The sequence below is a fragment of the Pagrus pagrus genome, assembly GCF_965226575.1.
Source record: "Pagrus pagrus genome assembly, chromosome: 2".
Lineage (NCBI taxonomy): Eukaryota > Metazoa > Chordata > Actinopteri > Spariformes > Sparidae > Pagrus > Pagrus pagrus.
Window position 1 is genome coordinate 15,347,129 of NC_140186.1, and position 112,920 is coordinate 15,460,048.

At 41.1% G+C, this 112,920-nt stretch overlaps 2 protein-coding genes across 8 annotated transcripts; one reads left to right on the top strand and one right to left on the bottom strand.

The window, feature by feature from the left end:
* Positions 1-3,248: 3,248 nt before the first annotated feature.
* slc44a1a (solute carrier family 44 member 1a) lies at positions 3,249-14,826 on the bottom strand. The gene is made up of 16 exons (XM_084341216.1): positions 14,593-14,826; positions 14,239-14,325; positions 13,319-13,461; positions 12,238-12,374; positions 11,946-12,039; positions 10,464-10,633; positions 9,766-9,855; positions 9,221-9,363; positions 8,776-8,962; positions 7,504-7,672; positions 7,237-7,393; positions 7,009-7,092; positions 6,773-6,910; positions 6,449-6,685; positions 5,251-5,325; positions 3,249-5,079 (listed from the first exon to the last, which is right to left on the bottom strand). The coding sequence occupies exons 1-16, from the start codon at positions 14,614-14,616 to the stop codon at positions 5,056-5,058; spliced, it is 1,959 nt and encodes a 652-aa protein (XP_084197342.1). The 5' UTR covers positions 14,617-14,826; the 3' UTR covers positions 3,249-5,055.
* Positions 14,827-15,411: 585 nt separating this feature from the next.
* dlc1 (DLC1 Rho GTPase activating protein) lies at positions 15,412-108,440 on the top strand. Of its 7 annotated transcripts, XM_084363746.1 has the most exons (20): positions 15,412-15,646; positions 16,099-16,295; positions 24,223-24,292; positions 25,315-27,301; positions 32,644-32,778; positions 33,264-33,371; positions 47,835-47,868; positions 89,422-89,493; positions 91,123-91,204; positions 92,340-92,403; positions 94,753-96,404; positions 97,293-97,472; positions 98,943-99,102; positions 100,415-100,622; positions 101,173-101,389; positions 101,778-101,892; positions 103,176-103,391; positions 104,389-104,606; positions 105,036-105,209; positions 105,314-108,440. In XM_084363746.1, exons 4-20 carry the CDS (start codon positions 25,379-25,381, stop codon positions 105,411-105,413), a joined length of 5,658 nt encoding a protein of 1,885 aa, XP_084219872.1. In that variant the 5' UTR covers positions 15,412-15,646; positions 16,099-16,295; positions 24,223-24,292; positions 25,315-25,378; the 3' UTR covers positions 105,414-108,440. The 7 variants fall into 7 exon arrangements, with proteins under 7 accessions (XP_084219872.1, XP_084219875.1, XP_084219876.1 ...); XM_084363749.1 differs by lacking the exon at positions 24,223-24,292; XM_084363748.1 differs by lacking the exons at positions 15,412-15,646; positions 16,099-16,295 and adding an exon at positions 23,670-24,079.
* Positions 108,441-112,920: the final 4,480 nt, after the last annotated feature.

Here is a 112,920-nt window from a genome sequence, read left to right on the forward strand (position 1 = left end):
ATAATTTCACCCAATTTTAGGTTGTACAGCTGCTGTCGAATTGATATAACACCTGCCATGAGTGGAAGTTGAAAGTACATCACTTAAAGGATAAGTGAACGCAAAAATTAGAATTCAGCTGTTATCTTGTCACCCTCATGCCGATGTAAAGTCGGGGAAGTTTCGTAGTTCACAAAACAGTGTTGCAAAGAAAAAAGCTGAAAAAAAAACAAACATAAAATGGCATAATCAAAGTCTCTGGAACACCAGAGATCCCAAATTGAACTGAAAATGTTATTTACACCCTTTTTTAAAGCCAATATCTTCAATGTAGCTGCTAAGCTAAAAGCGTTAGCATGCACCCGTCTGAAATGGCGAGTGAAGGTGTAGATAACTTTTTTTCAAAACAATTTGGGATCTCTGGGCGTCCAAAAACTTGGCTTACGCCGGACAAGCTGTATGGAGCTATTTTTTGAGTAGATAACGACTGAATTTTCATTTTTGGGTGAACTTATCCTTTAGGAAGTGACTTGGCGGTCAGGAGAAACGAACTGCTTGTTTCAAGGCGTTGAGTTGTGTGTGCAGGAACATTTCTGCATTATGTAGGAGAAGAACAGGTGAATATTTTATGAGCTGTCAACCGTCACTCCCACACCGTACCTATACGTACATTCATGCATACACACAGCTACAAGCACACGTCGAGCAAAATAGATACATTAAATGAATTAACACAGGAAAAGACACATTCACTGACCTGGAAAAGTTAGTTTTATCGCTGCGAGAACTACACTACAAGTGTAAGCAGACTGCAGGAACTCACAAAAATCATAAATCTGTGTGTGTGTGTGTGTGTGTGTGTGTGTTGGCAACAGGAGCCGTCAGCAGCTCCAGATAGGGAAGTCACTGGGTAAATATCAAATGTTCATTTCCACACACTTTTTCCTCCGCCTCTATGTGCTGAGCATAGAAATGTGGAGAGATACCATCTAATTTCCACACAGCAGAGCCCGATGTTGGAGGGCGTCCAACAATAAAAAGCGATTTTGGAGACAGTATGACTGAGCGCTGATGGGAAATGCCTCAAATCGCAGGAAGCACTTATGATGTTCTGAAGTCAGGTTTCTTGGATAAGCAGCAGTGTATGACGCAGGTTCTTTTATCACTTCCACACTCTGCTGCCTGATGAGGTGTTGTTCCTGAATGAGCTGTAAACACCAAAGTTCGTGTTATTAGACATAATACACTGCTATTAAGATATCATGATGTATTCATCAGCAGCAGAACCATCTCAGTTCAATGTGGAACAATGCTAATGCTAAGGTCCATTTAGTGGCTACTTTTGAGTTTTTGACCAAATCACATAATCTTCATCAGCAGATTCACTTAATTTCACCTGCCATTCTTAAAATGGAACAACTTCACAAGATTAAGTAGACACAAGTGCATTTTAAGTAACAAGCAGATACACATGAAACAAAATTTAAAGGACAAGTTCAACCAAAAATGAAAATTCAGTCATTACCTACTCAAGCAAACTGATTCGAAAAGCTAGTTACAACTTTGATGTGCTTACGAGTTGTGCAGCCTCTTCAGACGGGGTGTGTGCTGAAACTTAGACTTTTCGAAATGGACGTGGTGATGAGACTATTGTCTCCACTCTAAGGACAAGAATGATCCTTGACAGTCAGCAACCGTTTAATCACTTTATATGTGCATTTTAAAAACCATGAGAATGATTATTATGGTGTTTGAATGTTGTGAAAAAGGAAAAGAAAACATCACATGATACCATACAATCAAGGTACAAAGTACATGTATTGTCATTTTGTATAACGTGTATAACAAGTCCCTTTATGCTACATTCACAGAAAACAAAACACAACAGTATATTACATTTTCAAAAAATCCATATATCCACTATATTGCCTTGCCATTCTACAAAACACATTTGGTAAATGTGATGATTGCCTGTTCCTCTTCTGTGGCTCAAGAAACTGTAATAATGATAAATTGTAATTACAATCACAGCCACAACTGCACATTGTGTTTTAACAGCTGTACTCTCTGTCTGTATGTCTGCAGCAGCACTGTGGGCTCTTTTCGTTGCTGAATTCTTGTTTGTGTTCTCAATGAAAGCAGCATTGAACAGGCCTGAGCTGAGCTTCCAGGGCAAGCTGCTGAGGAGGCAGTATGGCTCACCTTTAATGGTTAAGTCACTGTTGGTCAATACTCTGACACACACACACACGCACAGCAGGCTCATGTTACCGTGTCTGAGTCAGCGCAAACAATAGACATCCATTTGGCAGTGGGACAGAGCAGGTTTAATGGTTGTAAACTATTTACCAGTTGAATCAGAGCCATAGAGCTCCTGTCAAGACACAAATGATTATTTCATACTCTGCCTGTCCCGAGAACACTATATGATGATATACAGTACCTTGTCTGCAAAGTAAATAAATAAAATGCAGAGATACTTCAAACCATGTCGAGATAGAGGTTTTAAAATATGAAAAAGGGCTCAACAAACACATGCACGTGGTTCTCATTTAAAATTTATTCACAGAAGCTACGATAAATATGCCTGAAGATACTTCACAGTAAAAAATATATTTTAAAAGCCTTCCAGAGCACTAAATGCAGTGTGATTTAAAGAAATCTCATCTCTGTAGTCCTTTTTCAAATGACTGTGAAGTATGAATATATTTAGATTTCATAGGAAGAAAAACTTCAGCCATTAAGTCACAAATGTTCAAAAACTGACTACTATACTATAATAACTGACATGATCATTAATAATAATTTTTTAAAAAAACCCATTCAGGCTCAAATCTTGCTGCTTCCTGCCAAGGCGGCCTACAGGAGAAGTTGTTTCCTGTCTTTCTATCTAACAACCAAAGGCTTCCAGGAATGGTTCTTTTTCTGCGTACTACAGAAATCACTTAGGTGTGACTCACCATCAACCATCGAGCTGTTTTCCTCTGAATTCCTGTGTTTTATGGAGGCGGACAGCAGCACGCAGAGAGAGCTTTCCCATCAATAACCGCTAACTGCTTAGTGGCTCGATTCTCGTCTGGTCAATGCGGGATTGCAGAAACTGGAGGGGATGAGGCCGTAATCTACACATCAGTAGATTGTGGATACACTCGAGGGGGATCAGATTTATGGCAGGTCAGTCTATCTGCATGATGAGCAGAAGCGTTTCTTATCTACAAGGTAAGTCCAATAATTTATTTCACATTTTGAAGGGAAAACAAACAAGACTGTCTTTTCTTATTTATTTTTAATACAAAAAAAAAAAAATACAAAAGACATTTTTTTGACATTTCTAAAGTCAGTGTTTAACATTTTCATCCACTGTCCCAGAAGTAACCAACTACTTTACTGAGGTTTCATCTTTTCTAAATTAAAATCGGAATCAGATTAGAAAAAATATGGAATGACATAAATGGCAAAATCATTTATTTCCCCTAAGGGGATTCAGACAACTCTAAACTCGTTAGTCCTGGTATGGGGCTAAAATGTAATTTTGTTCTCATTACTTTTGAAGGGCACGACACCAACAGTGGACACAATGGAGAGGTCATTCATTTGTAAGGATCTGCTGCCCTCAGGTGGTTATAGTTAGAGACTCCTCGGCTGAATACTTCAGCAAAGTCTCTCCTTGTTGTTCAGTTTGTATCAGTGAATTTTTGTTGCATTTTAGCCTCAATAGATATTTTATTTGAACATTAAGTTCAATGTTAAAATGGGTGTAACTTGTAGCCTCTAAATGAATTAAAATTAAATTGAACATAACTGATTTAGTCAATACTGCCTAATATCCCTTCAGGAACGTGTTGGGGACTATTGTATTTTTATTTATTTTTTATTTTTTTACATAAATGGGAGATCCTCACCATGATTTTTTATACAAGCACTATGTAGTTTTGGGGAAGAAATTTTATTCAGAAGATCTTCAATTTACTTTATTCAGTCATGAAAACAAAGAGTTTTTTTATTTCCTTTGTTAAGGCATAAAGAAAACTGAATAAACAAGCTGATCTTAAAGGACAACACAGTTTCATATTGTTGTACTTTGTTTATATGTGGCGGACCCTGCCACCTTTCTAGCTTCAAACGGTGTTCTGGAGACCTTATTTTCCTCTGAGAACAGATTGTTTATTCACTTATGGAAAAAATAATAATATCTCTGAGTTTGTTTTAGTACTTCATTATTATTGTAAATATAAAACTCTTAGTTTAAATGTCTTCTCCAAAGCTACATGGTGCCCCTTTAAAGCTTTTGGGCTTCTATAATTCATGTCAGTAGACACAGAGAATAATGAACAAGGACCAGAGTGTCATCTTCTCTATTAATTGAAGTAAATTGTATTTGCACTTTCTGTTACAGCCACTGTACTGTTTAGAGTTAAAACTTAGCGTTTGTACTTTTCAATTAATTTGCTGCCCCCTGCTGACTAGAAGTGGGTGATGTACAGTATAATTTAATACATCATAGCATACTGACCACATATGCTATCATATATCAGTTTAAATTATAACATTTGAGAAGAAATAAAACAACTGGGACAGCCTGACAAACCACAGTTAGCTATTCATTTCAAATTGGAAACCAAGCTGTAGCTAACAGTATTTATGCTACAAAGCAAACATGTTAAACCATGTTAAATCTTTCATTTTACCCATAAGAACCCAGACCCGTTTTAGGAGATTTAAAGTGGACATTTCGGACATTTAGTATAGGATATTTAAAGATTTTAGGACATATAAAGTGTTTGTTACAAGTATGTAACCTTGGGTTCTTATGGGTTAAAATAAACTGCATTTAAAAAAGGAACAACTTTTAAAGAAAAAAGACAAAACAAACAAACTTGTCTTATTAATAACAAAACACAAACCCAAATTAGATTTTGCCATATTACAACTATAAGTATCAAACCTTCTTTCTTAAAAATGAAACATAAAAAATCCAGTGCATCTTCAGCTGAATCTACATGTAGTTATCTGACCGATGTCCCTGGGGTGAGTTAAACTTTGGTCTGTAGTTTTGGCAGTTTTTCTGACGCTTGGTCAAGCTACAGTCCCACCACGTGCCTGTAAAGGAAAAAAATAAGTAAAATAATGCATAGTACTTGAATCACATACAACCAAGTGGTTAGCTTATTTACATGAGGTAACAGACATGACTCCAGTTTGTGTGCTTCAACAGAGTAACAGCTTACATACAGAATACTGAGGAGAAAACTACAAGCTTTTCTAACTCACCATGGACTTCAGCTCTCGTCCATCTCCATCACCTGGACCGTACCGACCCATTTTCTTACTGTTCTCAACATATTCCTGGGAAGGGAAAGACAGTTAAAGATCAGTTATTTTACTCTCTTTTATCACAACACTTTTATTCTGGGGGCAATGAAATGTTCAAGAAATCAATAATGGTAACTAGGAATCCAGTTGTTGGATTCCACCCTGCTTTTTTTATCTGAGTGCCGATGAATTTGGACAAAACGTTCCCCATGGTCACTGTAAATGATTCACTGAGCCCATGAGCAAGTACGCCTTGATTTCATAGTGAAACCATGGGGATGTAACCTGAAGCAGTATGCACTGCAAAATAGAGTAAACCATGAAACAAACCACTTGGTCAAAATAAATCAATAAATAAAAACAGACAACTAAAGAAAACAATGGGCCTCGAGCAACAACATTATCCTAAACCTCTCTTAAATTTTTCAATGAGGTCTGTTCATATAACCAGGGAGACCAGAGTCTCTGAATAAATGTCATTGTAATTCCCTTGTTTCAGTATGATGAAGCCACCTGATCATGAGGACGCGTGTCTTCGTGAGATTTGATCATTAGTATTCGTTTGTTCTGTTTAAGGGCAAACATGTCGCCAAAAGAGGAATTTCACACTTCACAGGTCTGCTTTTGGAAATCAGCAAACAAATTTAGCGCCATCAGTCGAGGACACAATTAGAAAATATCAAAAGTAAAAATGTCAACAGCATGTCATTAAGAGGGAACGTGACATGAAGGGAGTAGCTTTAAAAACATCTTTGTAAAGTAACCTCTCAGTGAATTGGCAACCTATAATGATGATAATATGGTGTTGAGAGAATATTAATTTGTTTGTTTTAGTCATACATTTTATTTTAGTGAAGTTTATTATTATTAAACTCCAAATTCACTCAGATTAAGGCATCTGACTCTTGAGTCAAATGAGTATATTTTGCCTGGTGAATAAAGGCAGTCTGTCTGTGCATGACTTGTACAACAGGTCTGCAACACTCATATTACATTAGTATCTCTGTTGTGAGTGGTTCTTGCATGAGGACCAATGAGCTCTGAAAGCACTAAATGCTTCTCACACTCCAGTCACTTGGGTAGAAAAACACCCTCTGAAGACATCCGTATTCATTACAACATCTCATACCCGTTTATACACACTATCTCTTCTCACCATTAAGGCCTTGTCCATGTAGTACTCGCGCCCGGGGGTGCCATCGTTATACTTTGTGTCCACAGCGAAGCAAAGGAAGAGAACATCGACCACATTCTCAAAGACAGAAAGGAAGCAGTGAGCCACCAGGTAGGCAAACAGACAGACGATGAGGAGAGGCAGGACCCACACGGTGTAGTCCTTCTGGTAGTTCAGAGCTAGGACGCCAGCAAAAGCTGTGCAGGAGACTATGAGCACCTAAGAGTGAAGATATAAGAGTTGGAGAACATTAAGGTGGGGGCAATCTCTTTTTAAAAAACTACAGAATACGTCTCCGTGCAGTACCTTTCCTAAGAAGAGGACAAAGTCGCCCACAGTGTTGATGGCAGCCACTCGGAGGGCGTTTTCCACCAGGATGAGGAATGCTTCACGGGCGGAGGTGCAGAAACTGGTGCTATTGATGGCTGTCGCAGTGTAAGCATTCTGAAATAATGTGATATGGACACTGTAAATATTTGGGATCTTGTTTCCACTGTGAGGTATACTAGATTTTCTTCCTTCACTGACCTGACATGACTTACTTGATTTAAGTATGCAAGACACTTCTCAAGACACCACAAACAGCAGACACAAGCTTTCAGCATGCAGCGAGCACAGGCGTTTTCCTACAAAAACAGACAAAATGTGTTCAAATATATGTATTAACATTCACAAATAATTGAGAGTTATAGGCTTAACATAAGGTTGTAATTGAGTTTTTGAGATTGTGGCATTTTAAAATAAACTTTGCATAATTTCACACAGCTCACCTTTCCTTTGAGCTGGCTGTGGATGTATGTTAAGATGAGACGAGGGATCTTAACAAGCGTGATGATGAAGGAGCCTTTGGCCAGAGTACCCAGATGGTAGCGGATGGTTCGGGCCATGGAGGAGAGGATGGGAGTAACTGGCATTTGGGATTTATTCCTTTAGACACAGAAAGACAGACATGATCGAAACTCAATTATTATTATTAAGGAATGTGACAGCATTAGACCTTTCATGTGATAAAATACAAATTATTTTCTGTTGTTTACCTTGTGAAGTAGTATGTCACCACAGCTCCAGCAATTGTCATCTGCTGGAAGGCGAGAATGAACTCACTGATCCAGATGAGACCCACGACGTGGTACCACACCAGGTACTGAAGAGGCCCTTGCATTTCATATTCAACCACACCTGTAGAGTTGTTCTTTATCGGTGCCCCTGTGAGGGAATACCAGCATGAATTTGGGTCACATATTTTACAGGTCAGTCAGTGTAACTTTACATGGGAGCTAAAACATATGAATCTTCTACACGTCCCTCTGTATTTCCTGAATTTTTACTTCTGTAAATACTGAAATTTACTTAAGGGGGTCTCTTGCAAAAACACATATCACAATTTGTATTCACTATAACTATACTAAATCATGTTATCTGTGTGCACTACAGGGGGATTCAATCACACAGGTGTTTGTTTATTAATTCATAGAATGGCTTTTATCCGTTTCTGCAAATTAAGTCTTCACTTGTAATGAATGTGTGACTGCATCAGTCAGCAACTTGTCACCACTGTTCTTCATCAACTTAAAACTCTCCTTATCATTTGGTCTTTTGTAGGGAGTTGAACACAGTTGACAACATCAACACACAGTACAGCGTATTTTATAAACTCATGACTGTGACACTTTTACTATAATTAACATTGTGCAACATCTCTTCCTAATAATACTTTTCACACATCTAAAAAGTTGAAACAAAGTGCAGAATTTCATTTAACTTATCTAACCAAAAGAAGTATCTCAGGAAATCACATGTCCTCTTGGTCTCAGTAAACAAATAAAAATGCTGTTATTTTACACTATATCACTATTTAAATTGACCAAGGTTTTTTAATGTTGCATCAGTCCGACAGTTTAACTTGCATTTTACATTTTTCTTTTACTGAGAACATATTGCACTGATGCAATGAGCATCACACGATGGAATAAGTTATTAAATGGGATGTTCTGACTTTATTTGTGCTCGCCCTTTTCCTCTGAATTAAAAGTCAACTGTAAAAAAAAAAAAAAAAAAAAAAAAAAAAAGAGAGAAGTGGGAGAAGTTGCTCTTTGACTCCTTCCTCCCACGTCACGCGACTAGCACAAGATTCCAAATGTGGGATGTTCAGTCATGCCACAAAACAGAGACAAAATGTCACCGAGTAACAAACTTAAGATTCTTGTTTGGGAGTGTTACCACGAACACATGAGATGATAAAAACTAGTCTGTGCCCTGCAGATCATGCACACACCAAAAAATCTGACAAATGAATGAACTACACGTACCTGAAGTCCCGAGGAAGAGGAGCACAGTGACCCAGTACACCCAGAAGAGCATGAGGCAGATGAAGGTCCAGAAGGGCTGGAGGGCCAGCAGGGGAAGGTGGATGAACACTTTACCAGCCACATGGAAAAGGGAGATGGTGAGAGCCACACGCTTCCTCATGAAGAACATCACTATCAGGAGAACAACCTGGAGGGTTAGACAAGGAACAGTGAGCTTAAGAAATCACTGAAATGAGCTTGGGGATTAATTTTAAAAACAGAAACCTTCTCTGTACAAAGACATAACTCTATGTATCCTATTTAACCATGTCTAAACCCCACAGGCCTTTTTATTTAGCACTAAACTGCTGTATTTTCTGTACTAAACATATTTTACTCTCTGATATAAGATAAGCTCTATCAGTAAATGCATGCAAAATGACATTTCCGGTGCACTCAGACATACCGTGAAAACAGTAGCAACGATTGAATACACAAGCAAGGCCTTAACATTGTCTGCAGCCACTTCTTTCCCAAACACTGATAAAGTGCTATCATTGAGGGCTTTCCTGTGATCCACATAGAGCCACCAGAGGACGCCTGTCCCACCTGCAAAAGACCAGAGCAGAGTTCAAAAATAACCTGAACAAAAAAAAACATCCTGTTCTCTCTGTTATCTCTTCAGCATTATCTAATTTAAGAGTGACACAATAAAACTCTGAATATTTTCAAATGTCAAAAATGAATTAGCCGGATAGGTGTAAAGTTATGCAGATCAAATCAGGCACTGCCCTCCCATTCATTTTAAGTAAGGGCAGTGTGCCTAGGCTGTGTCCGTGCAAGCCGCAGGGGATGTTAAAAAAAAAAAGCTGAACCAGATTCAAATGCAATAGCAATCACATCTATCCTTAACTTTGTTTCCTGTATGTTTTGTCTCTTTTTTGGAAAATATGTTGTGGTCTAAATGAAGCCTAACAGTGCTAGAACATGTATGTTGCTCTAGAAAGTTACCTATAGAGCCGATGATTACCAGAATGGTTAGAATCCACACCAGCACTTTGGAGATGTACCGGATGACAACCATCATGATCAGGGACAGAACTGAGAGAAAACAAAGTGCATCATGTGAGTATATTAAACACTGCTTACATGGACAAAGTTAAATCAAGCTGCAGAAAAAGTGCTGATTTTACGGTATCTGCCGGTGAAATATTGCTTAATCTTAAACATAAATAAAACACACTGAACCATTAAGCCATGGGTTTGCTTTTCATTTAGACAGTAATTGAATGAGAAAAGTCCACACGCCCCATGTGGGGAATCTCTGTTCTGCCATGAATCATGTAGCGTTGACAATCACTTTAAGCAAACAGAGAGATCAAACAGCTTAGATAAATGATGTCTAAATCAGTGCTGTCTTTTTTGCTGTACCAGTGGGAGGAGTTAGAGCAGACCTTAAATTTCATGCCTGTGGGCTAAGCTTCAGGGAACACAACGGCAGGAACCACTCAGACATTTCCTGTTATTCTAAAGGGGAAAAAAATAGCTTCCATTTCCGAATGTTGCCTTCCTACTGAATTCTCATGAGCAATTATGGCTGCGCAGTGGGAGCAGCAGAAAATAAGAAACATACCAGTAGTTTGTCATTGGATATTCACTGAAAATAACCACATGCATTATTGTAAGCCAGATGTAACCATGTGTTATACCTAAAGCCAGCACACAAAGGAGCATGATGATCTCCTTGCTGGCCATGACCCCTGCAACGACCCGGCGCAGCACGCTGTTGTCACTGACGAACGACACAAACGCCTGCGCAAATTCAGCGTAGCAGCCGATATCCACAGGAATGCAGCGGTGAAAGACTGGGAGAGACTTACTGAAAACAGGACAACAATGAAGAACATGGATTCATTAATTTTCAATGGGTAGTAATTCAAGCAGAGGACTATGGATTATGAAATCTACCTATGTTTATATATGATTTTTATATTGGTCCTCTTTTGTACTACGTGTGTAAGTAGATCAGCCAACAGTACATACCTGTGTGAGACTTTGTTCTGGAATTAACTACTGAAATAAATAAAAAATAAAGTAATAACTACCTGAATGATTGAGTGGTAGACTTCCTGTCCTCATAATCTGAGTTTTAACTCACTGGACCTGTGATGTCATCACTCTACTGATCAACCTACCCCTCTATCCTGATTCGACAAGGGTTAAATTAGTCTAAAATTAATTTAAAAGGAGACTTATTTATTTTATTTTTTTTCCCCTTTCCTTCAGTGTTTAATCTAAGTTCTGGTGCGTGTAAAAGATCTTTAAAGTTAAAAAAATCAAAGTCTACACCAACAGAAGCGCCTCTCTCCCACAGAAAACGCCTTTAATTCTGTGACTTTGTGACATCACACTATGCAATTTATGCCTAGCGGCTATTTTCCCATGTAAGAACTGATTTAGCATAGCTGCGCTGTTGTTGTTAGCGGTGCCAGCACAGGGGTGTGTAAGCTGACCTAACAGAGGAGACTGGGTATTTGGGAGGGCGGGCCATAAAGAGACAGGAGCTAAAACGATAGTGTTTCAGACAGAGGGGGAATACAGAGCTGCAGCACTGGACAGTTTGAGAAAACTGAGGAATTTTTTATGGACTAAACCATGTATGCCTATTCTAGTAGTAACTCAAAATAAAATGATAAACCTGAAAATACGCATTATATGTCTCTTAGGTACATACAGCAACACTTAAAAGATACAAGTTACCCCTATAAACACCAGAGACATAAATATCTCCCTTGCTTTTGTCACTTGCTGTCCTGGTTGAAAACATACTGTACCTACATGAGCTTCATTAAAACCTTCACCAGCACTTACTGGTTATGCCCCTCTCCAAAAAATAAAAATAATGGCATTAATAACAAGGGGAAACTGGTGCTAGTGAGAATGTAGCCTTGTCCAGTGACTAAAAACTTTCTTGTTTATGAGTTGATGCTAAATTAAAATCTAAAGGATATGACTAAGGCACAGAATCAGCACCACCCACCAACCAAATGCTGGGAAATTATGCAATGAATGGTAGATTTGCACCACCCCAAAACAGTGGTGACCAACTGAGTGGCTGGTAAAATTTGAACCTTCACTAGTCATATGACAGCTGGACAAAAAAGTTAATTTTGCACCCTTTGCTTGATTACCTTGGTGGAACAGGCAGTTTGGGACATTTAGTGAATCTTTCTGAATGGCTTGGGTATCTTGTAGGAGAAATTTCATAGGAGCAGAGCTGGGATCCTATCAACATGAAAACAAAAGAATAAATTACATGTTCAGTTTCATTAAAATGTGCGCAAGCAATTCTGATGGCATTAAATGTATATCCCACTTATGCCCAACATTTGTACATGTAAATATGAGTAAACCGAAAACTCTCAGTAAATACACTGGACAACTTTTTTCACTGAAGCGTTTTCACTTTTGCAGTTTTCTCACCATTATTCAGAGCGAACTGCTTTAAATCGCTGTATGCCTTCAGTTCAGCAGCAGGACATTTGGAGACACACAGGGCGATGGACTTGATCTTCCTGTTAATTAAATCAAGGTTGCAAGGGTCCAAAAAGAAAACGTACCTGACAGGAAGAAAAATAAAAAAATAAAAACAGAATTTCAGATTAGCTGTTCAATGAAATAAAGTGCTGCCACAACCTTCCCTCCGAAATAAGAAAAAAGGGAAAGAAGTTATCAGTATATTTGGATATTTCTATGCCGGCTGGGACTGTTCTGTTGGGGCAGAAAATGAAAGATGTTGACATTTGCTACTCTGTCGCACAGATCCTTCTTTGTAGCCGAAACGCCTTTTATTCAAAGCCTCCACGGGCAATCAGCCCATCAATAAAGCATGACCCATTGTTTCAGTAAAACTGGGCCTACAGGCTGCATGCTGATGGAAAGCTACAGCCCAAAAAGGAGGAATATCATCAAAGACTTCTAACATAAATTATGAGAAGGGGAGGTTTTGGGACAATTCTGTCTGCGTGATAAAAAAAATATCTAACTGAGACTTTCTCAGTGAGAAATTATAAAAAGGGAGATAAACTATTCATTCAGATAAATTAAAAACTTGCAGAACACAGTGCAACTGTGAGTCACTGTGGCTCTGTGTTGGTGATGTTAATCTACATTAACCTTCTGAAAAATGTTCTCCAAATATCAGACTGAGTCTCAGTATTTTTCTGAACATGTTACAACACGTAGCTCATGGTCTGGACAGCTCAACCTCATCAACTATGTAAGGCAGAACAGGAGGAAAACTGATGCGCTTACAGATGCAGCAACCGGTCCTTTGTGGCAAATTAGAATATTAGGATTACATGATGTAATCCTTGCATGGGCAGAAGTAATGCTGACTTCCTTCCTTTGACGACAGAGGGCAAAAAAAGTCTCAACATGTCTGCTTCGATGTACTGAAATAGCTAAATCAGGATAACAGAGCAAATGAAATGAGGTGAAGAGGTGAATGTAATATACATTAAGCCCTATGTCTTATGTTAGGTCATTTATAAATCAGACTTACTTGTTTTCCTTCATGTCCCGTCCACTGAGAGGCACTCCCTCGATTTTGGTGTTATTCCGACCACAGGTGTTGCCATAGCTGTCATAGCCTGAGATTAGCCTCGAGGCAGCTCCTGTGCCGATGGGATAGCCACAAATACAGGCCTGCAGATCACACATATTAGAGTGGATCACGCTAACTGTCCGAAGGATAACATGAAAGACATGCACTCATGTTCAGTAGATTATGAATAAAATAAACATGATTTTTAATTAGCCACACTGAAACATTGAGAAGTTTGCAAACAGCACAATTTTATGGCAAGCCTACAGTAACAAAAAATGTTTTTTTTTAAATAGTGAATATCATATACATCTCACAGTATAACACAATGTTTAAACAGCCCCACAAACTATAGCACAGCCTCCAAGATTACTACAAAGTTGAATCCATGCTTCTCTGAATCAGTTTCCACCGAACCGTAATCTATTGCAGAGCTGCAGAGGTTACCAGCTGTTTGCATTATAGAGCCATTTCATTGATGTCTATGCATTCATCAATTCCTCAGTATAGCATGTGATTTATAGGTATGACCAAGTAAAAGAAATGCAGTCTAATGCATCAGTCATGCAACAAATCCTGCCTCTATGAAGAATATATGTGTTGGGTGTTGTCGAGAATGTGTTATAGAGGTGTTGATTCAATGTTTTGATCAATATGGAAGCTGCAATTGCTGATGTTGAATCCAATTGCTCTAAAACTACTACCCTAACAGAGCACAAACATTGCAATACAACAACTTCACACACACCACAGTCTAAGAAATGACCCCGAAGTTGAATCAACACCTATCTACCATAAAGTTTCAGCACAGATTTTAAAACTGTAACTCTCATGAATGTGAAATGTATTGCAGAGCTTAAGCTAAACTGAAAACTTACCATCCCGACACAAAACAGCGTGAATATGATGAGCCATGGGATGTCCGTGCAGCTGTGCTCCTCCAGCGGTTTCCAGTCACGTTTGCCCTTCCAAGGCATAAATAATCGATAATTAATAAAAGAAGATAGATGACACAGATATCCTGACTTCTGTTTCGCTGCGCTGCAGTAGCCACCCTGCTGCGCCACAACCCAGCAGACAAATAAATGTGGCTGGGAAAAAAAAAAAAACACAAGCGGCTGCTACAAGTGCCGAACAAAGTGACGTTGTCGGCACACACGCTGCCTCAAACTCCTCTGCAGACTAAGTGCTGACAAGTTTTAAAGCGGCCATCGTGTTTTTAGCCAACTTACCTGTGTGCTGCTACAACATCCCATTATGACCGAGGACACGACAACTTGGCGAGGTCAACTCAACTCAAAACGAAACTAAACTTTACTTTTTCTTTGGTTAAACTTTGCCGCTTCCCGTTCTCTTCCCTTTTCTACCTGTAACCCATGCAAGTACACGAATATATCGATTTGTTTACGCCTTATTCAATGCGGTAGCTACACCCATTTGTGAAACTCCTTCGTTTGGAGGATCAGGTAAACACGGAAGAAGCCAAACTTTCTTATGATGCCTTCACGTGCTGTCAGAAATATCACAATTATCATGCAAACAGCTGCAACATTAGCTTTAATTTGCATTCTCATTTGTGTTACCTCCATGAAAACATTGGCAGTGATGCCACAGAAGAAACAGGCTCTGTTGAAAAAAGAAAAAAATCTAAATAATTGGGAATTTGGTCAACAGGAACCCACGTTAACACATCCCCGGTTGCCTTATAAATAACTGTTTATATTCATGAGTTCATGCGTAATATATTGAATATGCTGTTGTATAGGGGGAAAAAAAAAACAAAATAGCAAATCTGGACTGTGATTACGATGCGGATGAGTAGCATGTAAAATAGGTTACATATAAGTCCTAGAGAGCGTAAAGGCTTACACTGAATTGTTGTGCATGTAAATTACAACATGAATATCAAATGAAACACCACACACACACACACACACACACACACACACACACGAATCATTATTGTTTCCATCAAAAGTGAGATCCATGCATGGCTTAGAAAGTTACAAGGTGCCGTGAAAGCAGCATAACAGTCGGTAGACTGGAGGTCTGAAGATAAGTGCACGTGGAGAGTTTTCTGGATTAATGAAGTAGTTAATGAACTAACTGTTAACTAACTGTTAACATAACACAACTAATAGTGTGACTGGAGCTGTTTCTCCAAATGGCAGACAAATATATTATGAAGACGGATGAAGCTTAATTGGCTAAAATTAACTTTAACCAGGAGGGGTTCGGCTGTTTGCTAGCTTAACTGCGCCACCGTGCGGCAGCAATTTCACAAAGGTGAGTTGATGAGCCTCAGGTTCACAGGCAGATATTTTTATGACATTTGCTCACTGTAAGCTGTTCTTATTTCTTCATATACAAACATACCGGCTTTCCCTTTGTGAAAACTACACGTTTGACACGCTGAAAGTTGAACCATTCAAAGTTAGCCGTTACATTCACTTTCCCATCGACAGGGCAGAGGGAGGAGAGGCTGAACATTAAGTTTGAATGACTCTAACGTGGACACCACAGTGGACTTTACCCTCTCAGTACTCTGGATTTATTTTCTTTCAGTGTGTTAAATGAGCTGCCAATATGCTCTACACATGTAATAAAACCAGATGTACGCCTACCTACATGTGCAACCACTCCCCCGCATTATGAGGTTTTGTCGCCCCCAGCAGCCTGTGTCACGCTATTACAACCAGTTTCCTCCATCACATGCTAATATTCATTTTTCATTACAGACTCTCAGGTAGCCCTATTTCTGTGGCGCTACAGGACTTCATCTCGCCCAGAGACACTTGAGTGGGGATGCCTGCTGACAAAGTGATTGCTGCAGCCCCTCCAGCTGATGGGTTTTCTCACACACTGTGCAACCTAACTGCATGTGGTAGGAGCCTTCAAGAGGCACACATATTTACAAGTCCAAGCACAAGCAAAGGTTAGTGATTTGGGCTCTGACTTGAATCCTGTGTTGTATTTTAGAAGCCTCTTTTTATTTCTTAGAAAACACTGCCCCATCGTACGCCATTATTTCTGTCTTGGGAACATCATTTTTCACTGAAACACTCGATTTGTCATTTTTACACCATGTTTGCAAATAGTTGGACAAACTATAGGGCTACGTGACATGGTGAAAATCACATAGGGATTATTTTAATGGGTATCGTGATTGCGGTATGATTCACAGTTAGTGGGAATGATCATTTATGCATCACAATTTTCATTTGTGACATTTGTTAGAATCTGCACGAAACAAACATGCTATTTTACATCTGGACAACAAGATTTGTAGGCCAGGGCATCTCTGCAGCACTACTTTATTATGGTACTGTTTTGTCACACATTTTACCTTCATCAAAAAGGTGCAGCTTCTTGAGATTTGGATATTGCACCTAGCCATGTTACAATTTTGACTATGTTCTGCTTGATTGTGCAGCACTAATATACTATTCTAAAAGTCTTGCCATTAGTGGTTCCCCACAAGAGTCAGATGTTTGAAGTAGCATAATTTTCAAGAGGGCATCGCCCCCTGCCTGCTGTTTTTCAAGAGGTTTCTGGTTTCCCCGACCTGTACGTGTCCTGAGTGGGCTGGAATGCCAAACAGTTTTTTTTTAAGAAGAGGTGCCTTCCGTCTTATTTTCCTTCTGCTCTTATTGCACTATAAACTTTTCTGCTGTGTTGCGTAGAAGACCGGAAGGGAAGGTAAATATTTAACTGCGTAAATCAACTATTGCTAAATTCCTGCAGCCTTACACCTGATAAATAATCCTGTTTAAAACAACTGTATTTCAGAGACACATGCACATTTTCTTCATAGCTGTTATTGTGTCAGTGTGGATGAAAGGGTTAAAATAAGAATAAGTAAACAGGGATCTTGCAGGAACAGAATATATGATGAGCATAACAGTTTGGTATTTCTATATGACTGTATCTACGAGAACAAGTGCAGATGTTGGGAGGTTACATTTGGAACCAAAATGCAAAATAACATGGAGCGGAAACATAACTGCTCAGAGGTCCCTCTCATCGAATGATGAAACAGCTCCTGGCCCCTCATCTCCTTACTCTCAGTCTCAAGTATTTCCTGCTGATGCTGCTGTGGTAACGGTGTCCAAGGACAACACATTTTCCTGGATCTCTTACTGGAAGAGTCGATGCCAGCACAGCATATGTTCAACAGAATCCTGGGTGGAGGGGTTGCGCAGTACGTCACTATTCAGGCCCTTACAGGGATGGGCCCAAGCTCAAGAATCATTCCTCATAAACAACGACAAGAGGATAAATATTATGTGTCTCTGTCCTCCAATACTTTCGAGATCCAAGCTGTTAGAAAATGGCAAGCTTTGGAGGATGTGATGAATTCCACAAGGCAGATCATTTGGAGTGTCTATGTTGCATCCATTTTCTTTCCTTTTGCAAAATGGACAGAGGGGGTGGTGATAAATGACTCACTTTTTACAGCAGATCTTTGTGAATCACTTGCAGTTGTTTTCTCATTCATGTGAACTTTCTCAAGGAAAGCTTTGTTTTATGTTGGTTAAAGAAGCACAAATCTGAATTTTCAAAAAGTTTCGATATTTAAAGAGGTCAAAGACCCTGCTTTTTTTAATTGTTAAAACAATTAAAGTACACTAGATGGCTACTGTACATGTTTGTGATATCAGCCTGTGGAACATTTACCACATTTAATGCTAATGCCCATTTGAGTGTTTTGTGTATCTCTATATGGCTGTATGCATTCCTGCACACACGTTAAAGCTACAGAAGTGTGAGAATGTGCTCAGGTGCTGGTGTTTATAGGGTTATGGGGCATTTGTTTGAGTCACAGATGAAATCCAGCTGTTGTTGCCAGCTGGCCCTGCCTTGATCCATATAGATCTGTCTCTTTTTTTAAGATGCAGGTAGATTGTCTGAGCAGAACAAAGGCTGCTTCTACTTTCACAAGATATGCAGACTCACTTATACTTAAACAGCATCTTTTAGTCATTATTCAGATGCCAAGCAACTTCCATATGCTGCAGAAACTGGTAGGCCATGCAACGTCCTCTCGAATACAGCTGCAATGATTAGTCGATTGAAAGATAAGTCGATTGAAAAAACTGTTAGTTTTAATAATTTTTCTTTTTAAATGTAATGATTTGCTGCTTTTCTTAGTTTTTTTATGATAGTAAATGCAGGGTCTCTGGGTATTGTAATCTTGGGTATTGTACTGTTTTGTTGGTTGGACAGAAAAAACTATTTGAAGAAATTGTAAGTGTATTGTTGAGTATTTTTCACAATTTTGGACATTTTATAGATTAAACAATCGATTAATCCTGAAAATAATCAACAGATTAATATATTACGCGTTAGTTGCAGCCCTACTCTCGACCATGAATACTTGGAAAGAGGACATACAACATGTCACATACGAGACACAAAATTCAAGGATACCATTCATATAAAGGGAAAGACACAAGAGTTGTCTACTTAATCGACAGTGATATGTTGTGGTTTCTTTCTTGTGACAAATGTACTTACTGTAAGTCGCTTTAGATAAAAGCGTCTGCTAAATGCCCTAAATGTAAATGTAAATGTGAATGTAGGTGAGTCTCCTGGAGGATGAAGATCCAGGATGTCTGGAATAAGGCAGACAAAGGAGCAAGACAGAGAGGCAGAGAGACGAGAGCTCTTTCAAATATTGGATGACTTTCTATGTTGAAGTTATTGTTTATTTCTGCTCGTCCAGGACGAGGTCACAGTTGAAGACATAACGTTTGGCAGAAGTGGGTTTTTCTGGGACATTTAATCCTCCACACTGCAACGTTGTTGATGTCTTGTTTGAAATAGTAAATTAGTTTCCTCTTTTCTTATATGACTGTATGTGATAGCTGTATTAATTAAGAGCTTATCAGAATATTTTCAAATGGTGTATGATATTAAAGTACAAGCAGCAAAACAACACATGGCAATTCCAACCAAATGAGTATTAACAGTATATTTGTATTGTGCAATTTGATTATACAAGATATGGGAAAACTAATCAGCGCCTTCAGAGACAATTATGTGAACAGTGAATGGTGCAGGTGGTTTTGTATATACATAATTATATTTGCTTATGTGAATCATACAGTCATCCCTAATAGGTTTGACCAAACTAAGTGTAATTGTGATGCCAAATGTTTGTTTTCTCGTAAGAGCAGTAACATCAGAGTACTAAAAAACAAATCACAGATGGCAAGCAGTGAACACCAATGGGACCTTTCAGTGTGTGACGCAATATTTTCCACTGTTGTCTTAAAAATGTAAGGCCCAGCTGACACAAGTCTGAATCATTTGATTTGACACACCAAACAACATGCTACAGTATACACACATACAGTATATAACATTCAGTCATGTCTCTTGCGCACACAAACACACACACATATCCTCTCACAAGAAGATTAGATAGATTATTTTAGCCTGGAGATTGTTATGGTCTGTATCCTCAATAACTCGTACTTCCTGTTCCCACGGTTAACAGTCACACTATAACCCATGATCAGTGGCTAAGGCCCCCTCGGTTTCTCCCACGACGACTTCTTGTGTTTAGACCCACACAAGCAAAGTGAGTTAAAAGATGATTAAAGACATTTTTTTAATAAAGACAGCAATGGAGCCCTCGGCTGTCTTTCTGAATGCTCTCTCTAAAGTTGCATCATCTACATTGAGATGTTTCATTCAACAAGACTGTGATTGCTCAAGTTCCCACCCAGGCCTCAAATGCTGTTATTTAAACCGGCATGACTGTAGGCTTTTGAAAAAGGAGTTGTTAACCACAGGGCATAGCAAGTGACAGGAAAGGATTGCTAGGATCTTGGTGTGGTTTGTTGATGTTAATTTTAGATCCACAGATGAGATCCTGGCATTTTGTTTAGTTTTCTTTTTAGTGTAAATGAACCCTATATCCGTTTCTACAACTTCACATAACTGCTAGGCAAGTACAGTAGAGAATGGTTATTTAAAGAAGCCTTAAAATGGGCGCAAGAAAATCTTCTCAAAGCAGTCTTTGTGTATGCAAGGACTCAAAATGACTCAGTAATAGGAGGGACGGGATTTTTTTTTCTCCACAAGCGTCACCTACATTTTCCGACATGGGCAAACAGTGTGTGTTCTTCAATGCCCATGATTTAGACGGGCTTATTTTTCCAATAATAAACTATATCAGTGAGGAATGTGAGGCTGTTTCCTCTGGGCCCTCACTGCTCCACTTACGGAGTCGAGGGGTTGAACAGTGGGGGATTATAGGGTGAATCATGAATAGGTCTTTCTTAAGCATGTATGTGACCGCTGTAGACATGTGACCAATGATGCAGCATGCCTGTGAGAATGTTCATGCTCGTCCTCTGTGATGTGGGACTTGGACAGAGTCTGGCCTATAGCGATGACTCCTAAAGGGCAAATAAAATACTCACAAACTTATATACAGTACATAGTCATTTACACAGATTTCAAAATAGACTGTGGACACATCCACATAAATAACCACAAACGGAAACAGAGAATACGTCAGCTCATATATCAGACTGTTGTGTCAAGTCACAGTCAACAGTGTTGACATTTATACAGACTTTTCATCTAGTGCCACCAGCAGCTCAAATCTTTCACTTATCCTGTAAAATATTTCACCATCTACTCGACTTTTATGATTCCCAGCTGGTGTGTCCTCTGACTTATCCTTTTAGCACCATCATGAGGTTGGCATTTTTGATTTTGAGTGAAATGTCTCAACTAATGAAAAGGATTGCCATGCAATTTGGTTCAAACAATCATCAAAACTTTTTTATTTTGTCCAATACCAAAACCAAATACCTGCACAATAATAATGGAATATTTCATCATATATAATTTAATGTCATAATGCTACCATCAGCCTTAAAATGCAGGGATCTTGATGAAAGAAATAAGTTGTATTTGGGTGGCTGGTATCTATGAGTAAAATTTGATGTGGATCCAGATAAAACTATTCTTCATTCACAACACAAAGGAGATTATGATTCCATCTGCGTTGTTTGTTGTGGTGGCCTAGTGGTTGGCTGTACAGATCTGGTGATATCAGATTATGGTTAAGCAGTTATCGTTAGTTTTACATTTTGTGATACTGGGCTGTCAAGTTTGGTATTGGATTAGGCTCGACTGAATTAAAGGGCCTTGGCTGAGGTATGTGCTCTATGTGAGTACGATTCTAGTTTTCATTGTCAATTAATCTGCCGGTGATTTTTATGATTTTTATGATAATCGTTTAGTCTTAAAGATGTCAAATATTGTGAAAAATGCTCTTCGAAGTTTCCCAGTGCCCACAGTGATATCTTCAAACTGCTTTTTCTGTTCAACCAACAGTGCAAAACCCCGAGACTCTTATAGAGACAGATATAAGCAGCAAATCCTTACATTTAAGAAGCAGGAACCAGCAAATGTTTGACATTTTTGCTTGAAAAATGTATGCAACAATGAATCGATTGTCAATAGTTTGCAAATAATTTTCTTTTGATTGACTAATTGATGAATCAACTAATCGTTGCAGCTCTAGCGATCATAGTAGCATGTTTTATTCAAAGCACCACTGTGCCTCAGAGCTGCTAGTGTGGCTGTGGACTTTCTGAAGCTACATTTTGTTTTAATTCCACAATTTTAATGCTTCAGTGCTCTTGCAGCTGACGCACAAACAGACATTAAAAAGACTGCTCATGGCCATCCAGTCTCACACATGTTGCTGATTGAACATGTGTTTGCACAGTGTCACTGACGGATCAGATTGTGACGTAGACCAGTTGCCCTGTGGCTGTGCAGGATGGTCGGATTGGCAGGGGAGGAGGCTTAGCCTTTTAAATTATAGGCCTGTGTTGGATGTCCACAGGAGGTAATGAGTGGATAGCCTGAGTCATGCTCTGTGTCGGCCTCTGCACTTCAATCACCAGCCTCATCCACATAGAAGCTTCTGTGACCGAAAAGATCTGCATTTCGTTACAGTGCACTCAGCGTTACCACAGAGCGCCTCATGTGACACGCTGCAGAGGAGTCTTGTTGAACTTGGATCCTTCCCCTTGAGTACGAACATCTGTGTCCCCGGAGAGCCAACTTTGACGGCAGTGTACAGTTTCCCAGCGAGGCCCCTAAGAAAAGACTCATCCAGAGCCTCAGCTCACATCTGGATGACCCAGAGGTTAGAGGCCGGGGTAGCAGGCATAGTTGGAGGGGGCTTCATTCCAGTTCTGTCTTGTGCTTGAATCGTCCCTATTGCTTTGACACTTAGCTCTTTTTGTGCAACAGACCTTACTGAAAAAAGAAAAAAGTTTTGATTAATATGGATGCTGCTTGTAATATTAGGTGATTTTACAGAGCACTTTAATCGATTCGCTATTGATGGAATATAATGAATGTATTAATTTGACTCTGCAAATGTAAGTCTGTGGAATATTTTATTTGTTTTACAACCCATGTCTCAATTAAACTTTAAAGGCAAAATAAATATTAATCTTAAATTGTCTCAGTGGCATTAAGTGTAAATATTCCAAGCTTAGCCTTTTCTTTCTGCTGAGTACCTCTTGCAAATGACTATATTAGGAAATGAATTACTGGCATTTGGGAGCTTTAATGTTTTTTCTTCCATTAGGTCTACCATAAAACAAAGATATCAGGTTGACAGCACTTTTAACATTGTCCCCATCAGCTTAGAACAATTCAAAAGAGATTTACATTTTCCAGATAATCTCACAGAATAGTTTAGAAAATGCATTCACACAGCATACATCTGTAAAGATATCACGCCTTGCTTTTTTTTCATCAGTGCCAGTGTGTTTGGTTAAGAATGCTTGTAGCATTACAAGATGACAAATTTTTTTAAAAAGCATGCCTCAGAAATAACTGCCAAAACATTAGAGCAATCTCTCTTGGCCCACAGCCAGAGGTCTTGCGAGGCAGCCTGTCTGTTGCTAATCAAAACCAACTGGTGAGAGCCTTGCCCAGCTTCGTGGAATAGCGAGTGAAGGCAGAACGAAGAAAACGTCTACTGAGAAGAGGAGAGAAACAGGTTTCGCGAGAAGAAGCGGAGAGGAAGTTTCTAAAACCGTTAGGAGAGAAAGTACATTAGGGGAGGGTGGAGTGAATATAAAGTCTGCTGGGCGAGTTGGGAGACGGGGGATGGGGCTCCTAGGATGTGACTCAGACTCCCTGTCAAAACCAGCGGGGAGGGGACCTGATGAGAAAAGGGATAGAACGGATGAGAGCAGGGGTGGAGTGGGGGAAAGAAAACCCGGCCCCTATTACACCACCCCGACTCTTCGGCATTCAGCGTCAGCAAAAACCTTAATGTGATCAAGATGGAAGTTGTCTTTGGACTTTTCACTGCTCCCCGGCTTTCTGCCTGCCTTTGGGGGCTTCACTGCCTTTCCGACAGTTTTACAGCGGAGATACTGACTGGAGACCAGAAAATGGTTTGCAGAAACCAAGACTGAGGACTGCTCACAAAATAAGACGCATGTGAAGTGACTTGGAAAAAGATGGACTCATATTTCATGAGCGTGGACACATCGCTTTCAGTGGATGAATGACAGACTTGCAAAACATCTCTGGATAACTGCACTCTAAGCAAATACTGGATCTACAACCTATCTGTTGGATTGTCACCTGTTGTTTAATTACTGTCTGTAAAGATACTGGATTATAAAAAAAACTGTCATCATTGGGGACATGGAGGATTTGGTAAAAGGAAACATTGTTACTCCATCTTAAAATATCTGAATTTTACTGAGCTGTCAGTTTTGCTGTTGCTTCGAGAAGAAGTTGAAAGAGCCACTGCTTTAGGACTCCTTTTTGGTAACCTCTCGTGCTTTACTAATAACCAGGTGCAGGTTCATGTCAGAGGGTGCAGATGGCAGTCGGTACCATCCAGCTGATCTCCTGAGGAAACAAAAGGTGAACAAATAAAGATAAAAACACCTGTCTTTAATTTCAATGTTGCTTTACTGTTAAGAAAACTATTAGAAATGTTATTTAGGAAGCATTTCAGTGGCATAATGTGCAAAATATTTCTGGAAAATATAACTTTTTTATATTCTTGTGACATTTGAACAACAATAGAGAAATTGTATTGAAAGTGCCTCATTTTAAGTCACATACTGTACAATACATAAGGCACAGCCAGGATATCCTGTGAGCTATAGCTTGATATTCTTAATCCTCTATCATGATATTTTTATATATAGCAGATGTACAGCATGAACTGAGTACATCCTGCTTATTGAATCCCTGTGTTCCTTTACTTCTGTACATTCTGACCTAGAACAACAGGAAAAAAAAACTGAGCGCAGTAAAGAGCTTGATTCATGTGATAGGACCCACAGTATGTATGATGATAATGTTGCCTTGTGTTAGTGCATGTGTAAATACAGAATGACAGTTAACCAACAACCTTATCAAACCAGTTTTTCACAGTTAAAGTTAATATGTATTGACGATTTGTTGTGTAAATTTGACAACCTGGTTCAGTTAAAGTTAACTCTGTAAAGATGTTAAAGAGTAAACAAGGGACGTCAACGTTTATCGTGATGTTTATCTTGATGTTTTAGCAGCCAGGCAGCTGTGTTGGCGTTTTTCCTGGAAGCTCCTTAACACTTCAGGCAAACACAACTGTTCCAGATCAATACATATAATGTAGTTGACATGCTTTAATGTGAAATTTGGCACAGCTCTGCTTAAAAAGCCGTCAGTTTCCCATGTTGGATTAACATAACTGAGAATCCTGTCATACAACTTCCAGGAAATGGTGAATGCAATATCACTGCGCCACTCTCGAACTTCCACTCACTCATTAGCTGTTTACTTTAAAGGTGAAAAATAATTTACCACGTTGTCACCTGCACATTCAGTTATTGTAAACTCATAACTTGGAAACTCTGGCTGTTTCTTATCCCCATTTCTCTTCTCCATTGCAACAGATCTGGGTCTCCTTTTTTGCCTGGTGTCAGAAGAAGCTGTATGGGATAGCACTGGCTGTCCACCATGCCAGTAGCCATACGGAAAAGGAGTTGGGAGGAGCACGTGACTCATGCTTCAGGATTACAGTACAGCTATGACGATCTGGATCTGTTGTGCTGCCATGGGGTGGACAGCGAGGGGCCTTGGATGGGAGCAGGGTCTTCCAAACAAGGTCGACGGACGAGGTGTGCCTCTATGCCAGAGGGCTGCCACCAACTGCCCACAGAAGACCTGGCTCAGACACTTGAGGTGACAGCCTCTGTCGTGAATGATGAAACTGAATCAGAACAGATGAAGCTGATGCAAAACCATGTTGAAGTTCCTCTGGATTTGCAGGAGGAGTCAGTCCACGGCTCTCATGCGTTGGTGGATGTTGACATTCCCAAACGTGCCTCGGAGTCAGTGCATCTCCAAACCACAAACATTGGGAATTCTGGAGTGTCTCACTGTAACTTAAACAGTGAGATGTCTATTGCAAATACTTCTTGTACAGCTGACAGCAGCAGTGAGAAAACTATCAATGTTGAAGGGGAAGTTGGCACAGAGAGTAGCCAGAGTCACGACATCTGCAATGACGATAATGTCTCTAAAAGTCCACATATCTGTCGTGAAGAGCAACAATGCATCCCTATCTCTTCAAACAATGGGCCTCCACTGTCTGAATGTGCTGGTGAACAGCCTGGCAAACTTCCAAATCATCAGGAAACAAAGGAGAGCCATACAGAGGGTTACAGCAGACCTCCTGAAATCTCTGAGGCCACACAAAACCAGTCTTCTGCTGCTGAACGGGAACCTCAAACTGACCTCCCAGATGGAGAGGAAGAGAAGATTTCCACCTCTGGCCATGCTGATGTGAGCGTAACCTTACCTGTTGGTGTGCTGCGAAGTTCAGTTAATATGATGGATAGTGGTGATGTGATGTCACAGGCTAAGAAAGCTGTGGAACCAGTTCTGACTTCAGTGGTGGAGGAAGTATGTGACAAAGGAGAAAGCTGGAACGTAGATTCTGCTGTCAAGCTGGATGGATCAAATGGCCCAGAAACTCTAAATGAAAATACAGGGCTTAAAAATCACTCAAGAGACATTCAAGAAGGAGAGCAGGATCATCGTGACTTCACTGGGGTATTGGATCAGGCTCGTGGTTGTGAAATATCCTACCAGACATTGTTGGAGCAGCATAATGTTGAAATGACAGCAGCGAATGGGCCTCAGATAGAGGAAAGTGCACAAGTTGAAAGCAGCGAGAAGGCAGCAGAAGTCAGGTATGAGGCAATCACATCATCTGATATTTGTTTCAAAGGTCAGTGTTGCTCTTTGACAGTTGAAAAACTGGATACAGAAAAGCCCATACAGACGAACATTTCTCAATGTGCAGACCAGTGTCTCGAAACGACGACCTGCGTAAGTCAACCGACAGAAAACACAGATGAAATCTCTGTGTCCAAAGAGTTGGCCTGTTGTGAAGATCAAACCATAGCTCAACAGTTGGAAAATAGCTGTTCAAAACTGGATACTATCCCAGAAGTAAGCCACACTGAGCCAGATGACACCCCTGTACTAGATCCTCAAAAGAACTCCAATTTCACCCCAAATCCAGATGTTCAGCACTCCCACATGGGTGATGGACATGCAGCTACTGAAAAGCACACCCAAAACCTGCCACCATGCTCTGCAGAGGTCAACGATGAGCTGTCGCCAGAGAGACTCCATGACAACCAAGAGGCCAGTGGTTGTTACTTCAGTGAGTCACCTGTCTGTGAGGTGGCAGATGGTCAGAGGGAACACCACAGACCAGCAGCAGCCTCAGACTCTAGTATGGAGGAGACAGATGAGGCCGCACACACGGTTATTTACAGTGACACACAACTGGCCAGTCCAGTTTTAGATGGAACAAATGAAGCTGGAGATCAGAAAGAGGACAACGTGGTCAAAGTGCGCATGAGAAAGGTAAGACTGTATTTAATAGAGACATGGAAGGGATGCAGTAGATCATCATTAGTATTCATTTTGTCTTCAGCACCTTGAAATTAAGTTATTTTTCAAAGTGAACTGACACTTACTGGGCAAATACGGCCTACAAATAATTTTTGTCCCACACTCTGGCAAGCCTCTTGGAAAACAATGACTTCACTCTCACATGCTTACAGATCTGTGAGTGGGGGGATCTGTGAAATGTTTTACTCTTTCTCAACTGCTCATTGCAAAACAAGGTCCTATAAGGGCATGGAGACTATGAACACACAGGGGGTTGGAGGCTCAAGTAATCTCTGGGGTGAAAGGCTTAAACTGCTTTCTTCAGCCAATACTGTACGTTATACTATTTACACTCTGCTAGCCAGCATGCTTGTTAAGTACAATAAAATGCCAAAAACATGTTAGAACAAAACAATGGCCTGAGAACTGACTCACTATTTATTCACTATTAGTAGTTGCAGTGTTGGACTTTTTGGACTGACAACAAGAAATCTATTATTTACAACACAGGGCGCATTAAGCAGGCATGTTGTTTGGACAAGTACCATATTGTGGAAAGTCAAATTCTTGTGATTTGTGCTTGTTGAAGACGATCACCCGCTTATAAACAGCGACTCTTTCAGAGTTTAATATGAAATCTTATCCTCAGAGTTGTATCCTGGTACAGGTTTAGTGTACTAGTTATAAAAATTTGGTGCATTTAAAAGCCTTAAAAAATTCATCATATATAAGCAGTTATAAGCTAAGTTATAAATTATACTGTAAGTCATGATGCAAAAACAATATTCCTCTCTAGTCTTGAATCACATCGCAATCATAATGATTGTGAAAATAAATGCAACATGTTTTTTTTTTCTACCATATCCTGCTGCCCTGATACAGTATCTGCCAAAAATTGTAATTCCTCCATAAAGACATAGATTTTTACAACTCTGTTTTCATGATTATAGCTATTGACATTCATTAAAAAACAAATACTGATACATAGCGGTACATAATAGTGTGTGAGAAACATTTTATTAGATGTTTTTATAGTGCCTATAAAATCATATACTGGTTTAAGTAAATTTGTTTGCGGGTGTGTGCTGTGCTTTTACAGTGTGGTGCAGAGGGCAGAAATAACACTGAAAGCTGTATTCCTATATAAATAACAATGACCTTTAAAAAATGACTGGCTGTAAATATCTTATTTTAGTTATTTTATCATTAATAACTGTCTTTTTTTCCTCCATTGTATATCAGCTTAAAATAAACAAGATAATCATTTATGTTACAAGGCTTATGAATTCCTTGTGATCTAATATCAATCAGCTGAAGCGTCCAACATAACAGTAGCTTGATGTTCAGTCTGAGGATGTGGGATGTTATGGTCCTCTTGTTTTATACAATGTGATATTATGTTACACTGGTGATAACTTGTGGTATTGTTTTGTCATGTTGTAGAGTTTTTAACATTCTTGAACATACTCTTGGTTTGGGAGTTTATTAGGTACAGCTAGTTATAGCTAACTTAATGGTCATTTTACAGGCTTCAGTTTGTGGTACTGTTGAATTGAGTTGCATTGTACTGACAGGAGTTTTATTATTTTGTCCACCCCATTTATATCAGTGTAGGCTAAATAATACCACACATCTCTATATAATGCAGTCCAAAAACTGAACTTTATAACCATCATGGGGGTGGGCTTTATTGCAGGACTGTTTTAGTTTTAGCTGGGTGTATCTAATAAGCTGGCAACTGTTGCTAATACAGACCACCACAATGTGCTTTGACAAGAAAAAAAACGAAAAAAAAACAGTAACACAGATTTTTTTAGCCTTGAACCATCTCTGATGCCAAGTGAGTAATGTGTCTGTATGCTTTATGTATCATACGCTGACACTCTGGATCATGTGTTCCTAAAAAGCCTCTGAGTTGTGTAATCCCGCAGATTTTCATGTATCATCGCTGCATTATTTCAACAAAAATTCTGTGTTTGCCTAGAAACTTTCGAGGCCCTCTTAGTCATGACCAATATTAACGTCAGCCCATCAGCTGCCAAAAACGAGAAATCATAGCCCAGTGTAGGGACGTGGAAAACCAGTGCTGCCTTTATTACCACTGGCTCTAGTTTCAATTTTAGGATGACTTTAAACCTTTGGATTAAATATCCAAAAAAACTGGCCCCTGGAACTCGAAGAGAGGAGTTGAGCCATTAAAGTGGAAGGCGCCAAAGGCAATCCATCCACCATATGGTGATGGCTGGCCTTCTCTTTGACTGCACCACAGGGCTTTCACCATGGGGTGTATGTACATGCTGTATAAAGTCAGTTTACTCGGAAATTGTGCTTAAGGGAAGGAAATTAGGCAACAAAAATCAACATTATCATACACAAGGGAGGTAACGTACTGTATTAGCATAAAGAAAAGAGAGAAGAGGCTTTGAATACAATTACTGAACTGATGTTATTATCTGAATGGACAACAGCAGCTGGAATTATCTCTGACAAGATATTGTATTAACTCATGATTATGTCCCCAGTGAAACATGTTGTTGTTGGAGATTCAGTTTGAAAAATGAACCCATCTGGTTTGCATAATGGCTTCAGATTAACCTGATATTGAGCTTTGTTACTGTGTTTATTTGTTTTAGCAACAAGGCTTTACTCTGACCTCAGGGCCAAACTGGCTCAACTGTCGTTTATCTGACAGCAGACTACTTGGCAACATCATTGTCTCAGTGCTCTTTCTGTTTCTTTTTCTGCCTTTCTGCCCTTTTTTTCAGGAAATTCTTTTCTTTTGGTATCTGTATGAATGAGATCCCTAAAGTAAACAGAGTGCGTGTGCAATATTTTGATGCATAATTGTCTGCACACTTTGTTTAGCTCAGCAGAGAAAGAGACAGTTTAATGGACAGGTCTGAGAAATGGGCTGCAGACCACCGGGTGAAAGAGGAGGTTTGAAAGAGAGAGCAAGGAAAGGAGAAAGGAGGGGTCTAAGAGTTCAAACAGTGTGGGAACTGTCTCCCATCTCAAAAAACAGGAAGTCGAGAGGAATGTAACAGAAACCTCAAAAGATGGGAATGAGAGAAAAGAAACCTTCTGAGAACACCCAAACCACCAGAATGCCCCCTAAAAAACTTTGCCTCTCTGAGGCGCCTGACATTGCACTGCACTTGTTTTTTACTCTGCCGTTTTGTGGTTGTTATTGCCATCTCGAGCCAGATGCTTTTGTTCATTCAGCGCGGGCTCGTAAAGATGTCATTGTTTTACCACGACACAATGTTTCATTGTGATACTTTGCCAAGGAGAGGGAACGTTGCGATGTGCGAGCACGAGCTAGGAATGCCAATGAATGCATCAATTTGAGACATTTTCATGAGACACATGGTCCTCGATGTCTATTTGCTCCCTCAGCAAACCCAACAGGAACTGCTTATGACAGGCTAATGGGGCACTAACTGGAAAATAAATCTAAGCACAAGTCATAAGACATTATTAGGGATGGGAGCCAGGCACAGTGTTGCAGCTGTAGCTTGTTTATCTTGATGCAGATTCTATCGAGGACCCATATACGCCTGTCGACCTCACACATATTAGCATTAGTCACAACTCAACATCTCTTAAGAATCTTGTCATCAAAACACACCCATTGTAAACCTAACTAAAACAAGATTGGGCCACATTAACCACTTCAAAGGGTATGTTTTTGATTAGTATAAAGCACTTCCTTAATCCTACATAATCCAACAAGATTCTCTCTGATGCATCACACCTAAGAACAGACACATGACATAAAAAATAGGCTCACATTTAACATCTTAAAATGCCTCTATACCTTTGCACAAACATACAATCACAGTGACTGTGTGTCCCATGAGCTCACCCTCATAAAGTGTTTAACGGGGCCTGTTAGCGGAGATTGTAACAAGGTTTGTTTGGGACTAATGAGCCCGCCGTGTGATGTAATTTCTTGGGGTACTTCTCGGCAGAGGAGCTCAGACGGAGAGCCACACCCGGAGCCAGGATAAATCACAGAGGCAGAGAGAAATGAAAACATAAACAGTGTTAAGAACTCCAGAAAGGGATTTTACAAGTTTTTGAAGTTCAGACAAATGGCATATATACTGATCAAACAAACAGGATTGAGGGATAGCAACCGAGGACAGAGTGGTAGGTGGAGTATGAGTGAGGATTTAGCCTGTCTTACTGGAGACACGCCACCTGAGGTCAGTGTGAGACTTGTTATCACAGCATTAGACTGGCTAATTGAACTCTGCAGATTAAAGGCCTAAAGGGAAAATAAGTCTTGAAGTCATGTTATTAAAAAAGGACAAGAGATGATACATTATTTATAAACAACACACAGGGTGTGTGGAAAAAGCAGAGGAAACATCCAGGAGTATTTTAAGTGCAGAAAGGAGAAGGATGTTGAAGATCAGAGGGTGAAAGTGACAGGATAAGAGTTATCAGCAGCAGTTGAAAAGGAAGAGGAAAAAGAATTGAGGATGAAAAGAAAGATGTGCATAGTTTGCAGAAAAAGCTCCTCAGTTCTTTTGGCGTAAAGAGCCAAGAGCCAAACTCAACTGGACGTGAAACATAAACTCAGTTTGACATTATTTGTTTGGAGAAGTCACAGATAAGTTTTAATTGTGGGTTTGATGTCATTTATGGTTGTAAAAAATATTTCATTGGTGTTTTTAATCGGATGATGATATGTTATGAATCATCATAAGATCACTTGGGTGGCTGTGATGTAGATAAAGCCAAGAACTATAGTATATGGTTGAAGTTGAGATGAACTTATTCTAGTGCCTTCTAAGTCAACTTTTGAGTTACAAGAAATGTAATACTGTTTTGCCATACTGATCAGCAAGCAGGCCACAAGCTGATGAATCTATAAAATGTATGACTTTCCAATTCTCATCTTTATTGTTGATTATGTGATAGAGATAACAGGAAGAATAGGTATTCAACTTTTATAAGATGCATACGTGAGAAAGATAGTCGAGTAAAGCGGCTATCTCTGATGTTTTCCAACAAAATGAAGTCTGAACTGGAATGAATGCAAATATGTACAGTATAATCTGAATTACTGATTAATTTGCTTTATAAGTGAATGATAACTGCACTATTCAAAAGAAAACTAAAGACATCAGTGAATAAAGTATAAATGTTCTTTGTTCAGATTGAGTACCTGAAGTATGTTCAGCATGTGAGGCACAGTTTCCAATGAGTGGTCATTAATAGCATGCTATAACAGTTTGTCTGACTGAGCAGATTTTTGAGCTCATTACAAGGAAACATTTTTTTCTCTGATATGTCTCTTTATTCAGCGTGAGCATGCTCGTCTGGACTCAATGGTGTTGCTGCTGATGAAGCTGGACCAGCTGGACCAGGAGATTGAGAATGCCCTCAGTGCCACCTCCTCGATGGACAGCACCCCGACCCTCCACCGACGACAACTCCTGGTACTCACCTGCATGTTACCTGAACTGTTTATTTAAAGCTGCTGTTAATGAATGACCTTAATTCATTCATTCTTTAATGTCTCCCTCACTTGCTTCAATAGTATCTGACCCCTAGTGGCCAATATGAGATATGGCATAAGTGTTGTCTTTTCCTGGTTTTAAAAGCTGCATTAAAAACTAAAGTGATATACGTTTCTGAACTTAACAGACTGTTCTACTAATACTTGCCTTTAACCACTTAGTCATTATATCCACATTGGTAATGGTTATTTTTCAATTTGTTATTATTTATTAGTTATTATATTGTGAAAGTACCACTGGTCATCGCCCTATATTTTGTCATCGGGTCCTAGAAGGAGATTTCAATATTGTGGGATATACAGTCTATCGTGTTTTGCAATACAGCTTAAAAAGTTTGTGATATTATTTTAAAGCTATATTTCCCAGCACGCTTACATTGCCACCTCTGTCTTTTACCTCTGCAGGAGTTGGATTTAGGATCTGTGCCAGCTGCATCACAAAACCCTCCACATCCACACACTGCCTCCACATCAGGACCTACGCCAGCCCTTGGAGCAAAACCTAAGAGTGGGGTAAGTCAGAAGCTCTATATCTTACCAATATACACCAAAACCATAATCAGCAGGTCATGAGGTGACAAATCTGGAAAGAAACCATGTTTCATACCAAAATATCAACAGCATATTTGCTTGGAGACCAATTAGATCAACCCCCGCATGCGCATTATTGTCGACTATCGTGCCTCACCATCATTCTTTACTTCCTTTTTTGGCTCCCTTTCCTTTGCTGGAAACTGAAATTGGCAGGTTTGGGTGTCTCTTTTTTGAAAGTATGAATGTTATTCTTACATCTTACAATATTTACAGTTTTTTAATCCAGCCCAGAAAGATCCAGAGGAATTATAGGAATTATAAACTATAAAGATGTTTTCAAGACCTTAAACGACAATTGTACATAGCTGTGGCTGTTTTATAGGTTTCTGGTTTCTCTTGTGTGTCCATGACTAAACATTTCAAATGATTTGCATCGTTTTTTTAGTCGAACATAGAGCTACTGTTAAATAGATTTTATGTCTCCAATTAAACAAACTTCTATTGGGAGTTCTGCTATAGGTTAGATAAAAAACAGCAAAGGGCACACACACACACACACACACTCTTTCTTATAGTGAATCTCCCAATTGTAGGAATGTCCTCCAGCACTTAGGGCTTAGCCAAGCAGACGTTAAAACTCTATAATTAGCTGGTTCCAAAGATCTAGACCGCTTCTCCCCAACAAAGGGGTCAGAAAGGGGGGGGCGGGGGTGAAAAGCCAGGGCAGGGGGGAGCGAAGGGGGGAGACACGCTTCAAGTGAGACATGCGTCTTCAAACCCCTTGCTTGCTCACTTAATGACTTTGTCAGCCTTGCTGTGCTATTGCCTTCAGAACGAGGTCAAAGTGAACAAGGCCCGTTGCCAACGGACTGAGCACTCAAGCAAGCTTTGAGCGAATAAACAAAACCTGATTTTTTTTTTTTTTAGCTGCTTTGAGACACTTTATCTCATGATGTAGAGATGCATAATGGAATAACCCTAAATGCAGAACAGGATGTTTCTTTTGCAAAACAGTCCTCTTATCTATCCAGAACAAAACAATGCAACCTGTGGAAACGTCAGAAATGCCTCGTCTCACATTCCTAAATTATCTCTCGCAAACCCCTCGTTGATATTGCTTTGTCTTGCTGCACGTCACAACTCTCTTGGCTTTATTTCACGCACGTGTAACAGTTGATTTAAGTGACACATAGCAACATACTCTATGATGTTTGATTTATTATGTCTGTGGCCAACTGTTTCCACAACCTCCATTCCTGCAGTAACCCAAGGTAACTCACTAAGCTTGGGTAAACAGTGCTTTCACTGCGCCTAATAGGAGGCTTTTTACAGTGGAGGCCCCGTGGGGTGATTGATTGAGGCCAAAGAGATGATGACTTCATGAAGGGGATTCTCAGTGGTTAATAGTAGTCGGGGACTATTGAGTCTTTTCAGACTCAAAGTGTTGTGACGCCCCCTTAATCTTTTTAGGCAGACAATACAAATCCTTTAAATGATGTAAACACAAGGCAGATGTGAGGAAGAAGCAGGGTTGAGGTTAAAGCTTTAATTCAAGCATACGTCAGAGTCGTGTTTAACTGGATGACTACATACTTACTGTAACATAATCACACAAGACAAGAAGCACAGAATAATTACTATCATTTGTTATCGTATAATAATTCTACCCGGTTCATAATAACAGGGAAGGCAGTATGTAGTCATTGTTTACTGTAAAAGTTTAGACAAGCTTAAATGTCTAACCTTTATTTCCCTTTTATCTGAATGTAAGTAAATAATATACATTGGAATTACCAGAGCTGTGTGCAAATACAGTATCAAATAACACCAAGTGCCTCAAAAATATTAATCGAGTTTAATTAGTACCTCTCTCACACAATGTTGACAAAGACTGAATATGTGCACCACATACACAGTGAGTAGACACATCCAAACAATCAAATCACACACTGAAAACAAACCTCATACTTTGTGTGCAACAAAGCCAGAATTCAGGATGATATATACACAACAAACACTATTAAAATAATAAAAATGCCAGATAATAAATCACCGTCTCCATGCTGCGCATCATTTTTCAATAGCATTTGCATACGCTGCCTTAAACATGTCTTGACGTCAATCCTAACACAAAAGGTATTTGCAAGTTTACACAGGACAGCAAACAACATATATCTTTTTAGCAAGCCAATAGTGAGTGTGACCTCCTTTTTAAAGGTTACATCAACACAGAGATTGCTACTGTACACACATCTGTGATTTATGAAAAGAGGACCAAGCAGTCAAGATACAAGTATTAGTATGTGGCCCTATTACAACACAACCTTGATACTGATAGATTAAGTACCAAGATAAATATCTCCATGCAGAAGGTATATCAGGCTCAAATCTGAAACTCTGGCAGACCAACCAGTCAGTGCAGTTTAGTTGTGTGTCTTGGTCATATTTTACCTGAAAAGTAACTTAAGATTAAACCCCCTTTTTGAGGAAGTAGACTATAGTGTACAATCAATTTATTAAACTAAACTCTTAAAAATCAGTTTATATACATTGTTATTTTGTCTTTTCGGTACCACTTTGTCCCCCAGAACAGAGTTACAAGAGGTAGTGGTTGAAATCTCCCCATATGAAATGGGACAACCCTTCAACACCTTCACATGTCAATGAAAAACATCAAAAAGTGGGACTGTAATGCACAAATCAGCAATAACAATGTAACATGAGCTAGCTAGCAAGTAAGCTACCAAGTTACAATTGCAATTGTTCAATGCTTGTTATAACAAAAGAACTCAATAACATTCAAACGACAGAAAGTTGTCATAATGCTCAGTTTGAAGTGTGTCTCTGAAAAACCTCTGTTGCCCAAACACTTCACCCTACCACTCTATCCCAACAAGAATCTCGACACCCTACCCCTAGTCTTGAACACGCAAAACAGAGGGGTACGGCTAAGTGGTTGGGGTAGCAGGTGTGTTGGTATTGGACCTTACCTTTTCCCGGTAATTTTCATTTTGTTTTTGATGCCAAGCCAAACCAACTGTTCAAACTGCTTTGAATGAATGTGACAACTTGGGGGGACTGAAATAACTGTCATGACCTTCAGTGTCAGGTAAGAAAATAAATGATGCTCTGGGTTTTACAAGTGAAACTTGATATAGCCATATTCTGTGAACTGTGAACTTAAAATGAGTATAATTTTAACTCAGAAATGTGTCACTGTAGCGAGTCAGGGGGAAAAAATTGTGACCGTCTCATCTCGTATCACGTGAATGATTGCAGAGGAGTGGCTGCTAGTTCTGATAGTGATATTTGTAAAGGTGTTGTGAACTATGAGGCGTTTATCATTGTACTTTTGCATTCTTTCCATCTTGTGTTGGATTATGCAAGAGATTACTAGTGTTTGTGTTTTTGCTGTCCTCTTGACACCTCCTGGGACTCAGTGTAACACTTTGGTGTGATTGTACCAAGAACATACTTGTGCCGTTCTGTCTTTTATGTAACAGTGATAAATGTGAAGTTGTGGTATGTGGCTGTGAATGGTAGTGATGAGTGGACATTCACATGGCATGTACTGTACAGTATCGTTCACTCACTATTGTGCATAAGACATCGGGTTCAAGTGAATAGATTCCTGGCTCCTTGCTAGCTTAACTGGTGGCTATTGTTAGCCCCCAGCAGGTGGCTGTTATTCTTGCATCGAATGTGGGGCTAATATCTAACGGATGTTGGGCCACAGCAGGTGTTTTTTTCTCGTGGTGGAACTGCTATTCTTTGCCCACAGTGTTTTTGTTGGCAGGTTCTATTACTTGCTTAGTGTAGCAGGTGTCTTGCAGTGTTGTTTGGCTTGCATTGTTGTGTTGCAACAGGTGTCTTTTATTTGGTTTTGATTTGGATGTATATTATATTTAGGTCTGCAACTAATGATTGTTTTAAGTATTGTTACATCTTCTCAATATGTTCTTAATCAATTGTGAGAAAAATGTTTGTTATAAAGAGAAAACTAATCACACTTGAGAATCTGAAACCAATGTATAATTTTTGCAAGAAAAATGATTAATTGTCAAAATAGTCAACTAATCAGTTAATTAATTGTTTCAGCTCTAATTATATATCCTAACTGAAAGATTTCCCTCTCTGGTATAATTATTTCCAATCTTGAGCGACAGCTGTTTTGATTTTCTTATTATTTTTTAAAGAATTTGTATAATTACTTGTCATAGCAGTATTGACTGTCATTAATTTGTCTTTGTATGTGCAATCTGTAGTGACAAACTTAAGTTATGCGTGGTGTGGGAGCCATTTGTTATGTGACTCTATATTTAGAGTTCTGTGGCTGCAGAGGATGTGCCAAGCCACAGAGGCGGGTGAAGGCTGCTGACCCCTGACCACCTTCCTCTGAATGTTACAGTCGGAAACAACATATCAGTCACCCTCAGCGAGAAGCATTCCCACCACTGAGTCGTACTCAGAATCCCCTAAAGACCTCAGCTTCTGATCAAGACACAGACCGTAGCTGTCTGTTAAATTTAGCACAGGGGTGTTTTACATGTCATGCATATGGTGACAGGTAAGGCACTGCCCTGTACCAACGCTCATCCTCTCCGTCTTTGGTAAACATTCGTGAACAGAGCAACCTTTGACCCTTTGTTTGGATCTGTATTCTGTCCCATGGCAACAGCGCTCCAAACACGACTTCTGTCATCTCCTTTGGTGGTTTTTCCACTATTTGAAAGCAGTAGGGGTAGTAGTAGTAGTGTTTTCATGTCTGGATTCAAGGGATTTTTAGAGGGTAATGATTGATTGAGAGATATTTTTATTCAGAATGACGGAAAGACTTTATTGCCTGTCAGTAGGTTATGTATGTACATGGCTCTTTATCTGTCTGTGGTCTGGTGGACAATAGAAGTGCTGTGGTTTGCGTGCTAAGGTCACTAGCAGATCTCTGCTCTGTCCTTCCTCCGTGTTCCGGTTTGGCAGCCTCACCGTCCCCAAACATCCTTTATCCAAACCACACCTTCTGAATCTCCCACTCGGATAAAAGACTCAATATTTAGGTACTTTCACTACATTTGCTCCCACTCACTCTTGTTCCCTTCCTTGATCAATAGTCACCATTAAGTGTTGGCAGCAGTCATAATTATGTTTGCCTACATTCCACCCACATATTTGGCTTAAAGACTGTCGTAGGTCATTATGAGTCAGCGAGCTATCAAACCAACTACGATTCAGTCTGACAAGGGGTGCCAGTAGTGGCTCTGGTCATGGCCAAGCTAGCCGCTTTGTGTTGTGTCATTGTCCCCAAGGTCAGTCCTCTGCTGAGCACAGCTGTAACAAGGAGACAAACACAGACCTGCTGTGGTTTTAAAAAAAGAGGGAAAGGAAAAAGAAAAGGCCTGTGTTTGGAACAGGATGTGGAAAATGAACTTCTCCTCAACCCCCACAAGGAAATCTTGTTTTTCCTGTCAATTCAAGGCTATAGCTGTTGCATAAAGCACTCCAAGAACAGGGGGAGAAGGATATACTAAATAGGTATAGTCCTCATTTTTTTATAGTTGGCAGACTAATGTCAGAAAACTCAATCCAAAACAAAGCAGAGCACCATGCCAAAACATGCCGTCATTAAATTTGTTGAAAATCTCCTCATGTACTAGCCTGACTCTCTGCATACTGAACATTTTATCATAATTGATTTGAGCTCTGATATACTTAATTGTTTCACAATGAATGAATGAGTTTTCTGTTTTAGCATCTTTGTGGAAGTCAAACAAAACATAAATCTACGTGTTTACACTCTGTACTCAATGGCAGCTCTCTCCCTCTTATGACAACATACTGTGGCATAATGCCTAAATCTCATCAACTTAATCACCAATGTGATTTAATAGCTCCTAACGGTTTCTGGCACTTTCTTTTAAAACCTAAATGAATCATAGTTTTTCATCCAACCCGAAACCAAACCCATCGCTACGGTGTGTTTGTTGCTTACAAGTACTAGTTGGTAGTGTTGAAGGCACGCACTGAGTCAATGAAGCGAAACACACATTCTATTACGCAAAGGAGACAGTAAAAGAGCAGGGAATAGTTTCAGGATGATGGTACTTGTTGACAGTAAATCTTAAGGATGACTGGAAAATGCAGGCATCTGGAAACACCCCTGCAGCCCACTGATAATGAACTGCCATAAATCACTGAAGGAACAAACAAACTGAATGCACTCTCAGATGCACACACACACATTCATAGATGCCGAAACATGTATACAGGAATTCATTGTAAAACCAGGTGCAATTTTGGCAACACTTAATCAGGATTGTGGTTAAGGACTCTAATTGGGACACATTTTTGTTTTAAATGTGTGTTTTTGTTCTGTTTGCCTTGAAGTTACATTACCTCAGCTAATATTTCCCTGAGTGCCTCACTCAGTTCATCATCTCTGCTCTCAGTTTTAAAGCTTAAGGACGGTGCAGGACCTACTCATTAAAGAGGTTTGTTTTTTTATTTAGAGCCAAAGCCCTCTCTCCATACACGTGCTGGCTTGGCCTGCCTTCAGCCCAGCATGGCAGGGATTTACATTACAACAGGGCTTCCCACTTGAAGGTTTGTCTGATGACGCTCTTGTCTTGTGGAGACGATGTTTAAAAAGCACCAAGTAAATGTTGACCCAAAAAAACTATGACCCAGCAATGTCTCTCCCATCGGTCCTTCTGGTAAGTCAGTAAGCTGTGTGTCTGCCACAGGACTGCTATAGGGCCACCACAGTCTTCTACAGAGGACAGTCTAATCCCTCTGTGTTGTTAACCGACTCTCCGCTCTCTCCTAAAAATGTCAGTAACTAATCCACAGGCTAGCATTGTTGGTGCAGTTGGGATCATAAGGCTTATCCCTATTAAATCTGGTCCATAAGCCACAAATTCAACCTGGTGGTGAACGGGAACAGGTGACACATTTTGTCTCTCAGTAAGTGTAATAAGACAGCAGTGGAATAATGTGAGTAAAACAGTCCCATGTGTTTTTGTAATCCATTTCCAAATTTATATGCTGCATTTTGAGCTGCTCGGTAACATAATTTAAAAAAGTCTGGTAAGTTCTTGGTAAGTTTGTTCTTATCATTGTGGAATAAAATGTCCCGTGTAGAGAGAACCAAAACAGAAGGGAAAAGGGTGGTATCGGTGTTGTATGTTCTCTGCCTTGTATATATACTGTAGTCGTTTCTTTTTTATCTTTAAGCTGCCTTGGAGATATATGGGACAATTTTTTATTTTTAATTGATCTAACTCATTTTAAAGTTAGATCAAAAAATCCATGCGGTATGGTCGTAACTATATTTCCTAGTTTGCCACAGTAAAAAAAGTTAAATGAGGATAAATTATGTTGCTTATGTTGTCTGTAATACTATTAAAAAAGTGAACTATCATTGATTTATTTCCCATCAATTAGTGAAATAGTTTATGTAGCAGGACCGACTGATACTGGGCTTTTGGGTCAGATACTGATGTTCCAATGGTGATATATCGACCGGTAATCTTTATAATCGCAATTTTTTTAAAATGGTCCCTCAAATATGGTTATCAAACATGTATGATGATGGAGGCAGGATATTTTACTGTTTACAATACACTTGAAGCAGGAAATCTTTATCTTTTACATCTTTATCTGCCAATATGAGCCAGGTTGGTCTGGCTCTATTATGTAGTGGGCATATTTTACCATACAACATTGCATCTGTTGTTGTTTGACTGCATAAGATTTTGATTTAATTTTACATGTGAAGGTTTTTTTTCTAATGGAAATACTAAGTAGTTTCTTTTATATACTAAAGATGAAGCATTTTGCATGATTCAATCCCAAAATTGTATTTAGTACATAGTAAGAACCATGGCGTCTTATTGAGGACTTTTATTGAGAAAGCTTGAGAAAAGATTTATGGTCTGCAAGTTGTGCCTGCAGTTGAATATTGTACAGAAGAACAGTTTACATTTATGAACACCTGTATGAATGACCTCAGCAGTGAAGTTTGGTGATGACCAGTTTGCCCTTTGGGAGGAAGTTAAGAGTAATTGTCTCGTCCGGTGACGGATTCCAAGTTCACATTTCACAGTTTATGCTCCAGGGGCCCAGCACTAAATCCCACCAGACACTGCCTGAAACCAGAAGCCTGTTGCTTTGGCTTACTCTTGTAAACAAAGGCAAATGTGTGTATGTCTGTCTGTGTGTGTGCATATCCACTTTTCTCACTCTCTTTGAGTCAACATCACCCCAAACGGAACATATCTCATGACTCAAGGTTAAGTGAGAGAACAAGGCCTCAGTTGGCAGTCAGTGTGTGTATGTGTGTGTGAGTGCACAGCGGGTATGGTAAAATCATTAACCTCCTTAAACAACTAAAGACTGAAAGTGCACCCATTCATGCTATATATTTCACCTGGGCTTTTACCATCATACAGGATGTCAATGCATGTTACTGAGACATTTTGAAGTGTCACCGAATCTCGTTTAAGAGTTATTTTCTTTTCAAATAGCTGCAAATCCGACATCTGGACACTAATATACATCTTCTGCAGGAAATGTTCCAACGCATCATTACACCAAGTCATCGCATCACTTCCTGTTGACACACTTCAAGTGTGACATATGGAAACTATTGAAATGTGGAAAGGGGGGTGTGAGGGAGAAAGTATGAGGGTTTGGGGTGGGGGGGGGGGGACTTTTCCTCAAGGAGAAGGATAAAATGAAATTGTTTCCCACGTTTCCCTGCACACGTGCACTCAGGGGTCGACCGAGCATGGAGAATAAATTCTTGTATAAGTGCAGGGCAGAAAGAGCACTTTCATGCCAGTCAAAAAACAGAAATGAGCTCCAGATAACATCTCCAAAGGCGCTGGACAGACGTGCACACACACACACATTTCTCTTCCCTCTGTCACACAGTTACCTTATACGTCTAGTGCTGGAGCCGCCAGCTTACCTGACCATAAGCCATCTGCACTAATTTAGCCATTTGCGTTAAGTGGTGGAGAAAAAGGTTTGGGTTAGCCTGAGCCCCCTAATCCTTGGCCAGCACAGACCATGGGTGGTCACACACACACTCACACACATACTGCAGCTGCAGTGCAGGAGGGGGGCTGGGGATGAGAAGGTGGCTGTGGGGTTGAGAGATGCATGGTGGACTGTGGATTTGTTGTGCAAGAGCCACATGCCGGTGGCTTGCTTAATATCTTTGACTTACTCACACAGAAAGCATGTGCGTACAGCTTGACATTATGTCGGCTCCATTGCTAAAAAACAAAATATTATTTGTTAAATTGGCTCAGGATTAAACCTCATTGCTTTTTTTGGTACCAACTGAAATGTGTCAGCAGCACTGAGTGTTATTTGGTCAACTTCATTCTCTTATTTCAGATAATTCCTGATTTTAAAACTCTGCTGCAAGTCACAGCGTCAGAACAAACTCATGCGGTGCAGCCAAACTTAAAACCCTCAAGATGTAGTTTTCAAAGCTAGTCCAATGATGCCAAATATGTTGTACGTCTCTAAAATGATGAGCAAGACATATATAACATTTCATTTGATGTAAATGGTAAAGCCATAGACAACATGGAGCCTCCGGTTTTGATCATTTCACTCAGTTTTAACATCCTATTGCTTCAGTCAAGACCTGGAACTACATGATACAGAATATGTTTGATATTATTATTAACATCCTGAAAAGAAAACAATAAGAAAACTGGATATATTATAGAAAAAACATTTCTACAGCTTTTTCAGGTCATGCGTGTGAGGATACTCACATTTATCTCAATTCACAGGTAGATACAAATTCTAATACTGAGCCCTTGATACTTGTTGGTTTCAACAAATCAAACCCTCAAAACTTTATATTTTTACCCGGACAAAGTCTTCTTTTTTATAACGTTTTAGTTATAAAACCTACTGAGCTGCTTGCTTCAATAATGACAATCATGACCCTACAGTGGTTAATCAGGCAGGCACACATGCTTTCGAGCCACACATACACACATGTCTAAAGCAAACACATACCATACCCCCTGTGCCCCCACACATCCCACTTCCAGTAAATTAGTGGCAGTAAATGAGGCAGCTGACGCTTGTGTGCTGCGCAGCCTGCAGTTCCCCAGTGGACACCTGACATGGCCCGGACAACCCCACACTGGGATAACCTGCACTGTGGCATGCCAGGGGGCGCGCAGGCAAACACCGAGGAAATATGTGACTGTGGTGCTATGAAAACACTGGTACTTACTGGTACCCATTCATTCACATTCTTGTTAGACTCTGTGGTCTCACACTTACATTTATTCAACTGCAATTGCTATTAGGGAAAACACAGCATTTTGTGAAGGTGAGATTTACACTGTGTCTAAGTGACTTCATGGGTCATTGACAGGAACCCGTGGTGTGGTGTTTACACAACAGGAAGGGCGCTCACTGGTGAACTGAAATGTCTTGTTAGTGCTAAGCAGAGAAGTCATGCAGACCTCCCATATTGATTCTATTATTCAGGGCCATTCTTCCTGAGAGTTGTGGGGTTAAAAATGCAGAAAAGTACTGACATTTTTTCCTTTTTTTCTCAAGAAAGAAATGCAAGAAGTCTAGCACAAATCCACATGTGAATTGATGCAGTACATTTTTTTTTATCCGGGGATATGACTAGTGCTATTCAATATTCTTTTTACTGTCAACAAATCCTGCAAAAAGACTAAACCCAACAATTTACTAGTCCTTATGTCTTGATACTTTCCAGCCTCCCTACTCTCACTGTGGCAATCAGCCCCAAGCCCCTTCATTACTTAAAAAGTTAATCAACAGCAAGGCACTGTAGTTTTTGAAAAATGTTACTCAAATTGCAGTAGGTAGTTTGTTTGTTTGAGACTATTTTCAGCTGAGGATGAATACACATTTAGTGAGCTAATGAACACTTACAGCAACAGGATGGTGCAATAGTGTATCCCACTGATGTGTTTTTAATAGGTTAAATAAACTATATCTTTGGCTACACATGCAACATAGTAGGATCAATTCAGTGTTGGTTTTGGCCTTTTTATATGACTTGTTGATGAAAACAAAAATACAGAATTATGCCCAAACTAAACTATAAAGCATGCTCACAGGAAAAACAAAACAGTTAAGTGCTTGTAAAGGTTAAAAAAACAAAAAAAGAAGTTGGAGAAAATATTTCTGTACACTGACCAACAGTAACAGTTCATATGCAATTGATCAATAGGCAAAAACAAAACAAGTTGTTTGTGTTGTCTTGAAAGAATCTCACATTGTCTACAGTGTGTTGCACACAGGGGAATGCAGTGAAGACACTTTTTTGGCTGGAAAAGCAGAGCTAATAGCTAATATCACTGGAGTCCAACAGCTGAAACAGCACCGAGTATAAATCTATCTTTGAATTCACCACACTGTTGTTCTGTTTGTGCCAGTGATTTAGTGACAGAGGAGTGAATAGGAGTCTCTGGCTGTGGTTTCTCCCTGGTGTCTTATTGAGGTCATTAATCAGCAATAAATTGTAAAGCTATTCGTCTGCAGAGGGAATTTGACACACTTTGTGTCTGAAACATGACCTATGAAGTGATTAAATGCTGTTCACACACACAGACATATGCACCTCAGCAGACATACCACTAGCTTCTAAAAAATCTGAGTGAGACAGATTGGGACCAAGACAACACTTTATCCAGGGTAAATCAGCTAACACGTTCGCAAAAACAAACTCACGTATGAGAGCAGCCATTGTATTCGCTCTCACCACACTGTGTCATGCTTGTGGTGGTTCATCATAAAATATAAGAGCCTCCTTGATATTTGAGAGGCAAAGGGCCTGTAGTCAAATCTTTGCTTTTTGATGATGCATTCTGGTCTCATATTAGAATGTGCCTTACAGTCTTATTGTGTACAAAACATTTGCAATGAGGCTAACGCTCTTATCTTAAATTTTGATTTAATAATAACAAAAAGGGCAAAGAGCTACAATGTTAATCCGATCTGTAAAGTTTAGTGTGCAGTCACAGTGGACTGGGGAAATTCCACAGAAACATATTTAAAATACCTGTAAGGATTATTTTCTCATTATCAAAATCATTCTTCATTTAAGATGTGTCGAACAGACTTAACTATTTGGCACAGTGAGAAAAAAAGGATAATAGTCATCATGCAAAGTAACCGAGGCATAAGCACAGATTCAACTCACAGAAAGTTGCAGCTCATGTATTACACGAGAAGCCCCATGAGGCGTAATACTGTACATTGGCAAAGGAGCACATTTTCCAAACTAAGGTGAGATACAGAAAAGATAGGGAGAGCCCAGCAGATGTGGCAAGGAAGAAGACACGATGGGAGAAGGGGGATATGTTGTGCAGACTTGTGGGAAAAGTGAATGGTATAGTTTCCTGAAGGCAATGCTCTCCATTCCTTTTGCACCCTTTTTATTGTACTTCATGGTGTGCAGGCAACAAATGCTGACCAATGCGTGAAAAAAAGAGAACCTCTAAAAAGAAATGCTCTTGTTTTATCCATGCAAAACCGAAGCGTAATGCTGCAGTATTACAGGTAGTTACCTATCCAGCTATATCTGCTTATCCTCCTTTGGGTCTGGAGCCGATCCCGACGGAGCAGTGATATCTCACAGTCTTGTCGTCACTGTGAAGGTGTTGAGAAGCCAAATGAGACTCCAGGAAGCACACAACCCTGGTAAAATTAAATATGAGATGTAGCCTGTTAATTTCATGAGCTTTAGAGGTCCTGGTACATGGATTTTATTACCTTTGGCAATTATTTTAGCAGATAGCACAATTGCATAATTCATTACAGTGAGATTGATCATTTTTACATCATAATTTTCATTTTCACTTAAAAAAAAATAAACTAATAAAATCATGATGATGTTACATTTTTGGGGGTCTCTACCAAACATGTTTTCTTACATCAGAGAATAACATTTTAGGCCAGTTTTACCTTTGTACAGAAAATTGCAGCTTCTGGGAGTTGGATATTGCCCTCTTCCATATTGGGATTTCAATAATATTTAAATTAATTGTTCAGTCCTACTTTGGACAGAACCAGGATTGTCATTTCACCCTGTTTCAAGTCTTTGTGCTAAGCTCAGCTAAATTGCTGCTAGTGGTGACTTCATATTTACCAAACAGATGCGAAAATGGCATTGATTTTCTCATGTAAGTCTTGGCAAATAAGCACATTTCCCAAAATGTTGAACTATTCCTTTAGGACCATACTCAGTGTTGTTTTGGCTCTGCTGAATCTGCTGTTTAAGAGGCTGCCAAAGGGTAAACAGGCTTTAAAGTAGTCCCAGCAGGATGGACCTAAATCACTTTAATTAGGCCTGAGGAGAGAAAATAAATGTGGAGGAGGCGGCATCCATCTTAATAGGAACATCAGGAGGAAATGTAGATATTCAACTTTTGCACAACAAACTGTGCACAAAGTGGATAAATTGTATTGAGAACGTACCTTGTCCTCCTTGGCCTGTCTGGTCTGTTCCAGGGGAGTGTGGATTAAAACAGGTCAGGTTGTGGGGGTCAGCCAAGGAACCTGAGGTCAAAAGTCAGAGGCAAGAAAAAGACCTCTGCATTCCAACTGACTGCTGCCCTCTACACACACACACACACACACACACACACCCACACACACCACACACACACCACACACACAAACATGCTATACCAATGAAATGACGGCTCTATTTTTAACCAGAAACAAATCCAACGATGGAAATATTACGTGTAAAGAATGATGAGAACCTACTATGTCTACAAGATGTGTTGTGATTTTTATCAGCAATGTCTGCATGAGGGTTAGATCAACATTGGATCAGAGGAGAGTGTGCTGTGTGCTCTGACTTTTAATGATGTGATATTTGTTCAGAAGTCTCTGCTGGGTTGGTTATCTGACGGCTGTGCATATGGAGTTTTAAAAAATACGTTCTTCTTCTTTTTGTGTTTGTGTATGGCCAATTTGTGTTTCTATGATGCATTCAATTTTCTTGGATTTAATACAATATTCTTAAAAGGACAGGACTTTGCATGCAATGATCTAGGGATTATTTCAGTCAGGCTCAGAGGCCAACTGAACTGGACACAGCACACACAGAGATGTGCTCCCTGCCCTGTTCTCTGATATGGTCTTTACTCTGATGTTCTTAGATCAGAAGACGTCCATTGAGGTAGCAAGAGAAGTGAGAAGAATATCCAAAGGGATTAAATAAGTAGCTTAAACATCATCATTGTACTGAATAAATACTGTTGTTTGATTGAATAGTTTCTATTTTACTGTCTATTCCTCAAACACGTTATTGAAGAACGTTTAAACAGACAAAGGGATTTTATTGTCTGAGAGGGAATCATGAAAATGCATCTAACCAAAGTTATCTCAACTATAATCTTCTTTTCTTCTCTTTCCCAGAACACCTCTGCCATTCCTGAGAGAGAAAAAGCTGGTGAGTCTTTGCTGTTTTTTTCATCCTGTCTCTAGTTGAGATCTTGACACCCAATCCTGAAACAAAAGGATTAGGGTTGCATGTAGTTTGTTTTTCTTCATTTTGTCATGTGCGTTTGGAAAAAGTCTTTGTCTACAAATGACCCAGTCAGTGTCTGGTCTGGTGCCACGTGAAGAGATCTGCGGTACGATTTCTGATTGATAGCCTCTGTCTGGTGTTCACAACATGGGGCAAGAGAGGAAGGAGGGAGGGAGTGGTTGGGTGGAGGAGGACAGGCTCTGGTTCTATGAGACACTGGATGCGATGGTAGATAAGAACCTAGACTCATCTACATAAGCATCAAGCCAGTCGTCGCCTCTCACAGATAAGAACCAGACTGGATGTCGTGTCTCATGCCCAAACCTTTTGACCCGTATTCATGTACCTTTTGCCTCCTTTCTTACTTCACTTCTTCTGAGAATGGACATTTAAATGTTTAAAATGTTTAAGTATGTGTATACGTAATATTTAAGTATTTGTTCAACTATCGACCTACAATTATCAAACCTCGTGACTTCTCCCTGATGAAAAGCCTTTGCAGTATGGACATGTTATGTCATCACTTTGCAACGCCTGCCATCCTCCACTTTGCACACTTTATTATGAATCGATCTCAAGAAGAAACTCAATCTGGAGTGACTGCCCCCTCCATCCTGGCTCCAACCTCTCTGTCAGCAGTCTTGCCCGTAATGCACAGGGTCATCAAGAAACTATGGATTGACAGACCTACTTTCAGACAGGCAGCAGGGGTGCAGTGTTCATTAAACACCCCCCTGTGTCGTCAGCCCGCTGGTAAACAATACCAGAGAGGTGGTTGGATGTAGGGACGAGTCTTTCATATCACCCCCTGCTGTCTCAAAGCCCACTGGGAGTCCTCACTCACTCTCGCTCTGTCTCTCCCTCTAATTACCGCCACTTGCTGAAAACCTTTCATGGGAATTGTGCAGAAGCTGTCAGTATGTTTGTTCCTCTGTGTGTGTGTGTGTGTGTGCATACATGAGCATGACTACTTTCTTGGCGTAAGGCCCACTCCAAACACTCTTTACACGAAGGCTAAAGCTTGCAAAAATGCACAGTGCCAACTTCAAAGGGGTCAAACGGTCTTGGTCATTTTTCTTAATTTAAATCAGTCTGACTTCCTGTAAGCAAGTTATGTAACCTCCATCTCTGGGTTTGTGTGATGGAACCCAGGACTCTGGAGAGGGGGTGGGGGTACGATGGGAGTTGGCGGAGTTTTGGGGGACTTGATGGAGCACAAAGCCCAGTGTTCATTGTGACACTTCAAAGCCCCCTCTGTATCTCCACCATTTAAGCCCCTGGGAATGACACATTTGTGACAGTGTTACATCACAAACCATGCCCTAAAGGCTCCTGCTGCACCGCCATGAAAGACAGCCCATTCATGGTAAATTTTACTATCTCTGTGACAACGGAAGCACACCAGTGATCAACAAGAAGTTTCCAGAGCCCACACTCCGTAACGGCACAGTTGATGACCTCCCTGCGGCGCCGGGTGTATCTTTAGTGAGTGGTCGGTGTCACGGCTTTCCTGTACACAAGGAGGATTTGTCTACATGCAGCAGAGTTACAACTGACAACCTGTTGTTTAGGAGTCTTATTTATGGGGCTCCTGGGATGCTGCACAGCCTGCAGAGTGCTAGTGCACTGGAATGGCCAGAAATGACATAACTCATACTACATACTATCTGAAGATGATAAGGAGAGTTATGCATGAAGTTTGCATGACTGTCCTTATCATCAGTTGGGCATGGTCAAGGAGATGATGCATGATAATGATGAGAGATGTGATGTGCTATGCAATGCTAGGAACACCAAAAGGGACATAAATAAACCCTAAGAGATATCTATTTTGTGCTGTCTGCCCATTTATTATGTGACTATTTTAAAACGTTAGGCATCACAATTGATACATGTAGAGGAAAATTCTCCTACAAGCTCTTTAACTTTCATATAGTGTAGTAGATTTCTTTTCATGTAGGTGTTGTGACAGGTTTAAATAACAAGAATGTGAACATGATTGTTGATGTTTTATTACAGAAATTATCACCATCCAAGAGTCTACTGTGGCCAAATCATGGCAGTTCATATTGAGTAAACAAATGGTCAACAGAGAAGTTTTCAGGGTGGAAGCGGAAACTAAAAAAGGCCCTTTCAGACACAAAGATAACAGAACTACTGCTTCAACTTACTGTATGTATGCAGCAGAAGAATGTAGACCATGTCTCTCTCTCCTACCAGTGTAAGAGCTTGTCAAGCTTGTCACCACCCTTTAGAGATCCCTGGTTCTAAAAATGGTCTATCTTTTTGTTTCCTTGATTGTAGCTGAGGTTAGAGGCACCATGCTGCGCCTTCCTGATCTAAATATAAACCAGTGGGAATATATAAACAGAACACAATGATGGGCATCCCACCAGCAGCAGGGTTAAAGCCTGACCTTCTACCTGGACTTGTAGCCTCATAGTTTACCGCATTTGTTGTAGGTGGAGAAAAGGAAAACTGAGGAAAGAGGAAGTGGTTTAGCACCCTCAGTGGAGTCCTGTATGGGAGGGGCACTCTGACAAGAGGGAGTTGGTGGTTCTTATGAATAAGTTGTCTCATCATTTCTGTCTGTCTGGCTCTTGTCTTTGTTTCCTTCTCTCTTGTTATCCCTGGTTTCCTTTATAGTCACTGTTCTTCCCTTCTTGGAACTCCAGTGACAAATGCATCTTACTGGTATTTAAAGCTGATGGGAAATGGAGCTGTTACTGCTCTTTAATTATGACTGTGTTGACCTCTGGAGATCCCGGTATTTATCATATTATTACACACTTAAAAGTCCCCTCTGTTGATGAATTTATCTGACCTTTGCTTACCTTAAAAAAAACTCTAATCTGTGTGCCCAAAGAAAATCATTTCTTTTAAAGTCACATTAAGATCTTTGTGCTTAAATGCAAAATATGTCCTTTCTGTTGCTAGGGGATTCTTAGCAAAACAAAACAAAAGATATAAGTAGTGCTGAAGTTGTTGTCTTCATTGTCTAACAACCACCATTGTTGATGAAAATGTACCTTTATGTTCGCCAGCTTCCTTCCTCACTCTGATTCTCTCCAAGAAGTTATCATTTGTAACCATGATTATAATTTCTAAACTACAAATTGTAGATTATATAGCAAGTTATACCAAATGACATGCACCGTTACCTTGAACAAAAAACATTGTTGGAAACATTTGGGATAATGGAGCACACAACTCAACAAAATATACAAGGGTTAGTTGTTTTTTGACATTTAAATGAAATGGTACACAATATATTGTTAAATCAGTAAGAGTAATAATAAAGCATTTTCAGAAATAATCGTATTTGTTTTCTTGCTGAGAGATAAATGAGAAGATCAATGTCTCTCGTATGCTACATATGGCAGTAGATTTATAGGATGATTAGCCAACCGTAGCGTAGCGACTAGAAATAAGAGGAAACAGCCAGCCAGCCTGTGTCCATTGTGAAAATAAATTGCCTGCCACCACCTCTAAATTGTACCTATTATTACTTTTTGTTGGTTCACTCCATACACAAACAAATATAAAAAAACAACAACATCTTATTATGTTGCTAGCCAGGCTTGCTTTTTCCCCTTGCTTCCAGTCTTCATGTTAAGCTAAGTTAACCATCTGCTGGATCTATAACTTCAGATTTAACACACAGACATAAGAGTGGTATCACTCCTCTCATCAAACTCTTGCCCAGACAGCAAATAAGGGAATTTCCCAAGCAATTCCTTCTTTAAAATCTGATACAGAGATGTGATTGTGTTGTGAGGAATAGCTGCTATACAGTATGTGATTTGATTTTTTTAGGGTAAACAACTAACAAAGTTTAGCACAGATGGTATCTGAGATTCCCTGTTCATCCACAGATCTTGTGATTGGGCTTTTTGCCTCTAAACAGACGACATCTGCTGTCTGCCAAATAGGCAAATTTCCACACCAATTTTCACCTAATTTAGAGAATGTCACAGTGAAATCAGTTCACATTTGTACCCTGCAGCATCGTCTTCTCTTCTTCTCATCTGAGAAAGTGCTTTGACAGATGTAATAAAGCTCCCTCAGCCTGGAGCCAAGTCAATAATGGCTCATGACTGATGTTTCTGTTTCTGTTACTTGTTCCTGCTCTTTGATCGAGTCTGCCTTATCCCACTTTTCTTTTGCCACCCCTACATTCACAGTACAGGAGTCGCTGTGTTTGTGCAAGGTCACATTCCTGGCCTCCCCCCGTCAGTCTACACCAGCCTCAACACCTCCCCCCCAAACAGCCCCTCCTCTCCCCTCCCATTTGACACACTCTCTCCCTGGTTTCCTGTGTGGAGACTGGTACTGTGACATGCTGGAGTTCATTCCATTTATATTTCACACTTCCTACTCAGCTGTGAATACATTTACATGTACAGTCTGTTCCCCTTGGAAGCAAATTATTCTACTTTCTTACACTTGATGTCATACATGGAGAGATGTGATATTTTGGAATTTGAAAAAGCTTGTAAAAGTTGGATACAACGTTCTGGTTATTCCGACTTCATGTTGAATCAACGTATATGACTATAAGCGTCCCTCTTGTTCCATACATTTCATAAGACTGGAAAAGTCTTCTCTCCATTTTATCATCAATTTACATGAGTCAAAGCACAGAAACTCCTTTGCTCCTTAGCAAGTTTTGAGGTCTTTTTTCAAGAATCCGTCTCCATAGCTGGAGCAGGAAACCACTGCATGAAGGGGAATTTACAACAGGAAGTCAGCTTGCTGAACCTCCAGAGTAACATCAACAAAAGTCAAAAGAAACATTCACAGGGGTTGTGTCATTACTTTAGCTTTATTTTCAGCAGGTTGGTATGTGTTTCGTCACATGCTGTGCATGAATATCAGGAATGACTTTTTATAGAAAATAGGCCATCATGCTTTTTGTTTGCATATGGAACCAGGTCAATGAGTAACTATGGATGTTGAGAAACCAGATGTCTGGATGTATTTATGGCAACAGTATAGTAAGTTTAGACAATTATGTACAGAATAGGTAAAGGTTGTAGATTTATAAATTAATACAGTTTTTTTATTAATACAGAAATTTCGTGTAAAGTAAGATAATAGTCTACGGAATAGGTGATTCACTTTTTGGAGCTGATTCAGATCCAGGTGCCAATCTGAGAATTCTTGGGAATTCTTGTTTACATGGAAACATTTTATTTACATTTTTGCTCTTTTATCATGAGCTACCATTCCTTGTGTATAAGACTTCTGAGTGCCTTAACTTTATCGCCAAGTAGGAATAAGATAAAAGAAGGGAAAGATCATAGTTATGGTCAATAAAGTATGGCTAGACAACAAAAACACTAGGTTCAGTAAAGGGAAATGGTTTTGGTTATGGTTTAAAAAAGACGAGCTTTAGTTGCAAGTATACTACAGGCTACGTGCCCATCCACTACTCAGACCTTTCACCTTTGTTTTTTGCCTCGCTACGTAAAGGATGTCCTGTCTTTTGCAGCGGCACAGAGGGTTAGTACGGGCCATAAATCGTGAGATGCAGAATCATCATATATGGATGTCATTTCTAGGAATATGGGGCTGCAGGGCTTTATAGTTGAGCAAAATGCTCTACAAGGGTGTGCATGTGGCCTGTATATATGTACAGTAGATACATGGAGGCTTCCTTCAAAGTGATCAGTCCCATAACAAGGATATTATTTTCTTACATTTTGCCATAAATACCGTTTTTCTGAGGAGATTGCACACTCCAAGTAAAAAAAAAATAATAATAATAATTTGTCTGGAGCTAACCAAGCAAACAAGGAGAGTATTTCTGCACAGGTCTATCCTCACTTTATTCATTATTATTTACAACCAGGGTTTTTATAACTGACCTAAACCCATGCTTCATTTGAAATGATACAGGGAGAACTTTCATTCGTAACCATAGGATTGTAAATCTCCCAGTGTTGATGGGGTGAGATGCCCATGCTGTCCCCAGGCTAATGAATCAGTCCGGGCTCAGCAGACTCTGTCACTGGCCCTGGCTCAGGCTCATTCCCCACCGCTGGGTGTCGGGCAGGAAAAATCATTTGGAACACACAGGAGACTGAGATGTTGATTGTTTGGATAAACCACACATGGGATATTTTGATATCTTGAGGTGTCTGGTATCTGATATATTGCTGTGTTTTTAGTTCTCGAGTTCTCTGGCGCACACACACAAGATGCAGTGGTACCAGATAGTCAGAATGGAGTTGTATGAAAGTAGGGCAGGCAGTTAGGGTGAGGGAGTGTATGTTTGATAGCTGAGTAAGACCTCCAGCAGATAGGGTTAGGGACTCACATCAAAGGGACTCGCACACAATTACAGTCACGCTTTGGGCACACCCACACATACATGCTTCAACATAGCGACATATTTTTGGCCCTGCTGTAAAGAATAGAATATAGTGCATTGTTTTCGCGGACATATTGATGATAGACTTTCAGACACTGTTTACATACACTGTTTGAAGTCCTCCCAGAAACAATCCCCCGCCCTCGTTCTTCACCTCCCCTGTCTCCATTTCTAGGTCAGTATGTTGGCAGGTAACCCTCTCCTGCCCCTGTTCTGTGGAGTTTAGATGTAGACACACACTCCTGGCACGCTGAACTGTTGTTTGACAGAGGGGGCATTTGGCAAGACTTTCCTTCCTGAGGTATGAGAACTCCATTGTTTTCACCCCTTCTCCTCCGCCCTTCAGGACATTTTCCTTCATATCCAGGTTACAGTCTGTGTATTGCCCCCTTATCACAGGTATAGAGCGAGGGAAAGTACACTGATATGCTGTTGTGATATGAACACTGACCCAGATGGTTTGCATTTGCGTGCCTTGGAGTGTGCACACACTCAGGGCCTGCATTAAAACCCATAATTTGACTCAGACATCATTTGAGTCGAACAGGTGTGTATGAGGGAGGATAGTAGAAGTGTGATACTTTTACAGGATGTTTGTTTTCCTGTATTCCAAACCTAATCTTCATTTACAACATTGTTAAAGAGGTCATTTCACAATTGCAGAAGCGCCGACTAGAGGGTCGTGAAAAAGCAAAGATGAGGGAATCCATCCTTATCAGTCCCAACAAACCTCGGGAGACCATAAAGTCAATTGGCCGTGATGAGCACAATGCTATCAGCAGGCTGCAATAAGCCAATGTTGGGTACATTACCTTCACTTGCTGGAGCAATCGGCACAATTGGCTGACTTTCTTAAGTGTGAGCTTAGTGTGGAATGTAATGGAGGGCAATCTGAAACAGCACATATAGCTCACAGCTTCACGCACATGTAAACTCATACACTCAGATAATGATTCACACGCCATATGGATGAGCATGATTAGTCTTAAAGATATACAATTTTTCAAATAGTAATATTATGTATACATATTTATTTACATTTCTAACAGACAGGGACCAACATTAAAATTCATTTGGAGGCATGTTTCTGGATGCCAAAGAAATATATCTCATGGCTCTTTAGCTGCTAAATGCTCCAATATGTTTACAAGCGCTACTGTAACTTTGTCTGTCTGCTGTTTGGTGCTGACAAGGTAGCATACAGTGGGTTTATCAGAGTTTTTTGCTAAAAAGGACTTTGCTTTGTAATGAGACTGAACCACAACAGTAAAGCTTCAGGCTGTTAAGACAAAAAAATAAGCTGAAAGATACTACAAAAGCTCTGTGTTTCATCCCAATGATGGACATTTCTACATTACACAAAGTGAATTGCAACATTGATGAGATAAAAATAGGAATTAGTGCTGCTGTAGAATATTAAAAATATACATGTACACATCCGTGCATTCCTGCATGCACAAAATGTATAAAAAGATTATATTAAATGATAAAAATCTTATACCTGGCTTTAAGATGTGTTCCTGAGGTAATTAATTTATCTTCTAAAAAGTTACAGTGTGAAAGCCCCCATCAGCTATAGATGCCGGTGTTGCAGTGTTACTACAGCTTCTCTGCTGTTCTTTAATTTGTCACCCAGTAAGGAGCCAATGACTAAGCTTCTTCACAGACCCCTGAGAGTTGTGCTTGCTTAATAGAAGCTAAATCAGCATTATCCGATCAACTCAGCAGCAGTCTAAGTAATGGATTCCATTGTGTTGTTTGTGTCCATCTCAGTAGCTTAAGTTTCATTACATAAGGTTTACAATGCAGGCCTATTTCTAAATAACTAACGGCATGTACTTGTGTTTGTTGTTTGTTTGTGTGTTTGTATGTATGCACTGTATATTCTATTCCTACAGTTATGTATTTACAGTGAAGTCATGCGTTGGACCATTTCCCACGCCTGAATGGCTAAGGAATGTGATTATTGGCTGTGTGGAATAACTGGGAGGTTTCTGTGGTTCACAGTGTGAGCACAGTTTTAAACCCCAGCATTTTTTCCCTCTTGACATCTCAATGTCCTTTTGGGAAATCTGTCAAAATATTTTACCATCAACCATTCTGGGAACCATTCAATTGTCCTGCGGTTTTGTCTGAGTGACTCAAACATTATCCCGGAGCCCTTCATCATCCCACTTCCTGTCTTTTGGCTTCAGCTCTGTGGTGCTTTTCTGCTGCTTGGGTACAAGGACAGGTGGATCTTAATATAACAGGCAGGCTGCCTGGGCAATGGGTTATATAACAGGCATTGATGCTCTCTGTGTCTAGACAGGGAAGGGCAGGTGTGTAGAGAGAGGATGAGAGGAGGAAGGTGACAGAGAAGAAGAGATGTGAGATAAAAAGGGACAGGGAAGGAGAGATGCTATTCGTGACTCTAAAGCACTCAGAAATTCAGTGAGAGCGCTGGAGCTTGTGTCAGAAAGCACTTACTCACACTTACACACATATATCCACACATACACACACACACACACACACTGGCAGAATAGAATATGAGAGCATTGCAGCACTGGCTGGATGTGTCCCAGCAGTTACTGCACTAATGCTTGCTGCAGCAGATGGGAGTGCACAGTCCAGACTGGTAGAGAACAGAGTGACAAAGAGACGGAGGCAGAAACCAGACTAGTACAGAGGATAGAACAGAGAAACTAGTCAGATTATGATTGAAGACTTGAACAAAGATATCGTGCAAGATAAAAAATAGGAGCAGTCGAAAGGGGTGGGATTGACAAGGCACAGAAGCAAGAGCTGGAACAGGTGTAGAGACAAGGTAGGAGACTGACGTAGATAGGTTTCGGTGGATGCTAATCGGCATGTCCCGCTCCATGAGGTTGCTGCTGCTGCAGAGGTCCTTCAGTGACCATCTCAGGTCATCTACCACCAAAGCCCTAGACATGCTCAGCAAGACAGCTCGAGAGAGTCGGATAGCAGGTGAGTGATGAGGGCGGTGACTGACGTATGTGTGTAGATATTAGTGCAGTACATGGACATGTTTGTTTGCCTGGGTTTTTTATGTGATTGCGCACATATGTTTTGTTCAAGAGCTTACAGTTGTAATTTACTCCAAGCATGTGAAGTTTAAGATTATTTAACAAGATACACAGTGAGATGAGACAACTGCATTGTCATTGCCTCAGAGAGGAGACATGATACGCTGCAAGGCTTCTGCACAGTGAGCAGTGTTGACTGTCAAACAGATCAATAGACAAGCGGTTGTTAGATGTTCTGGGATGTTGCAGATCAGCTATTTCTTGGCCCATTTGTAAAATAATGACTACCAGGTTTGTGTCATATTTAGATTTTTGGGGGGGGGCTTTATGTGACACCAGATGTATTTGTGTTGGTGGATGCGTGGGACTTTGAGATAGCAGTGATGGCATTTTCCCTCCTACCTGCTTCCAGCACAGTGGCTTGAAAACCAGGATTTTGCCCATGTATAACTAATGAGCTGGTTGTACACACACAGGACTGAGTGCATCAGAATAGTCCTCTAACTCCCTGGCTACCTTGCTCTTAAATTATACAGATTGCCCTCTATCATATAAGAGCAGCAGCAACGAAAATGGATTAAGAGAGCTGCTCTTGAGGAATGTTGGCTGATATCATCTACAGCTGTGCTGTCCAAAGTGGCGTCTGCGGGCCAAAGTTAGCCTGCAGTTCCATTTGGCTCTCCAGATGTTTAGTGGGGAAAACAATGTTAAAGAAATTATAATATAAATTGATTTTATGCTGTTATATTTTTTGTGAGCTAAAAGTGATCTTTAAATCTGTAGGATCCCTAATAATTACTTTTCATAATCTTTGCACAGGAAGCCAGTCAATTAAGGGAACATGGAATCCAAGTACCATTTTGCATCTTAAAGGGTGTCAATTTACATGTATTAATTCCTTTTTATTGGTTATATGTAAGCGGTTTGTAACGTGACGTAAAAAATTAAACCTTCCTGTCTTTCCCTGTTGCCTATACAAGTCTGTAGATGATTTGTTTGAGTTGTTTAATGCTGCTGGATTGTGGATTTCTTTGTGAAGGTTGTGTCCAAAGGATGTGACTTTATGCACGTTCTCGAGTGCCTCATCTCAGTGGCTGTAGCTAACAGTAGCTAACATCACTTTAGAAATCGAATCCGCTAACATAAACTAATGACCAGCTTCCAGCACAACACACAAGTTCCCCACAGCCCCTTTAAAAATACAATACGATACAAAATAGGTGTTTGTTTTCGTTTCTGCCCACCATTAAGTTTCAGTTTTGGCCCTCCAAGGTGAGAAATTTGGGCATCCATGATCTACAGGATAATGCCACTTCAAAGTGGTTTTAAGAAAGCCGTGATCCCCTGTAAGGGTCGACATGATGTTTGACTGCATCACGTTTGAAAGGTTGACACCTTCCAAGTCAGCACAGGTGTTGTTGAGCTCCTTTGAAAGGAGGTAATACAATTTTCCCACTGAATCTAGAGGTCAGTGCCCTGTGGCCTAACCTCTCTATTGAAGTTGAGAGCACCAGGTGATAAATATCTACCGACAAACACTGTCCAGGATGTTTCTGTTGAAACATAGCTCACTGTCTTACATGAAAGAGATTTGAAAAGTAGGTCAATGTATTATGACAGGATCTGATTACAGCTCTCTTGACAAGTCACTTATTACTTTTCATTTGCTCTCTTCCTTCAATATTTTGGCACAATGTTGTGGCTTTGACAGGAAATACACGTGTTGGTAAACCATTATGAGTACATGTGAATTCATGGATGTGTGTGTTCCTGGCCATGAAGTGCAGGAACACATTGTACTGTACAAAGAGAGCTGAAGGTGTTCTTAGGCAGCGGGTTTGTATCCACATGCCATTAACATCTAAGGAAACTTGGCTTTTAGTGTGGAAGTGGCCTTGAATTATGAATCACAATCAGATTGTCCTGACTGCATAACCTTTTAAACTGTATTTTATGATTATAACTTTGATATTTTATACTGCCAATCAAATATGACTTAGTTAGGCACCTTTTGAAAAATAATCCAGACCCAGGGGTTGGCGGTCTGGACAAAAAATATCACAATCCCACAATAAGAAATGTCTCAACGATTTAGACAAAGGGGATATGACAAGACACTGATTGAACAAGCAATAGAAAATAAGAAAATAAATGATTAAATCCTCCTCCTAAACACATTGAAAACAAAACTTTTGTATCTGAATATTGTACGGCCTCTGTGCAAGTCTTAAAGATTATAAACAAACATTGGAAGGTCCTTGAATGTGACCCAGATTTGAATCATTTGTCATCCTTCAGACCTCGTTTTAGCTTCAGGAGAGGCAGAAATGTCAGAGATCTTGTTGTCAGTTCTTTGTTTAAAGAACCTACACAAACTAACTGGCTTTTTCAAAAGGTGTATGGACATTTTTGACATGGACAATGTGCACACTGAAAATAAGTTTAATACTTGAACAAGACATTGAACCACCCCCATTTAGAAAAGAAATATGTATATATCTTCTTAATAGCAATCCCAATCCACAATCTAAATTGCAACCGTTTTCTCAATTTTGAAATGCCCTGTGTGGACTATGGCCAAACTTAAAGTAGCCCATGAATTTTCCATTTGGCCAATTAAAGATCATACGTCATGCTGCTAGCAATAGCTCATGTTGCATTATTTACAATACATTATGCAAGAGCCACGTGTACAAATTTGTCCTATCAATGTAACCATGTAGGTGGCTACATCACTCTATTGGCATATAGAGCAGAGGGTATTAAATAACACCATCTCACAATGATTTGCCTGAAAATTAAATTAGGATGCTTTCAAGATTGATCACGATTGCCCATTCCTATCCAGACATGACTGACTTTTCTGGTGGCAAAATGATCTTAGACTACTTTGGAAAATCAACTAGGAACTTGAAACGTGTTTACTATAATACATGAAGATGACTTTCTTGTGCTATGTGAGCCTTGATGACGCATGTGCATTAGGAAATAAAACTCGGGACATTCTCTCAAGGACTGCATGTCAGCTCTGTGCAGCATCACGCATCCTGAAACCCAATAGCCTAGTTGACGTTTCCCACCCTTGTCGTCCCTATGATCACATCACATTTTTAAGCATGTTTACAGCTGAAGGGGAAAACCTGCTACTGAGAACACGAGTTTATCCACTGACAAAACCCAGCTGTCACTCCGGTCTTTGTGCACTCTGTCTATTGGAGACGTCATCAAAAAGATCACTGCTTTGTCAGGCTGTTGTCCTCGGGAGCTACCTTAAATCAACTCCTTTTCAAGACAGGGCTTCTTCAGCCAGTGAAGGTGTATGAATGGAACTTTTAAGGGGCCAAAGCTTCGAGCAGACTTCTTTTTCTGATCCCTCGCTTTAGGCCAGAGAATGAAATTCCAACAGGACAGTAACAGATACTGTAGCATTGAGGTCGCATGCAAGTGTGGACTTTTCAATTTGTTTGCATACACCAATTTTGTTTTCATAACTATACACTCATTATGAATTTGATGCCTACAACACGCAACGTGACAAGAACCACAGCGTCCAAACTTTTTAGGAATCAAGGTTGTAGAAAGGTTTCTCTTTCTGAAAAGGCCAAAGTCTTTGGACATGTTCCTTGTTCCTTCATGGTTCAACTTCTACTGTTAGATTCAATGCTCCACAACCTCAGAAGAGATTAAACCAGGGATGTATTGATTTATAGGAGATAGGTTTATTACAAACATTTTGTCTCAGCAAAGACCCAGAAGAAGAGAACAGAGTCTGGAATGACTGGTATGCCTTCTGCTCCGTTTTCAATTTTTTTTTCTAGCTTCAGAGAGGTCAAAGGGCATCTGGAATCAGGGCAGATAGCAAGAAAGAGGGTAACCATGTAATCTGTCATCATACCTGCCTGCAAAATATTCCCCGTAGTCCATTAATAAACTACTCAAGTCAAATTAAAATGTTGATTGTCATACAGATTTGAGCTAAGGTGTTTGAGCTGAGGTGTTGGTTTTTATTGCAGAGAAGATGACATTAGGCTATCTGTGGTTTGCTTTTTTTATTCAGTGTAATCCAAAAGCAAAGATTCAGTTGTCAGTTGTGTTTTTGACATTCAGTGGGCTAAATACAGTAATTTTAAGATTATTACTAATTTCCATGGTATAAATTGATCAAGTGTTTCATGAATACAGAGCTGTGGACTATTATAAGGAAAATTAGGAGAAAAGGACTGATAAGACATGGCACTCAGCACGGACTATACAGTAACTGCTCACTAAATTATGTCAACACCACCCAGCACATAAATAATTTTTCTCCTCCATATATGTCGACATGTTCTCTTTTTTCCCAGCTGACACTTGTGCATGTTCTCACCATCCTGCCCTTGAACTAAAGTGTTTCACATGACCTGGATATTGTGTAACCCTTTCAAACGTTTTGTTTACAGGAAACATTTATAATGTAGTGCCACTTCTGTTGCATTGCATTGTGTGATGTAATCAAGGATTGCATCAAGGTGAAGGTTATTTCTGCTCTCATTTTACACCACTGTTGGCCAGCTACCTGAGAGGCCTAATCAGTTTATTACGCCTATCATAACGCTACTGTCTAATGCTGTTATATAACAACAAGAGATTTGTCAATCAATCCATTTTCCAGTCATGTGGAGGGGAGGGAGGCATTAGGCCTATTAGGTTGGTGAATTTCATCGTGGCTCAGAATGTTTCAGCAAACATCTCAATATTATGTTTTTGTAAACATGTCTCAGACTAAACGCACTGTTGTGAGAAGTTGTTTTTTAAGCCGTAGTTACAGAACATACAGTACTGAAAGGTTCATTGGCTTAAGGATTTGCACTACGCCATGTCATGCAGCTTTGCTTTGGCTCAAGTTTAAGGAATGTCGAATGAGTGTCAACATGCATACAGCTGCTGAATGTAATGTAATGTTGCACTAATATTCAAATGAGATGAGTTTCTTGCGTTTGCACTGTTTTACCTTCAGCATTAACAAAGCAACCATAACTTAATAATGATACAGTAAGTGGAGTGTCTCAATTTTAGTGTTTAATACAGTCACATATTTATTCAGACTTTCCTAATAGTAAGAAAAACAAGAGTTTTGGCTGTTTTTAGGTACCTTTGCACAATAAGCACAAATGTCAAGCAGGTCACTCTGTGGTCTATAGTGGGCTGTAAGTTTAGTGGGCCTCTTCTGAGGTGAAGACGTTGAGATGCAAATGTGCATTGTCCACCTTCCTTCTGTGTGAATTTTAGTTTAGTTCAATTTAGTTTAGTTTGTTTATTTGACACGGACATACCAGTAACATTGGTGCTGCAATATGCAACCATATACAAGCCCCAGATGTACTGCACTCAGTGTTTATGCCAAGACACTAATTTATCTGTCCACGGGAAGCTTTTAAAAGTTAAAGCTAGAAAGAAGAAAAGTAAAGAAAAGCAATAAGAGGAATAAAACATAACACAGTTGTTCTACAGTACAAGTGAAATGCAGCTAAAAATACAATACAGGTATATACAGTGTGCCAGTAAAAGTAACAGTTTCTAGTCACTTTCTCAACTGCACTTTACAAAGTTTTCCTTCACTCTCAGAATGCACCAGGTGTACAGTCCCAGTTGGGACTGCTGCCCAAGTAAATCAGATGCTAATTACATTCAGACTGCAAGTGCAAGTTGATAAAAAATTCAGTGTAATAAGTAAATCTGCACCCCTGGGTGGACTGAGGATTGAGGTTTAAATTGTTTTAATGGTGCAGTATCTTCTCCACTAATATCCACTAATAATGCCCTGCTGTATTCCTAATTACTTTCACTATGTGAACAAAAAATCGGTGCCAACAAGCCGACAGATTTTGGTGTTGTAGGTATTTAATGTGCAAGCTTCCAAGTGGCCCAGTGGTCTAACCATGTAATTGCAGCGTCTCTGCTTCAAATCAAGCCAGGTATTTGTTGCTACGTGCTCAACAAAAGGCGTACCGGTTGAGCAATTTGTAAGAAAGTAAAAACACATTCATTAAAGGGGTTTATGTAACTTCATAGAGGCCTGTGTGTGCACCTTCACCAACTAAAGCAAAACACAGGGCACAGACTGCCTGCATTTATGCTAAGTCTTCGTGGAGCCACAACTTAATGCCAAAATGAATAGCAAAATTGCACTGCACTACCAAATCTGCATTACCACATCCCCAGCTACACCACTCCAATTACAGTATATTGGCAAGTACAGGTGGGTCCCTTTTAAACCAGAAAATGACACAAGCACAGGCAGACAGAAACCTGCCTTGTACCAGCGTGTAACCAACTGACTGGGGTGGTTTGGACAAAAATGACCCACCAACCAAAAAACCATCTGACATTGCCAACCATAGAGACATGAGGTGAAGGTTTTTCGACATATCAAAACTGTACTGCACCTGGGAGAGACATGAAGGTCATAAAACACACTTTTGAACTTTTAAACATACTACAATGAATAGAATACAAGGTCTCTGTGTGGATTTGAGGAGATACATTTGAATACCTAAGTGCCACAGTTTGAGTGTGAGTGTGTGTTTGTGTCTTTGTGTCCCTACTTGTGCATGAATGTGTGATTGTTAAGTGGCAGGCTTTTGTATGAGGCTTAAGGGTGGGCCAGTGGGAGGTCCAAAGACATGTTCCGGTCTACTCAAGTCCTGCCTACTGTTAAACCACACAGATGTCCTGGGCCTATTGTGGCCCTACAGCACTCTACAGGGACCCAGCATGTCCATTTCACGCCTCAAGGACGCCCAAAGAGGAAGTCAAAAAGGGCGCACCACTGTGACATCAGCAGAAGTCTCTTTGAATGAAAACGCATCAGGGAACCATGTAACAAATTAGCTACAACAGGACACTTTCACCCCAAGAATGGACAAAGATATCAAAGTTTAATAAGAGATTTATCTTAAAAACAAGAGAATGAACTGCAGATAAACACACATATGGAAATGTATACATGTCCTCAACATATTTTTAAAACAACAACTACTTTGATCAGACAACTTAATAAAAGACTTCACCCACTTTAAACACCCACGGATGCCTTGCTCTGCTGTTGAGCTTCAACTCATTATCCTCAGCTGTTTGTTGGGTTGCGGCATATACAGATGTGGTCTTTGCAATAATTAAAGTGTTTGTGGTTTTGCTCCCAACATGTGTTTCAAGTCTGCTTAAACTTAAATTCTCAGAGTACATTTCCGTCCCTTACAGAAGAGACATTTTCCATTGACATCTTGATGTCAACGTGAGAATGAGACCACAAAACTCAGTGTGAGACCATAAAAACATTAATTGTTGAATCTTTACTTGGCGTCTTCCATTTTCCACAACAGATCTGCTTGTGATGTTTCATCATGTGGACATTCCAGTGGTTTAATTCAAGTACCTTAAGACACTAATACTGTAGAACAGCTTGTGATGTTCATTGTAGGCACCCGTTCCCTTGTTGGCACATCACGTTTCAGTTTGCCTTCACATTTAGGTCAAGCTGCTCAATTTGTGTGTCTATAAATAACCTCCTCCTTATTATTTTATCAAGGCAGATGAACTGCTCCACTGTGTACTTCTCTGCCTGCATTTCATCCTAGTCATGTGGATCTGAAAAAGTAGGCCAAGAACAGTGTTTGCTGTCATCTCTGTTTGTGCCGGAGAGATTTTATGAAAGTCCATGTGTGTCTCATGAGTGAAGCGTGCCACACTTGAACTCCTGAGCGAGTCATAAAAGCAACGTTTGTGTGTGGGGGTGTAAGTGAGTGTGAGTGATTCAGAGCATACCTAAAAGCATGCACAGACTCTTTTACTGCGTTAGCACGCGTACGTGTGCACTATAAGATTACTGCCAAGCTCGACTAGACATGACTATGGGATACGTGCCAGGGACATACTGTATTTTCTCTCACCACCTCATCCGGCGTTTCCTATCTCTGTATGTTTTTCTATTTGTTTCGCACATTTTAATCCAGAATTTGACTTCAATAACATGTCAGTCAAAACAAAGTTGGTCTTGTAGTACCCTCAGGAAGGAAGATGTTGAAATCATGTTTGTTGCAAGAATAAAGACCAAATAAATATAGAATTTATATTAGAAAATAAATGCAGTGTTTAACTATTGTATCTGTAAAGCATGAAAGTACATTCCTGACCTCGGGAATAGTATTTTGATTAAACAGTATGAATTCAGAGTCAACCTTTTTTCAGAGCCTTTAGTTGTATGACACTAGCTGTATTTCAATCCAATTTTCAAGCAAATTAGAAGCAAACTTTTGAAATGTCAAGGAAATGCTAAAACATTTGGCTGTATGCACACATGGCTGTAACATAGCAGAAGAAGCAGAGGAAAAATAGTTGTTTGCCAACACAAGAAGAGGAAGAACCAGTCACCTTGGCCATCTTTGATAGACAAAGTCTTCAGCTTCTTCTTCTCTCAAAGCACTCACAGTCATTTGAGTTTAATGTTCGCTACGTCAGAACTTATTTGGAAAAGGTGTTTCCCTCTCTCTTTACAGGCATCAGCTTTTTTTGAAAAAGGCAGAAACTACCTGAAGTCAGCATTTTTTTATCTTTTTCAAAAAATGAATTAATCTTGTACTTTTCACCAAATTGCCATATTTCTTTTCATCTTGTTTCACCAATATGTAATGAGCCAACTATCCATTAATTCACTGTTCCTGAGACTGCAATTTGGCTCAACCAGTGTGAGTGATGAATTGATGGCTTTAGTCTGTTTCAATGTAATTGGATGTGATTTCCACTACAGTCTATATCAACATATTAACTACGGCTATATAACCTTGTGATAAATGTGAATTCCCAAGTCTTCAAATTTCCTCAGTGTCATCAGTTATCACATTATTATTTTAGAAACCACAGTAAGGATATAGAGTATCTATCATGTATGCTCCAGTGGGCTCGTGTTAGTGAACTCAATTTTTCTCCTCTAGTTTCTGGCCTGGTTATTCTGACTGATTGTCCTGCTGTTACACAGGTGACTGGTAGTCGTTTAACTTGACATGTCAGTGTGTGAGGGGTGAACACTTTTGAGATATTTATGATTGAATTAGAGTCCTTCAACGCTGTTCCTGTTCAGTGATTTAAAGCCCCCTTGTTTCTGCCTCACAAGGCCGCTTGTTTCGAAGACTCTGGAATGTTTTGCTAAACCCGGTGACTCCGACAAGCGCACGCCAAACTTGTTTACTTTGCTTGTTCTACCGCGCTCCCTCGCCTCCAGTCTTTTTCTCACTTTCTCCTTTTAACACATGAGCTCACTCAATGTGTCTTTTGACTCTCTCGTTATAAGACCCCTCTCTGTTTTATTGATCCAGCAATTTCTGATTGGTTCTTTTGTAAAAGTCTTAACCTTGAAGAGATGTTTCATCCAGGCAGCAACACTGCAGCTTTCAACACAACAGCCATGTCGACCATCTAATAACAAGAGATTTAAGCATTACTGATTATTTTGATGCTTATGTGTGGAGAGAACATTGTCAACACCCTTAAACGACAGAGAAGAAGAAAGTCAAACACAGCATATGTCCAGCTTCAATCTGCAGAATCGTGAGCAGAATCTTAATGAGCCTCTTCTTTGATTTCTGTTTCTCTTCGCCCTAATCATCACTCGAGTGGGACGTCTAGTACTTTTCAGCAAGACCACTAGTAGCCCACTTGATGCACGCACTTGACTTCTCATTGTTCCATTCGCTGCCCATGCTTTACTCCTGCAGCAGAGAACTTGGGCAAACACTCATCTCCCTCACAGACTCAAAAAACCTGAGCTGAAACAACGAGTCTGCTATTTCAAGTGTCCATTGACATTGTACAGAGATGAGGAGCCGACACTCACAGAACTCCTGATTTGGCAAAGCTCGGGATTCCCAAAGTGGTGTGCACAAATATTTGCACACATTGTGGAATTTACTCCTGCCTCGGCGCTGGAGAATGTCTGATTTCACACCGCAGACTTTCAGGCCGGTCCACTCCTACACCTTTCCTCCCTCCGTCAGCAGAAATAGTGTGAGTGCTGTTGCAAGCAGTGCTGCTTTGTTGGCAGAGACAGAGCTGTCTTTATTACCGTGAGTTACTGTGTGCGGTGCACCTTCCCAGCTTTTAATCAATGCTTCTGGGTTGATTGGTGGTGCTGTTTTGGGAACTTGTCATGTACTATCAATATGAGAACCAGGGAGGGAGATGCTGGAGTAGAGTTGAGAGAGAATTAGAATTAGATTCAGAAGCGTCTCCAAACAATGAGGGCTTTTGCACAATTAAAGGATATAAAAGCACAATTGAGTCTTCAATGCATAAAGGACAGGAATTTTATCATCCTCATTGTAAGTAGTGTCAGTGTAGACAGATGATGGCTTGATATTGTGTAATCATTTGTGGTTTGATGATTGCTTGAGACTAAATTAACTATAATTGCTATACGATAAGTATACCCCTTGAAAACAGCTCATGGCAGTTTCATAATGGGTATGCATTAATGTGTAACCTTAAATGAAAATACTGAGAACAAAAACCTGCATATCACAAACAAACACTTGGTATGTCAAGAAGATGATGAATCTATTGGCACATCCTCCATGCACATCTGGTCATCCTTACCTGTGAGGTATGAGAGAAGATTGGAGGTCGAGGTCTAAAACTGAAGAGTGATGATAGTGGATGTTTTATTATAATGGTCTAAACTATCAGATTATTAGTTTGGTTTGTATGGCATTCAGCGTCTTAAATGTGCAACGTTGTAGTACCTGTCATGCTAGTGATGTAGTCTCTAACAAGACTTGTGATATGAGACAAGAGGAAGATGATGGCGTGACCACTCGACACTGGTCATTAGTTGTAAAACAGCCACATTCCAGAGGAATCTTTTCCAGATGGGTACTTACAACAAGTTTTAGTGCCCCATTAAAATGGTCTCATCTCTGATGACTTAACTGCTTCTTGGGGTGCCTGATCTCATGGTATGTTGTTTGTTTACTCTCCAGTGGGCCTTCATTTCCTGTGAGTCTGCTGCTTTTTGCGGCTCTAGCAGGTCTCAGTGGGTTAGCAATCTTCAATTTACTCTGTCAGTCCACAGGGGATTTTAAGAAAATCCTGATCCTGTTGATTGGTGGCATTCTTTTACAATTTTGGAGCAACAAGTCATGACAGAGTCGTTTGATTCATTGGAAATAGACCTACAGTTGATGGGGATGACACTGATCACAAAATGGAATTTAACTTTTCCAGAATTCCAGATCGATGTCGCTCACTGTGTGTCTGTTTATTAGTCAGGAGAGAACCAACTCAATTGTCAAAATATGACAATCCCAAGAACCACCAAAGGATGGATAATAATATTGTGATACGAGCACATTAAATTAAATCTTCTTAAAAATGATCCAAGGTCAGGCTGTTGTCCCAGTGTTTTCAGAAACACAAACAAACTGACACATGTTCTCACGTGTTATCGGAAAAAGAAACCTACTGAGTGTCACCCAACTCTCCTTTCAGGTGAATTTAAGCAAGATTGTATCATTTTATTGGAGCATGTGCGCACACAAGTTTTCCCCAAGCACAGTCAAATAAAATCCCAGACAGCAGTCTTTCCTTAAGCAGATCATCCATCATCACAGCTGATTCCAAATGTTTATGGAGATTTGTATCTTGAGCTCAGAATAGAGGACTTTCTTTCTCATGCAGGTCACAAGACGGCACGAGTCATAGAAGCTGATGGAAAATAATACTTCCATAGACCTTTGAGTTCAGATAGAGTATTAATCAAATGTTTTCCAAGAAAGGAAAGCCAAACAGTAAAAGTATTGGAATAACGATACCTTTGAGCAAAAATGGTGACAAAGACACAAGACAATTCTTCACGAATTCCCTTAACCACTCACCCTGAGACTGCAAATACAAAACTTGCCACATCAGTAGAATGCTTCTATGTATTTCTGCAGTCATGGGTGTAGTTGCATGCCTAACCCTGGCCTTATAAATTGTTCCCAGCACTGTATCAGTACTTTGATTTGAATTTTAGTGTTGTGCCCAACAACACGACTAAAAACTCTACAGCCATCATACATATAACATACAGACCAGCCAACAGAGTGACGTTACCATCCCTAGAGTCATAGCCTGATTAAAAATGGGATGATAAATATGGCTGTATGGAAATAGAAATGGACTGAGGGTAGGTAAGATATTAAGAATGGGTATGCAAAAGAAATTGGGAAGGAAAGAATTTACAGATGGGTTTTGAGAAAAGACCACCTCCATCTGACCTGATTCCTGACTCCTTATTGCCTCTGCACTGGAAAGTGACTGGTATTTTTATTTATGAGGAGGTTGACAGCCACTCTGGGTCCTCAGGCAAAGGCCTTTTTCCTTTTTCCATCTCCTCATACGTTCCGATCTGCATTTGTCATTGTGTTAGGGAGGACTTGAAGATGCCTGACAGTTGAGAGCATATTACATAGGAAAGCAGCATGGCTAAAAGGACTATTTCTAAAGTGACCCCTTTAACCTACACTCGCCCCCAGGCATTTGGTAGATCTGATAGAGAGCGTTGTAAATGTTACGGCCTCTGATTGTTCAGTTCCTCAATAATTTGGTTAGAGGTATTGAGCTTTGAAAATGACCAAGAAAAATGTTTCAACTGTTCTAGAGAGCTTTTGAAGAAGGAGTTATGGATGCCTTCGGGCCCCTGCTGGTCCTTTTAAAAGCCTTTTCTAAGTCGGTGTCAGGGCAACATTGGGATTCATCACAAGTTGTGTTGTGGACTATCACCAAATGCCATCAAGTTAATCCAGCACTGAATATTTTTCTGTTGCAACTTTTCAGGTACTTTGGATCTTTATTTCTTATTTCAAGTTGTGAAATGAGCGGCTGGTCTCGTGCTGACATGGCTAAACTTCATTTTGTGTCTTGTTCCCTGCTCATCCTAACAGAGACCTCCGACGAGCTTCAACATAATCTCTCTTTAGACCAAGACACCCACTTAATGTCCGTTTCTCCTTCTGATCGAGAGGTGTTGTAGGTGACCTTTCACCTTGTAGTCACTTAGGGATCGTAACCCCTTTGCCACCATGAATGGGTGAACACAAGGCCACTGGCTGAGTGTTGTCACCCTCCGTGTCCAGGCCGACCTCCACTTTAAGTCCTTACAGCTGGTAATAATACAAGCACTGGAGCGCTTAGCATTAGCATGTTGGGTAAGTGACACTTTGACAACTTAATGTCTTTTGTGTGTGTGTGTGTGGCTGAGGTCAGGGTCAGTGAACATAATGTCCATCCAGCATTTCTTGGATTAAATGCCGTGGCAGGTCACAAAGTTGCCATCTACTCCCTCGAACACAATATTTTTCATTCATTGGTTGTAACACAAAGCAACAAGTCCATAATGTTCTTAGCTAGGCATTCTGGAAATTAGGCATTCTGAGAATGAATTAAAATGGAATAAGGATTTCGCCTGTGATGACTTTAGACCTCATTTTTTTTCTTGCATGCCCTCGTTTTTATTTACTTGTCTCGTGCTTGCCTCATTGCCTTAAAGCCATTAGTGCTGAGAGTGAGGAAGCAAAGGGGGATTTTGTCTTGTTTTGGCCTGAACATATTTTCTTCAGACAATGACGTGGTTTGGTCTCTCTGTGGCCATAACATCTCAACACAAGCATTTGAAGGACTCTGTTGTTGAACACAGAGGTCGTTGTTTGTAAAAATTACAGTTGTTTGTGACTCGCACTAAGATCATTTGACTTTGAATGCAAATGCGAGCATATTTGCTATTTAAGTGAGGAGATGACAGCTTTTTTGTTATCACAGAATCAGCAGAAATATTTGACAAATAAGTCTATTCTAATCCATAATCTTAGAGAGGCTTGAGTCTGTTCCAGCATGAATTGAAAACAACTTTGGACTGCTAAAAAGCCAGTCCAAATTTAAAACCAGTTTTAACAATGCTAGTGCAGCCTAGTCACCCACATATAATGTTAGCATCTAATGTTTCTGCAAACCGCAGATCAGTCAATGGTTGACATTTGTCCCAAATGTGGCATATCACCTTCACATTGTCGACTTGTTACCCAACTTTCACATTGGGACGTGGAGGAGACGGTTGGTGGCGTTATTACAAGCCACAAGGCCACCAAGCAGTCAACTGCATTTCGACTCTGTGGGGAGATTTACAGCCTTTTTTGTTGCATCCAAAGCTGACTATTTTTGACAGGAAGGCAGACCATCTCTAGCCGTATCTGTGGTGACAAAAGCAGGTGTTTTTTTAAGAGACCCGGGGACATTCCCAGCCATTTTAGGTGCAACCAAAACAGGTAGGCTATTTTAAGCCAAACCCTGATGTTTTTCTCATCCTAACCAAGTGGTTTTTGTGCCTTAACCTAAACAGACCATAAGCACAGTGTTGTGACTAGAGAGAATTAAAGAACATAAAGGAGCAACATAAAGAAACATCAAGTTTCAAATTAGAAACGTACTTATCCTGTGGACTCCTACTCCTTCATTCTTGGAAAGATGGGGGGTGGGGGGTAATCAGAGAAGGTTCAGTATTAGAGCCATGGCCAATCTGTTGGGCATATGGAGGTTCTGTCACTTCTACCAACCTCAAGCTGGACGGTATTAGTCCCCCTCGTTACTCAGGAGTTGAGATATCATCCCCTAGGGACCGATGAGGAGCAGAGGGGTGAGGGGGGGAGTCACAGGTCTGACTGCAGCTCCTGTTCATCACCCAAAGTTCCCACCCTCAAACACACCAGTGCTGTCCATTAGCTCCTAAAGTAAATAAACTGTGTCTATGTGAAGTACAGAGAGTGAAAGAGTGGGTGGATGAGGGTTCAGGGTATCAGGGCTAATCACATAAAGTGTATTTAAGTGACCAGAGACAGTAAGACTCAGACATTAAGCATTTAGTAGTGCAGAATCATGGAAGTTGTAGTCTTCCTTGATAAACAACCACCACTACCATTGGAAATCTGTCTTTTTTACATAACGTTTAGTCGCGTTCACGGACATGTTTGCCTGTGTTTACTGTGGTGTTATTGGAATAGGCAATAGATGGAACTCAGTGCTACCTTAAATAACATTTTGTTTCTCGGCGTTTTAACATTTTTGGAAATGTTTAGGATAAAAAATATCCCTAAGGTCTAGTCGTTTTTATACATTATATTATAATGATGAAATGTCACATATCATATCTTTAAAAGAATGAAACGTGTCACTCTTTCTGTCCACTGCATACCTACAGGATTGCTGCCTTCTCCTTACACAGCTAAACACATACACTAACTTCCTTCTGTTTATTTGTTCTTGGCTTAATACAACTGATTCCTTAGATTCCTGTGCAGTGGATTTAGGTCAGCTATGCATAAAGACAAACATTTACATTTTACAGCTAAAGTAAGCCCCTTCATAATCATATCAAAAACCTCCCTTGTGGGTCAATGCTTACAGAAGGCTTCCTTTAAAAATATGCCGGGCGTCCAAACAAACTCATGCACATACGTAAGTTTGCTCAGGCTCACACAAAAAGCTATTTCAAGCCTGAATCGCCTTGATTCCTGCATGTATGAGGCATTTGTCTTATAAGTCTCGTGTCAATCTCTAGTTTAGTAGGTCAAGATTGTCACTTGAGATCGACCACTGACTGATCGTCTTCTTCCTGCTGTCATTTGTCTACCAAGACCTGAAGGAAAGAAAGTTACTTGCACACAGCAAAATGAGAGACTAGAAAAGCACTTTAATCTCAAGTGTTTTACCTGGAGGAAGCACAGACCAGTAATCATTGGGAGTACACCAGCACAGGGTTTTTTTGTCAATATGCAAACTTAGGTGACACTGATATATCTCTTATTTTGTTAGGCATGTCACATAGTGAAGTGTGTCTTGGGCTAAACCACTTTTGTAGTAAATGATATCTATCAAATGTATCCTGTTTGGTTCAGGCATCACTTCCATATCCAGACATTTTTGATTAAAATATACTAGCGGTCAACAATGAATCAGAAATTAAATTGATACAACAGATGAGGAAAACATGTTCTACTGAAAAATGGATTTTAGGTGCTTGTCATGTTTTCAGTTTTGGCATAGGATTTGACACAGTGTGTCAGTCATTTATCCCATCACTCTTTGATCTGCAGTTGCTCTCTTTCATCTTATCTCCTGAAAAATGACGCAAGACACAGGAGCTGGATAAAGTTGGGAGCTGGAAGAAATCACTGAAGGCCAATCCTGCTTGGCGCACTTTTGCAAAAAAGCTTCTGGATCGGCGATAATCTCAGGGCTGAACCTGGTTTGTGTTTGTCATGACAGCCGAGATGTCTGCACGGTTTGTCACGTGGCTCGCCAGGGTCGAGGTTCAAAGGGGGTCACGGGTCAGGGCAGGGAAGACTCAAGCATGAACTTCCTGCATTACTCACTGGCTGAATCTGCACACAGAGAGAATGGACATATGGGACTTTGGAATTTGGTCTTCGCTCCATGACAGAAGTCAAAAACAGGAAAGAAAATAGAATAGGGAAGAGAGTTCTGCACTTTCTATTGTCAAAGGTGTTATTGGACACCTCGGTATGGGCGTGCACATGCAGGACACACAAGCATTAATTTAAAGATAATAACATACCACTCAGACAGAAAAAACAAGCATGCGTCCACAAACGCACACACATTCACTAATTTCTTTCATCAGATGTCAAATATCTCCCACCTCCTTGGCACATCCAACATGCATCCACTCCCAGCTTGTTCCTCATTCATACTGACTTAACGCTCCACAGTATAGCTGCAGGGCACGTCATCTCATTGCATCTTAAATCTTGCACCCAAGGCCCAATGATTCATTGCTGTTGAAGGCTAGCTGGCATACGTTTTACATCTATGCCAACTCCTCCAGCCATATGCCAACTCCGCCTTTACTCAGAGCAGTTCATCATGATGTCGGATGAAATCAACATTACATTCCTAGGTGCAGCTGTCATTACGTATTTGTTCAAGAGTAACTATTTTAAACCTGTCATGGCTTTAATGAGGCAAAATCGCACACTAGAATCCATTTGGATGCACATGTGGTAGCGATCAAAGTAGGGAAGATGTCGTTGACAAAACAATCCTACCTCAAGGTCTGTTTAGTAGCTGTTCTGAAGTCTTTGATCATATCACACGATCTCTACTTTGAGGATTTCTTGTCCATGTTGGCTTAAAAAAGGAATATCTATCTAACACCGCGGAGAACAGAATTATTCCAAACAGTAATTATTGGGCCTCACTCGGTTTGGAATAGGAATTCTGGAAATTTCCAGGCATTACGGCACAGCTCAAACTGTTGGTGTGTGTTCGTTTCACAGCCATATGGTTGGCATCATTAACCACTCCCAAAGTATTCACTTGGTTTCCCAAGCAGACCTCCACCTCGTGTAATTCTTAGAAAATGTGGTCACACACACAGTAACTCTTTATGTGTTGAAATGCAATTTCTCCAGTTTTAGAGCCTGGTAGAAATAAATCAGGCCAGCTCGTTTCATTCACTTTAAGCCAGTAACATCTGCACTGTACCATAAAATGTTGTTTTTGAGTCCTAGCAGTGAGATTAATGAGAATAATCAACCAGCGTTTGCACAGAAACCACAGCAGTTTTACAGCATTTTTAAGTCGGAATAGAGGTTTCCACATACTTGCCATGTTAGCTGTAACACTGAATGATTCATTTCAGCTTTTTTTGTTCGTTGTGTGTCCTCTCAATCTTTTAATTGCCTTTTTTCTGCAATCTCATCTCACCAACTGTACTGGACATGTATGATAGTTCTGACCTGTTATCTTTTGAACGTAACTTCTGTTGTCTTCTTTTTCTTTCCTGAATACCTCTCGCTCTTCCTCTGCCCCCTGCCTTTCTGAGCCTAAAGCAAACCATCACTAATCTGCTTTCCCCAATGCGTGACTAATAAGAAAAATATGAGCAATAATCTGGAGTCTGCATGTGTGTATGTGTTTTGTTTTGTGTGCATGTGCGTTTCTTTTATGGCCTTCCTTATCTCAATCAGGACGTTAGAATCAGCTGCTGATCAGTGGATTTCCTTTGTGAAAAAGATACTTGTGACTTTGTTTCATAAAAGCTGTGACTATTTTACTGTACTCGATTTATAAGAGAAGAAACAGAACAGAACATATTTATATATACTATAAATATGATAAACTACAGTATGTCTGCCACCAGAAATGTATGGAGGTGAGAAAGCTTTTTGTTCTGGTGCAACATCCCTGTTGTGAAATCCATATTATCTAGAGAATTCCATAATGTGGAGCCTAAAAGACCACCGAGTCATGCACATATGTGTGTATTTAACTCACGTTTCTGTGCTGTAATGTACATGTGTGTGTACACTTACACACTTGTTTGCTTTAGGATTTACACATTAGTGCTGGCCAATAATTCTCTCTGCCATTGTCCGAAATCCAAGGTTGAGAGCAGAAGCCACATATGGTAGTGCTTTGCTGGGAAACAGGGATTTAATTTCTTTAAGATGTCAGTCGTGCCCAAAGATTTCGAGTGAACTGAGTAAAATAAACTTTCCTTTTTCAACAGATACAATCCAACAGAGCAGGTCAGGGCTGAGATGTAAGTGGATTTTTTAGGATGCGATGGAAAACTTTGTCCAAATCTGATCTGACAGGGACCTGAGGACAGTCATGCCCAATAAATCTCCATGCATCAGCTAGTCTGACTCACCGGATGAAGACTGTTGGTATAAGCCTGCCAATGGCTGACTATTTCAGTTGGCATTCTGCTCCCCTTACCCCATCAGTGTGTTAGCATTTATAAAATCCCTACATACTGAAAATGCCAAGTAAGCCTAACCCTAACCTGGTCACTAAGATAGCAGTTGTTAACTTTCCTTTTATGGGGATTCAGCCATTTTAATGACAAGGCTCGTCTCCCCGACACTATTTTGCAGGGGCACTGTCGCTGCATCTTTGGCTTTGAGCTGCTCAAGACGATTGTAATTGGTTAAAAGAAATACAAACAAGCCAGAGCATTTTTTCTGCCTATAGCAGAATGATAATGGGAACAGCCAGACCTTTCTCAAGCACTACCAAACTTTTGTGGGGTTAGGTCTGGCTATCATCATCAGCATCGGCAGACTCAAACTGGTGGCTCGACAAAACAAGACAACCAGGTAGACACCTATGAGTAGACCCCAGGATGATTGGTTACAATTGAAAATATATTCAGACATAGTATGCCGACAGCATCATGATATGCCACCAATTAATAAGCAGCTTCATTCAAAAAGAATATGTGGCCAATACATGTCATTTCTCAATTATGAAGGACCACACAGTCAGAGCTGATAGTGAGTCCACACGGATCTACTGTATTAGACATATTGACACACAGGCCCAAGAGCTGTAATTTGCGGGTTTATGGTGGGTAAGCAGAATCTATATCTACATGTGTGTTCTGTGTCTTCTTTATGTGCTCTACATGGACATAAGTAAAGAGTACTTGTTGCCAAGGTAGCAGCTTATGGGAATCCAAATAAACATTAAACAATAAACGTCCAGGAGAAACCAGGAACAGTGTTGCAGACTTCATACACGTAGGACTTTAATTTGCGGACAAACTCCTGGCACTCCGATCACGCAGTAAAAGGATAACAAGCCTGTGTGCAGTCATACAGCGTGTATGTTCGTGAATGTTTGTGTGTTCGTGAGATCACTTGACATGCCTTGAAGTGCACAATATAGCATCTGTACTCATATTCAGTACTTGTCTCCTTCTGATACTTGTACCTCTTTGGTTCTATGATGTTTTATGAAAGAAACAGTTTGTTGTAGGAGGTTTCTTTTCAATCGATCTTGTTTTGAGAGGAGACTATTATCCTAGCCACCTTATTAGCACCTTGCTGAGCCACCTTATTAGCACCTTGCTGAGCTTCACAAAATGTGAAACTTTTATTAACTTAACTTTTATTTAAAAACATAAAAATGCTGTGCAGAACTTTCATCTTTTCATCTACCCTTAAAATAATGGTTGCTTGTGTTTGCATGTGGACGTACAGAATATTCAAACCTGCACACAAGAACCATTAACTTAACATCTCATTGTCCCTGCACAGTGCAAATCTTTAGCCATCCCTTACTGGTTTATTTCTCCTGCTTTAGTGCCATAATCTAAATTGTTGCTGTGATCAACAAATACAATTTCACTGCAAAATGGACGATCCAACATAAAGCTGTTGTTTTTCTGAACCCCAGCACCTGGTTTAAAAAATACATTGTAGTACAAGACCGATCCATTGTTTGTGTAAGTGTGTGTGTCAGCCTCCTGCCTCTATTGTGATCGCGGTCAGTCCATCAAAGCCCGGAGAGGGTGTCGGCGAGGCATTTGGGCCGCTTGTCTGCTTCACACTTCCTTTGTTTGTGTGTGTGTTTGTGTGTGTGATGGTCCAAGCCTCTGTCTCCCTACACTTCCTCCTGGCCATTGTGTGTTTGGCAGCATATGCTCCCCGCCCCACCACCCCCCAACCCAATCAGTGTCTTATTGGGTTGATCCCCCTCGACCATGGATGAGCTATTTCTGGAGATTCCTGTTATGAAAAGATTATTCCCTTCCCTCCTCACTCATTCACCCGCTCTCTCTTCTCTCTCTCTTCTCTCTCTCTCTTTCTCTCTCGCACGCACACACACACACACACACACACACACACACACACACACACACACAGCAGTTAAACTCATTATCTCAAACTGCATCGGTGAAAGGCAGAGGACACAAACTTGTCATTGGAAGCATTTAGATTCAGGTTTAAAGGACAGTGGCGGTACCTTGCCTCTGCATACAACACAATCTCACACACACGCAGTAAAATGAGAAAGTAGCACTGTAATAAATACATAAAAGTCACTTTCTTCCCTGTTATTAATTACTTTATGGACTTGTGACAAGCATCTTTATGACTTTGTTATCAGAAATGCTCAACCACAAAACAATATCAGTTCAGACACTTAGACACGTACACCTAACATGTTCTTCTCCATTTTAGAATGACCTCTGCAGGCTCATCATTTGATTATCTCTTTTGTGAGTCTTTGTTGACACGGCCTTGGGTGTTTGTGTGTGTTTTGGACTGACACGTCCGTCCGCTGACCCTCACCTGGCCCCGATGTTTGGGGTTTAGGGATAGCAGAAGAGGGGAGCGTAAACCCCAAGGCGAGCCCAGAGGAGCGCTCTCCATGGCGGAGGAAATTCTTTCATCTTTCTCTCACTTTTCTATGTGTTTTCTCTGTTGTTTTGTCTCCTTATTTCTGTCTCAGTAAAGTTTTTTTATACTCGTTAGTATTTTATTTTTGTTCATGCTCATTTTCTTTATTATTTACCTCTTACAGCCCCTCCCTCTGTCTCTCAGGGTCAGAGGTGACACTGTAAAGTTTACAACCTACAACAGTAGCTTCACCCAACAACCCAGTAGTAACAGGTTGGAGGAGGGGCATACAAGGCCACTTTTATGCAAACAAAATATCTGTGGTTTATGTATTTATTTTTTTTGTTCAAAATAAAAATAATAATTTAGAGAAACAATAAAGAACTGCAACCCAAAGCAAGCCCAGTATTAATAAAGCCTGTTACCGCCTCAGTGTAAACAGTCATTTTCGTTGAGGGTTATGCCACAGTAAATCCCATGTCTTAGACATGTTGAAGAAAAGGGCTTAGCATTCTTCTTGTGTTTGTCTGCGTTTGCATGTTGCAGGATGTCTGCATGTGCATTCATCTCCGCTTTACAGTACCTGCACACAGCTTTAGTTCAATCCTCAACCACCGGACATATCCAGTCTTTCTTCTTTTTCTTTTTCCTAATCTTTGTTATATTTTTTCTATACTTGGAAGACTTTGGTGGTGGAATTGTTTGTGGAAATCAAGAGGACGCTGGGTCAAGAAACCACCCCCGAAAACCAGCGTACAATGTTCGCAGTTAACGTTCTGGAAGGAGGTGGTGTTATGGTGTTTAAATGGCGACCAAAACCTGCTGTTTCTCACAGGAAGTCGGACATCCTCCAGTCGTTTCGTGGTGATCAAAACAGGTATTTTAAGCCAAACCATGACGTTTTTCTAACGCAAACCAGGTGGTTTTTGTGCCTAAACCTAAGCAGAGCATAAACACAGCATTATGACAAGAGGGAAATAGAAAATCAAACCTAAACAAGTAAAGTTGCAACGTAAAGATATGTTAATTTTGGACTTGTCTGTGGTGTTGCAGAAAGATACGTAGCTAACAGTAATTCTGGTGATTGGGTTGTTGTTAGGCTGGTTAGGCAATGTCATGATTGACATAGATTTTTCTCCAATCAGAGGGAGGAAGGGGAGAGATCAATGTGAAGAGGCTATGAGCAGACAATTTCAATCAATGCATTGGGGAAAATAGCAACTATAAATGGAAAAATAAGAAGTCGTCCGTCAAGAGTTTCCTATCAAGCAATAATATTTTTTAAAACAAGTTCCAACAACTGCAACATGGGATTTCTTTCAAACGACTTGACAAGAAAAGAAGCCTAAATTTGTACATTACAAGGAGACTTGGCAACTATGTTTAGAGCAACTGGAGACATGAGTAAAATTTACTATGACTCACGAGATAATCCCTCTAACTTCCCTTAAAATATGCCTTAAAGGTAATAGTGTTTATTTGCGTTCCCTTTCGAAGGAAAAGTTACATATAATGCAGGCTTAATCCCGCGTGTCTGCCTGCTGTAACACTGATGCATCTCCTCATTTCCTCTCTTTTGTCCAAAGCCCTCATTATACCGCTGTGTATTTGATCTGTATCTGAATCATAAGCCAAACAAGCGCCTGACTCTGACGAGCTTTGATGAATGAAAATTGTAGACGCTTCCAGAGAGACACACTCATTTGCCCCCGAGCAACTGGCAGCAGCGGCAGTCTGCCTGTCTGATCTTTCACACTTTACCACACACATTCATCAACAATCGCTGGCATTATTGGGTATTTATCACAGCAAAACAACATGAGAGCGTGTTACCCCCTCGACTTTGCGCGGGGTTGTTGACCCATCTCAGGCGAGGGTAGCTTTGGGTCGGGGTTTTGGGTGCAGCCTCTGGGTGGTCGCGTTTTTGTGGCTCAGGGATTTGGCCTTGTTTGGTAATCTCTCTTCATCTCTCCTTCCTCTCATTGCTCTCTCTCTCTCTCTCTCTCTCTCTCTCTCTCTCTGTCACACACACACACACACACACACACACACACACACACACACACACACTAACAGACCATAATTATCTTTAACCCTCCCTTCAGGTTACAGATTTAGAATAAAAATCACAAGAGGTTGTTCCTCCGTTATGAGCTCATCAGGGTCACGTTTTCCGTTTGCGGTATTATTTGATATTGGTACGCTGATGCTGATCAGCTGACATAATGCTAATGCTTTAGCTGGATGTGCTAATGGGTAGCGAGATTTAATAGTTTTTGAATACTGGCCAAGCTGATATCGAATGCTTCATTAGACTCATTGATTTAAATCAGAAAGACTAGTTTTTATATAGTTGCTTGCATTTTGTTGACAAAGAAACTTTATGAAGTTACTTAGGCTTGGGTTCAATCAAACACCAAAGAGGTTTAACTCTCTGTTAGATAAACTGTTATTAAACTCTAATAACTAAAATCCAAATAGACTTATTTGGGATTTGGGAGGTGTAGTGCTGCGTAAAAGGTACTGTCAACACCAATTACATACCGTATATAAAGCTTGTAAAAATCCCATGTATTAAACCAGGTTTTTACAGCTGGAGTCTCTGAGTCGCAGACTTCTGACTCATGTCATCTGTTCAAAATCATGTTTATAAGCTACTCTCATAACATTAGTAAAGTCATGAAATAACAAGGTGATACATTTGTGTTTTTGTTTTTAAAAATGACTTGTATTTCCCAGAACATGAAACACTGTGTTATGTAGGTATATTTGAGAACAAGGTGATTACATTTGTGTTTTTACGGCTGATGCGTTAATAAAAGTATTATTTTAGTAAACCAAACACATCAAGTGATTTCCACTGTCTGATAAACTGTATAGACTCATGATTTTGCCCACTTTATTAGCTCACAGGATCCCTTTTGGGTGAATCACTTGTGACTCCTCAGTCAGCTGGGACCGATACAGCAGCCAACAACAGACTGCACTGTTAGCCAGGATTTTCTGCATCATCCTTTCCTCCCCTCGCTGTCCAAGCTTTGGATTACACGTATTTCCCTGCCACACGGTGACTCGCCTGGCTCTCTCTTTTTGCACCATCTCAGCGCCAGTGTGTCACCATGGCAATAACACAGAGCTGGCTGATGCCAAACACTGACCTCGTTGAGGAGTTCTTGGAAAACGGTGGATGAAAAGCCCCCAAGGACTGAGGAGGAGAGGGGAAAACTGAACTGAATGTTTTGAAATAGACCAATTATAAATGAGTAGCGTGACTTTTCACCATGCTCTTACAAAACCATGTAAATCTGAAAATTATCAGCAAGGCATCAACACTTTTTTTTACCTAAATGAGGCATGGAAAAAACATATTTAGACATAGAAATCCAAAAGTCTATTCAATCCTATTGTTGCAGTATAATTAGTAATTAGAGTAATTATACTGACGTGCTTGTAGATGCTTCCAAAGTGCTGTGCTTTGAAAGTTTTTACATCATCACTACTTCCTAAAATCCGCCGTGCATCATGAGGACAAACTGTGTTGTTATTGGTGGTGTGCGTGCGTCAGGCGCGCCATGGGCAGGGGCAGGACTGCAGCGCATTACCATACCTGCAACAGTTCTCTTTTCACTGCTCCACTTGCGCTTTTCGGACTAATCTCGCTTCACAAAAGAGCGTCTCCCAGTTGTCTCCAGTATTTTCTAATGATATGCAAACTGGGTACCAACCTCCGAGTCAAATGCTGCTCGTTAGGTGGTTGAGGCTCAGACGAGGAGGTGAATAGAGGGGAGTCCCGGGGAGCCCACATAATCACTTTCGATTTCTTTTGGGTGACATTTGTTTAGCATATTTCAGGTGATATAACTTAAATATATTAGTAAGGAATAAAAAAATAAGAAGAAGATCAACATTAATGAAAAGCTAAAGTGCAGAGAAAAGTTAAGACCCGCTTTGGTGTCATGATTAGCGCGCTTTAAAACATAACTGTGACATATTAAACTTCATAAATCCCCACACACAAACACTAATATGATCCGCTGAGCTTTGTCTGAGTGGATCTCCAGCTCCTTATCAGGTGGGGAGCAGCGTAGCAGGGGTGGTGTGGGTGGAGCCAGGCAGAGTTGCCCATTCCTAAAGCTTGAATCACTCCACTCCGTCCCCATTCACATTCCTGCCGGGGGACCGCTTCATTCAGGGACTCGCAGCGTTTGGAAGGATTTGAAGATTGTGGGATTCTTGTTTATCGCAGCCAAATCAGATTATAACCATGGATTTACGGTCCCGCGTAACGCTCAGAGGACATACACAGCAGCCGGCTGTGTAGTTGAAGTTTTCTTTCTGCTGGATTTATCATGCGGGCTTCGCCTTAACAGTGGAGTCGACCTGACTGGACAGTCGTAGCCTGCCGGGGCGCAGCCGGGAGTTTGGTTTTATGCTGAGGCTGCTCGCGACAGAGACATTAGAAGATGATATTAACGCGTAAGTCAATTCCACTTCATTACCATGAGTGTTTAGAAATTATTATTGTCGATCGTTTTCTATTTAAAGTAAACATGCAAATACATTCATGCAATTTCCTGTTCATCCAGGAGAAATATATCTCACCTTTAAGCGTATGTAACAGTCTCATCCTCAGTTCCTTTCAGTATTTAAGACTCTGCAGGTTTGCTTAAATTTTCCTCCAAGTAAAACACTCTTTAAGTCGTCCTTAAGGCGCAACGCTGCGGGCTGTCAGATAAGAAATCTCCCCGCTTTGCGCATAACTCCGTGTCCCCAGTGTCCCCCACTCACTGCTTACATTAACGTAGATTTCATTCAAATGACGCACGACTCTATGGAGCCTGCGTCTGTGACTTGATGCAAATCTGCGTTTAAAATCTCTTTTACGCGCACTGGCGCACACTGGCACGGTTCTTGTTGGATGAAACTTTCATCCGTGTTGTGAAAACGAGGTCTAAACTGGAATGTTCAGCCTAAGTCGTGTTTAGTGTCTTTTATAAGATTATTAGTAGGTGTTGTACCAGTCAGCGACATTTCTGCCATCCCAGTGCCTCCAGTTTGTTTAACTGCCCTGCGCCTTTTGCCTGCCTGACTGCCGACCTTTTGCTAACGGGGGGTGTGGGGGGGCATTTGAGGGGATGTGTTGTGGCTGTATAAAATCCCGTTTTCAGTGCGGTGCTGGCAGGCTCGAGTTGATTTGTGGGCTCCGGCTCTTTGTTTCAACTGTTTTAACTGTTAGACCAACACATGGCTCCTTATCAGCTGCCTCGGGTGTGGAACAGATAGGAGCACACACTGAGCTTCAGTTGAGCCATATAACCGTCAAGAACTGCTCTAAGACACTCAGACATTATGATGAAAGCTGGGTGAATATCACCTACAGTAACCACTAATCTTGGGAATGTCTGACACTGACACTGTCCCTCCACACACACTTGATGAGTGACTCAACAGAGGAGTCGTCAACTTACAGAAATACTCATATTTTTCTGGCTCCTGCTAGATGTCTCCTAATTTTTTCAGTCCGCAACGGGACTAGATGGGTTAGCAGTTGTGGTGGGAGAAGAGCAAATAAAGGAAACACACCTCATCTGCACTCTTTGTGAAGCAGGAAGTGAGCTGGGGCCTTATCTGAAAGATTTACATCCAGCTGGCACTCTGCTTCTCCATGTCCTGTGAGGAGACATATGTTCATGTTTTGTTCTTACCTTCCCTCTGCTGAAGGTACTCTGGCAGTCCTGGGATCTGTTTCTGAATGAGGGTACACAGTCTGTCATCTGGCTCTGGAAAGCTTATCATAGGTTTTTGAATACATCTGGTCACCTGATCCACGTCTAGGACCCTCCGTGTGAGCATAAATCTTTCGTCAGGGGGCACTGGGTCCTTTGGGGTTAGCTCTGCGATGATCCGTATGGGCCAGCTGTGTGTTGCATTCGTGCCTGCCCCGGCTGGTGGTAGATAACTGGAATGGACCATGGTAGTAACCTCATTATTCTTTCGTGTGTGTGTCAACAGGGCCATAGCTTGAGGCCGGCCAGATGGCGATATTCCTGGCATCGTCTCACTTAGCTAACAGCCAGACCCTCTCAGGGAACACCAGCTGTCTCAAGCGTGGAATCACAAAACCTAATACCCATCAGGAAAAAAATCTGTTATCGCCCATCTTGGCATTCCAGTAGAGTACTAGAGGGATTTTACATTGGTCACGTCAAAAAAAGCTGTTGTCTCCAGTTGTCCTGATGCTACGGTACCGATTCAAGCTGTTAAGGGCATTTAGATCATTCATTAAATAGTTTAATGGATCATGAATCAGCCAGAAACATGTTCTTCAAGTTCACGAACACATCAGGAGTTTGTCCTTGTCACCGTTGAGGTGAAGGACAAACATCGGCAGCATCCAGGCTCCTGGCTTTGCTTGTTGTAGATTACTACTGAGCCACAGAGTCTGGCCTGGTTTTATCACATCACCTGTCTAGACCCACTTTGCAGCTCCTTCAGAACAACCCACTCAGACCTTGAGTTGATAAGAACTCTCTCGCCTGCCTTTTGGGTCATTTTAAAGGGCGGCACTTTGAGACCCGGCGATGATCGGGTAATTCCAGATAAGCCACCTCAATTCACAACAGTTGTTAGTCAAGCATTCTTCTCTATCTGCCAACTTCAAAGACGCAGGCTAGGTGATAACTGTATTCAGACTCTTGACCTCCAGTTTGCCATGTATGTAGCAGAGCCTTTGAGGTGGGGAGCAGCATCCTTTGTTTGCTAGCTGCTGACAAACTCCCACTGGAGCTGAGCATTCAGACTCGGCCAAGCCAGACCCCGCTGCCTCCTGCGATGGAGGGAAACACTGGTCGGCAATTGTGAGAATTTCCTGCCACAGGAAAAGGAGAGAGGAGAAGGGCCGAGCAGAGTCGAAGTAAGCGGAGAGAGCAGAGGGTATGGGGGTGAGAGCAGGGAAAAGGAAAGCAAAGACTATGATGGATAATTTTAGAAGTCGATACCGCTGGGCAGTGGGTGAAGCTTAAACCCTGACTGGCCACTCACCAATACAGCTTTGGTCAAATTCCAGGGGAAAAGCCTCTCGTGATCCATATGAAATCTCTATTAGCATCGGCTTTGCTCTTATTAGTCATGTTATCTGCTGATAATCGCTCTCATCTCTCTTTCCCACTGAGAAGGAGTGTGTCTCACTGTGCTGTTTTTGCTCATTCACATCAGCCAGAGCTAATGTGAACGTTCCGACTGTGAGGATTTGTCTGCACTTCTATCCAGAAAGTAGTTAGATGTTTAGTTAAAAATGTGTCTAAATAATCAGAGGAAGTAGGATTTTTTTCCATTTAACTTGTCCTGATGATGATTAAGCCACATATCCACGTCTGCCTGTCCCGTGCACCAACGGACATGCTACAGACTTCCTGTGTGGCCCCCTCAGCAGGACCAGGAGTTCTGATCTGGTCTGTACTCAGATACAAATCAACCCATCCAGCTGTTGTCCTGAAGCCAACAAGGCCACAACCAGGGCCAGTAGTAAGACAACCAAACAAGAGAGAGGTTTGGTTTAGCAGAAGGTTATCTTTTGCAGTCAGGGAACTACATGCTGCTGTTACCAGATGTTGCTCTGGTGCTCTTGTAGCTCGCAGTCGGCTGCCTTTGGGGTGAAAATGACAAGGTTCTTGTCGTCTGGTGTGTATTTTAGAATATCTACATTTATCTGCACTGACTATTCTTTCTAAAAGTTGCTACTACTTTAAAAAAACCAAAACTAAATGTAAACCAAAAAGGAATGTCTCCTGAATGTTTGGCCAACTGTAGCGTAACTTCTTTGTGAGGATGTAGTATTTTCAGTTCTGTTGTTGGCTTTGAATCTTTGGTGCTGGCCTGACTCACATTTGTAATCTGTTGCACTTCGGCCAACTTGGCACATGTAGCTCAAGCATCAGCATCATTATCAAGGTAGTGAACTTTCTATGTGAGCCTAACTCAGTGATTGAACATGTTGAAGTGCTTGCTGTAAGACATATTTGTCCAGTGTGGCTTTGTAGCTGTCTTTAACCATGAGGACATTTGGTTAGTACACACAATCACCGGAGCCAGTGTTTGTCTTGGCTGCCTCTGCGCCTATTATCTGGCCAGGAACAAACGAAGGCAGGGCCTTTCAGCCGGGTGGTCGGCGGCCACTGCAGCGCCGCTCAGCTCTCTTCCTGTGAGGGAAGCAGGAAGAGGAAGTGAGGTAGTTCCCTGGCGAGGGCTGAGGAATTGGGTTGGACAGTGAGGGAAGAGAAAAAATAAAATACATCCTTGAATCTCAAGTAATGGCAGCAAACTGAAACGTAAAGGATTGGGAGGGGTTCTGTAGGATGACATTTTTATGACTAGAGTGGCTGAGATATTCTTTTAAACCTCTTTTATGGCTTTGTTGATCTAGATTTTTTTTTTTTATTTCAAATCCAGATACAGAAAGACTTTATGTGTGTGGCTCTATTGTTAGGTTGTTTGTGCCAGATGCCCCTTGCCCCTGTCCACTTCCTGCAGCCAAACAAAAGATAGAAACATATTCTTGCTTCACTCTGTGAATGAATGGAGACACAATGTGGTGCAGTGACAAATATTATTCAGTTTTATCCATCAGCGTGGTGAATACTGTCATTATTTTGTTTCCTAGGCTCACCAAGCCCACATTATGTCATTGTAAAGTAGATTTGACACACATTCTAGCCCAATGGGGTGTGTCACTGGATAGCTTCCCTCCAAAGGCCCTTAATGGATCCCATAGCCCTCTTTTTTGGGGTTTGGGGGTGGAAAGCTAACCATGTGTTTGTATGTCTGATTTGCATTTCAATAGCTTTACTGTCTTTTGAGTGGTTTGTCTTTAAACATGAGGTTGGTCTTTGCAAACACACACAGACTTGCATGTGCACACACACACACACAGATACACAAGCAAACACAAGAATTTCTAGCCATACGCAGTGCTCGCTCTCAAGAATGTTGGTATAATTACCCTTTGGTTTCTACGTTCCTCTGGGTTCACTACGCTCCAAAAATACTGAGCCCAACACACCCACCGAACACACAGCTTCTGAGGCATTCCATCTCACATCTGCAAGGAAAAGTAGAGCTCATCTGTCAAATACAATCGTGTTAAAACATAGTTGTTGATGTGTTATGTGACACTTTGGTGCACGCTGGTGTCACGATGGTGTGCTTAAGGAGTACTGGCCCCTGCAGTGGCAGAGGGAAGACCTTGTCTTGGTCGTGTCACACCTTGTTGTTAGTGGGTTTGTCTGCCGTCTAGGCTTGTTGTTGGTATGTAAATGCTCGTATATGGTTGAGCCCAGACCCCTTTGCAACAGTAGTGTTCTTCTGACCTCACTGTCTGTCTGACAGAACTTTATGGTTACCTTTCTTTTGTCCATGTCAAACCAATTCCAGCTTGTTAATGTCTTTTTGATTTATTACACACTTATCTCTTTATCTCTACCAAAATGGTAAAGACTTCTCCTTTTATGCTCTTGTTCTTGAGCTTGAGCTAAAAAAAAATATAACAATTACTTGGTGTAATTTAGTCTCGAAATGAGGTGGAACCTGCCCGACTGGAGTTTTGAAGATAAAATAAACTGCTCTGCATCTCTTTACCGGTGGTTACTATTAGCTCAGTCACGCTCAGCCAAACACAGCACCCCTTTAAAAGCGCAAAGGACATGACTACAGAAACGTAAAACTTTCCTGTCTGAATTTCAGCCCTACACGCACAGTTCTCGTATTGGTAACAGGATTGGCAAGTACTTCCCTTTCGTGTTTTGCAGCCATTCTATATGTTGTCACTTTCATCCATGGTTTACTAGTGTCTCTTCCTGCCTTTGTTCCACTGGTTTTGGTTTACAAGTCTCTCTCAAGGTTGTGCTACATTTGTACTAGCTGTCATTTCACCAAAGAGGACATTGTAAAGCCAACTCCTTAAGGCCTGGAGACATGTTTCTGTCTCTCTGCAAACTGTTTGCTGTGGGGGTGAGGAGGCTGGGGTGTTTGCAGCCATTTGGCATGTGTCGACTAAAGGGCTTTAGCAGATAATTGGGAGACATCACTGTGGCTCCTCAGACACAGTGGACCTCAACATTCAGTCAGTACTTAGCATAACAAGCCCAAATGTCACACCTTGTGTTTAATGGGGTTATGGAGGAGTTTGTGAGGCAGTGTTGGAGAAGTGTTGTGGACGTGTTCGGTGGACATCTGATATGTCTGTAAAGCATTCTTTTCTACATGCATCTTAACCTACAGAGGTTTGTGTTAGATTTTAAATATTGGCATCATAAGGGAATAGAAGCTGGAGGGCATCACTGCATTCAGAAGACATCCCAAAAAAATCAAAAGCAGTTTTAAAACATTCCAATGTCACTAAATGGCATAGTCATATCTATGTTAAGACCCTTCACATAGGCATTTTCTGTCTGAGATCTCTGCGTGGACAACAAAAGCCTCTGCCTTACCTGGTTAAGGAGCTTAGGTGGCACACACTTTGGGTGTGAGGCGAGCAAACACAATTTGCACAAATGATGCTTTGAGCTCTAGCTTTAGAAGCATGTGAGAGGAGAGTGACCGAGTGTGAGATAGCTAATAAGGTCAAGAATTTCACATTTGATAAGCTGCTGGCCTGTTGAAGTGCTCAGTTCTCAAAGTGTTGTCTTCCTTTGATAATTTGACAGGATTGTCTGTTTTTAAAATTAGTTCATTTACACAGGTTTTCAGGTTATTTTTCGTCTCTCTGTACGTGTACTTTGATAATATTTTCTTTCCAGTTGACTTAAAGCGTCCTCCAACACCTAACATGTCTTCCTATTGTTCCACTTTGTCTCCTCTGCAGAGATCGAAGCCAAAGAGGCCTGTACCTGGCTCCGAGCAGCAGGGTTCCCACAGTACGCCCAGCTTTATGAAGGTAAGGATCCCAACGAGAAACCCCCGCCCCCACTCTCCCACCTCAAGTAGCAATAGTGACGGTAGAAAGAGACCAAAACATTCTGCCATTCTCATTGGTGTCAGTATGAAAAAGCCATAGTTAAACTGGGAATCTTGGAATAATGATGATTTTCCAAGTTATTGTTGTTTCTTCAGTCTTTTCTTAAACATCTACAAGCTGAAAACATTAAAAATAGACAGATTTTTCTGTGTTTTTCATGAAACTGAAATCACATTATCATCTAAATGAGATCGTAGTAGTCATTCCGATTGTGAGTACACACACCCGTAAGTATTTTGTCTAACTCATTTAGAAGACCACAAAACACCAACACCACTTGCCTCTCTGCATGCAGACACACTACACATGGCATAACATTCCTGAGGAGCACAAAGGGCTGTGTTTTTTTCTCATGCAGTTAAAGCCACACAAACCTTTGCTTCTATATTCCAAACATTAACTATGATGTAACTTCTGCAGTAACTCTTTGAGAACCAAAGGTCTTTTCTGAACGTGTTAATATAAACACAAAACGTGTTTTCTTCACCCTCTAAAGTTACTCATACAATGGCAAATGGTTGAGAAAGAATGCGTTGAGTTTTAAATACACACTCACCGAAATACTTCAAACATTCTCCACACTCCATATAGCTACTCAAGCTATACCATGAAGCTGCCAGTTGCCGTTACGTAACTACAGGACGATGATAGCGGGACTATGCTGCCTCTGTCAACAGGTCATTGCTCATTGCCACTTAACCGTGCAAGGTTTTCCTATTCAAACGGGAAGCTCATTGTGTTTCTGCACAGGTGATGAGGCTGTTTTTACACGGACAGCAACACAAAAGTGCAAACCCACGATCAATCACTGTGCGGATTTTACACCGCTCGCTGGGTTGTCACTTTTCTCCACGCGAGTTAAGAATTTTTGCCGATGCATGACACATTTTTTCCCTTCCTCGTATCCACGGGACAATCTCTATTGTCTGTGCTGTCAAGACTATTGCCCCACTAAAGATAAGCAGAGTGATAGGCCTGTTCCAGTACAGTAGGCTAAAGGTGCTGGCCTCCCTTGAATAGCGTTGTCTTATCACCATCGTCCCCCCGAGGCTTTAGAAGCAAGATTCCCATTTCGGGTTGGGTCAGTGCATTCCAGATCTTAAAATCTGTCCATCCAATCCCTGTAGCAGACGATCGTGCTTAAATAATCCGTCTGATTTAAGGCACACTTCATTTTTGTGTCATTTCGGTGAATAAGTGATCCTGTTAATGAGGCAGACCAGGGGAGAAAGAAAGAGAAGGAGAAAAGGAAGTGGGACCTTATGAGCAGTGGTGGAGTACCTATTGTCATTCTTCAATCAATCCCCCTGTTTTCTCCCTCTGTGCTCCACATCCCCCCTGCCTGCCGAGTCTGAAAGCTGCAGCTGTGTTTGTTTGGTCGGCTAAGACGCCACTTCCTCTTTTAGCTTTTCATCAAGGCTGTATGGGGGGAGATGGTGGGACGGAAGGTGGTGGGTGGGTGTTTGAGTGGGTGGGTATTTTTTAAGGCTAGGGGTTGTATCTTTTAGTTTCATCTGAACACGCTTTTCTGACTCTCGTCCTGTTTAGATGCCCAGTTCCCCATTGACATCTCCTCAGTCACCAGAGACCATGACTTCCTCGATCGGGATGCCATCGAGGCTCTCTGCAGGTAAGATAACAAGTCATACCCAACCTCTTCTACTTCCCTTCTCCTTCTTTTGATGTTATGCATCATTCTTCTTATTCTTCCTCATTTTCTTTTCTGTACTATCTCTTGTGAAACCATGGGGGCATGACTTCAAAAGGAGGCATGCCTTGGAAAGTTGCCGATGAGATGAAAGAATGACACGATAAGCAGCTTGGAGGCATGCGCTGTACCTTTTCCTCTCATCATTCAGTTTTCTGTACCCATACATTCCTCTCTCGTTATTTTCTTCTTTCTCGGGGCTGTTTACCTCAGTCATTAGAGTCTTTTGTATCGTCCTGGCAAGCACATGTCAAACTTACCTTTGAATGCAGCATTTCTACTGTCACCCAGTGCTCTTTACATTCAGTCTTTCTTTTCATGTTGTAGGAGCCATAGGAAACTCTGCCTCATTTACCACCCACAACTTGAGAATTAATTAATGCTTTCAAAGCTTCAAAAAGTTTCAGACATGATAAGTAACCACAAGTATCATTGAAGAGGACTGGGTTTGCATTCTTGGTGCCCCCGCCATATTAATTTGCATATGAGGAGAAGGTTAATGGCTCTTTAATGGAGTCGACTCCTTCATCAAATTCCGACTCTCAATAATAAACCACAGCAGGTGTCCCTCCATACATCTGGAAGCTATCATCTCAATGTCTCCTCTCTTGGCAGCCTTTCACCCCCCTCCCCACAGCCCTAGTTCCCATCCCTTCATCTCTCCATTGTTACATGATCTGCTCTAAGAGCTCTCCAGAGGCTGGAACCCACCACCACCACCCTCGCTCCCCTTCTCCAGGTGGCTGTGGGGATAAGCTTTCTGCCCCCCCTTCCCTCCCCAAGTTGTCGTCGCCACTCCAGCAGATTTCATTCTCCTCGCTCTCTCCTTTTCTGTCTCCCTCTCATTCTCTTCCCGCTCATGTGGGGATTATCCTTCAGCAGCTCATTAGCCAGCTTGGGTGCACCCAGAGCTCCCCCTCTGTCTTTCTCTTCCCCTCTTCAGTTTTTGCGTCCTGTTTCATCTTTTCTTCCATCATACATCCTTTTGGCGACGAGAGGATTTGTGTTTCTGGAGAAAATGTTTTAAATCTCATTTTAAATGTGTTTGTATTTGCAGGAGACTCAACACCCTCAACAAGTGTGCTCTAATGAGACTGGAGATTTCACCGCAAAGAAAACGAGTAAGTGCACATGCTCACACATTACCTCCACTCCTTTCTGAAAAGCCCCTTTTGCACGTCTCCTCAACCACAATTGCATTTGCTCACCTCAACCATCAGTTCACTCGTGGCCACAGGGCAAAGCTGCTTTTTCTCTCATCTTGTTTAATGAGAAGGCACCTGTTGGGTTTATTTCTATATCAAGTGGGCTGTGAGGACCCTAGGGGGAAGGAGGGTAGCTTTAATGTCTAAATGAAGGGGTTGCATTCACCAGAACCTCCCCCTACTCAAGGCCTGCTCCCCCTCTTTCTAAAATACTTCCTCATACTTCTTGCTCACCATATATGAATTAGCATGCTACTTTTGTGCCACTCTTGCAATATGGTTTCTTCTTAAAGTAGCTTTTAGGAGAAAGGCAACTCCTTCCAACCCCCCACTATTTCACTTTCAAGGAAACAGGCCTCTTGGAAAGTGTTTTTCCTCTTCAAAGAAAGGAGGGTAATTCTGTGAATATCCCATTATAGACCCCATGTGTTTCAGTCTAGACTGACTTGCACTTTGTGACAAGAATTGCACCTTTTTACACAAGCTAACCTTAATTCCCTAATTGCCTTAAGTGCTACATAGTATCATCCTTGTTCTGTGTGTGGTGGTATTCATTAGGTTGACCCCTTTCTGCAGGACCTTTCATTTCAGGAGCCAACAGAGAAGAGTAGAAGAATCAAAGAGGTTATTTGCCATCTTTGTAGGACGACAACCCCCCTTTAGACAGCTTAGGAATGCATTGATCTCCTCATGTCTTAACATTCCCTGTCTCTTTAACCTACACCTCTCAGTATCTCCCTCTGTCTGATTTGTTCTATCTGTGTAATAATAAATAGTTTTCATTCTGCAGACTCCTTGTGACATTCAAAGCGGTCACTGTTGCAGTGAATGCTTTGGTGGCTTGGTGGTTTTGAGGATAATATGTGTTGATAAATGGTTGACGCTCTCTAGGCACAGGAAATAGCACACTGGTGTCATCTCACATTCCAACTAACATAACCAGAGAAGAAAATCTCTGTTGTCCTCTTTAAATCATCGACTTTTTGAGCAGGGCTAGATCACAGTCTTTGCTCACTTTTATTTGAAATTCCACCGTGTTTCCACTGCAAATCATATAATTAGCGATGCCTGTATGTGGAACCCAGATGAGCGATGAAACAGGAGCGCTAGCACTCAACAAGTGGAACATGGATTATGTGGATTTCATTGTTTTTCTACTCCGATGTGCTTTTATCCTGACATCGTTGTGAAGGGGGACCTGATTATTGTTTAAAACCCTTTTCTTTCTAAACTTACAAGAAAATGTTTGTGTTTTGGTGAGTTCAGATTATAGATATGGCTTCAAGAAGGTGAAGAGATGGAGGTGTTAATAATGTGGCTTTGATTGGTGAGGTTTGATTTTATGAGCTTTGACTCCTCTTTGATTAGGAACTGTGAAGAAGTCTCCTTGGAATCTCCCATTTCAGCGTGTGTGAGGGTGGATATCTCTGTCATAGATAAAGATTGAGAGTAGCAGTATATCAGTGACTGTCTCACCCTCAGTGTGTGTGTGTGTGTGTGTGTACAGACACAGGGGATAAAGACTGTATGGGGGAATGACCCCAGTCTGGCCGGCTGCATTGTGAGCAATGGGGGTCATAATGGAATTTCCTGAACTCCCTCCAGGCCCTGAGATAGATTAACCAAACTGTGGGAGGTGTGTGCATGTGCACTATATTTGATTCAGTATTGTATTGTCCATGCAGTCAGGAAGTGACTGAGACTAGCTGACCGTCTTTGCTTCATCAAGTGACAAGTCCTCAGTTTAGGATAATGTCATCCTGAACTGTTTTCTTATCACATCACAGGCATGTTTTATATCCGAGGAATTCCTCATTAGAAGCTCTTATGTAAAGGTTCTGACAACCATATCGGTGTATTTCTCAGCTATTATCCCTGAAGGAAGTTTAGGCATCCAGTAGCTTACTCAGTGCAGGCGATACAAACCAGTGCAAACCAAGCAAATTTGTATAATAATAATAGTAATAATAATAACTTATTATAACTAACAACAAGCGGACAAAAAGGCTAATGATAATGACATGATACCCCTAAAAACTAAATTGGAACTGGACGTGAATGTGCAGAAGGAAGGAGAAGAAGTGTGAAAGTCCAGCCATTATAGAATAAATTCCATAACTCCAGAAAGTTTCCTGGACCAAGGTGAGGAATGTTGGAGAAGAAATGGAAAACGTAGCAGTACATAATGTCTTCTTCTAATTTTTCCCTTCTCTTCTTGCTATTCCCACCCCCCTCTCTCTTATCCACTCCTTCTCCTCTCTCCAGAGTGAGGACTCCGATGAGGACGAGCCTTGTGCCATCAGTGGCCGCTGGACCTTCCAGAGGGACAGCAAGCGCTGGTCCCGTATGGAGGAACTGGAGGTTTTTTCCACACTGGCCACAGATGCTGCCCCGCCCCCGTTCCCCAAGGATCAAGTATCCCAGAAAGGCAAGCTCACCCTGTGTGAAGGCACCAGTTCGGAGAGTGTCCTGACCGACCTCAGTGAGCAGCCTGAAGTAGGCTCCATCCACAGCAGTGGGAGTGGAGGAAGAGGTGAGGAGAAGAGCCATGGTGCCACCCTGACAACTGAGGCTGTGCCCGCTGGTGCCACTCGTGCCAGCTCTGTAGCTAGCATGTGTTCGTCGTCAGGCACAGGCGGATCAGGATGCGCTAATGAGGACTCTTTGTCTGATGGGATGCCTCCATCACCCCTGGAGACACTTGGACAGTTCACCTTTGATGTGAAAATGGGTATGAGCGGACTGGGAGGCAGTCTGGACAGAGGAGGAGGCAGCGGCAAAAGCACTCGCTCAAGAGCTAAAAGCTTCCTCAAGAGGATGGAGAGTCTACGACTGCGAAGCGGCACCACCTCCAAGAGAAAGAAGAAGGGCAGCACCAGCGGTGGGAAGATAGAAATCAGCGGCCCTGTCATCAAAGAGGGTCTGGATGATGACAAGTTGCGGAGGCTCAACTGCGTGGACATCTCTAGTATGAACCTCAACCACAACCTCAATCACCACCGCAATCCCACTCAGACTATGACACTTAACAGGAATCGCTCTGTATCCTACTCCACTCAAACCAGCAATGGCAGCACTGGGAGCACAGGGAGCAGCCAGTCTGAAGCCAGCAGTGGAAGCGCAGTGAGCACACCGAGCCCAGTGACTCGCGCTCGCAGCCACAGCACGGCGGCAGGCTCTAGTAAGAGAGGAGGAATGTATTTGGAGGGTTTTGATCCTTTCAGCATTCCCCAACAAGATCGGCAGCCAACACCCCCACCCAAATCTGCCCCGCCCATCCCCTGCCAAGCCAGTAATGGGATGACGGTCGATGAGCAGAACCGCAGGAACAACTTTAGTGTGCGGGACAACAGCAGACAAACAGAAGAAGAAGAAGAGGAGGAAGAGGATGGCATGATCTTCTTCTACTTACCAGAAGGTCACAAGCCTGGAACCTTCCCCAAAGCCCTGCAGGACGGGAGTTCACGCAACAGCAACGATAACGGGAACCCAGTGATCCTCAGGGGGCGGCAGAGTAGACGCCAGCGCCGTGGCTCCTCAGGCTCCGTCGACAGCCGGCTTAGTTTTTATGACAACGTCCCCTACACGGAGAGAGAGGAGGAGGACGAGGGGGATGAGCGCAAACTGGAGCAAGTGCTGCAACACGTCAGCGGCCTGCAGCGGTTCGTTAACGCCTGGTCAGAGGCTGTGGCCGGGGAAGAGGAGGAGGAGGAGGAAGAGGAAGAGGAAGAAGGAGACTCGGACTCTGCACTGGACTCAGCCTCGCCGTGTCCGTCGTCCCCCTTGCAGAACCGGCTGGAGGAGACGGAAAACGGAAGTGACCAAGACAGTACAGGAAACCCGCTGGGCGAGGGAGAAGACGGGATGAGAGAGAGGAGAGATTCTGGTGTCGGGGCATCTCTAACCAGAACCAGCAGGTCAGTAAAGAACATCTAAACACCTACCTCTCATAGTATATGGTAGGGTTGGGCAGTAAATGATTTTAGATTGTGATTGATCTTGAAGGAATCCGAATTTAATGTCTTCTGTTTCCAGACTTTATATAACCTCTTTGACTAGCAAATTAGCGCTTTTTGAACAATCGCTATGTGAGTGATATAGCCAACTAGATGACTATGCTGATTGGACAAGCTTCCTTGGTTGACGTAAAAAACAAGCAAAGATGTAACAAAAATATTGTAAGACGATTTTCTACCACTCTTCTGTTGAAAGTTGAATGATAACCCACCCTTATCTTACTTTTTTATACTAATTGTTCTTGTTTGGTTGAAGATTCAACCTGCTGCTTCCAAAGAGGCTTCTGCTTTTTCCTTCTTCTGTAAAACTCTACCAAACATTACCATAGCACATGAAAATACTTAAGGATAACAAAACAACAGGAACACAATCACTGAGGTAGCAACAACAAAAGAGTTTTCTAAGAAAGTGACAGCAAATGATAAAATGATAAACAGCGGGACACGCCGAGACTTCTCTCCTTACGTAATGCTGGTGCTGAATACACAGGAATGCTGCTTGGTCTCCATGGGGACTGCTGCTGTTCCTTCAGGAATCCACAGGCAGAATTACATTTAGGGGGGAGCGTGGGTTTTTAGACTTTTAGACAGTCTCTTGATGGATGTGTACATAAACCCTTGTAATCCCTAAACCTATCACTCTGTTGTGTGTTGCTGTGTTTAGTTTATGTGTACTCAAATTCATGACGTAGATCCCAAGACTTTAACTGCTCCTTTTTTAATCAACATTCTTCTTCTCACATCTCGTTTTTTTTTCCCCCTCCTTTCTTCTCCTTTCTCGCACCCCAGGCCGCAGAAACTCCGCTGGCCGAGCTTCCAGAACTCCCACCGGCCCAGCTCGGCCTCAGCCCAGCTCCAGATTAGCTGCCAGTCTGTGCTGCAGATGAATCTGCTCCAGAAGCTCTCCTTGCTGCAGCTCACTGCTCTGCTGGAGAAACACACCCCTACAAACAAACATGGCTTCAGCTGGTGAGTGGAGAATGCGATTTCGAATAGTGATTTTTCGACACACAAGCTTGTTTTTCATTAAAATGCTTACTCCTCCTCGTTGCCCTTGAAAATATCCATTTGGCCATCCGTCCATCCAACTACTACCCCTCCCAATGCCCTCCATCTGCAGGTTGTTGTGTAGCATGGTGACGGCTGTCCACAGAGGTTGGGTTTCACATTCTTTTCCCAGGCCCATAATTGCTGGGAAGGGGTGTACATTGTCTTTTTCTCAACGGGGCAATCGTGGCAGTTCACACGCATGGTGTTACCAGAGCTGGAGGCTGGAAATTATCCCTCCACCTCTACCTTCTCAACCACTTCTACTTTATTGGACTGACGTCACTTAATATTCTGCAATAGCACCTAATACTTGTCTCCAGAGCCTGACTTCTGCTTTTCCTTTTCATCTTTATTCCTGCCAGTTTCTGTTTTATCCGAGGTTAAATACTGGGGAAAAGTCTTATTTGTAAGGTCATGTCATAGGGAACTAACTTTGTTGAGCAGAAATAACAATACAGGACAGTCGTCAAAGGCAGAAGATAGAAAAAGAGTCAAACAAGAACTTGTTTTTTAACATCTGAAGGAAGTTTTTATACTCAAATGAAGTAATATTGCAAAATCACATCGTTTTCTTGTGTTTTTCCATTTGCACTACCTCTTGTACCTGAGGCCTTCCTTTGACAGGGATAGAAAGCGTTATGACCTCAGCTCGTCTGATGACAGACAGAGGCCACTTGTTGGCAACTGGAGGCCCACACATATTCAGAATTCCGAGCCGGGATCATAATATGCCTCCTTTTCCGTTTATCCCAAACTGCGGTTTGAAGAAGCGCTCAGAGTTTTGTGAACGCCTGCTCCTACAAAGACGAGCTTGTCCTGAGTCACGCATAGCGTCTCTCCGCTAAACACACTCACACCCATGCAGATAGACGTACAGACATAAATCTGTGGGTGCATTCTTGCATGTTTCAACTCTGGAGTATGTGGTTACAGACTTGGTGCTCACTTGCACCCAGTGGCGCGCACACACATACATGCACACAGCGTAACAAAAAGTGAGACAGGCACTTTGTGCGGATGTATAAAGCAGTGGGATCCTCCCCTTGTGACACCCCGGCGTACATCCCACCTCCCCCCCTCACCCTGTTTGTCCCACCCCTCTCATAAACCTGGAGACAGGCTTCTGCAGCCGCTTGGTTTCCTCCTTGCAAACATCATAAAACACATAAACACACATTTTGGTCAGCAGGCAAATTGTAATAATTCGATTTTTACAGTCAGTCTGATTTAATGGAAATCCAATTGTAAAATGTCTATCGTATCCATCGTGAGTCAAAATTTTAAATATCATTTGGTGTCCTGAAGACATGATGTTGTTGACATTTTTAAAGAAATCTTTTCACAACTGAACAGATATTGATGAGTTCTCTTTCCTTGTGTGTGTTGCAGGGCTGTGCCAAAGTTTATGAAGCGGATCAAGGTGCGTGACTACAAAGACAGGAATGTGTTCGGTGTGCCACTACAAGTCATCGTCCAGCGGACAGGCCAGCCCCTCCCCCAGGGAATCCAGCAGGCCATGCGCTATTTACGCAACCAGTGCCTCGACCAGGTAACATAAAGTACACAAATAAACACACATATATAGACAGATGTGTACATAAGCCTGTGCATATACGGTAATTGCAGTGTACACAGAACCTCAAATTTCCTGCCAGTCTGTCATTTAGCTTTGAGCACCATTTTCAGTTTCCACCGCGAAGAGAAAAAACTTCTTCTTTAAGGTTCTTTAGTTATATAATGCCAGAATTTTAGGACATCTGCAGTCAGTCATATATTCATCCCTGAATTTTTTTCACTGGGAGTTATGTAAGATGGAGCTGTGAATCGGAAAAAGCCTGATACCCACACATGTCAGTGTGTGTGTCTACAGTTTCGGTCTTCTCCCTTTTCTCTCTTCTCTCTGTCAGACATTCGCTGAAGCGGGGAGGCCTGGAGAGAGTCATAGTGCACAGCTGTTAAGTCACGGTGTCTGTCTGTTAATCCGGAGACATTATGAAAGATTTATCTCAGTGTGTGTGTGTGTGTGTGTGTGTGTGTGTGTGTGTGTGTGTGTGTGTGTGTGTGGAAAAGGGGCAAACACGAAAAAGTTGTAACTATAGATAAAGTTATCTAACTTAGCTAAAAGAAAATAAAGATAAAGATAAAAATACAGCAAAACCAAACAGTGTGGAAGGAAGCGAGGATCTGAGTTCCAAGACGGTTTTTAAAAAGCCTTGGCACACAGGGCCAAGGTGTTGCCAGTATTGCTGATGACCACCTGCAAAGAAAGCTGCCACACAAACCAACTAACTGGCAGACAGGGCGTAGAGGGTCGTCACCACATACAGAAAGGAAAGACAGAGGGAGTCTGGGCAAAATAGCTATTAATGGAGGGCAAAACAGAAAACACTGATGGTGTTCTTTTCGTAGCCGGACAAGGCGCCTCTGTTTGGAGGTGGTGAAAGCTCATGGAAAATATTCAGGCCGGGCAAGCCAACTGTCTTTTTCTCTTTTCCTCCCCAACATTGCCATTTCATAAATCCATAAAAGGCCACTGACGAGGTCCTACACAACATTCAGTACAAGAATGCCCATTGGGTGTCACGCAGCTTCTTGTAAATACAGTCAACAAGATCTGCCGTGATGTAACCATATTGACTGTAAGCTCTGGATTTGGAGATAAGTAAGGGATATTATTTTCAATAATAACAACCTGCAGCTTTAAAAGATGTTTTTTTCTGTGTGCTTTAATCACATTAGATACGCGGTAATGATAGGATCAAACTCATGGTAATACTGAAACTAATTAGGGAATTACAGTTCAGAGCGGACTGCTCATGATGTAACCTTCTCTCTCTTTGTCCTTCACTCTTGTTTTCCAGGTGGGTCTTTTCAGGAAATCGGGAGTTAAATCTCGTATCCAGGCTCTTCGTCAGATGAACGAGGCGAGCGGCGCTGACGGGGGAGGAGTCAACTACGAGGGCCAATCGGCGTATGACGTCGCAGACATGTTGAAGCAGTACTTCAGAGATTTGCCAGAACCCCTGCTCACCAGCAAACTGTCTGAGACCTTCCTCCAGATTTATCAGTGTAAGAATGCACACACACATGAAGTACAAACAAAATCTTGCAGAGGCATCCAGGTGCAGTCACGCATGCCTTTACTTCACAGCCACAGAGGATTGGATGAAATTGTATTGTATGTAGAGCTGTGGTTGCTTGCCTGCCATGAGGCAAGAAATTGTGAAACTGTAAAAAAAGAAAACAAACAAGATGAGTGCAGGAAATACCTGTGGAATGAGGTGATACATGTGATGCAGTATGGGTTCATCCTTCTGTGACTCAACATGGAGCTCAAGTTCTGTTCTGTGTGATTGTAATAGCTGCATTAGGAACTGTTTATATAAGGTAAAACAAAACCAGTCCGGTGCATGAAGTATGAAGCATATAGTGTATACAGACACGCGGCTTATATAACGCACTTTGCTCAACGCAGATCCCATCATAGCTCATTTCTGGCAGGCTCAAGTTAACTCACGGACACAAACATGGTGACATAACACTGCATGACAGTGGGAATTAGTCTTTTTGTGAATGTCATATTAAATAAAAGCTACAACATCCTCCTCTTCATCTCCAGACATGCCTAAAGAGCTCCGTCTGCAGGCGGTGCGCGCCGCCGTGCTGCTGCTGCCCGACGAGAACCGCGAGGCGCTGCGGACGCTGCTGTGTCTGCTGAGCGACGTGACGGCATGTGTGGGTGAGAACCAGATGACGCCCACCAACCTGGCAGTTTGTCTGGCGCCGTCCCTTTTCCACCTCAACACCCTGCGCCGCAAGGAAAGCTCCTCGCCAAGGTGTGTGTCCACTGTAATCATTGGCTTTATTTTGATTGCCGTCAATAACACAGTTATTGTATTAGCAGCTTACATAACAGGTAATGTGCTGTACATTCTCAAAACAGGAAAGGGTCGCTCTAAAGAAACAAAAGAGCAGGATATTGTAGATGGAGGAGGACAAAAAGGAAGAGAGCTAAGTTTGAGGGAGGAGGAAGCGAGAGAGACAGAGGAAATAAATATCTTTACCTAATTAAGAAACATGTTTTGTGCTATATTTGGCAGAAGAGGGTTCATCAGGTGTAACACAGCAAAACGCTTCTTTCTTTTGTTTCCTTTGCCCTCTATAATGTGGATGATGGATGCTGTTACTAACCTTATTGTGTCCACCTGTCTTTTTCGATCAAAGGGTGATGAACAGGAAGCAGACGCTGGGAAAGCCGGACCAGAGAGACCTGAATGAGAACCTGGCTGCCACTCATGGCCTGGCACACATGATCCAGGAGTGCAGGAAACTCTTCCGGGTCAGTAGTCGAATGTATACTCTGCAAACCCCTCACTTTTTGAGTTAAAGTCAGTGTGACCGTGAAAAGCTGAAGACGTCACACAAGGTTTACTGATTGACGTCTACAATCCCAGTTCCAAAAACCTCTAAAACTTAAATAAAAACTGAATGCTAATGGTGTTCCTGAACCCATGTAGTAATATCCTTCATACAGGCATGCCCTGTCCCAACTCAGAATAAGCATATAAATACAAAAATCTATTGAGTTAATGAGGTAAAACATGAAATATATTGTCTTTGTACTGTTTTTATGTAGTGCATGTAAAAAAAAAGATCAGCAAATTATCACTATCTGTTTTATTTATGTTTTGCGCAGCATCCCATCTTTTTTGGAATCGGGGTTGCATTTGGCAAACTGCACAATGGAGTTGTGTTTGCTGACAGAATGAATGTCACCTCTGACTCATCGTACCATGCCAAACACCTCTAGTCCCTTTGTTTTCCCCATAAACAAACATAGCCCCAGTTACATAACTCACTGATCCATTCATGCTGTCATTTGCTCAAGCAGTGTTATGATTACATAAAGTGAACGTGCCAACCTGTCCTGTCCTGTTGTGCACAATTGGACTTCACTTCTAACCAAACCCGAGCATTTGTAAAAGAATTTAAAAAACAACATAGTCCCAATGAATCCACCACACGAAGAGCACTTGACTGGATAAACAGGAAGTAATCAGCAAACTACACTTTTCCTAATCCAATTTCAATCCCATTCAGCCTAAACCGTCCCTCTGCCCAGTGCAGTCTCCTCTGACATGCTACAGTGAATGCTAAAAGGCTGCATACTGTGGGTCATTACTGTTCAGAGTTTAATTAGATTGTGGGAGCGCTTCCTGGCTTCCTGTCATGTTCATATCACACAACAAGCAAACTCAATTACCTCCCTAATCATTTTCCTTTTAATTAGATTTCTAATAGGAATATGAACCATGATATAACAGACTCATTTGACTCCATTTCTAAGACCCTTTGTTATCGAATGAAAATCCTTTTTTTAGACAGTAATATTGTTAGTCTTCAATTAAACCTGAAAGAGGACAGGTACAAACGGACAGAGAGGAACAAGAGGGGGAGAAAATAGGATATGATATGTTTCCTTTTTTAATTGTTTTACGTTTAATGTTCTCGTTAATTTAATGTAATGAGGGTGGAGAAAAAAAGCTAAAAGCTAATCACTCTCATCATAAGACATACGTAACTTAAAGACCGACCCTCATTGTCCTCCTTCTTTTCCCACAGATCCCAGAGGAGATGAGCCGCTGCAGGAACTCGTATGTGGAGCAGGCGCTGCTGCCACGGCGCCTGGAGGACCTCGCTGGTGAAGAGGCCGGGCAGGGAGGTTACAGAACCTGCCTACAGGACAGCCTGGACGCCCTCCTCAAAGAGGCAAAGGACAAGTTTAAAGGCTATGACAGCTGCTCCACACCCGAGCATGCCGAGCTGGCCTGCAGGAAGGTAAAAACAACTTGCTGCTTTCAGTGTGTTTGTTTGTGGCAGAGGGTGATACAGTAAAATGAAAGTCATAAAAGATTACTTAAAGAGAGAAAAAACAGAGCATCAGTCCATCTGTCACCATTAATGAAGCACACACTGTCTTTTCAGCTATCTGTGTTTCCTGTCTCCTCCAAACTCTCTCCTGCTTCTCTAAATATCTCATGGAAAACCAGCACTTAGGGTTTCCTGTATAGAAAGACATCCGTGTGAAACTGGCCTGGCCCTTAGCTTCTCATTCCTATCCCAGTACTGGACTCTCTCCCAAAATGACATCAGCCTGACAGGGACACACACACAACCTCACCATTATCCCAGGCCTACATTTCCGGTGTCTACTGTGCAAGGGCCCAGTATGAGGTTATCTTTTCTCCAGTTTGAGAGTCACAAGGCGCAGAGAGTGCGTTCTTTATCAGCTGATGGCATAACGGAGCAGCTGACTTGGCTAAAGGGCAACGGGAGGTTCTGAAACACAGCCTGACTGTTGTGTATTAAATTATTACTTGATAACCACTTCTAATTTCTGTTAATATGACTGATAGGATTAAGTATCCCAACGGAAGCTGAAATTGAATGTTTACCACATTACCCCCTCCCGCCCAATATCTGTCTCCTAGGTTACTAGTCAGTATCGGTATCGACCCTGAAAAAATCTGAATGGTCGATCCCAATTTAACATCCCACACCGTGACAGATTTCAACGTCTTGTTCAGAAGTGTGAGACATAATATTTATTTAAAAGAAAATGTCTCAATAAAACCTAATTATTGCCAAGGCCTTCCTTCAGGACTCAGGCATCACTATGAATCATCCTTGGTTCCCATCCAGGCGGGGACATTTCATCTCCAGTTTCTCTCTCTGCTTTCAAATAAAGTCATAAAATGCACAAAAATTATTTAAAAGAGGGTTACTTCTTGTATCTGTGTTTAAAATAATTGGACTTTTCAATCTGTTTCCCCAGGTGCATGATGGTTTTCCCCTGCGGCTGTGGAAGGTGACTCTGGAGGTGCCTGCGACTGCCGAGGACGTTCTGACGCGACTGCTGCGGGAGCAGGGCCACTGGGACGAGGACCTGCTCGAGTGCCGGACGGTGGAGACCCTGGACGAGAGGACGGAGGTCTACCAGTATGTCAGGAACACCATGGCACCGCATCCCACCAGAGACCACCTGGTGCTCAGGTAGACATGCCCATTCCCCTCCTCTTCCTCCTCATCCGTCTCAAGTCTTCATCACAGTTAACTGATTGATGATTGATACAGCTGAAAAGTTAAACGGCATATTTAGCTAACATTGGTGGCAACAAATAGAGTGCATGCACAATGTTAGTGCTTCATATGATTTTGAACAAAATATTTCACACACCTGGCACGCCAGCCTCCTAACTCATTAATTGCCGTGTATTATCGGTCTTGTTTCTGTCTCGATAATGCTCCATGTAGACATAGAAACAGAGTAAATAAGCTTCTCTAATGTTTGCCCTGGTGTTTCTATCCACCCATTAAGAAATGTATTTCACACAAAACAAAACTGTATAGAAATGAGGCGTTAGTCGAAGTTCTGCTCTGATTTTATGTCCTTTAATCCAAACTCTTCTCTCGCTCCAACAGAACATGGGTAACAGACCTGCCAAAGGGAGCGTGTGCACTGGTGTGTACATCTGTGGACCATGAAGGCGCACCTGTTGTAGGCGTTCGGGCCAATGTCCTCACCTCACGTTACTACATCGAGCCCTGCGGAGCCAACAAGTGCAGACTCACACATATTTCCCGGATCGACTGCAGGTGAGAGAATGACTGACAGGAGCAAAGACACATTTTGGGTTCATTTAATGTCTTTTAGCTGATGGCACAATGAGCTAATACCATGTCTCCTTTGCTTTCTTCAGGGGTCGTTTCCCAGAGTGGTACAATAAACTGTATGGACACTTGTGTGCTGCTGAGGTGGCACGGTTACGTGAGTCATTCACAGTGCCCTTGGACAAATGAAAAGGCAGTGTGCAATTTGGGAGACAACAGGCACAGAAGCTCCTTTGAACCCCTGGACCATAATTTGGATCCCACAGATGACTCAAAATGACTCATTCCATCCATCCCAACAGAGAGGTAAACTGGGTCCAAACCTCTTCATGCTAACAAATCCTGGATCCTGGATTGAAGGACTATTTTTGACTGATGCTATCACTTCAAACTGCTCTGTTGGGGCTGTCTGTGTGCTGCCAAGAGGACTCGAGTCACACAAACATTTATCCGGGCCAAAGGACACGATATCGCTGATACGGGACGTGAGGTTTATCCAAAGGGTGCTATTGCTTCTGAGAAGCAAAGAGGCGTGCGTGCGTGTGTGTGCATGAGAGTTCAAAGCAACAAACGGTTAATAAATACATATTCCTCGCACTGGTTTCCAGTGGCAGCATAATGTGTACATACAGTATTGTGATCACGGTAATGGTTTGTGTCCGTCTCGTGTTACCTCTGTCTTTTTCTTTTTCTGTTACAGCAAAGCACAGTAGACAACATTATGGTCAGTTGATTGATGAATCCATGGGTGAAGAAAGATGCGAATGTGCCTGTAATATGCAGACGGAGTAGAGACAATAGGCAGGATGTAGTGAGATGACAGGTGGCTGGTGGCACAGAGGGTTTTTAGTGTTTCAGTAGAGGGAGGCAGAGACAGACGAGAATCGGTGGCTGGCTCACCAATAAGAGAGGGAACGATCAAAGAAAGGGCCTCTTTTACCTAGATACAAATAGATGTGTGCTCACTTTGTCAAGCAAACTAAAAATTCAACTCCACGTGGCATGAGCTTGATGGGAAGTTTGGAAGATGCATGGGAAAAATTTAAGACCAACAGATCTACAGCAAAGGACCAAATTCGGAAAAAGCTGAAAGAAGTGGCTTCCGCATGTTGAGCTTTTCCTCACTATTAAAGACTTAGAGGTAGTGTCGTTAAAAGCACAGTCAGTTCACTTTTTTAAACATTGTTGTCAGCTCGACATCACTTGTATACATTTAAAAAACATTAATTTCACACAGAACAGATAAAAAAACAATGCACTGTTCTAACTTTCAACAGAAACCTCTAGCTAGCCCTATAAAAGATGAGAAGTGAACAGAAAAAAAGGTCCTTTTATAAAGGTGGAGATTTTACAGGTTTTACTGTAAAGAAGAGGGCAGATTGAATGTTTGTGTGATTTCAAACGGAAGGAAAATATCTTTGTGTAAGCTTCTTTCTCTGTGCTGTCATGTCGGTGTATTAAAAAAAAAAAGAGATTTAGGTCCTCATAACAAAGTTGACCTTCATTACGTAACACTCACGCTTCAGTCTGAGGGTTTGTCATGTGGAGTCGTAGGATTAATACACTAAGCCATTGTTCATATCATAAGTGTTTGTACCTTTAACTGTGTCTCTGCCAAATAATAACGCATGACAATGACAGTTAATTTAAAACAAATATATTTATACCTCAGATATCTGTTTGTTTTGTATCATACCATTTTATTTTATTTTAATGTAAATGTTTAAGCTTTGTGTTACAGAAATGGACAAATGTTTTATCTTTTTTATTAATATTATTTCTGTACAGGTTAATCAAAGTGCACTATTAAATGTATTAAAATAAAAAAGCATTGTGTCTTGAGAGTTATGTAACAGTGAGTGTACAGGGAGACTTCCAATCCCTCATAATCCTCAGTTATTTGTTTACACTGCAGTTTATTACACCTTCTCAGATCCAGACTAACTCAACTCCACATCCATCGCTCTCTTTCCCTTCATTCCACACCACTAAATCCATAACCGGGCCAGAGAGGCGTGAGCTGTGTGCAGTGGGGTATCAACTGGCTTGGTAGATGGTGATCTCACTCGTTGTCTTGTTTCTTACATAACAGAAGACAATGGGGTCCGTTGTACCACAGCTGGCCTGGTCTAGACTGAAGGGGGGGCAGTCATGCGGCAAAGAAGAGGGGGTCCGAGGGTCAGAGCAGGGGTTAATGTACCCCTTTATGTTTTTAATCACTCGACAAAACCAGAAGTATCCGTCTGTAGGGGGAAAAGCATCTTTACTTGCTGTATTTTTTGTTCACGCTTTGCTCTTATCGAAAAATTGGAATCATTATGATTTATATACAGTACTCGTACTGCTCGAACACTTTCCTGACAGCAGAAACAAGTGTTAACTTGATTTTAAATGCTGACTGTCAAGACAATGCACACACTTTTTTCTGATGGACCTTGAACACTTCATGTACGCTCCACTTGAGTGCAACACAGGAACTAGCGTTTAAAACCAGGGACTCACCCTTGTGTGTGCGTGTGTGTGTGGTATGTTTTTTCACGTACATGTGTATGTATTTCTGCTGGGAACCCAAACACCTCGGGGAGATTATGCTGGGCCAGATAAGGCTGACCGAGAGTCAGCACCGGGGCTGCATTCCTGCAGCGTTGTTTGAGAATCCGACGCAGAAGGTTTCCCACATTGATAAATGAATACAAACGTGCGAGTGCATGCTTGCAACAGAACAGTGTGTTTTGAATTCTTTGTTTACTTTTTGTTTTTACAACTTGGAATCTCCCATTCTGTTTTCCTCCTGAACCGGAGAATATCAGCACCACTATTCTTGGATTTTATAAAATAAATAGTTAAAAGTGGGTGGTCAGACTGAAGACTGACCGCAGGCTTCAACAGCAACACTTTATGATAACCCTCATTAATAAATGGCACATTTATAGATGGTTTAACTTTAGTTTATGGTTGTTTCACTGTCAACAAACAATGAAAAGTGTATTTGTATTAACTTATTATTTATTGTAACGTTGCAGCTGAGGTTTATAAACCTTTACAATTGCATAATAAATGGTTTGTAAAGCATTTTATATTGTTCGTTTTCAAAAAACCATTAACGACATAAGTTAACTATAAATGTATTTATCAATCATGGTTACTGCTTCAACTGCAAAGAGGTTAACACACAACAAACTCATTAAAATATGCAAATAAACCCATTTTTCTGCATGATTTGCACATTGGTCTTCATTGCACATTTTACAAGCAGCACAGCTGACAACATCAGCGCTAGCCTGCGTATTAGAGATTTGACTATTACGTCTTGTTTCCTGTCATTTACCAAGTACGTAGCCTTAGAGGTGCAATATGTAAGAATCGGCAACCTGTCAAACTCAAAACAAAAAGGGGGCAGCATATCGCCACAGTAACCTGCTAACTGCTGCTAGCTGTTGCTGCTGTTAGTTAGTTAGCTCAGTTAGCCACGCAGCTAGCAGTTTGGACTGGAAGCTCAGGGATCAGGACAGTGTTGGTGTTTAGACTGCTAGCACAGGAGCTTTGGTCCCATGTGGGCTGGGGCTAGCTGGTTAGCATGCTAACCTCAGCAGATATCTCTGCAACACAATACATAGACATTGTAATGTGAAAACTGCTATTTATTCACACGCGGTTGATCATTTTAGTTCATTTTTGGCTGTTTTCAACCAAAATCTTTATTGAAAATCCTCTTATCTTTCATTGGCTGACAACATCACAACATCATTATTTGCTGCAAAGGATGAGTTTTTAAAACATTAATTCTTCGCATCATATCATGCAAGTAAAACAGAGTTGTGTCGTCAACAAATGTCACAGGTGTACCAGATATCTGGCGGGGACTCTTGGTGGCATACCTCCACGTGGACTGGAATGCTCTGATGGATAACTTGTTGTATTGTGGCAACAGGAATGGTATGTCATCATGATAACAGCATGTTTTAAGAGTCAACATTGAAAAGTTTTAGCCAAACAATGTTTGTCCAGTTGACCTCATATCATTCTTCATTATCTCGGTATTCCAGAAATTCCAAACTCTCGGTTTTTAGGAGGGCAAAACCAGATCCTTCTACCCAAAAAATTAGGCTGGTGTATACTGACTCATGAAGAGAATGTGCCTGCAAAAATACACCTACACACACTCATACACACTGTCTAGTTATTTTAATGACCTAATCACTGGTGTACCAGACGTGGAAGGGTCGAATCACAGTCCTAATATGGCAGCGTGTGCTCACTCCATCCTCCAAATATTTTATTCAACCTGTGTGGCAAACAAGAGCTAAAAGTCATGGAGCACACCCAGCTAGTGCTGTGTTTAAATGTCTCAGACCAAACACAAGGGGTCACTGAACTGGACTGTAAGTAAAAACTAATGTCTGTTAGACAGTTCAACACTGTCCTCTGCTGGTTATTTGGGATAAGACTAGCTCACCCACAGCTGACTTCTCTCCACTCTTTAGACTATATAATGTGAGCACTCACTCACCCTAACCCCCTAGTTCAGGCACCCTTGCCCATTTTACAACTCAGCCTTCATTTTATTCTCAACTACACATCTGCAAAGTTTCTTGACTGTATCATGCACAGTTCACAATCCACAAACAAATACACATATAAACACCTGGCAAAATACTCAAAAACTGCTTCTATGGTAGGCCCCCGCTACAAAAGTTGTCTCCACATTTTGCCATGATGGCTCACACACAGAGTATTGCATTAACAACATGATCAATGATATTCACATCACCTGCCAGTGGCTTTAATGTTGTGGCTGATGTATGTTATGTTGACAGTAAATGTGACCTGTGGGTCTCATCTCATTTCATTATTTCAGCTTTCAGTAAAATATGTCTGGTAGATATTTGTTGTTTGTTTTTGTCTGTAAATACACACTTTTTGCCTTTATTTTCCCCAGTTGTGTCCACTCTTTTATTAAATATTCATGTCGTACTTTTCTTTAGGATGCATTTTGCACTTCTCTGCCTGTCTTTAATGGAGTAGTGAACCACTCTGGCCACTAGAGGGCAGTGCCTCCACACAGACTACAGGCTGCACCAGGTTGAAGAATGAGCATCATCAGCGGCAGAAACACTGATTGTTTTGTCTTTGTGACTAAACAATACAAGATAACAAAGGTATTTTTTAGTGTTAATACCATCTATTAAGTCATAATACTAGGAGGGATTAGTGCTGTCTGGATATAAATCACTAAATCTGTTTTATGTGTTTGTTTACTGACAACAGCACCTTGTTGTGAAGGCCATTTATTTTTCCCATTTTCATTTTTTCATTTGACATGTTATTAACTGTAGCTGAGTGCTGTCACAAGCAGCGCTGTGGCCACGGGTCAGCTGTAGTCCAGACGACCACACGAGTTGACAGGTGATGGGAGGCGACAGACAGCAGCATGGCGTGACAGCAGATCTGCACTAAGCTTCTCTTGTGTCTGAGCTATACTGGTTTATGAAAGGGTGATTGGATATAAGGATCAGTCAGTAGCTTTTGACCTTCACATTATGTATATTTTCACGGATCAGTTAAGTTTTTTTTGGATGTGGAAGTGGAAAAAAAGACTTGAACTATAAGCTTTATCAAAATGGAAAATTTTAAGTCTATTCTTAAATGTAGACAGGGTGTCTGCCTGGAGAGGTGCTTGACAGCTGGATGCATCGTGCAGCATTCTGCTGTGTTTTCATGTTTTGGTGTTTAAATCTTAAGTGTGTGTATTTTTATGTTTTTATGGTGGCTGTGTGTATCTTTATCTTGTTCTGTAAAGCAACAGTGTTCTGAAAATTGCTTTACAAACAAACTTTATCATTATTATAAGTTGGATATATTACAGAATGTAGGCTAATATCAGGTCATATGCAATGTTCTAATATTTAGAATGCAAATTTATGTGAAAAAATTTTGATAATCATCACAAATCACAAGTGTAAAGTCTTGCACTGATTTTTTTATTTTCTTTTTGTGCAATGTAGTGTGTGCAAGGCTCATTTATTTTATTTTACTATCGTATTGAGCTAGTAGAAGGCTAATTCATATGCAAAAATTGTTCATAATCATCACAAATTACAAATATAAACACAAAAATAAATGTGCCCTAGCTCTATTCATGCTTGCACTGTTTGTTTTCCTTTCTTTTTGGTGCAATGTAATGTATGAAGGGCTCTTTACTTTTGTTTAAAGCTCCTGTGTGTAGGATTAAGCAACATCTAACGATGTAGTTGCAGATTGTAGGGCCCTCTCTATGACCAGTGTTTGGTTAGTTCTTTCTGGGCTATTGTAGAAACCTGGTGGTGCAACATGGTGGACCCCGCTCCCTCTGTAGTTATAAAAGGCTCATTCAAAGTTAACAAAAACACAACGGTTTAGTGATTATACCCGAAAAAGAAAACATAATTATTAATATTTTTTTGCATTTCAGCCCGAAAGTCCATCTAAATCCAACACACTGGACCTTTAACTTTAGAATTGAGCAAGTAGAAGGATAATTCATGTGCAAAAATTGGTGATAATCATCACAAATTACAAATATAAACACACACAAAAAAAAGTAGCTCTATTCATGCTTGCACTGATTGTTTTTATTTCTTTTTCTTTTTTTATGTACGCAAGGCTCTTTTATTTTTATTTATAGGTCCTGTGTGCAGGACTTCGGGGACAGCTGTGTCTAACCCATTTTACTGTCACTTTCTATCACATGCTTGACAGTAACCTTCATATTTGTGTTTCAGTGCATGTCCTGTTTGTGTGCACATTTTGCACAGAAAAGAAAGGGGGGAATCAGTGCAAGCATGAATAGAGGGCACATTTATTTTTGTGTTTATATTTGTCATTTGTGAATTTGTGATGATTACTAAAAAATGTTGCAAATAAATTAGCCTTCTACTTTCGCAATTATATAGTTAAATAAAATAAAAGAGCCTTGCGTCAATTACATTGCACCAAAAAGAAAGAAAAAAAAAAAGTGCAAGCGTGTTGGGCACATTTATTTTTGCACTTATATTTGTAATTAATGATTGTCATTTTTAGTGGCCGCAGTATTGGGAGGAAGGGTTGAGGAATCTTCAGTTGGTCACAATCTGCAACCACATCACTAGATGTCCCCAAGTCCTGCACACAGGACCTATAAATAAAAATAAAAATAAAAGAGACTTGTGTACATTACATTGCACCAGAAAGAAAGAAAAACAATCAGTGCAAGCATGAATAGAGCTAGGGCCCATTTATTTTTGCTTTTATATATGTAATCTGTGATTTTCATTTTTAGTGGCCGCCACATCCAGTGATGTGGTTGCAGATTGTGACCAACTGAATATTCCTCACCTCTTCCTCCCAATGCAGTGGCCACTAAAAATCACAATCACAAGGCTCTTTTATTGTATTTAACTATATTATTGGGCACGTAGAAGGCTAATTTATGTGTATAATTGTTTTATAATCATCACAAATTACAAATATAAACACAAAAACAAATGTGCCCTCAATTCGTGCTTGCACTGATCCCCTCCCCCTTCTTTTTCGTGCAAAACGTGCACACACACAGGAGATGCACAGAAATAAAAATATGAAGGTTACTGTCAAGCATGTGATAGAAAGCGACAGTAAAATGGGTTAGACAGAGCTAGGGAGCATACAATAAATTACATAAAATTGACACTAGGAGGCG

What these genes read in the sequence shown, in the direction of transcription:
- slc44a1a (XM_084341216.1), bottom strand. Translation starts at nt 14,616, where the DNA reads ATGGGATGTTGTAGCAGCACACAG. An exon ending in CGCTGTTTTGTGTCGGGATG is followed by an intron (nt 13,462 to 14,238) that starts GTAAGTTTTCAG and finishes TGTGATCTGCAG; the next exon opens with GCCTGTATTTGTGGCTATCC. An exon ending in TTGTCCTCTTCTTAGGAAAG is followed by an intron (nt 6,686 to 6,772) that starts GTACTGCACGGA and finishes CTTCACTCTTAG; the next exon opens with GTGCTCATAGTCTCCTGCAC.
- dlc1 (XM_084363746.1), top strand. Translation starts at nt 25,379, where the DNA reads ATGCCAGTAGCCATACGGAAAAGGAGTTGGGAGGAGCACGTGACTCAT. An exon ending in AACAAACATGGCTTCAGCTG is followed by an intron (nt 97,473 to 98,942) that starts GTGAGTGGAGAA and finishes TGTGTGTTGCAG; the next exon opens with GGCTGTGCCAAAGTTTATGA. An exon ending in CTTCCTCCAGATTTATCAGT is followed by an intron (nt 100,623 to 101,172) that starts GTAAGAATGCAC and finishes CTTCATCTCCAG; the next exon opens with ACATGCCTAAAGAGCTCCGT.